At 46.8% G+C, this 121,578-nt stretch overlaps 2 protein-coding genes across 8 annotated transcripts in view; one reads left to right on the top strand and one right to left on the bottom strand.

Moving 5' to 3' along the window:
• Positions 1 to 6,100: 6,100 nt before the first annotated feature.
• PIK3AP1 (phosphoinositide-3-kinase adaptor protein 1) lies at positions 6,101 to 79,400 on the bottom strand. 2 transcript variants are annotated; one of them, XM_077822219.1, is made up of 16 exons: positions 78,977 to 79,400; positions 47,501 to 47,649; positions 44,454 to 44,598; positions 39,476 to 39,618; positions 38,598 to 38,730; positions 35,586 to 35,782; positions 32,884 to 33,073; positions 24,877 to 24,972; positions 21,022 to 21,204; positions 19,872 to 19,937; positions 18,205 to 18,410; positions 16,228 to 16,300; positions 14,153 to 14,308; positions 11,601 to 11,671; positions 10,915 to 11,030; positions 6,101 to 7,894 (listed from the first exon to the last, which is right to left on the bottom strand). In XM_077822219.1, the coding sequence occupies exons 2-16, from the start codon at positions 47,573 to 47,575 to the stop codon at positions 7,840 to 7,842; spliced, it is 1,905 nt and encodes a 634-aa protein (XP_077678345.1). In that variant the 5' UTR covers positions 47,576 to 47,649; positions 78,977 to 79,400; the 3' UTR covers positions 6,101 to 7,839. The 2 variants fall into 2 exon arrangements, with proteins under 2 accessions (XP_077678345.1, XP_077678344.1); XM_077822218.1 differs by lacking the exons at positions 47,501 to 47,649; positions 78,977 to 79,400 and adding an exon at positions 45,653 to 45,759.
• A 34,897-nt stretch (positions 79,401 to 114,297) lies between these two features.
• NOLC1 (nucleolar and coiled-body phosphoprotein 1) overlaps positions 114,298 to 121,578 on the top strand; it is a 23,709-nt gene continuing 16,428 nt past the window's right edge. For 4 of the 6 annotated variants that reach the window (XM_077821087.1, XM_077821088.1, XM_077821090.1 and 1 more), the window contains exons 1-3: positions 114,298 to 114,490; positions 115,950 to 116,005; positions 118,627 to 118,757. In XM_077821087.1, coding sequence (XP_077677213.1) covers positions 114,380 to 114,490; positions 115,950 to 116,005; positions 118,627 to 118,757 — 298 coding nt within the window. In that variant the 5' untranslated portion in view covers positions 114,298 to 114,379. The remainder of the gene's footprint in view (positions 114,491 to 115,949; positions 116,006 to 118,626; positions 118,758 to 121,578) is intronic. The other 2 variants (XM_077821091.1, XM_077821085.1) reach the window with 1 other exon arrangement.

Genomic DNA, 121,578 nt, shown 5'->3' with positions numbered 1-121,578 from the left:
AGCTTTTGGAGCTTATTAAAAATTATGGGAAAAGTCACAAAGACATTTAGTGACTAGAGGGAATTAAGGTAGAAAGTGTGTGGGCTAAGACAGTCCAGCTAAACAAAGAAGTGCACTTTATAAACATAATTCTACACTTTTATAAGCCCCAAACCATTAGGTCAACTGTTCATTTCCTGCAACTCTGCATAAGCCAAGTCCCAAGACAAATCTAAATGTGGACAGGTGTGACACTCTGTACCTCTGGGGAACACCCTGCACCCCGATGTTCATCCTTATAATATGATTGTGTGGTATCCGATGCAAAGTTTGTCATGCCGGGTGTCTTCAGAAGGCTCATGATGCACTGAGCATTGTTGTTAAAGTAATGTTACAGGTTGTAATTTCATGTACATAGTTATGAGGCTGAAAATGTGTCCTCATGGCTTAAAACAAGCCCAGGCAAAACTCTCCAGGAGCAGAGGGGCAGTGTCATTCGGTTGCACAATCCAAGCAGCAGCTGGCCAAAAGTGTTCACTCACATAGCTGTGAGCAGCTTATATGCTAGAGGCTGTGCGTGAGCAGCCCCGGGAGTGGGGGTTCTCAGAGCAGAACAGGGTAAGGCTGGCTCCTAGAGTTGAGGATTGGAGTGACCTAGCAGATCACCTGTCCAGATAACACCAGGGAAACGTCACAACAGGACAGTAAAAAAATAAGATTATAAATATTCCATTTCCTAGTCAAGGTCCTTCTGTTAGATTTCTATGATGCACAGAGTAAAAAATAAAATACAATAAAATAAAAAAAACACCCAAAGGCTATAGAATAGAGAACCCAGCTCATTACTCCCAATTCTTGTGTTGCAGTTACTGGATCAGCATTCTCTGCACCTATCAGTGACTGAAGATCCTTTCCACTGCCAATTCAGTTCAACTTGGAGATTGGAATCCATTGTGGGGTGTTTAATTCTGCACTAGCTGAAAGAAAACCCCAGTTGAGGTTGCTAGGAGTACTTTCAAGCTGCTAACCAGGCATGTCCTTGTTCACATCCAAACCACTCTCAGTGGAAAATTTATTTTGAAGCAGTTTAGGACCGTGGCACAAGGGAGGACAATATTAATTTAAAAGCTAAACACAAAAGCCAATATAGGACAGAGTTGGCACCCTACCAAAGCATGGGTGCTTGGACACATAAGACGCCCAGGAAGTCACTTTCTCAAACAAGGCAGGCATGTTTACACAAACAGGTGTGTGAAAAGTTCACACACAGAGCTATTAAAGGAAGTGTTCTGCTCCTACTGCTTGTCCTAATCATGAGAACAAAGCCCTGCTCACACTGTGTATTGCTGAGGGTGGGGTATGGCAATACCCAATCCTCTCCCCATAATAACCTACAGAGACCCATTAAAGCTTTTTAAGCATAACATTCACTTTGGGGAGGGAAGATGGAGACCTGTGGGGGCATTCTTCCAGCACCTTAATTTGTTACCAACTAAGCATATGCTGTTAACTGGCCGGTAGACTATTCCAAAGTAGTATTGTGACAGTCAAGCAATTTTGTTTTGTTAGCACAGGTTTGAAAACGAAAATCTAGTAGTTAAAAATTACCATTTAAAAGTGCTGCAAAGTGGTGGCCATAAGCACTGGCAACTAAACATGAATATTTTCTCTTTCAAGAAGAAAAACGTTAATTTCCAGGGATTACCTGCTACCATCACAGACTCAGTGCAGCTCAGGAGCAAGGGAACAGTGGGGTTCCAAAGAATATCAAAGCCAGGTATGCAAGATGCAGAAATCTGGTGGAAGCGTAACTACGACTCCATCCTGTCTGCACAGCATGTGCTCCCTCAGTGCAAACAGCACTTTTACCTAATCACATTGAGACCCAGTTAAAGTATTTTGCCCACAACTCCACCTCCTCGCTTCGTGGTGGGAGAACACACGTTGAACTTTGTTTTACCTTTTCCATCCAATACTCGCCAAACATTAAGAGCCAGCACACAAGCTATAATGTAGCTCTCTTCCAAATTATCACTGAAACTCAGATGCAGATTAAAACCTTCTGTACGTGGCCCACATGCTTTGGTCTGGCTCTTCAGGGCTGGGGTGGAGTAGTGAGAGCCCTGACAACTCATTAACATGTGCTCCAGAATCTAAGCTTCAATTTTGCAACAAGGGATGGATTCTGAGGAAAATTCCGCAGCCAAAATAGGGGCGTCCCAGTGAGGGAAAGGTTTGACCCTGGGCTGCATTACCAGCACCTGCTCAAGCTGTTCAAGGCAACCTGAGTTAAGCCATTGTGTACATTTGAGGTGCTAAGTAATTCAGCAATCTTAGAGGGCAGAGTTCTGAAACAGTGGAGAGTGTTCCAGGGTATGACTGAAGGGCAGTAGCAGCTGTGAGCCTGACTCAGCAAAATTACTTTCCAAGATAACGGAAATCCAGAAAAAGTATGTTCGTTGCACATAAAATATGGCACTAAAATGTGACTTGACTGGGAAGCACAATTTTAAAAAATAATCTTCATTTTAATCAATCAGTAAAATGATTTTTGTACATTTAAGTCATTTGAGTAAAATTTGCCACGGAGCTAATTTTCTGCTGCAGAAGAATGTAAAGAGTTGTGACTGAATCGTCAAGAGTATGTTGTGCAAACATGTAGTAGGTGCACAGACATCCCAATCTACATGTGAAGTATGCAAACATCTGGTGTACGTGCACAATCTGAGTGCCAAAATTATGCCTGTGTGGTAGGCATGCAGTTATGAAGACTGAGTTAAGGTTATACCCAAACTGAAGAGACTGGTAAGTTTATATGGTCAGTAACTGGACGTTTATTCTGCAAAATTTAGACATATATTTAAAAATATCCCAAACAAGTTACAGTTAGGAGTAAAAAACACAGCATTAAGCATCAGTTGATCAAACAATAAACAGACGGCATATAAAAGCAGTTTTCATAAGCTACAGATAACATACCTTTCCCAAAAGGCAAACAGCGTACATCATCCACTTGTCACCAAATATTGCACAATGCCTAAAAATAAATAAATACACATATTCTGATCTTAGAAGAAGTCAACTGAACATGAGAGGTCCTTCATACCTTGTATTATATGGATTGATTAGGTCTGATTACAGTCACTTCCCCCATTTTGTGAGACTGGCAAATGCCACTGCCTGATCTTTTCTCACTGCAGCCTTAGGCATTGAATTTATGTTCTCTTCAGAATTGTAGCTAACGATAGAATCATAGCAGATTAGGATTGGAAGAGACCTCAGGAGGTCATCTAGTCCAACCCCCTGCTCAAAGCAGGACCAACACCAGCTATGTTTTACTTCAAACTTTCATAAGATGGACAGATCTCATAGCGGGATGACCCTGCGTCCGGTGAATTCCCTGGCAAAACCTTTCACTGATGTCAGTAGAATCAGGATTGGGTCTGTTGAGTGTTTTTTGACAAACATTTCTGTCCAAACAGCTTTATGTTTACTTTTCAAAACAGGCTGTTGGAGAAAGATACAGCTTGGGCCGAAGCAACTCAAAGTCCCCCACACCGCTCAGTCAGTGCATCCCAGTCCAGACTTGGACTGCCTGCCTCTTGGGAAGGAGCAGAGAGTTCAGTCTCCATGGTTTGTTGGCAGACAGACTTAGAACTGAGTAACAGGGCAAGGTAGTCCCATCTGCTCTGGTGGGTTTTGTATGCACACTGGACAGAGAGCAAACACGTTTCACTGATCAGCCATCACGTGGTCACTGCTGACCCAGCCTCATTTGAATCAGTGATTTGGAGGTGAAAGACCATAACCAGTGGTCTCCCTAGGCTTTCACCTTAAAACAGGAAAATTTTTTTAATGCTTCAGTTATAAACTTAATTACAAAGCATTTCTTCTTCCTCTCTTTTCCTACTGTTTCAGCACACTTTGTTGCTTAGGCAGAGACAATATGCATTATATGTTCATCCAACACAAGAGCCTAAAGATGAAAGGTTTCAGAGTAACAGCCATGTTAGTCTGTATTCGCAAAAAGAAAAGGAGTACTTGTGGCACCTTAGAGACTAACCAATTTATTTGAGCATGAGCTTTCGTGAGCTACAGCTCACTTCATCGGATACATACCGTGGAAACTGCAGTCTGCTGCAGTTTCCACGGTATGCATCCGATGAAGTGAGCTGTAGCTCACGAAAGCTCATGCTCAAATAAATTGGTTAGTCTCTAAGGTGCCACAAGTACTCCTTTTCTTTTTAAAGATGAAAGGAGACTGTCAAAGCACTGAGCCCTAAACAGTTTTAAATGACCAGCTGCAGATTAGTCAGGGCGAACTGAGGGCCAAATCTCTGGCATCCAGTAAGGTGTGCTCAGGCTTTAAGACACCCCAGCTTGCTCAGGGTTTGAAAGCCATGCCCAATTCCCATGTTTACATTAATCAAGCATACGAGGCCAGGATTTCTTCTGCTCTGCTTTCTGTGGTAGACTAAAAACAGTTCCTTGTTCTAGATTGCCAGGCATACAGACCTGTAGCTGATCCACTTTGTCCTCCCAAGGGCAGAGTTACAGGGAGAATATCACCAGGGCCTGCATTTGACTCTAGCTACATAGCGGCACGCCTGCATTAGACTGTAGGGTGACAGGTGTTTCCTCCGAGTGTAAGTGGGGCCTGAACAGACTACGTTTATAATGAACCGTGATGCACTGTCGCAGCTGTGGTCTCTCTCAAAGCGGCATAGTTGCACAGTAGACTTTGGAAAGTACAGAAGAACACAAAGGACACTTGTTGAAATAGGACAGTTTGGCATGAGGAAAGTTCTGAGTGGCAAAAGAGGGAGGCTGGTTGGGCAGAGATGTGAGGGCTATTTTCAGATGCCAGTTAAGCAGCTGAAACAAGCGAGGTGCAGCTCACTGCTGAGCCCAACCGTAAAGTCTTGATCATTCAGTGAAATTCCAACATGGAGATGCCACCAGAACATGTCCCTCTGACCAAACTCACATTAGAGGAAACCTGTGTGACAGTCTCCTCTAGTGGTGCAGAGTCAGAGTTACCCAGGGTTGAGTGGACAGAGAGTGCAGGCAGTCACCCCCTGCCTGCATGCCTGCTTTAACACAGCGGTTCTGAAACTTCATTGCACCCCAACCCGCTTCTGACAACAAAAATTACTACATGACCCCGGGGGGCAGGAGGACCGAAGCCTGCCCCTGCCCAAGCCCCACCCAAGGGCTTCAGCTGCAGGCAGTGGGCCTGTAACCTGAGCCCCTCCACCCAGGGTCGAAGCCCTCAGGCTTTGGCCCTGAGGCTCGGGCTTCAGGCCCAGGTGGTGGAGCTAGGGTTTCGGCTTCAGCTTCAGCCCCCAGCAAGTTAAGCCAACCCTGGCGACCCCATTAAAATGGGGTTGCAACCCACTTTGGGGTCCCAACCCACATTTTGAGAACCAATGCAAGTTTAACCCACACTGGCTACAGGTTTATCTGGAAAGGAGATGTTCTGAAATTGGGAGAGTGGTGTCTTCATGCTTTGCTCTTTTTCTTCTGCCTCACATTCCTCAGTTCTTATACCCTGGGAGATAGGAAAGCAGTTAACTTCTGCAATGCTGCAGCACAGAACTGACCTTAGGGGCAGAGCATGAGAGAGTTATGGAGGCAAGGGAGCCCATGGGCTGCTGGTTGCACAGGGCTAAACCAAAGGGCAGAATCCACTAAGGTGTGTGCAAAGTAAAACAGAAGTGAACACTGAACAGGATTAGGCCCCTGAATTAACTCTCCTCTTCAGTTTAATTTCCTTTACCTCATTTCCTCCATTTGCAGTTTCATTTTCTCCTCAATTAGGTGAAGAAACTTTTTTCAGTTCAATTGAAAAGTGCTGGGGACTACTCCCGCTAGGGAAAGCGGCACAAACTCAACTCCTGCTCTCTGCATCACAACCCTTATCCCGCCCCCCAACCTCCTCCCGACTAAAGCAAGTCACCAGCAAGCTACCGCAAGCCAGCATTCAGAGCCTGTAGTGTTCCGAGTAACACCTGGTTAGCAAAGCAGAACACTCATGTACTTTTAAAGGAGTACCCATAGTGCTTGCTTGCAGTGTCATTGTAGCCCTGTGGGTCGCAGGATATGAGAGAGATGAGGCGGGTGAGGTAATATTGTTTATTGGAGCAGCTTCTGTTGGTGGAAGGGACGAGCTTCTGAGCTACGCAGAGCTGCACTGAAAAGAGACTTTGCACTTGATTGTGAACTGAAGATGTGTTTCACAAGTGCCACCCTGAACTGTTTGAATGACCCACATCTCTACAGGGCAACTGTAGGGGACACCCCCTGGATTACTTGCCCGCTATGCTCTTCAGCCACTCCCTCCACTGGCCACTTGCTGTATTGCAGGGGAAGGGGAGCTGCAACTCTGGTTGCTCCGTCGCCTGCTTACCTGAGCTCTGTCTGAGCCTTGAGGGCTGGGTTCAGCTAGCAAGGGATGGCTCCTCTCCCCCACACAGCTCCCACAGGGAGGAAAGGGAAAAGAGAAGCTGAGAACCAATGAGATAATGCTACCCAATTCTCCACCCTGGGCTAAAGCAGAATAGCCTCTAACTTGTGCCAACCATCAAAGGTCCCCTGTGAGCCATGTCAGCCAGCGATTGCTGGAGCCCCTTGTGTTCTTCTCACCCCAGGCCTGAAAACCAGCTACCCCAGCTCTCTGTGATGAGGACTTAGCAGTTGTTTTTGCTCCTTGTGCCATCTGAGTGGCACAAGGGGGAGCAGAACAGAGAAGCCCTTTGACCTTTTTGAAAACACCCAGCCCTCAGGCGGATTTGGTTGGACACAGCTGCTGTAGGTGCAGCTTTGCTAAACAGGATGCTTAGGGCAAGCAAAACCCAACCACTGAACTGGATGTTTGTGCCCAGTGAAGTAAGCAACAATTAAATCCATATTTGAGCCACAAAATACATACACCTTATCAACACACACTATTACACAGCATCAACAGCCTTAACGCAGATATGATCCTCAAATGTGTACAGGGAAGGGGGAAGGTCAGAGGACTGCTAAAAATGTCTTCTCCTAATGCAAGAGGTCAGCTATTTGGATTTAAAGTAACAAGGCCCCTAGAAGGCATGTATATAGAGCTGTTTCTTGTGACAGAGCAATTCCCTCACCAGCTGTTAGGGAGTCTTGCATCCAATGCAGTGTATATAGCACCTTGCTAGTGTCTTTCCCCATCCAAAGACAATGGGGTGGGGGAAGAAAAGGGCTGTATAAAAACGACTTTTGCTTGAGTAAGGAAGTCTTCACATAGCCCTTTTTGCAAAACCATCATGTCCAATAACTATTAAAGGAAGATCCATTACAGGTGATTTGGTGGGAATGACCCAGTGTCCAAATGTTACACCAAACTACTGGGAGCCACTCTTCCGATGCAGCTCATGATGAGCATTCTTTGAAGACAGTCTCTGAAAGGAGCTTTTTTTAAAAAACAGGTTTTTTACATTTTCCAGTGACTCTCTTTAGTTGTTTTTACAGCTCTCGGAGTGGAGGCTTCCAATGAGGACAGCATGTTCTTGGTGGGAGGCATAACCCCATATGAGGTGTAAGACTGTCAAAAGACTCGTCCAAATTCTCTTTGCCACCTTGGATAGTTTTTCCTTAAAATCCAGAAGTTCCAAGACACTCCAAGAAAAAAAAGTCACAAAAGGCTGGGAGATTTCTCAGTGAAATGTTACTACAAAATGCACCACAAGGGGCAAGAAGGGGGAAATCATCTGGCTTCCATCTATAAATAGTAAAAAAGATCCTTTAAAATATCTGTGTGTGTGTATATATATATATATATATCTGTACACATACACACTAGAATATCCCATATTCCAATGATCTCACGATTCAGCGACCTCGTGGGGGCACAGGTGGAGGAAATAAGTTTTTGCTGCTTACAGGCCTGCAACAAGACATAGAAGCATATTAGAAACCAGAGAACAGGGGTTTGGAACAACATTTTATTTAACAGTCTCTAGTGTAAAAATGAAATGTACTTGATATTTAAGTTTGCATAAGAAGGGCAGTGTCTTATGCATTTAAGTTTACATAAGAAGGTGAGCAGGGACTGGCAATCAGTAATTCATCAACGGAGATGGGAATAGAACCCAAGAATCCTGTGTAATGCTGGACAAATCACTTTAACCTCTCTGTCTTGGTTCCTTCATCTATAAATGGCTACAACAGTACAGTAGCTGCCTGCCTCATAGGACTGTTGGAAGATGTAATGTCTGTAGAATTCTGTGTTATATTTACACTTGGAACTTGCAGAATCTTTCTTCTGAGGATCTCAGAATGAGAGAAAGGGGAGGGATATGGCTGGTAGTTGCAAGCTTCAAAAGCTGATTCACACCTACTTTAGGTGGTTTAGTTATATGGTTGCAAGAGCTAAGGGAACGTGGAATTCACTGCTTCTGGACATGGCTGACAACATCTGGACTTATTGTAACAGCTGGAGAAGTTTATTAACATCTGTAGTTATACAAGCACCTGGAGCTGCAGCTAGCGAGAGATGTCAAGAGTAACAAGAAGGGTTTCTTCAGGTACGTTGGCAACAAGAAGAAAGCCAAGGAAAGTGTGGGCCCCTTACTGAATGAGGGAGGCAACCTAGTGACAGAGGATGTGGAAAAAGCTAATGTACTCAATGCTTTTTTTGCCTCTGTTTTCACTAACAAGGTCAGCTCCCAGACTGCTACGCTGGGCATCACAAAATGGGGAAGAGATGGCCAGCCCTCTGTGGAGATAGAGGTGGTTAGGGACTATTTAGAAAAGCTGGACGTGCACAAGTCCATGGGGCCGGACGAGTTGCATCCGAGAGTGCTGAAGGAATTGGCGGCTGTGATTGCAGAGCCATTGGCCATTATCTTTGAAAACTCGTGGCGAACCGGGGAAGTCCCGGATGACTGGAAAAAGGCTAATGTAGTGCCAATCTTTTAAAAAGGGAAGAAGGAGGATCCTGGGAACTACAGGCCAGTCAGCCTCACCTCAGTCCCTGGAAAAATCATGGAGCAGGTCCTCAAAGAATCAGTCTTGAAGTACTTGCATGAGAGGAAAGTGATCAGGAACAGCCAGCATGGATTCACCAAGGGAAGGTCATGCCTGACTAATCTAATCGCCTTTTATCATGAGATTACTGGTTCTGTGGATGAAGGGAAAGCAGTGGATGTATTGTTTCTTGACTTTAGCAAAGCTTTTGACACGGTCTCCCACAGTATTCTTGTCAGCAAGTTAAGGAAGTATGGGCTGGATGAATGCACTATAGGGTGGGTAGAAAGCTGGCTAGATTGTCGGGCTCAACGGGTAGTGATCAATGGCTCCATGTCTAGTTGGCAGCCGGTGTCAAGTGGAGTGCCCCAGGGGTCAGTCCTGGGGCCGGTTTTGTTCAATATCTTCATAAATGATCTGGAGGATGGTGTGGATTGCACTCTCAGCAAATTTGCGGACGATACTAAACTGGGAGGAGTGGTAGATACGCTGGAGGGGAGGGATAGGATACAGAAGGACCTAGACAAATTGGAGGATTGGGCCAAAAGAAATCTGATGAGGTTCAATAAGGATAAGTGCAGGGTCCTGCACTTAGGACGGAAGAATCCAATGCACCGCTACAGACTAGGGACCGAATGGCTAGGCAGCAGTTCTGCGGAAAAGGACCTAGGGGTGACAGTGGACGAGAAGCTGGATATGAGTCAGCAGTGTGCCCTTGTTGCCAAGAAGGCCAATGGCATTTTGGGATGTATAAGTAGGGGCATAGCGAGCAGATCGAGGGACGTGATCGTCCCCCTCTATTCGACATTGGTGAGGCCTCATCTGGAATACTGTGTCCAGTTTTGGGCCCCACACTACAAGAAGGATGTGGATAAATTGGAGAGAGTCCAGCGAAGGGCAACAAAAATGATTAGGGGTCTAGAACACATGACTTATGAGGAGAGGCTGAGGGAGCTGGGATTGTTTAGCCTGCAGAAGAGAAGAATGAGGGGGGATTTGATAGCTGCTTTCAACTACCTGAAAGGGGGTTCCAAAGAGGATGGCTCTAGACTGTTCTCAATGGTAGCAGATGACAGAACGAGGAGTAATGGCCTCAAGTTGCAGTGGGGGAGGTTTAGATTGGATATTAGGAAAAACTTTTTCACTAAGAGGGTGGTGAAACACTGGAATGCGTTGCCTAGGGAGGTGGTGGAATCTCCTTCCTTGGAAGTTTTTAAGGTCAGGCTTGACAAAGCCCTGGCTGGGATGATTTAACTGGGAATTGGTCCTGCTTCGAGCAGGGGGTTGGACTAGATGACCTTCAGAGGTCCCTTCCAACCCTGATATTCTATGATTCTATGATTCTAAGCTAGGATTCTAAAGCCTGGATTACAAAGAGTGGCACTGGTTTAACTAAAGGGATTTTGTTTTAACTGAGTTTGCAGCAATGTTATGACACACCTTTAGTTAAGCCAGAGCAACTTTAGGGCTGAGAAAAGTCCTAAAGGTAAACAAATCTACTTCCGAGTGTAAAAATAGATTGCCTAGTGGGAGGGAGTTCCCTCCCCATATACAGCATTGCCTGTGGGTGTATTGTGAGGGGTCCTTCTCCAAAGGACCATGTCTTGAACCTCTGCCAAAGGCATGATACTGGATTAAATGGATCAATCTAATTCAGCATGGCAAACACCATGTTCCAGTGACACAGTACCTTTTAGTGTGTAAGCCATACTAATAGGATTGCCAGTCAGGTTACTAACCAGGAAATTAATTCCACTAAGTACTATGTGAGTGTAAAATGGATTCCAGAATTTATGCAAGGTTTGTTTATTTTTGTTAACAGCCTTGTCATTCTGGTGAAAGGGATGCATTACATCTGCAGCCTTCCAGCTGTTTGCATTGTGCTACAAACACCAACCCCTCAGACACTTGTGTTCAAGCTCAAGTCACATGCTTTACCTGCTTGCGCCTCGGGGAGGTATTCTCGGAGGCCTTTCAGGTGGCATGAGGGGAAACCTCTCCACTTGATGGGGTATTGGGCTGCGGCTTCTGGTAGCTTCCGGGATTTCATTATCCTACAAAAAGGAAAGGCAGAAGGGGGAGTGAAGTTTTGTGAAACATCCATAATACACTAGTATCTCAGATCCTCATAAGGCTCTCCCTCAGATAAGCATATTTCCTTCAGTGTCATTATGGGAGCATAACCTCTTGGCTGGACAAGTCAGTGTATGAAGATCCACTTACAATATGACCAAGAATACAGTTAGATGAACTATGAATAATATCCTGCCCAGGAGGTGTGCTAGGGGCCTTGTGGAACAGATCGTTAGGGAAGGCTCCTGCCTCAGAGAGATTGCAAATAGATTATAGACATGAGAGTGAGACAGAAGGGGAGGAATTGAGCTACAGTGTTACATACATAAAGCTGTGAGAAGGCTCTTTAGCAACCACATTTTAAAGTCATTCGTTTCTCGTAAGTTTCACAGCAGAAGTGGGTTTTGTTTGATTTAATACGTTCAGCTTTTTTGCCATTTATGCATTTTCAAGGGAAATATTTAAGAAGCCATTTAAAAACTAATGCAAAAACCAGGCCCAGGTTTGTCATGAAGGCAAACAGCCAGCATAGGATAAAGATGAAGGCTTACCTCACTGTCACCTTCCATCCCACTACTGATACTCAACATGCTTCGAGTACTCGATCGGTTACTGGCACTACCTGGTTAGCAGAGAAGAGATGAGCTCGTCATTAAATCTTGTCGATTTCTAGAGATATTAGCAACACAGAAGTCATTCTGAGCTCCTATTTACCTCTTAATACCAATTACTTAACAGCCATTTTAATAAATTCACTTACTTTTTAATGCTTCCTTCAGCCCTCCACTCGCAATCATTTGCATTTCATTCAGTTTGGGCAGCAAAACCAGGCTCATTTACTTCACTTCCTGTTTAGCAAGTTTCTCATGCAAAGCCCTGCCCTTGGCACTAGGGTTTCCAACACTCTATTTCATTGAAAGTGTGTGACTCTGACATTGGCTTATTTTCACGTTGGATACACACCTTATTTTCATGCATATTTAAATTGACACTCCCGTGGCAGTTCCATTAGTTACACTGACATAGCAGGATCTAGATATCTACGCAGTATTGGCATAACACTCTACAAGGTTAGAAAGCTCAAGAATCTTTTTTAAACCAAATGGGGTGTTTAGAGGTCCCCAGAGTCCCCACATTTAAACATAATGGCACTGGAGCCAGGGCTAGTCTGTTTGCCACAGGAGGAACCCCCAGCTTTTGTGCACGGATGCCACCTTCAGAGATCCTCACGCTCCCTCCCAACACAGTTCTGGGACACTCTCTGAGGAACCAGGACCACAGCCAGACTGTGCTGGGGTAGCTAGGTTGGAGGAACCGCTATAAAACTGGCACCCTGCCTAACACCCACTTCGTATAATGATCTATACACGAGTCGTCGGCCTCCACCCCAGAGACGTGCCAAACATACCCAGCCAAGGTGACAGTGGCAACCTGCTGGGGCCCAGTTCTGCCTCCACAGGCAGCAAATAACCCGTGCTGAATTCTATCAGACTTACTCAGCCTGCGGTGAAAATCACGAGCTACATGCATCATTTGCATGAAATGAAGCAAATTACAACCACACTTCAATAATATGAAGTCTTGCCAGCAAGTTAAAGAGGTATGGGCTGGATGAATGGTCTGTAAGGTGGATAGAAAGCTAGCTAGATCGTCGGGCTCAATGGGTAGTGATCAATGGCTCCATGTCTAGTTAGCAGCCGGTATCTAGCGGAGTGCCCCAAGTCCTGGGGCCGGTTTTGTTCAACATCTTTATTAATGATCTGGAGGATGGTGTGGACTGCACCCTCAGCAAGTTTGCAGATGACACTAAACTGGGAGGAGAGGTAGATACGCTGGAGGGTAGGGATAGGATACAGAGGGACCTCTAGACAAATTAGAAGATTGGACCAAAAGAAATCTGATGAGGTTCAACAAGAACAAGTGCAGAATCCTGCACTTAGGACAGAAGAATCCCATGTACTGCTACAGACTAGGGACCGAGTGGCTAGGCAGCAATTCTGCAGAAAAGGACCTAGGGGTTACAGTGGACGAGAAGCTGGATATGAGTCAATAGTGTGCCCTTGTTGCTAAGAAGGCTAACGGCATTTTGGGCTGTATAAGTAGGAGCATTACCAGCAGATCGAGGCACGTGATCGTTCCCCTTTATTCAACATTGGTGAGGCCTCATCTGGAATACTGTGTCCAGTTTTGGGCCCCACACTACAAGAAGGATGTGGAAAAACTGGAAAGAGTCCAGCGGAGGGCAACAAAAATTATTAGGGGGCTGAAACACATGATTTATGAGTAGAGGCTGAGGGAACTGGGATTATTTAATCTGCAGAAGAGAAGAATGAGGGGGGATTTGACAGCTGCTTTCAAATACCTTAATGGGGGTTCTAAAGAGGATAGATCTAGACTGTTCTCCGTGGTAGCTGATGACAGAACGAGGAGTAATGGTCTTAAGTTGCAGTGGGGGAGGTTTAGGTTGGATATTAGGTAAAACTTTTTCACTAGGAGGGTGGTGAGGCACTGGAATGGGTTACCTAGGGAGGTGGTGGAATCTCCTTCCTTAGAGATTTTTAAGGTCTGGCTTGACAAAGCCCTGGCTGGGATGATTTAGTTGGGGATTTGGTCCTGCTTTGAGCAGAGGGTTGGACTAGATGACCTCCTGAGGTCCCTTCCAACCCTATGAGTCTATGAACATATTCAAGTGTGTCTGAGTCACTGAGGAGCCCAAGTCCCGTTGGCTACCACTTCTGAAAGCGTGAGCCCTTATCTATCATAGCAGAGGGAATGGCCCATAGAGACTACTGGGTGTTCAGTTCCCTGCATGCAATGTTCCTAGGCTCTTCAAATCAAGTTGGTTCACTGCATGCTGGGAATTGTAGCCAGGGGCCAATTTCCTTCCTATTTAAAGCAGCTGCTACTGAAGTCACTGGGAGGTGTGTTTTTGACTTCAATGGGAGTAGGATCAGACTGACACATTCCGGGGCTATCGCTACAGTGTTTGCCTGGGAGAGTTCTGAGGGCTAACTTTGCTCCTGCTGATTCCAAAGGCAGGCAGAGGAGATGATTTCAGGCCAGCTTTCCTATATGGGATGCCTGAGATGCATGGTTTGCTTACTTGCAGTGCTAGAGGTGCTTTCTGTTTTCCACTCTCCTCGCTTTATCTCTTTTCTTGGTGGGAAAACATTTTTCCTGGGTCCAAATTCATAAATGCCACATTCCACTTTCCCGGGAGCATTGTGAGACGGTCGTATAGGCACCGTGATTTCCAAGTCTAGAAGGGAAAATAGCCATGAACAAGTCAGTGGCAGCCTATCTCAGGTACTGCAGGCTACTTATACATCCAAACAGAGGATTAAACATGAATTACTTGAGCACTGATTCCCACAGGGGCTTTGCTTCCATTGCTCAATTTCCATCAACATTCAGATGGGCTGGGCAGATCAACCACATTGCTACTGCTTGCAAGAAGAAGGTCACAGATCTGAGTCATATTAATCTGGCTAAGTGCAAACAGAGGACACTTATCCACAGGAGCATCCCCATGGACAATTAGCAGACACAGCCACCTCTGGGCTGGTGCAACATTTAGCGTCACTGCTCTCTATGCACAAAAGAAATGCACCCATTGGAATGACTCAGTTAACACTTGGCTCCTCCAGTTCTCTTGCCCAGCTGTGGCAGTAGGTAGAGCATCCGAAGGGTTTATGTTAAAGTTCTCATGCCCTATTCCTGACTGCCACTGACGTGCTGGGTGCCCCTGGGCGAGTCAACGAATCGCTCTGCTCAGGGATGTGATGTCGTTGCTGCAGGCAAGAAGAGCTGAGGAGATGAAGGAGTCAGCACTTGTAAAGCTCTTAGGCCATGAGAAGCACAACAGGAACGGTGAGGGGTGGGTAGGCTAGAGGCTATGGGCCGTGTACATGCGTCTGCTACTTCAGCTCCTCTCCTGCCTGTCAGAATCAGCTTTTTACCAGAGCTGGCCTTCTGGGTCTCCAAAATGGAACAGACAGAAGATCCAGCAGTCCAGATCCAGTAAGATCACACAGGGCAGCCCAGGTGCTGACCCAAACCTTTTCCTCACTCAAGCCAAGAGGGAGCCATGCTGCTCAGGAGCTGCGTGGCCTGACCTGTCCTCAGAATGAGGAAGCCGGCAGGTGTGGGGTTGCTGAGCACTAGGACAGCCTGAGTCTAAGGAGGAGGTGGTCAATGTACTGCACTAGCCTGGAGGCCAGGGGGTTTAGGCACCACCTAACTGAGGCTGTGGGAGAGGAGATCCCCCTCTTACACCTCCGGGTTGCCACCAAGCAGCAGCCTCACTTCTTGTAAGACATGACCGAGGCTTCAAGAGCGCAAAGTCTTCCCAGCCCTACTGAGCTGGGACAGGTCTCTGCAGCCATCTGAGTCAGCTGCAGACATCTTGGAAGGGGCAACAGAGAGCTACCAGCTCTGGAACAGAGTCTTCAGCCCAGGTGCACTTTGCTGCCCCATCCCTGCTTTTCCCCACACTCCCCTGGCAGTTCCAGGCGTATGACTGTAGCAGTCTCTTGTAGGACCAGCATTTCTCCAGAAGTTCTATGGGGGCAGGCAATGTCAGCAGCCAGGCAGAGCTCTTTCAGAGACCCTGCAGATCCTTCCACACCAGCCTGACTGTCCAGACCCTCGGGTAGACCAGCACAGAGCTCCCCATCCACAGGAGTAAGGGGCCTACATGAAGGGGAAGGAATTGGCTCCGAACACTCAATCTTTAGAAGGCTGGTAGCTTCCAGGGCAGCTGGTTCTACCAGTGCTTAGTATGATCTCTCCTTCCCCCAAGATCTCTTGTATCAGGGAACTGTTTCATGACCAGGCGCTTGGCCCTTCAGCACAGCCTTTGATTCCTGGCTCTCCAGGGTCTTCCATTCATGGCCTAAGACTCACCCCTGGAGATGGGTAGCATCCTCATTTACAGACAGGGAAACCGAGGCACAGGCAGCTAAGTAGCTTGCCCATATATCATACAGGTGTGTATTTTATGTGTATATATTACACACAGATGGGTATACTAATATATTACACAGAGTTAATAAAATACATGCAGACAAGTTCCAGCCTACAAAGCCCACACAGATGAGTGTGGGACTGGCAGATACTCTGCAAGTGACCCCATTAGTAGCTTTGTTACTGGAGAGAGAGTTTGAGTACGTTTGTTACCTGAACGTTTTCCTGTTTTTTGCTTCTCAATTTGCCTCCGGGTGATGCTGTCTCGTAGCCGTTTCAGATTTTCCTAGAACGTCACAATACACTCTTTTCAGTGCTTAGGATAAATGAACACGGGCAGTTTTATGATAACACCAAGAATGTACTCAGGCTAAATCTGTCTCCAAGCTGCATCACCGGCAGCAAAATCTGGCTGAAGTTCAAATTGTGCGACTGGGTTTTAATACCGGGAGAAGTCCACATGCTGTGCACACCGCTTTTCAGGAACCAAGCGATTTGAAGGGGCTCATGGCATATGTTCTGAATCAGGCTTAGAGACGCAGCAATATCTTGTGGAAGAGATCTGGAGAACATTCTGTCTGGAGAGGATTCTGCTGATCTCAGATACCCCAGTTTCCTCTGTTTCTATTCCCCCTATTATGGACACTAGCACAGAAAGAGGAGTTGTGCTGCTGCTCACTGCCCACCTGACGTCACCATCAGCAAGCAGGAAACGGTGAGAGCAGGTGGGGAGTGGGCTGCCACACATCCCAATTTCTGAGGCTCGGTCCTTGTGGAATTCAACCCCTCCCTGCTGAAACAAAGGGGGAACTGCAGTCCAGAAACACAGCTAGGGCTGATGAGACATCCCCACAACATGGCAGTGCCTGGTGACGTTGCTGTCTTATGGGGATGCGGGTGTTGCAGTGTGGAGAGAGGACAGTCTCAGATGACACAGCCTTAAAAAGAAGGCAACCCTATACAAGTGGAGACGCAGCAGTTGCACCCGCTAGGCAACTGAGTTGTGTTTAAAACCAGAGCAGCAACTGTGCTCCACCAGGAGAGAGAGGATAACAGGGTGGACTTGCCTCTTAAGAGCTGTCCTCGTCTCCAAAGAACATCCCAGCAAATATCTGCTGGAACAATGGCAGCTGGCAGAAAACCTGCCCCCAGCAGGCCTTTAATCTAGGGAGAAGTGAAGGGTTCTCATGAGGCCCTAAGGATAAAGAAGACCTCCCCTGAGTGAGAATGAGGTGGAGGAAGCGGCATGCTTTTGTCCTGCTAGCACCTACAGGAGTCTCAATCTCCATCAGCCCCCTGCAGCGCTCTCACGGACGCCAGGGCCGGCTCTGTTGCAGCGACCGAGAGGCTGTGCTAGGAGCTGCCGCCACATTTAAAGTGGGAATGCTGCTGTGGCTGGAATATGGAAACATTAAGACTTGGATGCTCATTTCCAGACCCCCACAACAAATTGCTGAGTGACAGTAACGCAATAAAAAGAACAGGAGTACTTGTGACACCTTAGAGACTAACAAATTTATTTGAGCATAAGCTTTCGTGAGCTACAGCTCACTTCATCAGACCCAATGACTCCCTAATGGACTAGTCACAAGTTAGGTGCCTTTTCCAAAAGCAGGTTCTCCCGAACACTCTGAGAGTCATCAGTAAGAAGTCTCTGGAGGCCGTAGGTGGGGAAGCCTTCTCTCATTCTGCTTTGCAAAGTGCCAGGGGAGGATCAGCCCCACCCTGTTTCAGCACAGTACAGATGCTTGCCGCCAGTACACTGTTCCTGATCTGAGGTGGACAGGAACTGACAGCCTACAGAGATTAAAAAAGTCACAAAAAGGCACAAAAAGTCATGGCCTCCTGACGAGCGTGGGGTGGGCCTGTCTGATCTTAGTTGGGTGGGGCTCAGTCCAGTTCCTGGTGAGCAGGGATCCACCTTACAAAAGTCACCCCCACAGATGGTAGTAGGGGTCCCTCATTAGGCCATTTCAGCAGGGAGGCCAGTGACTGAGCAGGACAGGCAGACAGCTCCCTTCTGGCCGACAGGGACAGCCAATCCAGCTCAGAGGTGAGGCCTGCTGGTGGGGCAATTTCAGAGACACTACCAATGCTGGCTGCACTATACCTATTCTGTAAGCAGAGAATGGAATTCACCAGCACCGAACGAGCTAAGAAGGTGTTTTTAACTGTGGCAGATGCCTGTACCTGCTGGAACCGGAATGATTCCGATCTCTTCTTCTGGTTCAGTTGCCACTCCTTAAAATGGAGCACGGCTTCATCAACATTGAGTATCCCCATCTTGACTTGTTCCTGTAGCGTAATTAACTGCCGCTGACCTGGGGTTTTCATCCCAGCGAATGGGTCATATATGCTTGATTGTGACTGGTCCCTGACCAGCCTGACTGCGGGCTCTGAAAAGAGAAAGTTAACCACGTACTGAGCTTGGCGTTGTTTTTTATACTCAGGGACACAGAGATTAGCTGCCCCACACCATTATGTTACTGCAGGGGTAGAGCAGAGATTCTTAACAGACAAATCAGGAAATGCCAGTGTCTGGTTCCAACAACCTAGGTCTCTTGTGCTTTCTGTGACATGCAGCTATTTAGTGGTATTCCCATAAAATCTAGAGGCCCTGGCCAAAATCAGGAGCCCTTGTTTGCAAACACATAGTAGAGACAGTCCCTGTCCTTAACGGCTTGGAGTTTAAATAGATGGCACACAGGAAATGAGGGGAAACTGAGACACAAAGCAGGGCAGTGACTTGCCCAAGGTCTCCCAGCTGGTCAGTGGCAGAGTCAGATCTCCTGACACCCAGCCCAGTGACCTAATTAACTAGAATAAGCTGCTTCTCAACCACTAAAAGCAAAGACCTGTCGCTGCCAGCCGGAGATCTTGAACACTGTGGTTTACTGGATCCACCACTGGAATGAGACTCAGGCCTGAGTTTTAGTCTCAGCTCTGCCACTGGCCTGCTAAGGTGACCCTGGACAGGTCACTTCCTCTCTGCTTCGTTTTCCCCATATATAAAATGGGAAGAAGTATACCGACCTTCTTTGTAAAGCATTCTAAGAACACTTGATAAAAGCCCCCACGACAGAGCCACATATGACTATTAAGGCCCCGATTTTGAAATCCAAGAAATTGTGGGTGGCCCAGTACCTATCAGGGTCAGAACCCTGAGGTTTGGGTACAACACTAACAGCATCTTGTAATGAACACTGTGAATCTAATGGGACAAACCCTGAATACAGGGTTTGGCTTCTAGGAAACCACCAGTTCTATAAATGGAACATCCTGCCCCAACTTTGGGCAGGCCAACTTTACTTTTCACTGAAAAAGCTGGATTATTTTCTGTTTACACTTCTCCGTTTTCACTGATTATAACAGCGATAGTGACCCCTGAGTCTGACACTTCCTGACAGCAAGTGAGTGGCAACTGATAAAGCTGGTTGTTAACTACCAGGAAACAACGCCCCGTCTTAAGGCACTCCCCTGAATGTCTTAGAGCATTTTAGTATAAACACAGCAAAATGAACTAAGGATGTATGGCCCAACAAACAATCATACCGGTACTGGAATGCCTCATTGGCGACAAATACAGCCCCACTCCTATTACCAGCATAGAGGAATAAACCACCTCCCAGAGACAATCCATAAACAAAGCAAATAGCTAGCCTTGCAGTCACGAAGCTAGGATCCTCCCTGGCATTCTGTCGTAGGGAGCCAGAAGCCCGATGGGTGAGGAGTCATGTGAGCGTTAGAGGAGCTGGTCAGCTCACTGGCACATACACACACTTCATTCACATTAAATTAGCTTGCCACCTTTCCTCTTGCATTATTGGAAAGTTCTCTGAAACAGACACCTGACTTACCTTTCTTAATCTTCTCTGCAGAGACATATAGATTCCCAGGTCTTTCGTGAGCTTTCCCTGCAAATACTACAAAACAGGTATTCCTTAGACACCTCGCCACATCACAGACAGGACAGAAATGGTAAGGTTACACACAGGAAATCGAGCAAACCCACTGAAGTCAAGGGAGAAAATAAGACAAGGGACAGCATGGTAGAAACACCCTTCCCGTGGACAGAATTCAACCATGCAATCCATCCCTAACAGAGGACTGAATACATTTTTCCAGAGATGTTTTAGTGTCAGGCCTGCTGCTGGATGCCCCTTTAGATGATGCTCCAGAATCTGGTTATAATTCCTTTTTTAAAGAATCACAATGTGTGTATTCATACAAAACATTACGATGGAGAGTTCCAAAGCTGCCTAGAAGATAATTGCACAACTCGCTTTAAAGTCAATGGAGATTGTGCATCTAAGCCCCCTAGGTAGCTTTGAAAATTTCAGCCATAATGGGTGGTTTTGTCCACATAAGAATGGCCGTACTGGATCGGACCAAGGGTTCTTATGTAGACAAAACCATTTACATTTCGTCTCATCTTTTCAGAGGATCTGAAATAAAAATTATCTTCATGGTAGGGTTATCTAGTGGTTAGAGAAAGGGACTGGAGACAGGACTCCCAGGCTCTATTTCCAGCTCTACGGATTCAGTGACACCTTTACATAGTCTCTGTGCCTGAAGTTGCCCATCAGCACAACAGCCATGCCATTGTCTACCTTGTAACTTTAGGCACTCCCCAACTAAACTGGGTCTGTCCAGAGCAGACCATTGCTGATACTGGCTTTGAAAGCCTGCAGCCTGACTGCTCACACTAGAGGTATAACTCAAACCAAGACCTCAGGATGCAAACACCACAGTGTTTTGGGAGAGGGAAGAAGGGTGAAATCCAGATCTGGATCCCAACAGGAGGCCCATCTCTTATGGAATGAACCAGGAACCTAGAGGTGAATAATCTAAACTCTGGGGATTTTGGAAGCCAGGCGAGGACTCTCATCAAGGTCTGGGAGGTGGGCCCATTGCTGTCCCACTTCTATAACAGGTACTCCGTGCAGCGTTTGCTCTGCTCTGTACTGCTGAGCACAGAAATACAGATGGTTCTGGTACAGGACTCACCTTTGGAAATGTACAGCTCCTTGTCTTGATGAAGGGAGCTGGAGTCAGGCCTCGGAACAGGAACTGGAGGTCTGTTGACCATTTCCTGAGGGAAGTCATCCTGCTCCACAGTGTAGTAAAGTTCATTCTCGCCACACTGCTGGTAGGGATCATCCTCCGAATCTGGCACATCTTTGCTACTGCCTAGAAAGCAACTACAGTCAGTGAGACACCAAGCTACCCGAAGGTGTGCTGCCATCGGCACCCTAGCTCTCACCAATCATACAGCACACTGTGCCTGATGACATTGGCCATAACTGAATGGAAATAGCCACTCTAATTTTTGCAGTGGTTTTTAAGTGCCTAGGACAGTTCTTTATCTGGTCACCAATGTCTGGTAGTGGGTTAAGTTCCTGAAGCAGGTACCACCTTGTTTGGTGCAGGTATTTTTAACAGTGCCGGTTCCTTCCTGGATCACGAAGGACTGTAGTGGAAAGCTGTAGGGCTGTAATAAATTTGGGATGTTAACAGTGTTTGTTGCTTGCATTAGTCGTCTGCCATCTATCGGATCCCAGCTGCTAGCGAACCTATCAGAGCACTGGGTTTCAAAGGCCAGCATCTTAGCGGGGTTAGTATATTTACCGGCTGCTGAAACTGACCAAAAGTTGTGTTATCTGAGGAGCATTATTCCTTTCTCTGCTGCAGCCACTGGCCGAGAGGACTATGGGTCACTTCTGATAGGAAGTAATTCCTGTGTTCCTGTCTGCGTATTCACTAACTGGAATGCTGACGTCTTGGCATGGGAGTTGCACCAAGTCCACTTGGATCCTCTCAGTGGAAGAAACCCACTCTGGTACTCACACCCTGAGCACCTTGCAATCTTTAACCTATTTATCCTCAGCACCCCGGTGAGGTAGGAGAGTGCCATTGTCCCCACGGGGAACTGAAGCACAGAGAGGTTTAAATGACTCACGCAAGGTCACAGCATGGAACTGAACCTGGGTTTCCTGAGGCCCAGGCCCAGCCCCTGGCCCTAGTCACTGGGCCACCCCTCCCCCTTCAGAGAGGCACGTGACCCAGAGCTGACACTGCATGGCTGGCAAGGGCAGGGGAATGTGCAGAGCAGCTGGGGCATTAGTGTTAGCGGGGGTAGTTCAGTCTTGTTCTGCTTCTGAGTTGGTGACGTGGAGAAGCAGAAGAGGAGCCACCAGGTATCTGAAGAGTCAGAGAAGCAGCAAGGGCTGGGGACTCAGAGCATGTCGGGGAGGGTGGCGGCACAGAGCTGAAAGCTAACTTGAGTTGGAGAATGCAGAGGGGCAGGGATCAGAGCTGGGAGCCAGGTAGGCAGCAGCATTTGGCCAGGGCATCCAAGAGGGCAGCAAATCAGGTTTCCCAGTTGGATTTTGTTCCCTCCAGCCATGCAATAAGAATCACATTTTCACACTGGCATGAAATCCATGAGCCCACTGTGGCCTGGCCAAGCCACGTTCATTTCATCTTCCTGACTTCACCTAATGGCCAGTTCCTCCACGAGGCCCATGCGCCCTCCCGAAGGCTCAGAGCAGCACTGGCGCGTGCCAGCCTGCAGCAGGCTTTCCCAAAGCAACACTCAGGCCTAGTCTAGGCTTCTAAGGTTTTCCGGTATAGCTCTCCTGACAAAACCCACCTAGTACAGATCCAGCTTATTATACCAGCAAAAAGTTGCATTTGCCAGTGTAGCTTAGCACAGCTTATTTCGCTTGCCAAACAAATATAAACTCTACCAGCAAAACTGCTGGTATAAGCCCTGGCCTCAGACACCTATTGCTCTCCAGAGAGCAACAGCACCCGGTTCACCCAAGCAACTCCCCGATACTTCCTAGCTTATCAGCAGCACATTCTCCTGAAAATGATCCCTTGCCATCAACCGGAGACTAGCAGCGGAGAGTGATTAAGATACTTAGTGGCTGGAACTCAAAGACGGCCTCATAGCTGCATGGCGGTTGATTATCTGACTTGCACAAGCAAAGAGTAAGAGGAATCCAACCTCACACAGTTTTATTTCTCCTTTCCAGGCTGCTATTTTCCACAGAGGTCTTTTTGCCTAAGCCTCCCCAGCTTCCTGTGGTATGGAGAAATGCCCCAGCTTTCCATAAATAAGGTTTAAGATAGCCTCCCTTACAGGCCAGAATTTGAACAAACACCCTACTAAGGTCATCAAGCGATCCATCTGAAATGATGTGAAATGTTTTACCCAAGGGCAGATCTTAGATGTTCAGCGTTTGGTACAAGCAGGATAAGCCGTTTTAGAAGCAGTGTTGCCAACACATGGTTTTAGCATGAGTGTCACAGCACGTGGCATTGGGCAATCGAGAACCTCTGCTTTCATTCCAATAAAAAGCCATCGGCTAGCCCTCGTAGTTCTGGAGAAAAGCGTGAAAACCTGACCTGAGCGTACAGTAAAGGCCCACAAACCAGAAAGCAAAGAAAACCCCCCAGTCTCATGATCTTTGAACGCTTACGGCTGCCCACACTGGAGACAATGGGGTTCAAGAGAAAGACTGTTCTCAGTTCTGAAAGTTAGTATTTGCCTCCTCCTCTCCCCAAAGAAACTTGGTCTACGAATGCCAACTTTGTCATTAGGTTGTCTGGCCCAGGAGGTGTGTGCAGTCAAATCTGCTGACTTCAGTGACAACAAAATATTTGGCTGTTACCTCTTAACCCAACAGAAACACACCTAGCAGGGGGAGCTGGATTAGATTCCTTCTTGTGCAGCCACAGGATTGTTCACTAAATTCTATGAGTTGCACCTGCAGAGAGTGGGTTTGCACAGCATCACTAAAGGCCTAGTTTGACTTGCAGAAACTTGGGCTTCTCGACACAAACATCTAGTTCTCAGCAAGCTGGGGTATGAATCTACCCCACGCTAGCCTGCCACGGACTAACTGTCTGTGTGGACACTGCTGACGCATTTGTTAATACACTTTGATCTAGTCCTCTTTGGAACGGGACTAGATTAAAAGTGCATTAACAGTTTGTTAATGTGTCCATGTGGACAGCTGGTCTGTGGCAGGCTAGTGCAGAGCACCCCTCCTGCCCCCCCCCACCCCCGGCTTGCCACAAACTAATTGTCAGCGTAGACAAACCCTTAGTTGCTGGTGATGTGAGAGAGGGATATAATCCAGACTGGCTCTCAGGGGCCAGGCAGAGTTCACAGGGATGCTAGATAGGAAGACCTGGAGCCCCATTATGCCATTTCTACAGAGTAGAACCCCTTCTGGAGCATTGTACATGCAGAAACCAATTGGGCCAAAAGCTTTCAAGACAGGTACCTCAATTAAGCACCTAGCAGAGGTCTGGTCTTAGAGGTTCTTGGCACCATCCTTTCCCACTGAAGTCAATGCAGAGGCCACATCCCTATCTGCACAACCAGGCAGTTGAGGATAATAACTAGCCACTCTTAGTCAAAAGTCAAACTCCTCCTGCAGGCAGATCTGCACTTGGGCCCTGATTCAGGGTGGCTGAAATCCTCTTAACATGGAGAGCAGAAGGCCACAGAAAGGCAAGTGTTTTCAGCAGAACCTCCCTGTCTGAATATTCATGTCACTTAACAAGTGAGGAGGGGATAGAACCAGAACTAGATCTTACTCTGAGTTAAAACACGAATCAAGTTGGTTGTGTTACCATGCAGATACATCAACCACCTTCCCTGCTGTACTGAACACTTTGCAGCAGATGCGGAAAATACCCAGTGCAGCAGAGCCGTTCACCTTGAGCACTGGGAGTTTGCGTCTATCCTTACAGAGCAGGACGAAATCTCAAACAGAATTCATTTTAATTAGCCCTAACCCACCCTCCCCCACCACCTCCACTCTCCACCCGCCCCCCAGCTCTCACCTTCTAAAAATTTGCGGATCATAGAATCTTTTGTAGTCAGAGAAAGCTGGTCTCTAGCGATTGGGGCTTCGGGTTTTGACTGAAGCATCTCAACATCTGGAAGAACAATTAGGAAGAGTAATCCATTAACTATGTCTTCAACCACACCGGGTTTTCCATTAGCTGTTCACAAACCCAGTATGATTAGCGGACCTGAGATTTCTGAAACATCTGGGCCCACTGACCAGTCACTCAACTTTAGGATGGACAATTTGGACAATTCCAAGCACAAGTATTTGCCTCAACAGATGATTGTGGGGCTAAGTCCCAGTAAGACTAGATAGAGTTCCATGCCTACTCTGAACAGCGAATTTACTGCACTGTATCCAATCTAAAACCATGTCTACACTACAGGGACTCTAGCACCATAGCTACATGGTGTAGACGCATCCTATGGCAATGGAAGGGGTTTTTCCATCACTGTAGGAACACTGCCTCCCCGAGCGACGGTACCTAGCACAATGGAAGTTAGGTTAGCGTAGCTATGGCGCTCCGGAGTGTGGATTTTTCACACCCCTAAGCACCGTAGCTATGACAACCTCCATTTTAAGTGCGGACGAAGCCTAATACCAGCGCTGGAAGAGTAGAGCAGTGATACTACAATTAAGTCTAAATTCTAACCGTGTCTTTCTTTGCCCATAACCTCACAACACTTTCACCTTTCAGGCTGAAATTTCCAGGCGGGGTCCCTGCCTGGAGGAGACTAGTGTATAGAAAGGCTCAGCTGTTTAATGTGAAGGCAGATACGCTATTCCCACCAAACAAGTTTTGTGTGATGCTCTGCAGCTGAAATGGCTGGAGGGGAAATTAAGATTGTAAACTATTTAGGATAGACAGAGACTGTCTTTACTACAAATCTATACAGCAGTTAACAATGAAGCCCCAATGTGGTTGGAGCCTCTAGCTGCTAGCAAACCTGCAGGTGACGGGGGGAGTGCCATATGGTAAGGAAAGGGCTCAGGGAAAGGCAGTAAGGTCTAAAAGGGAACAGACCTTGACGGCAAACTAGAGGGTCCCTGAGCCGGAACCTGAGTAAAGGGTGGATCCGGGTTCCCTGCCAGCCACTGAGGAAGTGGCACACTGAGGCAGTGAATGGGAAGGCTGCCCAGGATTGCTGAAGGAAGGGGAAAACATGTCGAGGGAGGTGGCCGGAGAGCCAAGTCACAAAGAGGCAGCAGCAGCTCATGGAGCAAGAGTGGGGCTTCCGACCCAGAGAGAGAGGCGGAAAGATGGTGTGCCACCGTGGGAAGGGGTGTTGATTTGGCATGCTATTCCCCTGAGTGACCAGGAGGAGGCACCATCCTGGCATGGAGTGGAGCACCCTGTCACAGACCCCTATTCAGCACGTCAGCACATTCTTCCGGGCTTTGCTGATCAGGGATGAACTTTAAGAATGTTAAGCAAGTGCTTTAACTATTACAGGCCCCATCTGTGGAAATTCATGTTTTGATCAAGTTTGGTTTTAATGTGGCCAAGTTATAAGCCACTGAAAGTCGCTATGCTCAGTACATTTTGCACAGGATTTCTGCCAAGTTCCTCAAGTGCGAAGCTAAGAAAGGCCGTTGCTGTACAGGCAGAGGCGAACAACAGAGTTGTGTAGTGAAGAGTTTAGTGAAGTTGCCAACAGGGCGTTGAGGATTAGCTACTGTTTGGAAGACACTTTGGGCTGCTCAGCTGGAGTTGGCCATGCACGTCCAATGTTTCAGCATTAGAGTGCATATCTTTGTACAGAAACTTGTCATTTTGATCCAAGTAATAAATAATTTTAACAGACTGATATTTACAACTTATACAATCAGCCATGAAACAAGCCACTGATGTATGGATTTCGGAGTGGAGTAGACAGCATTGGGAGTGCAAAATTCCTTTCCTTCTCCGCATAGAAAACAAAGAGACAGCCTCATGTTCCCCTTTTTTGTCAGTGCTCTGCAAAATCATTAGACCAGCACAGTAAGAGGAAGTTGGGGAGTTTTCTATTGCGTGGCCAAATCTTTTCATCATGTAGTGTCAACTACCGGAGATAACTACTGCATAAGAAGGCTACTGCTTTTCTGGGTAAAATCGATCTATCTAGCCAATAAGTTGTCAATCAATTTCAGGCAGAGAAAATCTTATACTAAGGGATCACTGTTACACTTGGTTAGTGAGTGACCCATGGTAGAGACCAGATCTGTTTTATGGGGCATTAGCCAGGATTAGTTAACTCACTAATCTCACCAACTACCTGTAGGGTATGTGTTCCGTTTATGGGGTGTTCTTTTTTTCCTTTCCCAGTAGAAGGCCAAGCTGATTTTGCCAAGGAAGAGTGAAAACTATAATGGGACCCCAAACTTTGCCCAGCTGAGAGCCACACTGGAAACTTGCCAGGAGTCAAAGGACAATACCTAATTGGTATGAAATACAGCAGCTTACAATATTAGACACTGCTGTACTGCAGACTCCAAATGGACAAAAATAAGAGACCAAGACACCAGAGGTAGGTTATCCTCGTGCACTGTCCCATATACCCGACTCTGTAGGAGGATGAACCATAAGTATAAATAAAATATCAAGTATGTGACATTACTCAGTGAAGTAGGCGAAGAGGTTAGTGACAGATCACAGGGAACTGCAGACACTGACTCGGTGGGAGAGAGATTAGCTTCCCGGATGTAGGCAGGATCTTGGGCTTGACTGACAGGCAATTACCACATCATTGTCTCCTGACACACAGATCTGCCTTGTATATAGATGACACCTATTAATGTCCTACCCATGTCCCCAGATAGAGCTGAAGCTTTGGACATCTCCCAGATGGATTATCTATTCCTCTTACCTCATCAGAAATGAGACTCTGGAGCAGGGATTGAGGGGAGAAGAGTCACCTACAAAGTCTGGGACCCACAGCCACGTGCCCAGCAATAGTTTGCAAGTGACCCCAGGTTTGCTTGAGCTAGTCAGGGGACCTAGGGTGAAGGATCTTGTGGCGTGAAACCAGCAGGGAGAGGAGAAGCCATGCTGGAATCTCAGGTGTCATGCTAGGTAGGATTTAAGATAAAAGACAGCCCTCCGATTTCCCTTCCCACTCTGTGCAGTGACTGGAGACTTCATGTGGGTTAGCAGCTTCTCATTGAGCCAACAGAGCATTGGACCTTCTGGAAGTTCAGTCACTGCCCCTTGGTCTTAGAGACACCAACAATACACACAGGCTGCCTCAGTGCATGGCTGCACCTGCCTTTTATGTTAACCTGTAAAGAAACCCTTGCCCCCATCTCCATTAAGTCTTCAGAGCCACTTGTAATCAGCTATTACCGAGCGCACACACAAAGCCAGCTGTGTTCAGAGGTCAGTTCTCTATTACTTAACACAAAGACTTCAGTGTTTTGCCATAATCCCATCCCAGAATTTTAAAGCAGTAACATTTTGTGCACGATTCCCTTTGCTCACCTGAGGAAGACAAGAAGGCTGCAGTTCTGTGTACTATCTACAGTCCATAGACACAGGTTAGAAAAACCTTGTCTATGCGGGGGATGGGGATAACACAGCTCACTACCATGGGAAAAGACAATGTGAGCAGCTAACAAAATCCACTCTTAGTAGGGAGTCAAGGGTTCTGAAACCTCGTTCTGCACTTCACGGCACAATCGTTTAAAAGCTGCTGTTCCAGCAGTGTCCCTTCCCGGGGGGGTGGCTTGCGAGATTAACTATTTAACTCTCTAAAGCATGAAACTCTGGCTCCATTAGTTCCTGCAGTGGATGGTCTATGGTTAAGGTAACAGGGCTGGGAATCAGGCAGGTAATCTGGTGTCCCAGATCTTTGTCCAAAGTCACATGTACACAGCGGCAGAGGGGAAGTGACATGGTTGTTTCCCCATCTAAAATGGAGTTAATGTTTCTAAGGTGTCTGGAAGCAGGGGCGCCAGAACAAGGGGGACCAGGGGGCCATGGCCCCTCCATTTTTTACCAGCCGTAAGGTCAAGTGACAGGGGGATGGTGCGGAGAGGAGTGAGTGGTGGGTGGGGCCTCAGGGGAAGGGGTGGTGCAGGGGCAGAGTCTTGGAGGAAGGGGCGGAGCAAGGGCGGGGCCTTGGGGGAAGGGGTAGGATCTCGGGGTGGATGGGTGACATGGGGGTGGGACCATAGTTCGGGCGCCTGTGGCCCCCCCACTTTTAAGGTGCTTTGGCTGCTCGTGGCCGGAAGATTGCAGTTTGTTAAATGCACTGAAGTCAGTGGACGCCAGGCCCTAGAAAAGGGCAGAATGGTATTTGAGTAATTCCTAGAGGGGGAAAAGTCACAGCTGCAGACAGTAACGTTAAAACAATTTGTATAGTGGGGGTGCTGAAAGCCATTGAACCAAACTGTAAACTCTGTATATGATGGAAACCACTTCAAGCCAGGGGGTGCTCCCACACCCTCAGCACCCCTAGTTCCAGCATCCTTGGCTGCAGACAAAAATAGGTGTCATAATTAGCAAGTCAAAATGTGGGTCACAGAACTATCTAGCCGAGGAAGGAAATGCCTTCCCCTGGCTGGGAACAGAGTGAACAGGGTCAAGAAACACATAGCCTTGGAGGAGGGCAGAGGTTCCTCATAGCTTTCTCCTACAAGTAAATCATTGCTCTCCTTATTGGTTCAGAGACTGGATAAAAATCTGCACCTTCACACTCCAGTCGGTCGTTACTGAGCTGCATGTGCTAAGGCCTTAATACATGGAACCTTCTTCAGTGTAAGAAACAGACCCGAACAGTGGCAATCTACAGACATGGGACATTGACCAGTTCCTTGACATTGTCTGGTACTTCACTGCATTACAGGATGTGTTCTGCTTCACACTTTAAGGAGACAGTTCCATTGTTCCCTCCATCAGGCTTCACTACATGCCCTTCCTAATCAGGCACATCAGACCCTACCCTCTGGCATCTTCTTAGGAAAACCACATTCGATTCCAGGCACGGAAGTTTGCCCTGCACTTAGATCAAAAAGAACCCACTGGTTAAAGGTTAGTCAACCCCCAAGAGTTGGGTGGTGGAAGTTGGGAGGAAAGCTCTGGCACACACAGATTCATTCAAAAGGCCACATTTCCTAGCGATCCAGGGTTTGGAACTGAGCAGGAGAGGTTGGTGGAGGAAAAGAGTTCACAGTGGTTAAGACAAAATGGTCCCTTTATCCACAATGCAGAAGTGAGGTGAAACGGATAACTCCCCCTTCATACTTCTTGGCTGCAGTTTGTAACATCCACCTGCAACCCACACAAACCTGCTGCAATTTCCTTATGCCTGGAATTTTCAAATACTTGTAAGGTCAAATGTAAGGTGTAATCAGAGGGGAATTCTACTGAAGGGGGAATTTCTACAATTAATGGGATGAAATTAACTAAAGGACAATTTAGGCTCAATATCAAAAAAATTCTTAACAGCAAGAGCTATTTGGCTGTGTGCTAGTTTGTGAAGGGAAGTGGGTTTTGAGCATTTAGAACGACACTGGGGAAGTGACTGTAGGGAATAACCCTGCACTGGACAGGGCCGGGGACACAGAGTTCTGTACAGGAACAGTTCTTTCCTAGTTCTATGGCTGTGTGGCCCATCTTAAAATTGAGCTTCATGGGACACTATCACACTGGTGTCTCAATCTGTCCTAATCCTGGCACAAGTATCACCTCTTCCTGGAACTGAACGGTTAGAGAAACTGTCAGACCCACAAAGTAAAAATTCCTTGCACAGAATCCATTTCCATAGGCCGAGAGAGAGAGAGAAAAGCATTGAAAAGGTGAAAGGGATCAAGACTAGAGACTGGCTGGGGGACTCAAGCACCAGTGTATAACCTGAAGCTATTTTTAACGCTTTGAAACTGATTACATTTCAAATAGCTTCTCATTCAGCTAGGTGACCCCTTGGTGCTTTCAAGCTTTCTCGGGTCAGTTCTTGAAGTGTGTGGCAAGAACTGTTGTCCAATCCTGCCAGGTGGCCATGTTGCTCATATGGTTGTGGCTTAGTATGTCCCTTGTTCAGAGAAGCCATTGGAGATACTAGAAATCAGTTCCAACCTGGAGGGAATGTGTGAACAAACATCATGTTTCACTTTTCTATGTAATCTTTCATTTCCACAGAGCTTTAACTAAGTGCTAAATCTTGAAATCTATAATCATTAAGTCAGTCCTAACCCAGGTAATACTCCCACCACTTTCAATAAGGGCTTATTTCAGACACCAGTCAAACACCTGCATGCTGAAATAACTGCATCAACACTAAGTTACACCACCAGTTGAGCTGTATCCGTCTCTACACCAATACAGTTACATAGGGGCAAAAACTGTTTAGGCCTAAGAATTTTCCCAGGTAAAGACTCCGTAAGGCCTTCAAAGATTTATTCTTTATACCACCACCAGCCCCATGGTAGAAGGGGATAGCCATGTGGAGCACAGAAAGCACAACACAGCTCTGGACACAAGAGCAAACACACTGTTACAGAAAGTGCTCAAGGCTCTTTGTCCATGCAGACGGACCAAACCTCAGACTTAAAGAACAGCTCTGTTCTGCATAGTTTTTAAGATGTCACCCTCTTGTTCAGATCTGCTCCTTGTGTGAATTCAGAGCCAAGATTGCCCACTAGTGACAGAATTTTTTGTTCTTTACTTCTGCCAGCCCTTGCAGAGCCAATACAGCAGTGTGTAAGCTGGATTCAGTTCCCTTTTGTGCACCAAGAGAATCACTTCGTTCTAGTCCTTCAGACCTCTGCAAAGCCACCAAAGTCACTGGCCTTGTGCATGTGTCGCGAGAGCACAATGCGGCCTGCAGAACCTTTGCTACTGGTGAGGTTCAGAAAGCGCAGCCCGACTCAGACCCCAAGTTTGCAGTACTGGCAATCAGACCACTTTTACTCGTCAGCTGAGCACATTTGATCTGAAGTCGGAGAACACAGTATGAGGCCATTTTGAGAGCACAGCTACATTCTACATTCCAATTCAAAAGTCTCAGAGACTAAGTTATAGGAAACCCTACACCAAAAGAATTATTAGGTTACTGTAGAGTCTAGGCATTTCAACCCACTAAACTCAACTAGTTTTTCCTCTGATTTTTTTGCCCTGCCCACATTAAATACCTTACACAGAGATCCACCCATTCTCCATAGAACTATCCAAACCAACATCTAGAAACCAATTCTATGCAGACCACTTCTGAAACAGCACATGTTAGCCACAGCTCCCCAGCCCTCACTCAAGGACTAGGGACAATGGGATCTTTGTGGCTGAGGCATTCAATTGCTCCTGCTGCTTATTCTCCACCTGAAATCGTAACAACCTGGTTTTGTAGCAACATAACCATCTCCACAGCAACCAAATGAGACGTCACAAAGACGGGATTATGAATTCAGGTGAAGGATAAACAGCAGTGGCAATTGAACCCCTAAGCAACACAGATCTTGTTTTAGAGTGTCCTTCATATTCATACGGGGGAGGGGAAGCAATCCAAGATATATTGTTTATAAGCAGAAGTGTTTCAGTAGGAGAAGTTTTCCCTGAAGCAATGAATTCTTAAAGTGCCAACACGCTCCCTTCCCCTCCACTGACAGCTGACTTTCTCCCAAGCACTTAAACAAGAACAACCCACACTTTTTAGCTTGTCCCGCCTCCCTTCAAGTCACTACACTGGCTTCTCAGCTTCTACATCAGACTGAAGTTCCTTGTCCTTCCTTTTAGAGCTCAGCCCTACTGTACAGGAAGTGCCTTTTTACCATACTGCTTTCATGCAGAGCAAGATCTGCAGTCTAATGATGAAAGCGTTACTTCTTTTTATGCCTGTTATCTCAAAGCCAACAGTAGCCCAACCATCTTTTAGAGCTGCTGGTGTGGACAGAGCAGAAATGTTACAATCAAAACACAGTATAAATGCAGTCAGGGACCTGCCATGTGTAAACACTCAGCTTAACATAATAAGAGATTGAGTATTGACATGGCCTGCAACCCTCCACACAACGTAAAGTCTATACATACACAGATCGTCTGAGGCATCCGGGGCAAAATTGGCCATGGATTCATAGAGCTCATCATCACAGCCAGGATTCAGGGAGCATTTCATCAGCAGGTCGGTGGAGAGGTGAGCCATGGTCTCATAAACAGAGTCATCTTCCTCACCCTGCATCAGCTCCTCCTTAATGTGACTCTTCAGCATATCAGCAGTTTCCTGGAGGAGGGAGCGTAAGCAAAAGACTCAGGAAGGAGAGGATCAGGGAAATAAAGCTGCTCTTGCTGTGTGAGGTGCAGTGCATTAGCATGTTCTGATTTACTGAGTGCACGTGCATCCATCCAGTGTCCAGAGTTAGCAGATTGAATTACTGCCCATGCTCTAAGCAAGCAGAGAACTTAAGTCTCCAGGGACATCAGTCTGGTATATTTCACCAGCACATCCATCCTCTGAGCCCACAACTGCATCTGCAGGTCTCCCCTTCTGGGAAGTCGGTGCCAATATCAGGATAAGTCTGCCACCCACTTGTAATGGAAAGAGCCTTCCGGTGTAAACCCATATCTAAGGCTGCATGGACCTTCGTCCTCATCATAGCGGCACAGACCCGGGGCCTATGCTGCAGTGGATAGCCAGGTCTCTGAGAGGCCACCCAAGCTGTCTCTAATAGCACTAGCACCACCATGAGATCCTCCCTGGCCACCTGCCGTTGGGCTGGCTCTTCTGTGGAGCTGAAGGGGGTAGCTCAGTGGAGGAGCAAGCTCAGGTGCAGGAATCCAGCACCAGGAGGGGGACAGAAGGAGAGAGAACCCAATCCCCCCAGATGCAGAACAGCCATTTACAGAGGAGGCAACATGGGAAAGTAGGAGAGCTGGCTTGACCCCCAAACCAGCAGCTGCCGCCACTACTGCATGGCGTGGAGATTGCAGATTCCCCTGCCTAGCCCTGTGACGTATTAGTGATCAGCGGTGATGCTGTGTTTGCCTTTGGCGGCTATTCCGGGTACAGGAGAACACCCCTAGCCAGCGGGCACAACGTTTGAACAGTTGCTGCCCCTCTGCTAACTCCGCCTCAAGCCTCACATACTTGGAAGTGCCAGGACACATGCCAAGCTCATTCTAAGGTGGTGATGGCTCAACAGAAGCTGCCCTTGGAGACTTTAGCTGGAGATGCAGATCAAAGAAACAGTTCCTTGCCCCAAGCATTAGCAAGAAAGGGCCAGCCCCTGCTTCACTCTGGATTTAGTTTCCTCTTTTTTTGACAGCTGTACTAGAACATGTTCTGGGAGTGCACAGCCCGTCTACTCCGAGAGACCAACAGGAAACCTCACAGCTGATCATCGCTCGTGTAATACCAGCCACTTTCATTTCTCAGGGCAGTGGAATTCTTTATGCAGGTGCCGCGCTGGAGAGCAGCGCTAATTTTACAAGGCCTGCGCCAGTGAGGCAGAACGCTTCCCCAGCTGCTCTCCCCCTAACCCAGCACCGACTGTGCTCCAGGCCCAGCCACTAGCTCTCTGCCATACAGCTGGAAGGAGCCTTCTTTCCTCGCCTCCTCTGGCTATTGCCACAGTGGCTTTTTGGTTGTTAGCATCTGCGGCTCTCGCCCCCACCAGTGGCTGCACTAATGCAGACCAGTGACTTGTGCTTACAGTAAGCAGGACATGGCGGACAGCGCATTGGGGTTGCTATTTCAAGCCTGACTAGCTCTCACACCACAACAGACGTGGGAGAAAAAGCTAGCACAGGCCAGGCCAGGCCTGTGACGCTCATGATGTATTGATCAAAGAAAGGGTTGGAGGTAGCTGGATTTTCTCTGCCTCCTGCACTTCTCCTGCACTTTAACGAAAGAGGCGATTCACAGGCTTGTAACTCCCCTGATTTCAGGGCAAGGCCACACAACCTGGCTAGTAGCTGCCCATCGGGAGCCTGCACAGTCCATTTTAGTCTGTCACTTGCCTTTGCGCAGAAAACCAGCACAAGACCTAAGCAGCACCCAAGTCTTCAAAACAGGGCTTCACCCCTACTGGGGAGGGTGAACATCCCTCCCCCTCCATCGTCTCATTAAGTCCCTCCACTTTCATACGTGTAGCCCCCAAGCTAGCAAGTGCAAGGCCTTCTGCACAGAGATTTAAACCCCCAAGGCGTCACCCTTGTGCTTGCAAAGTGCTTGTCACGTTCAGAGCACTTCCCCTCAGCTCCTTTTCCTGCTGCTTTGAAGTGACAAAGTGCAAAGACTTTGAAGTGCAGGCAATCAGAGAGAGTCCTGGAGCCCCAGAACCACAGCACACTCTGAGTCAGTGCCATGGCACTTCACTGGACAGAACAGGATTGAGGAGCTGCAGCTTTGGCAGCATTAGGGTTTATCTCAGAAGCTTCACACCAGGGATCGGATGCCATGGACGCATCGGTAGCAGCATGCTGGTCCCAAGGGTTGTGAGGGAAGGGGACCAGAAAGGCGTACTCTGTTTTTATCTCTTCTGCTCCTCTCTGAGAGCCCTCTACCCATCTTCCCCAGTCTCCCATGCTGCATCCAGCTGCCAGCCCCACCTTAAGCCAGAGAGAGGCCATGGTATAGCCAATTTCCCCACCCCCCTCCACAGCTTGACATCCCAGTGCACAGCACCGTCCTTGGTGACAGGCTACCAGCCTGACGGAGAGCGATCTGGGGCAGCTTTCACTGTGCAAAGTGCATGCCGTACAGCCCCCTCCGGCAGCACCTTGCTCCCTCTTACCACGTATTCGTCAATGAACTGCCGCAGGTCCTTAAAGCCATGGTTTTCAGCGATGTTGTTCGGGTAGTACCCATACTTGTTGGCTACACTGTAGGCCTGCAGGGCTCCCGGACAAGTGAGCAGCAGGGCCGTGAGGTTCTTCAGCCCGTATTTTGCAGCGAAGTGAAGCAGCGTCGGCAGCTCTTCATCCCTCTGATCTGAGAGAACAAAGGCTTTTAGAAATCAAGCTCCTCTTTGGCATCAACACACCCGGTGGGCAATGAATGCAGCGGCTAGTAAAGGGGGAGGCACACAAAAGCAGGACATTAAATAGCCCTGGAAGAGCTACACCACGTCAGAATGGAGCAGAACTCGGCCTGTAGGGCTGAGCCAGCCAGAGCCATCTAGGACATTCGGATGCCCAGTTCCCATTGGTTTTCCTGGGAGTTTGGCATCCAAATCCCTTCAGGCATTTCAAAGCTGCAACTTAGCCGTGAAAAGCTGAGCTTCAAAGACACTTAAATCTTCTCATGAAAAATGCTGCAGGAGGGCACACCTGCCTGGCACACCTGCCTGGCACACTGGGGCACCGCTGGCGGCACATTTGGCTCCATCTCTGGATCAGCTGGAAGGTCAGGGAGAAGAGAGTGACAAAGGGAAAAGCTGTTCTCTGGCGAATGCATCAGCATCATGAGGTAGGGCAGCACATCAGGTGTTGGGGGGCAGGGTAGTGAACCCTCAAGAAACTAGATGGCAGAGTTAGCCACGAACAAGGCGCATTCTCACTAAACAGCGGTAGACGCGTGACGTTGTGGTGAAGAAGCACGTGGCTAATTTCAGCCTCAGCCAAGTTCGTAAACACGCCTACCAGAGTGCCTTGTGCATTTGCTAGTTCCATGCCAAGGTGCACACTTTGCTCAGGAATACTGGCGCAGCAGACGTACACAGCCCATGTCAGGCACTGCCCAGGACAGAGGTTGAGGAAGGCTTCGTCTGGCATGGGGGAGAAGGGAGCTGCCTGATTTACAGGGGCTCTTTCTGGATATTCAAGGAGCAGCACTGTTCAGTCAACCCCAGCTGGGTGTCAGCAAAGTGAGGATCAGGAGATTAAACACAGAGGCAGGAAATACAGAAGAGGGATGGGGAAAATATTGCCAAAAAAGGGGTCCTGGGGTGCTGGCCAAGATCCCCAAAAGCCATGTGCTAATCCCGGGGAATTCAACAGCACTCTGACCACAACAACAAGCTACCGTATCTGGAAAGGCTGCTCTGATCCAGGCATTTAAAATCAAATCGCCCCCTACCAAACTGGGCCTGTTTTCAGAGACATTGTCGTGTCCCACTGCTGAGGCTGTAAGTGCTGCCAGGCAGGTCCTGAGGCATGTGGTCAAGGTGGTCTTCACTGCACGCATTACTTTTACAAAAACGGACGGCCAAGACTTTCAGGAGTGACAAGTGATTTTGGACCCTGGGCCTCCCAATTTATCCTAATTGTGAGCTCAACAGGAACAAGGAAGTGAAAGTTCATAAGCTGTCAAAATCACCTAGAATAACCAATGGTGATGGGAAAAGGTACAAAAAGGAGACTGAATTAGTCCAAACATAAAGGCCTCCTGATACAATTCAAGGACTGCGTTAAGAACATGCCTGGTAAACAAGAGGGACTGAGGACCGAAAATGAATAAACCAAAATGGGTATGTTGATATTAAGCCTAACTGAAAGAGAAAATAAAGAGGGGATGGGCTATTGCACCCGGCACTCCCTTTTGGGGTCATTAAGAAAGAGACTTTGGGGAGAAAAATTGGCTACTGGAGCAAGTTTCACTATCATGGCTGCCACTTCCAACATCTCCTGGGTCCTTTTTCATCCTAAGCTTGAGGGATGTCTGACCAGACTGGGCCAGAGAGAGGGACCCAAATGACATCATCACCCTGCCAGCTCCAGCTGAATGCCAACCACCACCAGGGATGCAAGACGTGTCTTGCCCCTCCCCACCTTGGTGTGTTCTTTTCCTTCCCTGCCTTACCTCTTCTCTTTCCCACCTCCTTTTTCCTTCTGTTTAAGAACAGTCCAGCTTAGCCAGCAAAGACTGTATATTTTCCAACACTGCTATAAGCCTGTCACTGGAAAGGCAGCTAAAGGCTATGCCCTACACAGCCCAGTACTGGAACAAGTTTGTCAGTCTCGCAGTGGCTGATCAGACCGTGTGCCATGCCTGTGTTTTTCCCACAGCAGGGCTGCAAGTGAGAGTCAGCATCAGAGAGAAGCTGCATTTTCTCTCTTTGCTGCTCTTTCCTCTCCCCTGGTGTCTGTGTTTATCTTGACTTGTCTTCTAAGAAATGGGATCAGACTTTAACAAGTACAGCACCAATGACAGCTCCAGTCAAGCTTAACTCATTTCTTTTCTTTCCCCCGCAAAAGGACAGTTATTACCAAATACCAACTAAATGACTGTCAAATGTGGGGTGGAGGAGGGGTGTCCTTCTAAAAACTCTCTCCAGCTAAAGGAAAGGGAACAAGGAATGTTGTTAAAATGAAAACTGTATTTAATACCCTACATTTCAAATGCTTTAACTGTTTTTCCTTCTTTTCTGTATCTTTCAATAAAGAGTTTAATGGGGTTTTTTTTTGGCTGAGGTCTCTAGATACCAAACCCCAAACCTTGTTTAATGTTCTACAGTGACTGGATTATGTTAACTCCTTTGTCTCTTTGGGCCCCTTCATTCCATCTAAATTAATACAACAGCATTCAGTTTAACACCTTGAAAGGGAGCTCATTTTCAGAGAGCAGGGGCTCAATTTTCTTTTAAAGATGGCTCATGTTGGGTACCTAAGATCACTAGGCACTTTTGAAAATCTTGGCCATGGATTATTGTCCGTCCTGCCCCAGGCCTGCCAAAGTAATGGCTCTTTCCTCCATTCTTTATGTGTTAAAACCCTGTCGCTCCATTTCACACGGTGCTGCCGGCAACTCATTTTACAGCCATTGTTTACAAGCAGAGTTGTAACAAGGACGTTTTTTAAACACTTACTTGTATTCATATCTTCTTCCTCCAGCTGGTTGATTCCAAACAGGTGCAATCCACTTGCAGGAATGTTGTTCTTCAATGACTCGGTCAACAGTTTGTCCAGAGCTTCTATGTTATATGGTACTATTTTAAAGGCCTGAACACAAGTGAAAAGTAATTTATCTTGGGGGCGTTTTCAGGCCAGACATTCAGTTCAGTTTGGATATATAAAGTAGGTTAAAAACAAAAAATTAAGTCAAGAGAAGAGAATGCTAAACACTCAAAGACCAGAAGGGCCAAAGTTAAGGTCGTACATGCAATTTTAACTGCTTCCTGGTGCATATTCATGGTACTGCATTCAGTTACATGATCAGGTGCTACTATTTTCAGTGACTGAGTATGCAGGTTGGAAAGCACAGTGAGTGAGCCTGGAATGCAAAGATTAAGTCGTTTCTTAAAACAGGAGTGAAAAATGAAGGAGTTACTTTACTTTCTGCAATACACTCAACTAGCCTTGTCAGTTTCTCTTGTTGCACAAGGCTTTTATGTTTAGCTTTCCAAATGATTTGTTATTTCTTGAAGACTTATTCCAGGTTCTGTAAAACCCAGTTTCTCAAGTTAGCAAAGTCTAAATTGGGGGGTTAAATTACTGCATTTTCCTTGCGCTGCTAATAAATCTAGGAGTTACCATAGCTCCTCAAAGGGAGAGAGCACACTCTGCTTTCTGCAGATGGGAAACATCTGCTAGACCTAATTAATACTGACTGCAAGAAGACAATTAGCTTACATTTCTATCCTGCTGGTGAGCTCTTTCCTTCCGAGTGCTTTGGAAATCTTCTTTGCTCACCTCCTGCCCCAGAAAGGGCTGATTTCAAAAGCTGCCTTTTGTCCATTGTCATTACCTGGCACATGAACTCCACTGGATTAGCTGCATTGGCCAACAAGTTGCCGATCTCTTCCATGTCAGCGTAATAGCTGATGTTCGCTTCCCCCACCATCAAGTCACCTGAATATATCCGCAGAGATGCTGCTCCAGAAGTTAAGTCTTTCAAAGAAAAGGAAAACAATCCCCAGTAAGACCAGGCAATGAGCGTGAGCACCCAGAAGTAGCACTGACATTAGGAGGGGTTTCCACTTCACTCCATCAGCCAAAGCTTTTCAATTCGTGGGTGAATCTGGCATGCGTCAGTAGGGTTGCCAATTTTGGTTGGACGCATTCCTGGACGTTTCATCACGTGACATCATCTTTAATTAAAGATTAATCTTTAATTTCTGGAGACTCCAGGACAATCCTGGAGGGTTGGCAACCCTATGCATCACAGAGGGCATACAGGTTGCTTTGAGCATCCTGAAGGAAGGTGCTGCAGAGCTTTCTTCTTCACAGCTATGTCAATGCACCTCACTCCTGACTGGCAGCATTCCCTGCTAATTCTAATCCAGCCTACCCAATGCTAACACATAGCTATGTCAATGCACCTCAACCCTGAGGTAGAGCACCTCTTGCCACCCCAGTCTTGGGGCTCTCTGGAACAGATTCCAACCCAAACCACTGTATATCTACAACTCACTGTAGATTTTGCATCCCCATCAACTGAACTGGAGTTGAGTGAAATTCAATGAAGGTTAAGTGCAGTTCAGCCCTGCAACTTTAATCAGATTCAGGTTTAGTCTCCTATATACCTCTGACCTTATACCCTTCCTGATGTGTAACTCAACGTACAACTGGTGGATCAGCTTTTTTCTTCTGACACACTACATCAGACATTTTGAGCCACAACCTGGTCAGGGTTGAACATTATTCCTGTATACCCCTTTGTTTGTAACAAGTCAGAATGCCACCTGGACTAGAAGTGTTACTCTGTCACATACATAGGAAATGTAAAGCTTATTTCACTTAGTATTAGAGACAGCAAGCTCAACATGCTTTTTAATTCAATAAGCTGGAGGAAAGGGAGGTACATTTATAAAGCCAGAATGGTGGATTCTCCATCACTGACCATTTTTAAATCAAGATTGGATGTTTTCTCACAGATCTGCTCTAGGAATTGTTTGGGGAAAGTTCTCTGGCGGGTGCTATACAGAAAGTCAGACTAGATGATCATATTGGTTGGTCCCTCTGGCCTTAGAGTCTATGTATAAATAGGTTTCCAAATGTGTATTTAATAGGCCTGTTGATTAATCGCAGTTAACTCACGCGATTAACTCAAAAAAATTAATCGTGATTAATCGCAGTTTTAATCGCACTGTTAAACAACAGAATATAAATTGTAATTTATTAAATATTTTGTATGTTTTTCTACATATTCATATACATTGTATTCTGTGTTGTAATTGAAATGGAAGTGTATATTATTTTTATTACAAATATTTGCCCGTAAAAATGATAAAAGAAATAGTATTTTTCAGTTCACCTCATACAAGTACTGTAGAGCAATCTCTGTCATGAAAGTGCAACTTACAAGTGTAGATTTTTGCTGTTACATTACTGAACTCAAAAACAAAATAATATAAAACTTCAGCGCCTACAAGTCCACTCAGTCCTCCGTCTTGTTCAGCCAATCGTTAAGACAAACACATTTGTTTACATTTACATCAGATAATGCTGCCCTATTCTTATTTACAATGTCACCAGAAAGTGAGAACAGGCATTTGCATGGCACTTTTGTAGCTGGCATTGCAAGGTATTTATGTGCCAGATATGCTAAACATTCATAGACCACTTCATGCTTCAGCCACCATTCCAGAGGACATGCTTCCACCCTGATGACGCTCATTAAAAAAATAATGCATTAATTAAATTTGTGACTGAACTCCTTAGGGGAGAATTGTATGTCCCCTGCTCTGTTTTACCTGTATTCTGCCATATATTTCTTGTTATAGCAGTCTCGGATGATGACCCAGAACATGTTGTTCATTTTAAGAACACTTTCATTACAGATGTCACAAAACGCAAAGAAGGTACCGATGTGAGATTTCTAAAGCTAGCTACAGCACTCGACCCAAGGTTAAAGAATCTGAATTGCCTTCCAAAATCTGAGCAGGATGAAGTGTGGAGAATGCTTTCAGAAATCTTAAAAGAGCAACCCTCCGATGCAGAAACTACAGAACCTGAACCACCAAAAAAGAAAATCAACCTTCTGCTGGTGGCATCTGACTCAGAAAATGAAAATGAACATGTGTCACTCTGCACTGCTTTGGATTGTTATCGAGCAGAACTCATCATGAGCATGGATGCATGTCCCCTGGAATGCTGGTTGAAGCATGAAAGGACATATGAATCTTTAGCGCATCTGGCGTCTTGTGACGCCGGCTATAACAGTGCCATGAGAATGCCTGTTCTCATGTTCAGGTGACGTTGTAAACAAGAAGTGGGCAGCATTATCTCCTGCAAATGTAAACAAACTTGTTTGTCTGAGCGATTGGCTGAACAAGAAGTAGGACTGAGTGGACTTGCAGGCTCTAAAATTTTACACTGTTTTATTTTTGAAAGCAGTTTTTTTTGTACATAATTCTACATTTGTAATTTCAACTTTCACGATAAAGAGATTGCACTACAGTACTTGTTTTAGGTGAACTGAAAAATACTATTTCTTCTGTTTTTTACAGTGCAAATATTTGTAATCAAAATAAATATAAAGTGAGCACTGTATACTTTGTATTCTGTGTTGTAATTGAAATCAATATATTTGAAAATGTAGAAAACATCCAAAAATATTTAAATAAATGGTATTCTACTGTTGTTTAATAGCACGATTAATCACGTGATTAATCACAATTAATTTTTTTAATCGCTTGACAGCCTTGGTATTTAAGTTAACAGTCTTGTTTTAGACACACTACCTTAACCGTTTGCTGGGCCAAGTTCTCCCCATTTCTACCCACTGACTTCAGGGAAGCTGAACAGGTGTAATGATTTGTCCCTCTGTCCCTCAGACTGTCACATTATGACATAATGTGCAAATAATGATGTTTTGATTTGCTGTCTGTTCCAGGGAAAAAGGATTGTTTCTGGTCAAAACTAACATTTTTCAGCAAACCAAAAAGTTGGAAAAAGAAGTTATTTCATTTGAGATTTTAAATTTTTTTTAAAAAATAAAATCTAAGCAACTTTCTCAATGAAAAATCATTTCAAATTGAACAATCAAAACATTTTGTTTCCACTTTTACGGTTGATTTTTATTTTTCAAGCGAAACCATTTGTGAATTTGACATGAATTCACAAAATGTTTTGGTCAACATGAATGTGTGTTTTGTGGTAAAAAAAACCCTTGAGATGAAAAATTTTGCCCAATTCTAATTATGGACATTTTTCTCAAATGAAGCAACAGAGCCACCACTTGACTCAAGAAATCAAAATGGATGTTAACTCACCCTATTGGGAAGCTACCACAAATTTATAAAGATGCCTCGGAAACCCCATTGCTAAACTTTGGTCCAAAATCTAAGTTCAGGTTTGTAACTTTCAGTTTGGTTGTTTTACAAACCCAGAACAAATAAACGGGTTTGCATGAATTAAAGAGCAAGCTACACTAGTCAGTTTGTTCGAGACTTGTGTAATGAATTATGTACCACAAATATATATTAAATAATGATTATATATATTACTGTTAGGAAATAGAAAGGTATGTTGTTGTTTTTTTTTGTATGTGTTTCGGCAGATGCAGCAGTACAGATTGTGCTGATAAGAAAATTGGTTTGGGTATCTTATCAGTAAAATTCTTGGCCTATGCAGACAATAAGATGAAGCAGAGGGAGCTAGTAGCTTTGGAGTAAATCCAGTGCACACCCTCTCCCTCCCAGCAAGACAAGCTAATGTGTAAAAACCCCAAGGCCACAAAATCATACCAGTAAGAAGAATAAACAACTACTGTAAGATAAAAACAACTGGATGGAGTCAGTGGGGTTGAAAGCAGAGAATAGATGTGTTGGAAACCAGACAGAGAAAAGTAAGTTTTCGCAGGATAAGCACGAATGTATTATTTGAGGTTAGTTATTGTGATTTACATATGATAAATTAGTGGTTTAGACTAGATAAGGACACAGATTAGGTAACTTGGTAAACTGAGTCTGCGCAAAGTTAAGGAACAGGGAATAAAAGATAGAGACTGACAATAAGAAAGTGGAGAAGACACAGGGGAAGAAGAGTTGAACATAGTAGAGACCAGAGCCTTTAAGAATCACTCTGGCCCCAAGCAAGGTAACTTGATCATTTTTCTTCTTGCCTTATCTGTTTTTGCATGTATATGTAATTCCTAGGTGAGACTAGCATTGTCTTAAAACATACATAATCAAGGCTAAAAGAAACTGTGTAAGCCTAAATTGAAGTGGATCTCGTTTTTCACATAGCAAGTTTCACTTTCAGTATCCGGTGGATTCCTATGAATTAGGGAAGCACTGTTGCTTTTGTGTTTTTTACCCTTTTGAGGGATATTGAAATTCTCAACACAAAGAGTGCTAACGAAAACTGCTTAAATGTCAAACTTTCCTAGCAGTTATATTTTGTGCCTACACTACCCTGCTGTGTCCTTTGAAGCCATTCCGTATGAAGAACACCATTACTGGCATCAATCTTTTTCTGATGCCCTGGTGGCGGTGATAATATTTTGCACTTCTGAGGGTTCATTCAGCTTCCAAGTGCTTTACAAGCCATAACTGTTCTTCAAAACTCCCAATGAGGAGGGCCAGCGTTACAGTTGTGACCTTACTGATTGGGGACACAAACGCACAGGGGACAAGGGACTCTACCAATCCCACACTAAGACGCAGAGCTGGGAGGAAGCAGAAGTTTGTGATTTCCCTGCCTCTAGCTTTTTGTGTTCCAAGCTCTAGATTGTTCCCATCTGCAGCAGTTTAATTCCCAGAGGGAGAAGTTCTACCTACCAGGAGCCTGTACAGAGACAGTGTATTCATTTTCCATCTTGGCTGGCACACGCACAGACTGGGCATTCTCTGGAAAGAATTCAGCTTCTGTTTTCACTTGACAATCCAGTTTACATTTCATGATAATATAAAGTGTTGTCTGCACCTAGGAGTAAAGGCATCACAACATGTAGGTTCACAATATCCTGGAGCCGTTCTTCATTGCAACCCCAGCACTGCTCTCCCCAGTGCTGAATTCAGCTCAGAGCAATGGGGACACCTTTTCAGGGCTTCTAAACACCACTTGGAAAAAGTAACCCACTACAAGTGATTGAAACTTCTTCTGTGTCAGATTTCAGCATCACACACAGGGCTCTGTATCTGGGTTCTGTGGGTGGCTGAATAAAGCTGAAGACAGTGGACTGGGGCATGCTGTGAAACTGCCAGACATCCTGGTGCTTGCATCTGTGTTTAGGTGACAGGTTTTAATGCCTCGGGATGCCATTTATATGGTGAAAACATGAAATCGGTGCTTGTGGCATCCACTAGCTAGGAAATGAAATATCATAAGAGCACTAGATCGGTTTCATTAGCATCATAAATGACTCCCTTAGGCTCAAGAGCATGTGAAGGACAACCCCTAAAACAAATATTGGACCCTGTCTACATCGTGATCTATAATCCACAACTTCTCAGGCTTTGTCTACACTATCACTTTTGTCAGTAAAACTTCTGAAAAAACACACACCCCTGACTGACAAAAGTTTCACCGACAAAAACACGGGTGTGGATATAGCTACCGCCGCCACTCGTTGGGGGATGGTTTAATTATACTACAATGACTGTAGTCGATGACCTATTAGTGTAATAAAACTTAAGCATTTTATTACACTAACAGGTCACCGACTACAGTAATTGTAATCTACCAGTATCCTGTAGGTCCTTTCATGCTCACAGTCTCTTACGCAGTAGACCAGGATCTCTCAACCATGCCTGTGGGATACAGCCGGTCCAAAGTAGAGGATTCAGCCATTTCTAGGTACCAAAGATGACAGAAAAAGCCTACCTCAGTTTCTGATTTCCCCCTTAGTCTTAGATCATCAATGATTGTATCATGCCATGAGTTGGAGATTCCTAGCCACTGCTGGTGACACCTCGGACAATGCACTCACCCTCATTTTAAACAGGAGGAAACAAAGGCATAGGGGTGAGTTACCTACGTTGTTGCGAGGCTTAATTCATGAAGGCCTGTTATCACCGTGTGGAAGGCATGAGAAATGGATAAAGCTTTATAGCGCGTATAGCGCTGGTAACGCTTGAGGCGATGATGCAACCCGGAAATGCGCTGAGACGATGGATTGTCCAATAACTGCACAGAGATGGGAGCAGCATCACTCCCACGTAAGTACATTGTCCAGGAAGCTCCAAACATACCCCAGGTTTCTTTTTTCAGCATGCTCAGCCCCACAAGACCTTGAGGCTGCCCAGTGCTCAGCCAACTTCCCAGGTAACTTTGCTGTTTGTGGTGGGGTTGTCCCCACAGCAGTCATACCAAGGAGAGCACACAAAGATCTTCGGCCGCAGTCACGGGCGAGGACGTTTCACAAAACACAGTCAGCTACTGCCTTTGAATCTATTCCCGCCACCCTTCCGTCCCGCTAAGGACACCTCTCCAGTTCAACAGCAGCATTCATTCTCCTTCGTGTTCAGCTGCTACCACGCACAGCCTTGGGCTACAGGTAGGTAAAGCTTGGAACTCCATTCGAAGCTCAAATTCAGTTACACACAGCGACCACTAGGGGTCATGGCTGCTGCAGTTAAATAAACCCTTGTCCCAGCCATGTCACCCTCAGCGCCCACAGATCTGGAAGCAAAGGCCTAAGAGCAAGTTTCAGACCCGCCACCCTCTCCGCCCCTCCCTGAACATTGGAGCGTATTTTGCTACTGTGCATCTGAGCCAGAAATGCCCAGTATGCTGAAGCCATTTTAGACGAGGTGACAACAATACTGCCAAATCCTAGCATCCAAAAATCAAGAGTCAGGTGCAAAAATATGAATGGCTTAAAAATTCTTGTTAAACAGATTCTGGATTCTCAGTTGCCTACTAATCTGTGCTTTTATGGCTCATGTTTTCAAGCTTCTCTGCAATCATGAAGCCTAGAAACTCTAAATAAAAGCTGAGTGTCCCATGGTCACATGACTCCAGGAGCTGGGGCTTTAAAACAGACTCCAAATATGGAGAAACTATAAAAGCATGGGAGTTGGCCACACCGTGACGAGTGTGGAAACATATCGAGTTGCTGACCTTGTTTCATTGCACTAAAAGGCTAAGCTGGCGCCTTTTCCACAATGCATGAAAAGGAAATAACGTAAACTGGTGGTCAAATTGCAACACTGCAGTGCTGCTTAGCTGTTGTGTTTTTCAAGTCTCCTGTAACAGTCCATTCCTCAAGTTGCATGGACATCAGATCTCAAACTAAGCAGTATCAGGCTGGGTCAGACCAGAACATGTACCCCCAGATACGGAGGGAAGTGAAGTCGGTGCTCCATTAGGTGGTGCTCTTGTGTCAGAGTTTGCTGGGGCATATGCACAGTACTCTCCATCTGGGGAGAGAGGCAGGGGAGATGAGCTGTGCTGACAGAGATGCTGTTTTTCAGAAGAGACAGGAAACTGATCCAGATAATTTGCAGGAAATGCCTTGGCACCCTGACAAGTTGGTGTGTTAACCCCAGAACCTGAAAATAGTCCAACACGACTTACTACATCCCACCAACCTGAATAAGCCCGTAAAAGCCTGAGCCTCTTCCACAACCTTCAGATTGGGTGGCAACCCTGTTTAAGTCTTCATCGGAGGCTTTACAGTGCAGCCAGGACAACCGTAGGACACTGAGTGTCGCAGTGTTGCTCCTGGGCTGTGGGAAGGAATCTCAGGAGATGGAGACACTGAGGGTGGGGCTGAAGGAAAAGTACTGAGCTTGCGTCTCCAGCAGGGCAATGCAGAGCACTAGCCGCTAGTGCTCAGTACAATCCCATGTCGAGAACGCTAGAGGAAATGGACATACTGTACCCCACAGCGTATGCGGTCAGGCTGCACCACCAGGTCTCCCAGGGTGCTCTCGGATGTCCCGTGCTGCTGACTCATTGCAAGTTTTCTGGAGTAAACTGGGTTTCTCTCGTCTTCTGCCTCTGTATCAGTCACAGAATCGCAGCCAGAGTCTAAACAAAGCAGACAGAATCCCGTTAGGCCATTCTCATGCACTAAAAATACATGGATGCATGGAGAAACACACAAACCTCAAAGCATTTTAAAAGAGAACCTGCTGAAATTCTTAAACAAGAACTCAGAAAAGGAGATCTAGTTGAAGAAAGGGGAATCGACTGAGTTTCCTCATTTATTCCTGTAATGGGACGTCTGGGGTTTGGTTTGCATTTGTTCACAGCGACATACAGCTCCACAGAACTGCTGTAGCAGCACTGAATATGCTTATTCAACAGCCCCATTCATATGAAAATGAGACGACATAAACATCAGTTACAGGAATTTGGTCGTCAGCTGGGCTGATTCTAACAGTTCACACTCCTCTCCCAAAGCAATTAAAGGATAACTGATCCCCCTTAGTGCCAGTGATGAGCCTGCTTTTGGGGGCCTACTTGTACTGCTCACCACAGAGAGTTACATCAGACTATTGGACGCACCCTTTCTGCTCCAACCCAATCAGTCTCCCTCATTACTTCACTGCTGTTCCAGGCCTGGGCCCCCTCCATTCCCACAGGTCCGCCAAGGCACCTGCAATGCCCCTGGTTGCGCTTGGGATGAATTTGGCCCCCAGAGTTTAAAGGCCTCTTGATGAGCACTTAGTTTTAGCTACTCCATCCTGTGTCCAGCAAGCACATTAGCCAGTGTATCACATTTCCCCACTCAGGTTGGTGGGGTTTTCTGTTTGCTTGTTTTTCATTTTGTTTCATTTCAGGAGGAGGGAGGGAGCATTTTATTTATTGATATTTTGGGTCATTTACAATAAGCCATTACAATTACATTGTCTTGACATGTATAGGGATTTTCTTATTACAGAATTAACAATATTAAACAACTTATTGTATGTTGGCCATATATTGTTCATCATTAACTTCTCCTCCCCCCCCCTTATTATTTAAACACAACCATCACATGGTATATACATTTTGCTATTCATACTGACTTTTTGGGGTGGGGGGAGGAAAAATCTGAAAGCTTTCCTTGGAGGGCCGGGGGGTAGGAGAGTGGAAGAGTCTCGGGACAATAGGAAGAAAGGAAAGCTAAAGAAAGCTAAACAATTCAATTATTATTCTCTGTGTAGATCCTTCTTGATTATCCTGTAGGTATAAAATTACTGTGTCTGTGTCAAAGCCTCTCAATTATTTCAGTGTCTCTATTGTATTATTTCTCTGTGCAAGGTATATGATTACTTTATCCAGTGTGTGTGAGTGTGAAAGAGAGAGAGAGAGAGAATTTGTCTGCCACTGTTCTCACAAAACGTGTTGAGTCTTCCGTTATCCGCTGTTCTATTTATTTCCTTCCCCACCCCACCCCCCTCCCCAGGAATCACTGCCTTGGTCACAAAGTTAAGATTGCTCTTTTTACTAGAAAGAACAAGAAGAGTAGTAGCTCCCTGATTTCCAGCTTGGAACTTTTTAACAGGCCAGCTCCCGACATATGTCTTTAAGTCCTGCTCGAGGGCTATTTCTAACATTTCCTCAGGCTGGTGTTGATTGAAGGTCATCCTACGGTTGCCGTGATGGATTTGTAGCTGCCTGTAATAATTTGTGTGTGTTGTATATGTTTGTAAGGGGATTTACCGTATTTTGTTCAGGTTATTGCAATTGCTACTATGGGAATACCCTGAGTTATGTCAAGATCAAAGGGTTGTCAGGAAAGGCACCCAGGAAGGGAAGGTGGGGGGTGGAACCAGATATTCACTTCCCAGCAAAGACGTGAAACAATGCAAGAGGTAATCACGGTGCTGCTCTGGCTCAGACCCTCTGCTAGTTTTCTCACAGTGAGAATACTAAACTTAAACAGAATTGGTAAGCCAACAGCCCATGCTATATTTCCAGATACCTTCTGATATACTGAACTTTCGTAAGTCAAGAAAGCTTGAAGCGGCTAAATGAGGTTCCATTAGGAGCACAAGTCCCCACTGATTTCAGATCCTAAATCTCTGGAACAGGGGCTGTCTGTCTGTCTTTTTGTTCTCTGCTGGTACAGCACGTAGCACAATGGGGACCTGGGCCATGGCGGGGGCTGCAAGCTGCTACTGCAATACAAATAAATAATAAGAAGTCACCTGGGGAAAAACTGAGACTAGTTTCAGCTCCTAAGTGTGGGCTGTCAAAAGCACCCAGGTGTGGCGGTCATGATAACTTTGTTATGCATTGTATTTAAACGGCTTTTCATTGTCTACACTGGAGCAATTTTGTTTTGAAGTGACAGATTATATCCCATTAAACGTAATGAAAAAAAGAATACGATTGTAACCCCCAATTCTGCAAACACTCATGTACATGGCTTAACTTTAAGCACGGGAGCAGTCACATTGAAGTCAATGGGCCTATTCATATGAGTGAAAGTACCTACCTGCCAAAGTGCTTGCTGTGTTGGAACAAAACTGGAAGTCTCTGAACCAGCAGGATTGCAAAACTCAAAGAAACGATACCCTGCCAATAGCGGTATTTTAAAAACCAGCATTTGTCATTTAGTTACAACACTGTAGTCTAAGGTTACAATAGCACAAGCTTTCAGATTCGTTTTTATTTATTTTTTAAAATTGATGTAAATTGGATGGAGGCTTTAAATTTAAATCAATGCTTGAAACTGCCCTAATTTAAAAATCACTCCACTCCATTTTGGGTGCCAACTTTGGACCTAGTGGCCAGAGGCGCTGAGCATCCCATCCACTTCTGCTGAAGTTGTGGTTTTTCAGTCCCTCTGAAAGATCAGGCCCAAGTGCATCGAATTGGCCATCAGAAAATACAAGCCACTTGAGAGACTGCCTCCCACCATCAGCTGTTTTCTATTTCCCGCTGTACAAGTTTGTTGTAATTGAAACTGACAAAGAAGTATGTTCAGACAAATGAGATCTCTGGGAATAGCTACAGACCTAACGAAACACGCCCCCCCAATCTCTTATTTGTCTCTCTGCAAGTGTGTTTCAATGTACATAGCTGCCCCGGGACCATTCTCTCCAGGCTGTTGTCAAAACAGCACAGCTTCAGAGATTCCTGATGAGCTCGGACAAGTCCCACTGGAACCAACTTTTTATAATCTCTCGGAGATAGTCCCTGATTTGATCAAACCTCTGAGAGGATGGAATTGCTGCACTGAGCAATCAAGTGTGTGACTTGGTTACAGGAACAATTTAAAATCCCTGAAATTTATGCAAAGCCTGGCATCCAGAGGGATCCCAAAGCACTCTGGAGTATAGAGGGATCATTCCCCACCCTTAAAATGCCACCATTTCTGAGGTGGAGCATAGTACCTGTGTAACACTGACAGACCCCGGTCATCAGGAGGCCGGATCAAACCTGGGCCCTCTGGAGTTAAATGCACGAGTCTCTAATGTATGAGCTAAAAGCCATATGGCCCTTAGCTATGGCTGTAGAGCAGACACATTAATTTCTCTCTCTCTAAGTGGTCTTGGTGCCACTAGATGGGACAGAACACCACACCCAGGAAGCACGTGGGTTACATACTTCCCCTAGCTGAGGAAGCGCATCCCGAGCATCAGAGACTTCCCAGTTGAAATCCCAGACAAGCCCCCACTTGTAACATGGACAGACCCCAGTTGTCAGTGGATGGGATTGAACCGGGGATCTCTGGAATTAAATACATGAGCCTCTACTGCATGAGTTAAAAGCCATATGGCCCTTAGCTAAGGCTGCAGAACAGACTCATTAATCTCGCTCTCTAAGTAGTCTTGGTGCCACTAGACAGGACAGAGCCCCACATACCCAGGAAGTATGTGAGTTACACCTGGATTTTCTCCAAAAATATTCAGACATACGAGATGAGGAATGAAGGAAGCAGATGAAAGAGGAGATAGGGCCAAGGCCTGCTGAAAGGGAGAAAAGGCGAGGGTAAAGGATAGATATTACTGAATCAGTGGAGGGGAGGGGGGCTGAACATAGAGAGGACTCAGCCCAACAGGTGTTCCTCAGGAAATGGAACCACAGTCCAAGAGAAGCCAGTAGAAAAGAGCCTGAGCGCAGACTAAGGCAGATACAGTGCAAGATGGAAGTCCAAGTGTGGCAGGCTCATCTTACCGAGACCCTCATTGGTGCACTGTGCTTCAGGTCATTCTCATGGCTCAGTGACTCCAGCGGCTTGGATGCTTTGGGTGGCTTAGCTCTCCAGCCAAACCAAACAGAACCCCTTCCAGGTTAGGAGAAAGAGTCCCCCAAGCCAGACAGTCCCTCACCCCTGTGGGTGGAGCCTTCTGCTTGCTTACAGGGGCTAACACCCCTTCTGCCCATCTCCCTTTAGCTGCGGGAGTGGGGAGGGAGCTGAAGGAACTCTGCATGTTTTTGTTAGCAGCTGTGAGAACTGGAGGGTTCTGGAGGGAACTGGAGGGGCTGCACCTGTCTTTAAGGTACTAAGAGCAATCCCCAAGAACCATAAGCCCGCTCAGATTGCCTCAGCACCAGGAAGATTGGCTGAGACGGGATAAGACAGGATTTCAAAGACCTAGATGAGCACAATAAAATGTGGACAATCAGCACAGCGTCCATAAAAGAAACAATGATTCAGGCCTCTCTAGTTCACTAGAATTGTTTGATCACAGCTACAAAGCTGGGAGGAGCTGCAAGTGCTTTGGAGGATAGAATTAAAATTCAGAGTGATCTGGACAAACTGGAGAAATGGTCTCAAGTAAATAGGATGAATTTCAATAAGGACAAATGCAAAGTACTCCACTTAGGAAGGAACAATCAGTTTCACACAAACAAAATGGGAAATGACTGCCGAGGAAGGAGTACTGCAGAAAGGGATCAGGGGGTCATAGTGGATCACAAGCTAAATATGAGTCAAAAGTGTAACACTGTTGCAAAGAAAGCAAACTTCATTCCAGGATATATTAGCAAGAATGTTGTAAGCAAGACACGAGAAGTCATTCTTCCTCTCTACTCTGATTAGGCCTCAATCTAGAGTATTGTGTCCAGTTCTGGGCGCCACATTTCAGGAAAGAGGTGGACAAACTGAAGAAAGTCCAGAGACGAGCAACAAAAATGAGGAAAAGTCTAGCACAGTGGTTCTCAGGGTCCGGGGCTGCTGGGGGGGCCGCAAGCAGGTTTCAAGGGGTCCGCCAAGCAGGGCCAGCATTAGACTTGCTGGGGCCCAGGGCAGAAAGCTGAAGCCCCATCTCATGGGGCTGAAGCCTGGGGCCCTGAGTCCCGCCACCCCAGGTTGAAGCTGACTTAGCTTCATGGGGCCCCCTGTGGCATGGGGCCCCAGGCAGTTGTCCTGCTTGGTACCCCCTAACGCTGATCCTGGCTTTTCTATGCAGAAGAACAGTTGTTGTGGCACAAGTGGGCCATGGAGTTTTTATAGCATGTTGGGGGGGCTCAGAAAGAAAAAGGTTGAGAACCCCTGGTCTAGAAAACATGAACTTATGAGGGAAGATTGAAAAAAACTGGGTTTGTTTCGTCCGGAAAAGTGAAGACTGGGGGGAGGACTAAACAGTTTTGAAGTACATAAAAGGTTGTTACAAGGAGGAATGAGAAAAATTGTTCTCCTGAACCTCTGCAGATAGGACAAGAAGCAATGGGCTTCTGAGCTATGCAGGAAGGGAGGTTTAGGTCGGACATCAAGAAAAACTTCCTAACTGTCAGGGTGGTTAAGTGCTGATATAAGTTGCCAAGGGAGGTTGTGGAATCTCCGTCATTGAGGATTCTTAAAAGCAGGTTGGACAAACACCTGTCACGGATGGTCTAGATAATACTTAGTTCTGCCACGAGTGCAGGGGACTGGCCTAGATGACCTTGCAAGGTCCCTTCCAGCCCTATGATTCTATGAAAACAGTGGTCAAGGAGAGCCACCTGACAATATATTTGGGATTTGTTAAAGCTTCTGAATGGTTTGATCTTGCAGGGCATTTCCTCAGAGTCCTAGTCCTTTCGCCTGACTGGAGGCTATGGAAACAGAGCTATTAGGTAGAGTGAAAACAGAGCGAGCCATGTTAATCAGTTACTGGATTAACTGCTGATGGAGCAGCCAGCTGGGGGAACTTTGGATACGAACTATTCACCTGTTCTTTCATTCAGAAAACCCTGACCCTTGCCTTACTAACTTCCCCTGAAAGCAACTGGGCAACGCTGAGGGGGCTATACGGAGAGACTGAGCTCCCCATCACTGATACCTGAACATGCATGCGGCAGAGCACAGTCCACTCTACTATTCCTGGCAGTGCAAAGACCCAAAGGGACAGGCAGAGTTGGCCTCATTACACCATCCAGGCACCTGAAGAGTGACCCGACTCCCCCCGCCACACACCCCACCATCTATATTTGCAAAATGGGTATAATTATAAGTGAAAACATCCAGATAAGAGAGACCACAACTGAGAGGGTCTGATCCCTTGATCAGTAAGGGAATACCTGAATTGAGCTTCCTCTGTCAGTAATTATTGTATTCAACAACTCACAGGTGAAACACTAATCTCGGTCTTGGTAGGGAAGGACCCTTTCTGCTCCCCTTCAACTAAACTACCCCAAAACCAGGCCTGACGGCTTCTGAAGTACCCATGAGAACAGCAGCGAGGCAAGGAACCATAGTCCTACCAACCCCACTGCATTTCCCTTTGAACATCCAGGCAGTGCTAGTAGCTGAACGTCTCAGAGAGCAACTCCATGCAGTGTCTCTCCCATCCCAGCCAAGCCCTCCGCAATCAGCTTCACAGCCAGCTGGGCTGTTTAATATCAGTGTGCATCTGTAGCTCCAAGTCAAAAACACGAGAAAAACTTGGTTTGGCCACCTGCTATCCTAACTGTTTACTAGAAATATAAGCCAATGGGAAGCATCGAGTTATTTTAATATACTGAATATTGTTACACACAGAACATACATCCGGTCTGTCATCCATTTCCTCCTGACTACACTGATTTTATCTGCATGGAGCTGACAGCTGTGGTTTCTTAGTACTTAGAAGTTAGGCATGTGAGCTGACTGAAAGAGTCTGCAACTTGTCCCGAGTACTTCAGCCTCTAGATATTAATAGGGTTCACAGGACTTAGCATTAACCAGCCTGACAGACTGAATAATGAATCCGCTAAGCTTGCGCCCTTATGGGTGATTAAAGAGCAGCTGAATTTAGTGTCAATAAACCAAGGATGAGTGTGAAAGCCTACATGTGGACTGGCACCTCCACTTGGACACTGAGTTCAGATCTAACTGGGCAAACTCAGCTGTATTTGCCAGAAACTTGGTAAAATCCTAGAAGTGACAAGGAACTTTGGCAGAATTACAGCTGGAAACGCGAGGCCCTGTCCTTCGTTGTACTCGCCTCCAGGATGCTGCTGCCTTACACAAGGGATATGAGCTTGGTTCAGGCTCACCCCAAGTTCCTGCACTGTCAGGGGAAATGGAAGCAGGTGCAATTGACCTCAAGTGGTGGGATAAGAGAGCACTATGTAACAAGTGGAGCAACTCTGAAGAGAGAAAACAGTAACACAGGGGAGACTAGTTAGCATGACAGGGAGGTCGTGGAAGAGTTAAGAAACCCTCCCACAGATCCCTCCCCCACTCACACATACATACACACACACAAATGTACATCTATATTGGGAGAAGATAATTTTTATCTTATAGGTGAGATAGATGGTTACCCACAGCTGGTTAATAAATACTTTGAGAGTCTCAGATTAAACATGCTGTCCAAGTGCAAAGCCCTCTGCAAACATTTCACTGATCCCTGTGAGGTAGCGTTTCACAGGGGGAAAAACTAGGCACAGAGGCAGTATCTCCAATAGACCTTCCTTAAATTTCCTATCACTGCTCTCACCACTGAAATGCCACAGCTTGTGGCTAGAGTAGGAGCTCTAGCATAGGCCATGCCATTGACACTGTAGCTTCTGTCACGCAGGGTACGAGTGTAACAGGTAAACACACCACTGGCATGCTCTATGCTCATGCTCCCAGAGCGGTTGCAACAGCGAGACATTTTTAAGAAAGACTCTAGTGTAGACACTGCTAGAGACAGAATTTCAAAGCCTCAATACCTCAATGTAAGAGGTCCTTACTTGGCAGCCATGGGATACCTTAGCTCCCTTGTGCTCCTGTAGCTAGGCCCTTTGATGTGGTTCAGACCTCCAGGCAAGCCACAAGTCCCCCTCTTCAGGGCAAACAGAAGTTCAAACTCAGAACACGTCCTGGGCCCTCAGACCACTGCCTTCACCCCTGTCGATGCAGGGCTGGCACCAGTTTGCCCTCCTGAGGCTAGTTCAATAGCTGTTTCTCCCACAACCTGTCCCAATCTCCCCCACCATTGATACAAGGGAGGAAGGAGGCTGGCTTGCCCCCTGGAAGCTCCAGACCTCGAGGCAGAAGCTAATGCTCTATCTGCATTCCCTTCCCCAGCCCTTGTGCGCCCTGTGCCCACAATCACCTACTATACCCTGCCTCTCTGCAGGCCTCATCCAAGGCCCTCCTGGACAGTTTCCCAGCCTTGGAGAGCCCACACCAGGTCCCGCCTCATCCCAGTCTCTTCGAATTCGGAGGGAAGTCTGTTCCTTATGTTCTTTGGCATTCCTTCCCAGAATGCTTTAGCATGGTTCCTGAACTACAACTCCCCTCAGTCAGGAGCAGCAGAAGCGCTCTAAAAGTGGGGGGGGGGCCACTGGTGCCCGAACCATGGTCCCCCCCGCCCCCCCGCGGCTCTTCCCCCCGCACCATTTCCTTTCCCCCAAGGCCCTGCTCCTGCGCCGCTTCTTCCACCCAAGACCCCGCTCCCCTGCTCACTCCTCTCCGCCCCCTCTTCCCCGTCGCTTACCCTTACTGCCTGTAAAAACTGGGAGGGCATAGCCTGTCCACTTTTGAAAGTGATAAGGCCATGGCCCCCTGACCCCCGCCCCCCTGTTTGGGTGCCCCTGCCCTCAGTTCCACCATAGTTTCCCCACCATCCCCCCAGAATGCCTTTGTGTGAGGATGAACTGTCTCCCTACAGGGGTTCTGTACCCCTGTTACACTAAAGTCTCATGGCGCTGAGCTCCCGTTGACCCGTGATCTGACCAAGCTCACACAGTGCAAGGGAAGCAAAGGTGAAGTGCCTATGGTGGAGACAACTGCCTCATGCTGCAGAATTCCATCTTCAGGGTCAGCACCTTTGACCAGCCCAAACTTCACTTTACATGAAAAGGAACAAGACAAGTCTGCATTTGTTCAGTCTGCGTTTGTTCCATGTAAGGGAACAATCCTAATATCACCCCCCGATAACTGTGTCAGTGGCCGCAGGAACGGCCACTCTGATCAGCCCCCTCCACTTCTCATCTTCAACCAGCCTCGCCCTCACTTCCCCCAGCAACCCATTTGTTACGTTCATGTGTGACCTACCCACAATGAGCCCAGCTCTTCTGGGCAGCATGAGGACCTCCTATTTGTTCTATAAAGATGACTTTGAATGGTTTATAACAGGCTAGGCCACCCTCCCTTTCAGGCCAGCAAGCTGGGCCTATTAAGTTTAGGGTGACCAGATGTCCCAATTTTGTAGGGACAGTCCCGATATTTTGGGCTGTGTCATAGATGGGTGCCTATTACTCCCACCCTCTGTCCTGATTTTTCACACTTGCTGTCTGGTCACCCTAATTAAGTTTAGCCTTTCTTTGGTTTTGCTTTCGTTTCGTGTCTCATAGAACTTGTGTTTTCTTTTGGACTGAGATGGCCACCAGGTTGCTAACAGGTCTGTTGACAGAACCAACCTCTGCTCCGTTCTTCTTTGTGAGTAGTTGTAAAGCTCAGTTGTGTTTAATTTTGTAAATAAGCACCTAGTTATTCAGGCAGTAGGTGCTCTAGAAATCAACATACACTGTATTGCAGTTTATATATGGAGCACTTTTGATCCCAAAATAAGGAGAGTCTTTTCCTTTGTTATATTTTTGGCCCTATGGAAATATCACTGAAAGGAAAAGATGGTCTTCTCAGCAGACTGCAAGAGATTTTCATGACCTTCTGCAGTCTGTTAAAAATTAATCCAAGTGAATAACCTACCGGGTTCACTCTTCCAGGGGTGGACATTCCCCAGACTCTGCTTTCAAGTTACATTTTAGTTTTATCGCTGAACAAAAAAGCAGAGGGACAGAGCTTGGTCACTGAACAAGAGAGGCTGTTTGCACTGTAATGACAAGGAGTTCCATGTTACTTTCATAATACTGGTAAGCAGAGATAGGAAGAGAGTGGGAGTTTGCAGACCAGAAATGCAGCATGCATTTCCGAGACCAGTGAGATCAACAAAAAGCCAGCCAGAAAAGCCAGGAGGTGCAGGAACCAGAGAAGAGAAAGCGAGGAGGAAAACATGGACTGGAATAAAGGGAAGCAGAAGACACAGTGGTAATATGAGCAGCCACAGGTGGAAGGGGAAGCAGCAGGGACCAGAAGAGCTTTGAGTAGTGGCTTTTGGGTTCAGACAGATATGAATTAATAGCCTTCAGGTCGTGAGTCGGGACATAGTCCCCTTTTTAAGGGCAATCAATGAAATTTAGCATGGACTAAAAGACAATTAATTTATGTTGTGATAGAGCCCAAAGGCAAGATCCCATTGAGCATAGCACTGAACACACATACACCCCGTCATGGATCCACACCTGGCCTCTGACCTTTATACAGGCTCTCTGGGAATGTATAGGCCCTAGGTCTCCACTTTTAGGAAGGGGGAGCGGTGTGGCTCCGCTACTTTGAGATTAAGGGCCCAGCTTCGGCACCACTGTCCCTCATTGTGGCTCTTCCAGCAAGTCCAAAAGAACCTAGTAGGAGACTCAGCCCTCTCCAGAGCCATACAACCAGCAGATGTTTTGCAGCGACACGGGACAGCCTTTTCCAAACAAGCCAGTATTAAGCACTCAACTGGAATACAGTATTAAAGGGTCCTTAGGTTAGAATGGAGACAGCAAAGCTTACATGTAAGTTCATGCTGGCCGCCTCACCTGCCTCTGCCCTAAAGCCAGCCTTCCATGTCTCCACCCTGCACTGGTCCGCTGACTTCTCATGACCACCCTCCCCCCAGCATCTCCATTCTTCGTATCAAGTTGCACTCAGGCTGATTCTGCCAGGCGTTAAAAGTTAATGACCAGTCATTCGTCTTCCATTGTCTGTCCAAGGCAACTCCTTTTGCGTGTGGACAGTTCTTGAGAGTTCACACCACCCCAGACATGCCTTCATAGAATCATAGGGTTGGAAGGGACCTCAGAAGGTCATGTAGTCCAATCCCCTGCTCAAAGCAGGACCAATCCCCAATTTTTGCCCTAGATGGCCCCCTCAAGGATTGAACTCACAACCCTGGGTTTAGCAGGCCAATGCTCAAGGGTCAACCCTGGGTTTAAGCAGGCCAAAGCTCAATGTTCAAGGGTCGCAGCCTTCCACTCCCCTCCTGAGCCCATCCCTTCAGCATGGCCCTCTCCACTTCCTCCACAAAGTGGGACAGCAAAACAGGCAGGGGGGCAAGTCCGAGTCGCCAAGGTCCCCTGACTGCCGCTGCATGGAGTAAAGTGCTTCCTCAACTGCTATGTGGGGAGTATCATCCATCCCCCTCCCCCATGAGTACTGGGCGCCCTTCCCCTATCACCCACTCTTTTTCCCAATTTTCTCTCATTTTTAATTTTTTTTATAAAACTCAATAAAGTCCTGGGAAATTTAAAAAAACAAAAACAAAACAAAGGGCCTTACCCATCCCTTACTCCCCTTACCCAAGAGGAGGAATTAACATCTTCAGACCTAGTAGGTCACATAGGCACCAACTCCATGAGTGCTCCCAGGCTCCCATCAGCTCAGTGCCCACTAGCTACAGCTGTTTGGCAGGGCTGCCGATCAGCTGTTTGGAAGCTGGGGGAGGTGCTTGCGGGAGGGTGGAGAGCAGTGACTGGCGGGCAAGCAGTGGCCTCGGGAGAGGGGTTGGAGCAGGGATGGGGTGGGGGTGGAGCTACCGAGGGAAAAATAAAAGTCGGCGCCTATGGTAGGTCAGCACACTAAGTGAGTGCGTAAACTGAGTCATGCATTTGCCTCAAAATACAGGCCTCTCCCACACCTTCTCCACACAGCTTATAGTCTAAACATGCACCGGTCTCTGCTTATAAATCAAATAAAGGGGAATTGAGAGGACAAGTTAACCTCATCAGGACTGTTTCACTGCTTATCGAGTAGTTGTTGACAGCACACCCACAGTGGCTGCTGAGGGGTTAGTAGACCTGTCACAGCCCACACACCAAGCCAGTATCTGCACAGAAGGCTTGGTAAAGATGGCAGAGTGCTTGAGGAGAGAGTCCTCTCTGCACAAACAATGGACCAATGTGGGGGAGCTGGATTAAGCCCGTGACTAAATTCTACTCACAGACCTCGCAAGAGCCTTTCCTCGCTGCCAGAGTCTTTCACTGCAGCGGGGAAAGGCTCCGGCAACAGGGAAGCAGCGAGGCATTACACTGCTAAAAATAGCAGTGTAGATGGGGGAAGGCCTAGCTTCGGAGCGTAGTGAGCCATGTAGGTATATACCCTATGGTTCTGGTGTATCTGTACTCTACCCACCTACGCCACGCCTCACCGACTGCACTGCTCTTTATACCCATGCTAGCTGGTCGTGCAGCGTCTGTACTCTAAGCATCACCAGAAGTGAAGATATAGCCAAAGAAGTGCAGCAGGTTTCCTAACAAAGCACAGCCAGCCCCTTGACAGCCCCTTCCTCTGGAAAAGCGCGCTGAATGAAAAGGAAATTGAGAACATAGCTATTTTCCAAAATCCTTATGAAGTTGCAGTTCTCACTGGTAAATTAGCAATTTTGGAACAAATTGACAACTTAGACAGTAATCAGTCACCAGGACCAGATGGTATTTATCCAAGAGTTCTGAAGGAACTCAAATATGAAATTGCAGAATTACTAACAGTGGTATGTAACCTCTCATTTAAATCAGCCTCTGTGCCAGATGACTGGAGGATAGCTAATGTGATGCCAAGTTTTTAACCAGGGTCTAGAGGTGATCCTGGCAACAACAGGTAAGCCTAATGTCACTACCAAGCAAATTGGTAGAAACTATAGTGAAGAACAGAATTAGACACGTAGATGAACACGATATGTTGGGGAAGAGTCAATACAGCTTTTTTAAAGGGAAATCATGCCTCACCAATCTATTAGAATTCTTTCAGTGTGTCAACAAGCATGTGGACAAAAGTGATCCAGTTGATATAGTGGACTTTCAGAAAGCCTTTGACAAAGTCCCACACCAAATGTTCTTAAGTAAAGTAAGGAATCATGGGATAAGAGGGAAGGTCCTCTCATGGACCAGTAACTGGTTAAAAAATAGGCAGCAAAGGATAGGAATAAATGGTCAGTTTTCAGAATAGAGAGAGGTAAATAGTGGTGTCCCCCCAGGGTCTGTACTGGGACCAGTCCTATTCAACATATTCATAAATGATCTGGAAAAAGGGGTAAACAGTGAGGTGGCAAAGATGGCAGAGGATACAAAATTACTCAAGATAGTTAAGTCCAAAGCTGACTGAGATTTACAAAGAGATCTCACAAAACTGGGTGACGGGGCAACAAAATGGCAGATGAAATTCAATATTGATAAGTGCAAAGTAATGCACATTGAAAAACATAATCCCAACTCTACATTTAAAACGATGCAGTCTAAATTAGCTGTTATCACTCAAGAAAAGATCTTGGGGTCATTGTGGACAGTTCTCTGAAAACATCAGCTCAATGTGCAGTGGCGGTCAAAAAAGCAAACAACATGTTAGGGACCATTAAGAAAGGGATAGATAATAAGACAGAAAATATCATAAAGCCACTATATAAACCCATGGTTTGCCTACACCTTGAATACCGCATGTGCAGTTCTGGTCGCCCATCTCAAAAAAGATATATTAGAATTGGAAAAAGTACAGAGAAGGGCAACAAAAATTATTAGGGGGATGGAACAACTTCCATACAAGAAGAGATTAAAAAGGCTGCGGTGTTCATCTTAGAAAAGCGATGGCTGAGGAGGGATAGGAGAGAGGTCTATAAAATCATGACTGGTGTGGAAAAAGTGAATAAGGAATTATTATTTACTCCTTCACATAACACAAACACCAGGGGTCACCCAATGAAATTAATAGGCAGCAGGTTTAAAATAAACAAAAGGAAGTACTTCTTCACACAACGCACAGTCAACCTGTGGAACTTGTTGCCAGGGGATGTTGTGAAGGCCAAAGTATAACTAAGTTCAAAACAGAATTAGAGAAGTTCATGGAGGGTAGGTCCATCAAGGCCTATTAGCCAAGGTGGTCAGGGATGCAACCCCATGCTCTAGGCATCCCTAAACCTTTGACTGCTAGAAACTGGGACTGGTTGACAGGGAATGGATCACTCGATAATTGCTGTTCTGCTCATTCCCTCTGAAGTATCTGGACCTGGTCACTATCAGAAGACAGGATAAGGGATAGACAGACAGTTGGTCTGACCATTATGGCCATGTTCTTAGTCCTGCTCTCGGAGTAGGGCCACTAGCGTCATTTCGAAGACACCAGCAGTGCAACAGCCTGCCTGAATCCAGCAGGGGCTTCCCTCCAAACCCAACCAAGGTGCACAAGCAAGGGGGCTTCCTCCTCCAGACATGACTCCAAGATCGTTTATTAAATACTGCTCTTTACAAACATAGCCACACACTGCCCTTGGCAATCCTGGAGAGCTAGCCTCTCCTGCCGCCAGGTAAACATATGTACAGCCCAGATAGGGCTATCCCTATTCATCCATAATTTGCCTAGAGAGAATCCTGCTTCGCCTGAGACTCAGTTATCCTTACTGCTCCTTTTGGGCAGAGGCCTAGTGTGCCGATCTGGGACAGGGTGCAGTAGCCACATTTGAACACCAGCAGACGGGGAGTTCACTCCAGTGTGTACATCTGTGAGAGCTGAAGAACCAGTAAGGCCCTCAAAGGAAAGCTGAGGCAGAAGTGCAGCTCCCTGAATAAGTGCTTCCAAGGAGAACACAGCTGCAATAGGGCTGAGTTGTAGTCTGCAGTTGGCTTTGTCTCTTTGTTTATGTCAGAATCTTGTTATGAACCGTGTGCCCCAAACTTCAAGAGTGAAGGGACAGATGGTTCACTCTGTCTGCCTCACTTAACCAAGAGCAGGCAACACATCAAAAAGCACATGCCCGCCTGGGGATTTTTCCCAGTGCTGAAAATCAAGTTATAACTGTCACTGATTCAGGGCTTCCTGTTGAGTAACTATGTACAATAAAGGAACGTTCAATGCACAGATTAGTTCTTTCCCATCTGTTTAAGATGTAAGCTCTTCGGAGCAAGATTTATTATTTGTTATAATGTTAGTACTACAGAAGAGTTTCCAGACCACTCCAAAAACTCCATTAACCTGGAGTTGTGGGTGAAAGTATTTATCAGATGCTCTTGAAAATGTTGTCACTAAGCGGTAAGGCCCCGTGAGGCTGCAAGCAGAGTTCAAATGGTTGCAGCAAAATGGACTTTCTTCAACAAATAGGTCTCACCATCTCCTGCATCTTTGCGTGAAGACAGAGTTCAGGATCTATCCCACCCTGGTACTACCTGTCCTGCTATATGGGTATGAGGGTGTATTCCCCACACTGGCCCTGAGAGGATAAATTAGGCCCAATTAACCTGTAAGTGACACCTGGAGGAGGAGCTAGGGAACAGGGATTGATTAATCAGACATGAGGCTCAGCTGGGCGGGAACAGGAGGGGTCGTATAAAGCCAGATAGTTGGCAACAGAAGGAGGCTGCAGGACAGTAGTCTGGGAGAAGGGAGGTATGCTGGGACCATAGAAGGTAGTCCACAGTTACTCCATGGGAGGAAGGAACTGGGAGGCTGACAAACCCAGACAGGGGGGAAGCAAGGAATGTAGGAGAAGGATCAGGGGAAAAGGAACAAGGAATAGGAAGGAGTGCAGATCTTGGCTGCTGATTAGAGGGCCCCTGTGCTGGAACGGGGAGTAGATGGTGGGCCTGGGTTTCCAGGGCTTCCAATCCAGCACTTCTTGCCAGTAATAAATTTGAATAATTGAGGGGTGGGATAATGCTGCTCCTTAGTCTCATTCTCCCTTTGTCTGCCTTGGAATTCCCTTCTGGAGGGCCCCCAAGCTTGCCTGATTGTTGACATTAATGCCTGGGGTCATCAACACCATGAAAAATCATAGTCAAATTCTGACTTCCTAACAGCCTTTGAAGGGTGGGGTGGGTCTGATCCATATGGTGGGTTATTGCGACCCATGAAACAAACTATTGTAGCAAATGCCTTGGGAGATTAGCAACAAGCACTAACAGCACAAACTCAGTATATAGTTGCGTGTCATTGTTGCAAGAGGCCTGGGATGCACAGTGTGGCAGGACTTTTCCAAGTTATGTAACACTGCAATAATTGCTGTTTATTTCTACATAAGCTACAGCATAGGTACCAGTCTCATGCTTTAAGCATAAACTTACCATGAGGGGGGCTGATCAGGAGGGAGTATCCCCACTCCCTACACAGTCAGCTTAGTGCATTTTGGGGTTTTGATAGTCCAGTAGGTAGAGAAGAGCTCTCCAAATGATCGGTCAAGTCCCAGAGGTCTATTCCTGCCTCTGACAGTGATCATGAGCTTCGGCAAATCATGTAGCTCAAACTTCTCAAACTTGGGTGCCTAAAGCCTGGCACATATTAGGCATCAAGTATGGCATGAATGGCTCTGTTCATTTCCCATACTCCAAACGAAGCTAAGAATAGTCTGTCTTGTGAGGATGTCAGCACTGAGATCTTTAGTTGCAGGGCACTGTGAAGATTCAGTGTCTCTCTGAAATCTCCCACTGGCTAATGGACTCCTTCTGAAACACTGTCGGTATTTACTCTTCTGATCATTCCTTCAGGCTGACTCTGTACATTGCACTTTGACTCACTCAAGATCACCAGCCTTACCTTGCAACATCTTAATGAGAAGTGCCCAGAAGAGCTAAAGGTATATAAAGCACTCTCTTTCAGGTTCAGATGTATTTCTAATTGTCCTAAAAAAGAGAAGCAGGGTCCAAGATAGCCTCGAATACTGGACTGTGGCTTTTGTGGATGAGATTTTAAAAAAGCAATAGTTTACCCAAATTAAATATTTTAAAATACAAATCTTCGCTGCTCCGAACCACAGCAGCCACACCATCGTAACAGAGCCAAAGATGTACAGAGTAGATCTTATTGCCTGCTGCAAAGCTTTGTACAGGTTCGCCTCTCCATATTTGGTGTTGAGCTCTCCACCGGACAGTGAATTTGGTAGCGTGGCTCTTTGCAGCAGTAGCTGCTTCGTGTCTGTCATGCAGGAAGGACTCTTACTATGTCCAGTGTTATGGCTGGATTGTGCCAGTTTCTGACAGCCCAAGCACTGGCCATGGCTGGAGATGGAATGTCAGAAATGACAGATCCATGATGTGTTCTGGCATGACCGTTCCTTTGCTCAAGGAGAAGATGAAGAATCGTGGAGCCATGAAGCAAGAAATTGCTTTCTTACTCTTAATATATGAAAATGGTGCTTTGGGACCTGTGATGCTACTGTAGCAGGGGTGGGCAAACTTTTTGGCCCAAGGGCCACATCTGGGTATGGAAATTGTATGGTGGGCCATGAATGCTCACAAAATTGGGAGTTGGGATGCGGGAGCGGGGGAGGGCTCTGGCTGGGGGTGCAGGCTCTGGGGTGGGGCCAGAAATGAAGAGTTCAGGGTGCGGGAGGGTGCTCTGGGCTGGGTCCGAGGGGTTCGGAGGGCGGGAGGGGGATCAGGACTGAGGCAGGGGGTTGGGTCATGGGAGGGGGTCAGGGTGCAGGCTCTGGGTGGTGCTTACCTCAAGCAGTGGAGGTGCGTCCAGGCGGCTCTGCCCACTGCCCTGTCTGCAGGCGCCACCTTGCAGCTCCCATTGGCCACGGTTCCCGGTCAATGGGAGCTGCGAGGGCCATGCTTGGGGTGGAGACAGCATGCTGAGCCCCCTGGCTGCCCCTATGCATAGGAGCCGGAGAGGGGAGATGCTGCTGCTTCTGGAGTCTGCGCGGAGTGGGGCAAGTCCCAGACCCCGCTCCCTGGATGGAGCACCGGAGCGGGGCAAGCCCCGGTCCCCACTCCCCAGCGGGAGCTCAAGGGCCGGATTAAAATGCCTGGAGGGCCGGATGTGGCCCCCAGGCCATAGTTTGCCCACCCCTGTACTATAGAGTGAATATCTGGGAGGGGGCAGCCACCAGCAGCAGTGCCTCACCAGAGCCCAACAGAAGCATCTCTAACTTAACATGGCCCCAGAGATCCCTCCAGCCCTATGGAAGTTTCGAAGTTCCCCTTGCCTTGCTGGGTCTTAGCATCACCCTTGCTCCCTTGCTGACTCCCTGGAGTCTTCATACAGTGGCTTCCCCTAATTCCTACATGTTCCTGTTGAGGCTGACCGCAAGTTACCTTGGCCTGTTGTTACAGAATAGTTCGGGGGGGAGCTAGCAGTGAATTGGCTTTGACCGGCCAGGCTGGCTTGCAGCCACTCGACTCGATAAACAAGAAAAGAGACAATGAGGGTTAAGTGTGGGAATAGAAAACAGTAGTGTTTCCTGCCAGAGCCTGCTTGTGGATGTACACACCCCCCCTTAGAAAGAGATGATGATAAAAAACAGCTATGTGAATTACTTTAGATGAACAGTCTCACCTGTGGACCCTGGCCTTGTGGATGCCCAGGAATTCCCCACGCTGGAGCAGCGCCTGCTACGAGCCCTCAAGAACAAGGCTTGAGTGTCCGGGACTATCCATAGAAGAAGGGGTGTAAGCATTGATTCTTGCTTACTTGCTTGGTTACTGGAAAGCACATATTTAGTAACACGTGAAGGCTGGGAAGCTTATTATAGTTTGGCAATAAACCCGGTTATACTTATGCACCTGGTCTGGCTTCATTGAGTGTATCCGAGCCTCCCCCCGCCTGCCCCGCTTTGGCTCGACAGTTCCCAGTGTGGATTTCACTCCAAATAGGCCTCCTTATACTCTTTAAAATCCTCAAGAACTACTGTGGCTCTTAGAAGATCCCCAGAAACTGAGGGCCAGATACTGACTTCTGCACTCAGCCTACGATTCTTGCTAAGCTCTGCAGACAGTCGTTTGGACTTTAGGGACGCATGAAAGTAGGCAAATCAGGGACAGGAAGGCAGGAATCAAGGTATTGAGCTAATGGGAGCAAAGGAACATGGGAACTTAAGCTGGCTGGGGAGCCAAGGACCCTAAGGAGTTCCTAGAGACCATGTAGTGTCTGCTCCTTGACATTTTCTGGCTCTCACTGCCCTGAGGAGCAACCTGTCTTGCACAGTTCCATTGTTGTATGGAAATACGCTGTCTGGGTTCTTAGACTGGCCTTATTACCAGGGTATCAGAGTGGCGATTCTCATGTTAATTTTCTTTGCTGCATTGTGTTGACCTGCAAAATACACTTCTTTGCCCTGGCTCTGGGAACAGAACGTGGTGATGTTTGAGGCAATTTTGGGGTCCTATGGGAATTTGCTCCATGGGGTAGGAGCTGTGCAGGGTAGCCTGCTCCCAAAGCTTGCAGGTAGGTAAACCCTGAAACTCCTACAGAGCTTCATTAAGCAGGAGTTGAGATTGGGTGAACATATTAGAAAGGAGAACAGGAGTACTTGTGGCACCTTAGAGACTAACAAATTTATTTGAGCATAAGCTTTCGTGAGCTACAGCTCACTTCATCGGATGCAAAGCTTATGCTCAAATAAATTTGTTAGTCTCTAAGGTGCCACAAGTACTCCTTTACTTTTTGCGGATACAGATTAACACGGCTGCTACTCTGAAACCTGTCATATTAGAAAGAGAAGGATAAATATTCTTTACAAGTAGTGTGGTTATAAATAACAGATATAAGAAACCCAGGAACTTCAGAGTTCTGTACTGCAAGTGATGGGGGTTATATAAAGATAAAATGTACAGTTAATGCACACAAAGAACATTAATTATGCCCCACAGGGGCACCCGGAGAAACAGACTAACACCTTATCCGTCTGTAACAAATGGGTTTCTTCCAGCCATAACCACAAACTAAGATCTCCTCTTAGACATACAAGTCCACTGAGGCACTTCATAGATTCCTGACTTACACAAACTAAAAGCAATCCTTGACCATTCTCACTGATTCAGCATGCCACCAGCTATATGAGTGTCAGACAGCACTAGTGTCTCCTTGTACAAACTTTTTGAACTCAGATAATGAAATTACAGCACATATTTGAAAAGGGCAAAAGCTAGTGTGGTGAGAAAGCATAAACCTATAATTGGCTTCATCCCTATTCCTAACAAGAAGTGTGCACTGCAGAGAACTATTCTCGATAGTGCACAAACTGATGTCTTTAAATATAGACTGTGCACAGCCATAAACTGCAGACTCTTGTGCAAAAAGACGAAGCAAAGTGGCCAGTGACAGTCACTGCACCAGTACAGTGGCTTTATCCAAATGTAGGATAGCCACCGGCAGTGGATTTCTGGAAGCTCTTAGGAAAAAAAGTTTATTCCAAAATTAGCATGCTTTACACAGTAGATATGAAGGGAAGATTGCAGCTGGCATCACAACAGGGGCGGCGCTAAGGTTGTTTGAGAGACGTTAATTGTGCATCTCCACTTTCAAATAACGGGATTTCCTAAGTTTCATTTTTAGCTTTGAGTTTCTTAGGTTTGTAAAGACTATTTTATATCTACATTCCTGTAGAGTTTTTCTGGGTCAAATTTTCAAAAGTCACATAGGACCTTAAGTCCCACTGACTTTCTGTGGTGCACCAACACCACCATAATCATCAAATATACACAGTCTACTGAGGAGCATTGCACCAGCAGAGTGACCATAGTTGATGGTAGAGAGACAAGACGGGTGGGTAATAATATCTTTTAGTGGCATTGTATAGTGAAGTTCCCAGATCTGGCTCAATCCTGCAAATCCACAAATCTCTGGGGTGCCCCCCAGGCTCTGCCAGGTAGAAGCCGGGTGCGCACCCCTTTGTGCGTCAATGCAGAGTTTGAAGGCACGGCGTTCTGGGGTATTTGGTCCATCCTGGGGATGTGGCTGAAGAGCATGCAATGCCACTTTTGAATATGATAAGCGATTGATTGAAGTCGACACCTCTGCAAGACTGTGACATTTTGCAAAAAGTCAAACCGCTTTATGCTCAGGATTTGGTGCTGACAGTGCCTATGGAATGTCTCTGGCCACTCCAAGTCTGCCAGGTTTCTGACCCATTGTAACGGAATCCACTCACTGCAGATGGCGCCTCCTCCTGGTCACTCTGGGGATTAGCTCTGGTCAGGCATTGCACCTTCCTCTGGCGATGTCTCTCCCATCATCCTCTCACCCTGTGGACCCCTCTTGCTCCAGGAACCGCAGCCTCCTCTTCGTGACTCGACCCTCCAGCCAGGCCACTGGGTGGTTCCTCCTTGCAGGCCATCTCAAAGTCCCACTGTACAAAGTGGCAGTCTTCCCTTCACTGCTCTGACCGTGCCACTCCTCCAGTGGCTGGTAGGGTTCCTCCATCCAGACCAAACATGGCATGGGCAGCAGCAGGGAAAGCTTCCTTTGGCACCCATCCAGGCCAGACGACTAGACTATGGAAACTGAATTTTCAGTCGGGCCAATGCAAGGCCAGTTAGTGCTGGGTGAGATGGCAGCTCAGCTAATGGACTGTTTCAGTAAAGTCACCTAGATCTGCGTGGTACCTTTGATTTAACTGACCAGTAGAAAAGCGGGAGTGGAGTTGCTCCTAAATCCCACTCCGATGGGGACACGCTGGAAGGTGGCACGAACAGGAGGGACAGAAAAAGTCTTTAAAGAAGCCTTACTGAGGGTGCAGGAACAAACCATCCCAATGTGCAGAAAGAATAGCAAATATGGCAGGCGACCAGCTTGGCTTATCACAGAAATTTCAGTCAGCTTAAACACAAAAAGGAAGCTTACAAGAAGTGGAAACTTGGACAGATGACTAGGGAGGAGTATAAAAATATTGCTTGAGCATGCAGGGGTGTAATCAGGAAGGCCAAAGCACAATTGGAGTTGCAGCTAGCAAGGGATGTGAAGAGTAACAAGAAGGGTTTCTACAGGTATGTTGCAACAAGAAGGTGGTCAGGGAAAGTGTGGGACCCTTACTGTATGGAGGACGCAACCTAGTGATAGATGATGTGGAAAAAGCTGAAGTACTCAATGCTTTTTTTTGTCTTGGTCTTCACAGACAAGGTCAGCTCCCAGACTACTGCACGGGGCAGCACAGTATGGGGAGGTGAGCAGCCCTCAGTGGTGAAAGAACAGGTTAAGGACGATTTAGAAAAGCTGACATGCAAGAGTCCATGGGGCTGGATCTAATGCATCCGAGGGTGCTGAGGGAGTTGGCTGATGAGATTTCAGAACCATTGGCCATTATCTTTGAAAACTCATGGCGATTGGGGGAGATCCCAGAAGACTGGAGAAAGGCATGTATAGTACCCATCTTTAAAAAAGGGAAGAAGGAGAATCCTGGGAACTACAGTCCGGTCAGCCTCACCTCAGTCTCTGAAAAAATCATGAAGCAGGAAAGTGTGGGCCCCTTACTGAATGAGGGAGGCAACCTAGTGACAGAGTGCTATGAAAAGTGATATTAACAAATATACAAATATTACTTTTCACAGCAGCAAACTTACTACCTAGCAAGTCTTTTTTAAAAAGGCAACCAAAAACAAAAACAAAAGACAAGAATGTGCAAAGCACCTTATTTGTGTTTCTATTCTGTTTAGGTCCAGTAAAGAACAGAGAACTGTACATTATTTTTATTATTGAGTCAACAAAAGAAACCCTCCATAAATAAATTATAATGATTTGGCCGTGGATATGTGCATATTTATTTGTTTTTCCCCAAAGTTAATTAAGTATTTTAAGGAAAATTGTCATAGCAGCCACCAGCCACCAAAAAATTTATTGTGAGAACCCCTGGGCTAGATACTACAGTCTCCGTGGATTTTCTTCAAGGGTTACAGCTCCATTTCTCACTTAAGGAGCATCTTTCCTATTTGTAGGGTCACCCCAGTGCTCTAAATGTAAGGCCCTCTAGGGGAGGCAGGCTCAGGCACGTTTCTTGGCTTGGCATTCTCAGGCCAGCAGGACCTCGAGATGCCGCCACAGGAGAGGAAGAAGAACCATCTTCCCCTACTGTAGGGAGAGGGCAAACAGCACTTTGCATTGCCCTCTAGCAACCTCTGGCTAGTGAACGGTTGTTGCTGGAGAGCAGCATCCAACAGTTTCTCTGGCAGGAGGATCAGTGCAACCTAGAATCAGAAACAGGCTTGTTCGCTAGCCATTGGATGATTTTGAAGGAGTCATGGACACAGTGTGCTCAGTCACTCTGACCCCATTTGTTACTCATGACGGCAGCCAAGCACACACCGATCAATGCATCTGTTTGAGTTTCCTGGTTGCAATGTTTATGGCAATTGGCAAGGGGTTTGTTCGTCACACATACTGACATGGCTAGGCCCATCTGCCCCGGGGTGTTAGAAGGGATCACTCACTTGAGGAAGGGAGGATAGGAGATAATCCAGCACTGTGGATGTGCATCAAACTGTTTTCTGTAACTCTCCTCCCAGTGGCAAAGAGTAGGTAGAGTTTCTGGTTAGCTGCTCCATTAGTCTCAGGTTTAAAGAGTTGGTTTTGGATAGTCCTAGACATCCTAAATTAAAGCTGGTTATTAAGAGCACTCCAAATGAAGGGCTCCATTTTCTATACAATAGAGAGAACACAAGTCCCTTACGTTGTATGCATTTGCCTTGACCCAGATATCCACCGGGTGTACAGAAAGGGATAGCCTCTACGACCCATTCATTCCTCAGCCTTCTCAACTAAGCCTGCCAACAGGGTACCGGTTAGGTGGGTGAGCTGCGGTGGACTTTCTACCAGGAAGTGGAGTGAAGCATGAAACTCAAATTTGGCCATTACCAGCCTCTGCATGATTGCAAGTGGTGACCAGTGCCAATGAAAGAGCAGGAACTGCCGATGCCAGCTGGTGGTCAGTTGAAGCACTGAAGTCTAAGGGTTGAGAGCTTCACTATAACAAATGTTTATGAATAAAACCTGGACTAGATACCTTCTTTGCGTTTTGTCAAATCTGCTGTGAAAATGTTCTTAAAAAGAACATGTGCTGGGTCATCATCTAGGACTGCTAGAACATGAAATATATGGCAGAATGTGGTAAAACAGAGCAGGAGACGTACAATTCTCCCCGAAGTTGTTCAGTCACAAATTTAATTAACACTTTTTTTTTAAACGAATGTCATCAGCATGGAAGCATGTCCTCTGGAATGGTGGCAAAGCATGATGGGGCATATGAATGTTTTGCATATCTGGCATGTAAATACCTTGCAACGCTGGCTACAGAAGTCAGGTGATACTGTAAATAAGAAGCAGGCAGCATTATCTCCTGTAAATGTAAACAGACTTGTTTGTCTTGGCGATTGGCTGAACAAGAAGTAGGACTGAGTGGACTTGTAGACTCTAAAGTTTTACATTGTTTTATTTTTGAATGCGGTTATTTTTTGTACATAATTGCACATTTGCAAATATTGTAATCAAAAATAATAATATAAAGTGAGCACTGTACACTTTGTATTCTGTGTCGTAATAGAAATCAATATATTTGAAAATGTAGAAAAACTTCCAAAAATATTTAATAAATTTCGGTCGGTATTCTATTGCTTAACAGTGCGATTAATAGTGATTAATTTTTTTTTAGTTAATCGCGTGAGTTAACTGGGATTAATCAACAGCCCTAATAAAAATATAAGCACTTTGAAACTTTGGCAATGTGCTGAGTAGAAACCAATCCATTTGAATAAGCAGGAGCAATTGCTCTGAAATTTCATTCATAGTTTCACCCGCCCGGCAAAAAAGAACCAGGAAGGCCACGCACTTCCTCACTGTCCTTCCTGCACGTGACATGGGTTTATGTGGTTTCTGCTACTTTATTTCCCACCCACAGCTAAATTGAGCCATTTATAGCACATCAGCCTGTTTCCTGTAATTTAAGTCTGATGAGGCCTTTAGATCATGGGAAACTTGTAAACTAGTCCTCTCTCCAGGTTTGTGATCATAAGGAGGTAAGCGAACCCAGTACTGAGAGAGACCCTGGAGTAAAACAGATGATCAGTGCTATTTCATAGCCTGCTAGGGTTAAAAGTTTCATAGCTTGTTTTCCCACAGCTTTCAAATGGCACAAATTTATTTCTGGCCCTGGTGGTCCAATGTGTGATTCCTTAAAGGCTTTCACGAGTCCCTTAAATGATCAGTGATTCCTGCTGTGGTCCACGACTGCCCACAGCACGTCCAAGACCTTGGAACAGTTTAATTTTCAGTTCATTCACTAGCTTTCTGAACCACGTTCAAGTTCTTCACCTTCAAGTTTCTGCAAAACTCTTGCCCAATCTGCATCTCTGCTCATTTCCTCCTGCTCACCAGCTCCTCTCCAGCCTTCCTCCTAGCTTCCTCATCCTATTTCTCCCACCTCTTTTGTCCGTGCAAGACTTCCTTGGAAACACCCAGAAGCCACCCTCACCTGCATTCTCTTGGAAGAGTACTTTGTGTGGCGTCTCAGCACTGATCCCCCCAGACACCTGCACTACATCTCAGTTCCACTCTTCCTCTATGTCTGACGTGTATTGTTGGAGAACTTTAATTCATTTTCAACTAACTTTGGGCAGAGTCCCCATTCCAAGCAAGAAGCCACTAACCCCCTAGTTGCAGTTGACTTTCCCAGGTTTTGACCTCTGAGCTTTCACTCGGCTTACAGAAAGTTTTGTGAAATGAGCTAATCAGTAGGTGTTGTGGAGATCAGCGCTCTGAAAGTAACTGGAACGCTCCATATCTCCTTTAGTTAATGTTTGTCAGTACTCAGGAGCCATACCATTCTAACTAAGCACATCACCTTGCTCCCACCGGCCTCTGCAAGCATGCATCATTAGTCACAATGCAGTGTTGTTGTAGCCATGTTGGTCCCAGGATACTAGACAGACAAGGTGGGTGATGTAATATTTGTATTGGACCAATTGCTGTTGGAGAGAGAGACAAGCTTCTGAGTTTACACAGACCAGAAGAAGAGCTCTGTGTAAGCTCAAAAGCTTCTCTCCTCTTCAATACGAGCAGTGCAGAGTTTATCATCAGTAAAGCAAAACAAGAGCGTCTCCTTTTCTGACTTTCTACAAAACTAGCAGAGCAGTTAAAGTAGCTTGTGGCCTGTGAGGATAGGGGCGGTGGTCTGCAGCACTGTCCAAACGGAATCACATTCTGATAGCTGCACTTGAAGCAATACTGCAATCCCCAAAACACAACGTGACCATGCTGACAGCCCTTCTTACCCTAGCGCAATGTTTCTCAACAACCGGTCCATGGACTGGTGCCGGTCCCTGAAATCTCCCTGACACAGGTTAGGAAGGCAGCAAGCCGGTCCCTGGTATCAGAAAGGTTGAGAGAAACTGCCCTACAGCCGACAGATAGTTTGCTGCCAGTTACTTGTCATTGTGAGGCTCATTATTATATGTGCCAGTCAATCCCTCACGAATTCTCAGTTAATAGACAGTTCAAGCGTTCCCTAATTACTCTGCCACGGTTTTAGTTTTTTGTTTTATGCAGGTGCTGCCATTGCAGTGCTGCGAGCATGTGCAGGAGGTGTGCAGATATGTGTCAGAGACATGAGTACATTTCTAGTGCGTCCATAACTATAGCAATAGCACCTACAGGCCTCAACCAACATCAGAGCCTGTTCTTCTAGGGCAAACCGTGGCTCCCTGCCCTGAAAAGCTTTCAATCGGAACAGAAGACAGGGTAGGGAAGGAGGCAGAACAGCAGTAATAAATTGTAGGCCATGGCACAGAATGGTTAAGTGACCTACTCAGGATCATACAGGAAGCATGTTGCAGAGCCTGGAGTCGAACCCAGCTCTCCTAAGGCCCAGCCAATGCCTTAACCACAAGGCCACCCTTTCTGATAGGTAGGGTGGCATCTAGCACTAGGGGGCATGGACTGTGTATCTACACCATGTTTCGCTAGAGAAGATGTCAGTTCTCAAAACGAACAGAACTGACTTCACCTAAACCTCATGACGGGTTCTATTGTGTCACGGTAGAATCAACTGAAAGGCAGTTCTTCACCATTTCACCCAAAGAGGAACTATGTACTATTGTACACCTGGGGATCTCTTCCCTTTTTAAATAAACATAAGAGCAGCTGGTCCCCTGGTAATTCACAGACTTCACATGAGATAAACATTTCTTGCCCTGAAACAAGCACACCGTGGACAGATTTACAACTCGTACTATCAGGCTGACAGGAACCCTGTCTTGAGTCCTTTAGAACTGTGTCCCGGCCCACCATGCGCTCCAAACAGCCTCAAATTCCATCACGCAAGTTAGACCTCAGTGGAGTAGGGTTTCTGTAAATTTAATGTTAAAATGAGCCCAGCTTAACAGATACGATACTGCTTGGAGAAAACTAGGAAAGACTCCCTGGTGAGAGCTGTATAAATAAAATAAAATATAGTTAACACTATATTTTCTTCTGCCAAAATATTTAGCAAAGGTAGAATGAAGCCCATTGGTGGTATATGCATTTGAGTTCAAGTAAGGCAACCGAAGAAAGGATGGACCATTTTGATTATGTAAAAAAGTCAGTTAAAACATGATCTGCCCTAAAAATCATCATTAAATTGTACTAAAGGCTGCAGGCAAATAGCAGTGATTTCAGTATGTTTGCCTGGCGTATTGAAAGGCAATCTGTGGAGCAAGAATTAAGGTTGCACTTGAAAAAGCCAGACTCCTAGTATTTTACCAACAAGAAATGTACTTGTATAGCAGTTGCTACTTTATGGCCATATACCTCACAAAGCGTTGTACAAGTTCCCCATTAGATAGTGCAGAATACAGAAAGGAATCATTTACCTCATCATAGAGGCTGGTTCTGAAAGGTGTCAAGGGCATTTGGCATTTTCCAGCAGGTTCTTGGCACCTCGCAGGATCATCCCCAATTCCCGTGCCAGCCAGGTATCCAACTAATTAGATAGAGCTAGCATGTCTCCACATGTGTCCCATGTGTGCCCAGATGATTACACTAGAGCGCTTGCACGGAGAGTGAGAGTTAGGGTAGTGAGATCCCCGCATTATATAAGACAAGGCCATTGGCACACAGTTTCAGTACTCTGCATGCCCCAAAGTGGCAAGTTGGTGTCTCCGGGACACAGTTCCAGTGGGTGGGTCCCTTCTTTGGAGAACCGTAACCTGGATGGTTTCCAGCAAACGGGGGTGTTTAAAACCTTCTCCACAAAGTTAAAATCCGTAGTTTGCACTTGATTGACTCAAGCGTCTTTAACCTTAATTCCACCTTGATTGCTAGTGAGCATTCCCTTGGGTTTTTATCGCTGCCATAATGTGAGACCAAAGAGTGCGGAAGAGGCTGTGGGCTTCCCTCTTCCTCAGGGCTGCAGGAGAGCAGCCTCACTAGGGCACACTTCCTAAGTTCCTGGTGATGGGAGCCTGTCTCCCAATGACCTTGGGAGGCACATGGGAGTAGGGCTCCACTGGGATAAGCAGATCTGCCCCAATTGACTCAGCACATCTGCGTCTCCCCATCCCCACATCCCTCTTTGCACCCACCTCTTTGCACTACCCTAACTCTCCCCTTAGCATCCTCACCCCAAGCCTAGGGTCCTTATGCCCCACTCCCAAGACTTAATGCCTGGGTACTGTCCAAAGTGAGACAGCTCCAGGGTGTGAGGAGGAAAAGGCAGATGCCTCAGAGGAGGATTTTGGCCTCCTGTTCTCCCTTTGGGTGTCTCCATATACATGCAAAAAGAAAAGGAGTACTTGTGGCCCCTTAGAGACTAACCAATTTATTTGAGCATAAGCTTTCGTGAGCTACAGCTCACTTCATCGGATGCATTCAGTGGAACCACTGAATGCATCCGACGAAGTGAGCTGTAGCTCATGAAAGCTTATGCTCATATAAATTGGTTAGTCTCTAAGGGGCCACAAGTACTCCTTTTCTTTTTGCGAATACAGACTAACACGGCTGCTACTCTGAAATCCATATATATGCTGTATGTGCCAAAAGGATTAAGAAAGAGCGCTTGCCTGGTCCTGCTTTGAACGGGGGTTGGACTAGATGACCTCCTGAGGTCTCTTCCAACCCTAATCTTCTATGATTCTACGATTTGACAGGAGGGAGTCCCACTGCTAAGAATCACAGGTTTGTCTACTACAGAAGCCACCTCTTCCCCCATCGCTTTGCCACTCCCTCAAAATGACGGGAGCCAGAGGGTCTGGGGGAAGAATGAGGAGAACCGGGCACTTGGAAGGAAGAAGAGATAAGTAGGAGTAGCTCCTTCCCCTTTCCTGTTTGCTTCTGCACATCTGCAGGACAGGACAAACCACAGCACGTCTTTGGAGAGCTATTGGTCCCCTTCACAGGCCTTGTAATTAATATTGTCCCTTTCACTCCCCCATTCCCCGTAAACATTCTTCCCCATCAGTCAGGCTGCACCTTGAGATGGATCAATGCATAACAGAATCTAGAGGCTCCTGTCTGCCCCCATTCAAAGGTCATCGGTCTCCAGCTCTGACATGCTAATGTAAGATTGCTGGAGCTAACGATCTGTACCGACAGTCCAAAACCCACGGAGATAGTGACTTTGGAAATCAATTTAATCAGCTAAATATTGGTGCTCTATTCAGCCAGGGGAAGGCGCTACACTAAATTCTGTTTGCTGCTTTTCCTTGCTGCAGAATGGCAAAACAATTGGTAATGTCTCTAATTTCAGGGTGCAATAATTTTGCTGCCTTTGACCCCATTCACATCAAGTTTAGAAGAACAATTTATACCTTGGCCCTATATCTAGCCTATCAATTTTGAATCCAAAATGATTTCTGTGAATTTCAACAGAGGGTCCGCACTCAGAGGTGTACTGCTTGAATTATAACTTTAACCACTATAAATCAAAGAGACAGAACTTTTTAGTGTAGATAAGCCCTACAATCCTATGATGTGCCAATGACCCTCAACAGCCATGGAGATTACTGGTGCTTAGCGCCTTGTAACACTGGCCCTGAGTTGGCCCCCATGTGGCACTGTGCTTGACTTTAGGTCAGAGGCTGACCACAGAAGCCCACAACAGTTACTATGATTTGGGTCCATAAAAACTTGTTCATGGCTCTCTCCTAGCAAGATCCCCAGAGTTCGGGGTAGTTTAGACCTCGTCAGAACTTTGTGGCTCAGGCCTCTCTAGTTTAGAGTCCATTACCACTACTGCACTTCAAGAATCTCTCGCTCTTGTGAACTGAAAGGGGAGTTGGTCATTTCAGACTGCTTGCCTCAGTATAGTGCCAGAGGCATCAAGGTGCAATTTTGAACTGCTATGACTATGCTAAATACACCTGCAGTGGATTTGTAGCCAGTGCTGGCGTCTTCTCTATTGCCCAGCTTTTCCAATGCTGCTGCACCTATGATTTCAAGGAGAGTACTGAACAATATACTGTAGAGCAGGGGTGCCTAACCTACAGCCCGCAGGCCACACACGGAGTATTTCACAAGGCCCCTGGCCTGCTTCAACACAATATACTAACGGCCAATTCATTAACTTTTTGTTGGCATGTGTACATCATTTTAGTTTACACAAGGGTGTAAACAGACAATACTGTACACAGAAACAACCTATCTAAACACATACGAAACAAGCTGAACTTAAAATATAAATCGATACAGGTAACTTTAAATCTTATTAAAATATATAGACTCTGTTTGGCCCACACAAGATGGTACTTAGGGTGATGTGGCCCTCCCCTGCTGTAGGGGACAATCATACACTGGCTCCTGTAGGAGGGACAAGGTAACCTAACGGAACAGCCTTCAATTTGTTATGCGCCTGGGTCAGTCTCACTGCAGTGCAGAATGGGCAGAGCTCTGAAGACATGCTAGCTTCCCAAACATTCGGCAGCACATCCCATGATACAGGCAACCCTCAAATATCAAGAGCTAAGATGCCAGCCAAATTCCAAAATGCTTTGCAGATTGTTGGGTGTCCCTCGTGACATTGAGCTGGTGGGTGGGGCGGAGGAAAAGGGGACCAGAGAGTTCCCAAACCTATAGAGGATTATAGGCCAGGCTTTATTTTTATATTTCAGAATGTGTGACCAGCTCCAAAGGGGGATCAGTAATAACATGCACCCTTCCCCCAACCAGGGGATTGGACTAGATGACCTCCTGAGGTCCCTTCCAACCCTGATATTCTATGATTCTATGAACCAAAGAAACATGAATCCCAGCCTGCCACCTTACCTTCTGAAATAGCCTTCTTGACCGTTGCAATGTAGGCATCTGGCTCATCATCATAGGTGAGCTCTTTCCACTGGGCCCAGTCCCTGAAAAACCCGGAATAGTCGTCACAATCCGCCGCTCCGCAGAACAGCTTGACCACTTTGTGCGGCGGCCTCAATGCTTCCTGCAGGCTTGAAAGGACGTCAGGGAGGTAAAAGTTCTGCACCAGCTCGGCAGACAGCAACACAATGATGCATCGGCTGCTGCTGAATCGGTCGAACTCCTCAGAGGGAACAGCAGCCCCGTACTCCACTTCGTAGCTCAGAACCCGCTGCTTTCGGACATGCCGGCATGACAGGAAGAGGTTTTGAAGGTACTGACACCATTCACTGGCATCCCTGGCATATACAATCAGCACGTTGCATCCCCCAGCGCCCCCTGTGCAGATGAAAGGTGAAAGCAGAGAGAAAAAGTTTTAAGCTCTGCAGCCAAAATCTTACCTCAGTTTTGAGCAGAGAAGCAAATTCTCGTGTCTTCTAATTTGCGAAACGAGCAGAACCTGATGGGACATTAGGAGAGCAGATGCAGAGAGAATGAACAAGTGGCATTTGCATTCACAGAGCAGCTGTAAGGATAGCTAAACTTGTACTTGCATTTCCTGTTCTAAAATCTAAGTAGTAGCTCTTCCATTCTCTCAAGTCACCCTTGCAGGGGAGAGGGGGATTTCCGGTCCTGTTTTGAGTGAGACAAGTCACGGGTGGAAATTTTCAGATTGGGGAAGGAGGGGTTAAAGAGTCTAATGGGGGAAAAAAAGTCCCCCTTTGGGTGAAAACTGAATTCAAATTGATGACAGGGATTTTGCAAATTTGTAAGCGTGCCCTAGAAGTTAAATGCTCAGGAGAAGGAGTCAGCACTAAATAGAGCACACCTAGAAAAAGAAAGACCTTTATTCAGACAAGGTGTCTCAAGACTTACGGGAAGCTACCAGGGTCTTCATGGGGGCCAGGCATTTGCTCACTTCTTAGCACCATGCAGACGCCTGGGCGGCATGTGCATGTGTGTGTAGCTGAAATGAGTCAGCTCCGTCCCCCAGAGCCTGCAGTACGGAGCCACAACAGCAACCCCATAGTTCAGGCTTCAGATCCTCTCCTCTGCAAGCCCAGGTTTGACCTCCTCTCCTTTAACTTCCACAAAGGAAGCTTTTTGCCTGAAGTTTGGCGGATTAAGTCCCTGTGCGTGGAGAGAAGGAATCGACATAGCAAACACTAAAACTCAGCCTTCTGGCAGCTCCAAAGCATCTGTCAGTATTACAGCCAAAGCCTCCTATCTCAGGAGAGCCCAGGCCTCTCCACTATTTGTTTCATATGCGTGCTCTAGAATATAAGCACTCCTGATTGTGAGGAAAACCTTGAAGGGTGAGCCAAAGTGAACCGATGCAGTGTTATGTCCCCACGTCCAAAGAGATCCTTAAAGTATGAACTTCCCCATTCACCAAAATGGGGCACTGACTCTAAAACGTGAAGATTACAGTTCAGTTTTCATTGTTAGTTTCAGTGCTGTTCATTTTAGCTGGATGTTTCTCCTAATCGGCCTTTCCTATGCTCCCAACCTGCCTCTCAATGTGTCCAAACCCCCAAAGCACTCACCCCCATCAGGAAAAAGTAAAAAAGCTTTTATCAAAAACTAGGTGTCAATCTCTGGTTTCGTTAAGCAAAACTTCTGGTCATCTGGGGACACTGTAAGTGGGAATTTATCAAGACAGGTGACTGCAAAAGTTAAATGTCCACATTTAATTCATTAATATCAAATCAAAATTAAGCAGCCTCAGAAGGTTCCACTGTGCTGCTGAAGCCAGGAGCCTTGCAGCAGAAATTAGGTTCAGCTGGCCAAAGTATGCAGGGCCTTCATCATGGCTTGTGCGGAGGGCTGAATTAAGGCAGACAAGTGCCTCAGTCTGTGGGTCCCAGTCATGCAATGACAGACAAACCATTATTTTTCTTCTAAATTGAAGTTGATTCTAACCCTTATGGCTGAGAAATGAGGTGTGACAGACAGGCTCTAGCAGTGGCAGAAGCAGCAGCCATTAGATTCAAACAATTAATGAATCATGCCCCAGCTACAATGAAGACAGAGTTATAAATGAACTACTCGGACAGCTGCATTTCTCTGGGAAGATGCAGATCCCAAAGCATATGAGAGCTGGGGACATTCTTAGTTGATAGGATCTAACTTTGGAACAAACTCCCAGATGAGCAAAACCGGAATCTGACTGTCTTTAGGAAACACTGCAAAACTTTCCTGTGGCTTTTAAGTTGTGCGAGCATTTTGAGGCTGCACCAGTGCAAGGACACAAGGGAACAGGGAGCCTCCTTCCTCTAGCACTTGTGCACAAGATGCAGTCATAATTTGATAGCCAGTACATTCAGGCTACTAGCTCTATTAGCACCATTTACCTCTACAGAGGGGGCATAGCTTGTGACCATTGCACTGCGGTGAGCAGCTTCGCAGGGAGGCACATTACACCTGTTGGTGAGTACATGTCAACTGTGCCCTGCACAGCCATAATTCTCCTCGCCAGCCTCCCTTTCCCCCTAACTGACCTGTGCTAGGGTAACGAATGTATGGATTCCACAAGCTCTCCACCTCTGAACCAAGGCTGCAAAACGTTAACTTGTTTAGCGTCAGTGGGATGGAGGTGTTGAACATGTAAGTGTTGGTCCACAGAGAAACAGAACCAAGGAAATCCCCTTGTGTTATAATCAATGCTTTAGCACTCTGTTTATACAGACATTCTTAAGTCAGATGTGACTATTTTAAAGAAAACTAAACCTCAAGCAGTCTAGAAATAGTCAGTTAAGACGTCAGCAGCAACCATCCCTACTCTTCACTCACTTCCCCTTCTTGCCAGTGGGAAAACACAGAACTTACTACACTGGATCCAACCTGTGTCCGTTTGGCCCAGTACCTAGTTCTGAAGCATCAAGCACATAAGAATAGCCACACTGGGCCAGACCAAAGGTCCATCTAGCCCAGTATCCTCTCTTCTGACAGTGACCCAGAGGGAAGGAACGGAACTGGTAATCATTAAGTGATCCCATCCTCTGTCGCTCATTCCCAACTTCTGGTAAACAGAGGCTAGGGACACCATCCCTGCCCATCCTGGCTAATAGCCATTGAAAAGCACCAGCCAGTGCCAGAGAAAAGTGCAAGGAATGGGAATATATGGCATAACCTGATCATAAGGTGAGCTAACACGCCCAACATCTGTTAAAGTAAACACTCAAGGAATATAAACCCTCATGCTTCCAGGCACAAGGCAACAATTATGAGCTGTGCCTTAATAAGAAAATCCACAGTTACAGATCTAGCTCTTTTCTCCTAGTAAGCTCCTATCCTCATGTGTTGGCAGTGAGTTCCACAGGTTAGTTTGCATGATGTAAAAAGAGAGTAGACCGTACGTGTTTTTAATTCTCATTTTGAACAAATTCATTTCCCTACCTTAGATTATGATAAAATAAAAGAACTTTGAAGTCTTGTTTATGCTTCTGGTACTGTTTAATTTCTGCATTGCTCAACTGAGAGAACAAAAAGCTGTTTTCTTTTACTTTATAGAAAGACACTCTGATAGCTCCAACCCATGTTCAGCAGCACTGCAATCACTGCAGGAGCATATTCGTTTTCTAAGCTTATTTTCATTTCATGGAAAGATGTCCACTTGTCATAGGTTTTGCAAGAGCTTACATGTACAAGATATAAGCTTTGTGCCAAATTTGAGCTGACGTTACCCCCATTTAATGTCTACCCTGTAAAACACACTGCATTGCAACATCATTCCATTTTGCATGATAAGATTATAAGTATCAGGGAGTAGCCGTGTTACTCTGTATCCACAAAAACAACAAGGAGTCCGGTGGCACCTAAGTGGTTTTTTACCCACGAAAGCTTATGCCCAAATAAATCTGTTAGTCTTTAAGGTGCCACTGGACTCCTTGTTGTTTTGATTAAGACTATAAATTAGCCTGAAAGCCCCAGCTGAGATTGGAGCCCCATTGCATTAGGCACTGTGCAGAGACAGAATAAATCTACATTGCAAATGAAGGTGTGATTAAAATGTGGTACACATACCCCCATTGGCTTTGATCTAGCTGGCATGGATAAGAATGGTAGTGAGGATGCGGCAGCACGGGCAAACTGCCTATGTTTAAGCCGACCGGGGACTCTAGGTACGTATCCAGGGTCCGCACCAGGGTCTGTGCTGCCACGTCTTAATTGCTATTGTTACCCATGCTGGCTAGATCAAAGCTAGTGGGGGTATGCCGACCCCTGCTCCAATCCCACCTTCGTTTGTGGTGTAGACATAGAGTCCCTGCCTCAAGAAGCTCACAGTCTAAACAAAGGCTAGGAGAGGGAACTCCTCAAATTCACCCATGCTATAAATTGACTAATTTCAGTGGAGCTAGAGCAATGGCTGCATTTGGCCCATCATAGGTATTATGAGTCGATGAAGTGCTCTGGGATCTGTCTGGATGGAAAGCATAAATAAAACCATTATATTTTTCAGGGAATCAAATATTGGTATTTGATAGAGGATCCAATTTTCCTCTTGTTGAAAAGAGTAGCCAGTGACTTCAAGTGAAGCCATAGCATATATTATATAAAGATTACATTAATATGAATAGGTCCGAATCCTTCAGAGTGAGAGCGCGTCCAAGAGCTGCGGACTACTCTCATCTCCCAGTGAGCAAATGGGAATTAAGGTGCTCAGCACTTCCCAGACCTATTGGGTTTAAGTTGTACAGGAGCTAAGCATGCATTCTCTCGTTGGACTGCGTAACAAAGCAACAACCCGTCTCAATACTAATCGCCTCAATAATTATTAACTAACATGTTATCAAAGGTTTACTGCACCCGGAAACCAGCACTTTATTTCAAGTGTCACAAGCAAAATACAGGGAAATAGCTGAAAAAATAACCAGATAAAAACCTTGTAAGCAAGATCTCAGTGATAAGAACGTAAGATTGGCATTAGATAGTGTGTGACCCTACAGCAGTTCTGCTTGCCACCGAAAATCTCCTCTTAGAACCAGATTTTGTTTAATGAACAGAAAGTAATTTTTGGTATCTGCCTGCCTGTCCCTTGAGACCTCAGTCTGAATTATTTTTACATCACAAGGAAACATGCATCAGTGAAACACTAAAGTTGCTTCACATCATTGAGATGGCACGTTTTTTCCCTTTTAGAGAAAGAGAGAAAAAGCACAAACACGTAATTTCCCCTGCAATAAGGGGAACTTGCACATTCAGTGCCAGCAATGAAGGCTTACACAACAAAGACCAGATCCTGCTCCCATTGGAGTCAATGACCCTAAGCCAATGGCATTAAATTTTAGCCATAGACTTCTTAACCAGAGAGATACCAGTTTTCTTCTACCACAGCCTACGATAGGTTATAGGCTACCTTGAGCTGTTTGGTGCAGAGGATCATGACAGACAAGGCAGCCACGTGGATGGGAGTAGAGTGGCATTTAATGGGCACTGAAAGCTTATCAAGACACCATGGAAGGCCCTGCCATGTGGCTGGGCACTGTGGGAGACAAAGCAAGGGGATGGATGTGTTGCCTAGGTGATTTTCCACTTTGAAGTATGCCCAGAGGTTAGGAGCGTTGAGTCAGCACTATGCACCTCTCTTCTCCCCACCTCCTCCCCACCGGCCGCATTCAGAGTGGGAAGTAGCAGGGTGAATATTGCCTCTGCTAGCAAAAATTGCATAGCCCCATGACATCAGCCTGAGGGAAGCAGGCTGACATGGAGGAGCCCAGGGAGCTTTGTGAAGGCCTGGGCCATCTATGAGGGTTGCAAGGTAGATCTTGAGGACCCGCCATGGGTTATGGGCTGGAACCTCCTGCCCAATTCCACAGGGGAGAACGGGGTGTGGTACTGTAAAGTGCCCCAACACACTGCACTCCCCCATGTAATGCTGTGGAGGAAACACTGCACCACGTGTACCATTCCATCTTACCCATATCAATACGAATTCACTCATTCTGTGTGATACACATTAACCCCGCTTAGGCGCAAGGGTATGTCTACACTGCAATCGGAGACAGGGTAGGCATGCTCACGCAGCACTAGCTTTAATCTAGCTAGCACAGCTAAAATAGCAGGTCTGGCAAAACCGACTTCAGAGCAGCCTGTAGAAGTTTGCCTGGAACCCTAGATAAACACTCACATTGCTAGCCCCTGCGGGGGTCCATGCTGCCATGTCTGCATGCAATTTTTAGCAGTGCTAGCAAGATTAAGGCTAGTACAAATCTGCCTGCCTACACTGCAGCCACCAACTTTGACTTAGCTATAGCCTAAGGGTAGGGCTTCACTCAGATTCTCTAAACTCAATTGTAACCACAGACACAAGCTTGTGGACTTGGTGTTTCCCAAGCCTATGCTTGAGCGTCCACACTGAATGTAAACCTGGGCTTACAATTGCTGGGCTTGGGCCTCAGAGCTGTGCTAACGTGTCCATGCTGCACTACACGGGCCTTCTGTTTCAGGGCTGTGGCTTGAGCTGCATCCACACTGCAAAATAACAGGGCTTGGACGTGAGTCTGAGCAGGACTCAGGCTCTGACCCACCCCTCTAGCAGGGTCTTTGGACCCGGGTCCTGAGTGCTGAGGGCGAGTCAGACTGATTTGTATATGGACGAAAAGGGGGCTTGGGCTCAAACCTGAGTAAAAGTCTGCGCTTAGTGTGCAGTGGGGACATGCCCAAAAAGGCCGGGGGAAAGGAGGCAGGATTACAGTGAGCTAGCTAATAACCTGCACTTATCTTGCTGTGCAAACTTTTTGGAAGTGAAGACGTAGCCTGCGAAAGAGTTACAGTTGGGTTTCTTCCCCAAGGCAATATCCAATGGGTGCTGTTCCCAACACTGCCCCCACATGAATTGCACCCTTCTTTCCTTCCCTTTGGACAGCATTAACTGTGGCATGCAATGAAACTGCTTAACATAAGCATGGCTATATTGGGTCAGACCAATGGTCCATCTAGCCTCCTTGCACGTGCCAGATGCTTCAGAGAGTATGAACAGAACAAGGCAATTTCAATCCTTCCCCTGTCACCCAGTCCCAGCTTCTGGCAGGCAGAGTATTAGGGGCACCCAGAGCATGGGGTTGCATCCCTGACCATGCTGGCTAACAGCTACTGATGGACCTATTCTCTGTGAACTTATCTCATTCTTTCTTGAACCCAGTTATAGTTTTGGCCTTCACAGCATCCCAGGTGGTGAGTCCCACAGTCAATCCACAACGATCGGGGGCAACAAGACAATGGGCAAGGGCTGAGTGCTAGCCAGTGGACCTTTTGGGTGCAGAGATGGAGTTCACTCACCCTGCATGACCCAGCCCAGGGCCTCTGACTCCAGCAGCGTCGCCAGCTGAGCCCTGTGGCCAGGGGCCAACTTTGAAGAGCACTGGTGGCCGGGGGGAGAGCCAGGGGATGAAGCAGGCAGTGGCACTAGCTTGCAAGCAGCAGATCCCTGGGGCGCAGGGGCTGGCCGGAAGGCAGCAGTTGCAGCGGCCAGTCCTGGGCGCAGCCAGCTATTCTCCAGAGTCGGGGATGCCCAGCGCTCACACGGGGGTCTCACCGCCGGAGAACCTACGCAGCCATGGCCCCCCGCTTTCCCTCCCGCTAGCGGGCACGAGGCGGGCAGCCCGGGCCAGTCCCGCATGGGGAGTCCTTAGAAAGCCCGGGCAGTGGCAGGCGCTTCCCCCTACGCAGTGAGCACCCCCGAGCGGGGGGTAGGGGAGGCCGCGGACGCCGGGGGTCCAGAGGGGAGCGCGCCCGGGGAGGGACCCCGGCAGGAGCCCGGCATGGTCCGGGCTGGGGGCGCGGTTCCCGGCGGGGATCCGAGCCTCAGGGGTGGCCGTGCGGGGAACCTACCTGGGCTGGCCATGATCCGGGGCTTGGGCGCCTTCACATCCCCGGCAGCGGCTCCAGGCCAGGGCGCTGCCGCCGCGGGACGCTGGCTGCACCCGGCAGCCTGGTGGGAATTTCCTCCTCTGGCCACTTCCTCCGCGAGGCAGCGCCGGGGGCTGCCGCCCTCCCCTCGCCGCGCCCGCCTCGCCTCGCCTCGCCCGGCTGCAGCCGCGGCCCCACCGGGGCAGAACGGCCTGAGCGCCGGCTCCTTCCCTGGGAGAGCGGCCGAGCGCCACGGACGGCTCCTCTGCAGCCCCCGCCAGCCCCCTAATGCTCAACCCGCAGCCAGCCACGCTCCACTCGCTGCTTCGGTGCCCCGCTCCCAGCCCCGTCCGGCCCCCTGCAGGCAGCGCCGCCGCTCCTCCCGGCCTCCCTCCCCAGCACGGAGCCTCAAACTGCCCCTGGCGAACCAACAGACCCTCACCAAGCCCCGGGCCTTTCCCCGCCCTGGCACTACCCTGGCATCGCAGCCGGCCTGGGCCCCCAGGGCTCCCTTCCTGACTTCCCTGAAGAGGGCAGATCCCAGCCTTAGCTGTCAGCGGTGTTCCTGAGAGCTTGTCTGTACAGTGAGGGGAACCAAGGGGACTCAGCTGGTGTAAATTCCCACCCTCCGTGGTGCAGTTCTCGTCTGTGTGGGCACTTATTTCACACGGGGGCCCTCTTCCAAAAGCAGGTGTCCAGGCATACCTGAACTGAAACAGCCTGAGCCTAAAGCGATATGCATCCTTTAATTAAAGGTGGCACTTTAAGCCAGTTTAGTTAAACCAGCACATGCCTTGTTCTGGGTTAAGAGTGGCTTATTCTGCTTTTGTTTGAACTGATCTCTATTTGACTTTGACCAAGGCTATATCTACCCTACATGTATGCCAGCATAGCCCTACCGTGTAGGCACACATACACCAACAGAAGGGGGAATTCAGTGGGTCTAGGAACACCACCTCCCAGAACAATGTGAGCTATGCCAACTAGCAGAACCCTCTTCTGCCAGCCTAGCATCAGGTACACTGGGGGTTTTGGGAGCTCGGTCACAGAGGGGAATGGATTTGGGCTTGATTTTTTTTCAACACCCTGACCAACAAGTTTTAAGTGTAGATTGGGCCTTAATTTAAGTCAATGAGAGGTCAGTTCAAACAAAACCAATATAAGTCACTCTTTGCCCAAAATAAGAGGGTCCATACAGGGGTCTGCACTGGTTTAACTAAGCTGGTTTAAATCACCCCTTTATTTTAACTAGTAAGACTCAGGTTGACAAACCCCAGTACCCATCCCTTTCCTTGTGGTGCTGTGCCGGGAAGAGCAGCAGTGGCATTGCGTGTGTACAGAAAGTTTTGCTTTGGATTTTGTTTCCAATAGAAGCACTGATTCCCCCATCTGACCAGATTCTTAGAGCATGGAACTAGGGGTGCAGGGGGTGCTGCATCACTCCATGGCTTGAAATGGTTTCCATTAGATCCAGGGTTTACAGTTTGGTTTAATGGCTCTCAGCACCCCACCATACAAATTGTTCCAGCACCCCTGTCTCAGAGTGACCCCTGTCATGAGGATGACGAGGCATAGGGTCACAGGTGTGGATGGGAAGGGTTCGGCAGCTGAAAGGAAGATGGGAATATAAATAGGGCACACGTTTCTCCTCAAATAAGGAGAATTCTCTCTCATCGGCCTGCAGGTTTGCCTCAGGAGAGGATGAATGTTTTGAGTATTCAGGCTCACTATATTCAGGCTGTTTTGGGAAAGTAAGGGTAGGAAGTCAGCAAGCAGCAGGCCTGCTTGTGGGGATAGAGGAGAATTTGTCCTTCAGATGCACGTGCACTTGGCCTGTCTACCAATGCCATCATTTCAGCGGGCAGAGAAGCTCCATCAGAAGTTTACAAAGAGCAGTGACCCTAAGACAAGCCCTGAAAGAATGGAACAGCCACATCAGACCTGTGATTAACAGTAAGCAGCTCAAAGCCACTGCAGTCACACCCATTCACACTAGGCCTGAATTTGACTTAGTATCTGACTAAATGGCCCCTGGTCTTTTAAACAGACTCAAGAATCTCCTTCCCTTCCAGTCCTAAACTCTTGTGCAGTATTGCACCATCTGTCCCGTTTCAGCTCCGCAGTGGCTGCGTTTCAGAAGCAGATCTAGAAGCTGACAGAAGTCACTTCCAGTTTGTAAAGCCCTTTAGGAAGAAAGACACCTACCCACCCCGCAGGGTGGAACTCTACTGGTGAGGGATTATGCCAGCAATTAATTAGGCCCAGTGTTATATGTTTTTGTTTCAAATGAATAATCCTGGCCCAAGGAAGAGGAAATAGTGAGCAGTTTGTACATGAACACTACGACATTCACTCCCCTTCCCTCGCACAATTTACAGCTAAATTCTTGAGTATGCATTTGCTAACCCCATATCCTGCATGGGTACGGTTGACCTGTATACCTTTCAGTCCAGTGCAGTGATGCATGTTCCTTTCTAGTGGTAAGAGCTCCCTCATGTGTTGACAGGTTGTAGTTCATTAACAGAACTGGCCGCTCATTTAAACATCACTCTCCTCACCTTTCTTTTCTGAAAAAAGAAAAGGAGGACTTGTGGCACCTTAGAGATTAACCAATTTATTTGAGCGTAAGCTTTCGTGAGCTAGAGCTCACTTCATCAGATGCATAAAGTGGAAAATGCATCCGATGAAGTGAGCTGTAGCTCACGAAAGCTTATGCTCAAATAAATTGGTTAGTCTCTAAGGTGCCATAAGTACTCCTTTTCTTTTTGCGAATACAGACTAACACAGCTGCTACTCTGAAACTTTTCTTTTCTGGACACTAAACATCTAACCCTGTTCTTCATGGGCAATCAGGGGAATCAGGAAAGTGCACGGAATTAGCAATTCCTATGTGTCTGCTTGCCTGGGAGATGTTTGGCTCTAGGAGAAGAAGTTCAGCAAGCAGGGAAAGTTAACTTTGCCCCACAACAGGAGAGTTAAAAAGGACCCATCCCAAGATCTTAGTCACCTGCTCCAGAAGGAATTCTTGGTCTCCTGCAGTCCTATTGACACTGAGCTCCCACTAACTGTCAGTTATTACCCTTTGCATGAAGTACGTCTGCCTCAGTTCCACCATTTCCTCCCTTATAAATTACTTGACCCAAATCTGCCTCCTTACTCACTTGTCTCCATGAAGAATCAGCCAGTCCCACACTAGAAGACCCCTTGGAAACACGACTGCTTTAATGTTGTTCAGTCTTGACTAACTCTGGCCACTCCTGATCTCCCCCTTTTAAGAAGGGGAGGCTTTTCCTCCTCTGTGATTTGCATGCACTGCAACCAAAAGCCAATTGGACAGGAAAGGAATTTGACCTGGGCATGTGTGGAATCCAAGTGAGCTAAAGGCCATGAAAGTGGAACTAAAGAAGGGCCATTGAATCCTACTCACCAGCTGATGGTGTTTAGTAAGCTGGTATTCCCCTCACTTTGTGGGGCACTGCATCACAGTTATTGCCTCCATCTCTATCCCATCTTAACTCAGGACTCCCAGCTGGTGCTAACCAGAATGCTGGATTCCGATCTCTCTTCCTCCCACCTCTGCAAGACTGCTTTCTGTCATTACAGTGGCAGCACTCCATGTCAGTTGTCTCTTGCCTTTTGCCACTGCCTTCTCTATAGCCCAGCTCTCCAATCCCTAGTATCCAGAATGCTGCCAGCCATCCTATTGCAAATAAAGAGAGGTGACCCCATGACACTCAAATTTCAGTATTCCAGAATCTTGAGTCAAGATTCCCTCCTCCTTTTTTAAAAATGCTCAGATTTGTTGCAAGCCAGCCTCAGAAGTTCTATTCAACGTGTCTCACACTGACCTCTCTCCCTTTTCATAATCCTGCTGCTGATAAGAAAGGCCTCTCATGGTATCTCCATTTTGAACAACAGCTCTTTTCTAGTGTGAGAAGGAACCATCCCTTCTCCCTTGCCTATGCCTCTTTTGTTTTGGGTCTTTCTTGAACTCCATCAAGGACACTGAGCAATAGTTTGGCCTGAGATACTAAAATAAAGTTGCATTGAAAATCATTGGCTGTCTCACTTCAGAGATGTTAAAGGCTCCACAGAGTCGATCAGTACCATTTACTGTCACTGATGTCAACCTCATGGGAAGAAGCGATACGAGTAGAGTTGGTCAAAGTTTCCGGCAGAATAATCCTGTTGGAAAATGCAGTTTTGTCTAAACTGAAATGTTTCACAGGAATGAGTCAGTTGACAAGAGTTGACTGGAAAATAGCAACGAGTTGTCTTTGCTATATTAAAATACTGGATATTATATGTAACATTTTATTTTATGCATTGGCATTACTGAAACAAAGCATTTTTACCTTATTAAACCAATCTGATAGTCCTAAACTGAATTTTTTTGGAATTTGATCCATGGAACATTTCATTTTTTTGTTCCAATTTAGAACAAAAAATAAAAAATGTTGGAATCTTCTATGAAACAGAAATTCTCTTTTCCTACCAACTCTAGTTACAAGTTCCCCCAAAGGCCAAGAAACTGGTACTAGAAAAAAGAGGACTTACACATGTGCTGTGTCATATGGACATGCCAGTAATGTCTAAGCAGAGTTGCATGTCTACACTTACCTCTGGAGTGATCGATCCAGCGGGGGGTCAATTTATCACATCCAGTGAAGACGCGATAAATCAACCGCTGAGCGCTCTCCCATCAACTCCAGTACTCAACCAGAGTGAGAAGCATAGGCGAAGTCGGCTGGGGAGTGTCAGCAGTTGACCTACCGCAGTGAAAACACCTACGTTATTCACGTAGCTGAAGTTGCGTAACTTAGATCGATCTCCCCTGCTCCCTAGTGTAGACCAGACCTAAAAGGTTCTAATGAAAGGTAGATTTACCACCCCACTCTCCAGCAACATATTTAACTTTAATGTGGAAGATTAACTCCTCGTGGCAAGTAGTTTTGCTCTGATTTAAGGAAACAGAGCAAGTAGTGTCAGATAAAGAATTAAGTGACTTGAAAGTGGTAAGCATCTAACATTTCCCCATGTGGGACAGATTAAATCTTTACTGTGAGTCACAAGCTTCCACAATGACCTTCCACACAGGATAGTCCAAGATGAATGAGCAGCAGTGAAGTAGTTTGGGTTGACATTTAGGAGCTAGGATTCAGAGTTAACTTACTATTAAGACAAATGTAGCAGTTTACACCTCAGCCATTATTTCAGACTGTCCTTCTACAGACTCAGGAGACAGGAATGCATGATGGTTGTGTTCAGAAGAGTTACTTTGCTGAGCATCATCAAGGTTCTTTCTTTGTTGCCCTTCTGCAGAACAGAAATAAATGTCCAGGGCCTTGGAGGTCAGCTTTCTAGGGGAGGAGAAATTATTGATGTGGAGTATGAGTTTATTCTACACATAATTTGTTTATTTTCACATACCCACTTGTCTTAGAACAGAGGTTGTCAAACAGCATGCAGGCAAAGCCCTCACCCGGAAATCCCAGCCCAACACTAGTTCCTGGTTTCCAAGGAATAACTGTGCCACAGGCAGAGAGCAAACTCTCCGGCTGCTCTGCCCAGCAATTTGCAGAGCCCAAAACCATACCACACAGCATGTCTTCCCAAGACTGACCATTTGCTTTCACACTAAGAAAGGACTCGGGAGAACACCATCACCTGATAATGCCTGCTATAACAGTATAGAAGAAAGAAAATAAGCATAAAGGGAACCATAGTCTCGTTAAACCCAGTCCTGTGATGCCAAGTGTTGGGCCCAGCCTTCCCAAAGACATTCTCTCCTCCAGCTTCCATGGGGACACTCTTACAGCCTCTCTCCTGAGCACTTGTGCAAGGGAAGGTGGGAGGCTGAGCTCGAGTCAACCTCTTGTTCAATGAGAACAGCTGGGACTTGTCTATATGCAGAGTTGCACCAGTTTAACTTCAGGTGTTACTTTAAAACAGAAGTGGTTTAGTTGGTGAATCTCCAAATGCCTGAGAACTGAGAATGCCTGATGGGGCAAAAAACATTGTCGCAGGTAGTTCCGGGTACATGTCGTCAGGCCCTCCCTCCATCCCTCCCTCTGTGAAAGCAACGGCAGACAATCGTTTCGCACCTTTTTTCCTGAGTTACCTGTGCAGACACCATACCACGGCAAGCATGGAGCCCACTCAGCTCACTGTCACCGTATGTCTCCTGGATGCTGGCAGACGTGGCACTGCATTGCTACACAGCAGCAGCAAACCATTGCCTTGTGGCAGCAGATGGTGCAATAGGCATGAAAACCATCCCTATCGTGTCCGAGGTGCTCCTGGCTGCCTCAGTAAGGTCGGTCAGGAGCACCTGGGCAGGCATGGGCGCAGGGACTAAATTAGGAGTGTCTCAACCAGGTCATTCTCTTTAGTCCTGCAGGCAGTCCTATTGCACCATCTTCTGCCGAGCAGCCAGGAGATGTGGATGGCTAGCAGTCCTACTGCACCGTCTGCTGCCAGCCAAAGATGTAAAAGATAGATGGAGTGGATCAAAACAAGAAATAGACCAGATTTGTTTTGTATTCATTTGCTCCCCCCTCCCTCCCTCCATGAAATCAACGGCTGACAATCGTTTTGGTGAGGTCTGTCAGGGGCACCTTGAAAACTTTAATGGAGATTCAGTCCTGCCTGAAATACCAGAGGGAAAGATAGCTTAGTGGGTTGAGCATTGGCCTGCTAAACCCAAGGTTTTGAGTTCAATCCTTGAGGGGGCTATTCTGTGTGACAGTTATTTTTGTTTCTCCTTGATGTAAAGCCACCCCCTTTGTTGATTTTAATTCCCTGTAAGCCAACCCTGTAAGCCATGTCATCAGTCGCCCCTCCCTCCTTCAGAGCAATGGCAGACAATCGTTCCATGCCTTTTTTCTGTGCAGACGCCATACCACGGCAAGCATGGAGCCCGCTCAGATCACTTTGGCAATTAGGAGCACATTAAACACCACACCCATTATCCAGCAGTATATGCAGCAGCAGAACCTGGCAAAGTGAAACCGGGCGAGTAGGCGACGTCAGCGCGCTGACGAGAGTGATGAGGACATGGACACAGACTTCTCTCAAAGCACTGGCCCTGGCAATGCAGGCATCATGGTGCTAATGGGGCAGGTTTATGAGGTGGAACCCTGATTCTGAGCCCGGGAAACAAGCACAGACTGGTGGGACCGCATAGCGTGGCAGGTCTGGGATGATTCCCAGTGGCTGTGAAACTTTTGCATGCGTAAGAGCACTTTCATGGAACTTTGTGACTGGCTTTCCCCTGCCCTGAAGCACATGAATACCAAGATGAGAGCAACCCGCACAGTTGAGAAGTGAGTGGCAATAGCCCTGTGGAAGCTTGCAACACCAGACAACTACCAGTTAGTCGGGAATCAATTTGGAGTGGGCAAATCTACTGTGCGGGCTGCTGTGATGCAAGTAGCCAACGCAACCAAGATCTGCTGATATCAAGGGTAGTGACCCTGGGAAATGTGCGGGTCATAGTGGATGGCTTTGCTGCAATGGGATTCCCTAACTGTGGTGGGGCCATAGACGGAACATATATCCCTATCTTGGCACCAGAGCACCAAGCCGGCAAATACATAAACCGCAAGGGGTACTTTTCAATGGTGCTGCAAGCACTGGTGGATCACAAGGGATGTTTCACCAACATCAACGTGGGATGGCTGGGAAAGGTATATGACGCTTGCATCTTCAGGAACTCTGGTCTGTTTCAACAGCTGCAGGAAGGGACTTTATTCCCAGACCAGAAAATAACCGTTGGGGATGTTGAAATGCCTATAGTTATCCTTGGGGACCCAGCCTACCCCTTAATGCCATGGCTCATGAAGCCATACACAGGCAGCCTGGACAGTAGTCAGGAGCTGTTCATCTACAGGCTGAGCAAGTGCAGAATGGTGGTAGAATGTGCATTTGGACATTTAAAAGCACGCTGGTGCAGTTTACTGACTTGGTTAGACCTCAGAGAAACCAATATTGCCACTGTTATTACTGCTTGCTGTGCGCTCCATAATATCCGTGAGAGTAAGAGGGAGACGTTTATGGCAGGGTGGGAGGTTGAGGCAAATAGCCTGGCGGCTGGTTACACGCAGCCGGACACCAGGGTGGTTAGAAGAGCACAGGAGGGTGCAGTGCGCATCAGAGAAGCTTTGAAAACCAGTTTCATGACTGGCCAGGCTACAGTGTGAAAATTCTGTTTGTTTCTCCTTGATGAACCCCCCCCCCGCCCCTTGGTTCACTCTACTTCCCAGTAAGCTAACCACCTTCCCCTCCTCCCTTCGATCACCGCTTTCAGAGGCAATAAAGTCATTGTTGCTTCACATTCATGCATTCTTTATTAATTCATCACACAAATAGGGGGATAACTGCCAACGTAGCCTGGGACGGGTGGTGGAGGAGAGAAGCACCAGGAGGGGTGGTGGAGGAGGGAAGGACAAGGCCACACAGCACTTTAAAAGTTTAAAACTTTAAAACTTATTGAATGAAAGCCTTCTGTTGCTTGGGCAATCCTCTGGGGTGGAGTGGCTGGGTGGCCAGAGGCCCCCCCACCGCGTTCTTGGGCATCTGGGTGAGGAGGCTATGGAACTTGGGGAGGAGGGCGGTTGGTTACACAGGGGCTGTAGCAGCGGTCTGTGCTCCAGCTGCCTTTCCTGCAGCTCAACCATACGCTGGAGCATATTAGTTTGATCCTCCAGCAGCCTCAGCATTGAATCCTGCTTCCTCTCATCATGCTGCCACCACCTTTCAGCTTCAGCCCTCTCTTCAGCCCGCCACTTACTCTCTCGTTTTTTCCGCCTTCTAATCTTTGCTAGCCTCTGGGAAGGAGAAGATCCTGTGATCCTTGAAACACAAGCAGCTGATGGAGAAAAAAAAAGGGAGTGGGGTATTTAAAAAGACACATTTTATAGAACAATGGGTACACTCTTTCACGGTAAACCTTGCTGTTAACATTACATACATAGTACATGTGCTTTCATTCCAAGGTTGCATTTTGCCTCCCCCCACCACGTGGCTAGTCCCTTCCCGCTCCCCACTCCCCATGGCTAACAGCGGGGAACATTTCTGTTCAGCCACAGGCAAACAGCCCAGCAGGAATGGGCACCTCTGAATGTCCCCTTAAGAAAAGCACCCTATTTCAATCAGGTGACCATGAATGATATCACTCTCCTGAGGATAACACAGAAAGATAATGAACAGGTGTTGTTTGAATGCCAGCAAACATACACTGCAATGCTTTGTTCTACGATGATTCCCGAGTACGAGCTACTGGCTTGGAATGGTAAAGTGTCCTACGATGGTGGATGGAATAAGGCTGCCCTCCCCAGAAACCTTTTGCAAAGGCTTTGGGAGTACATCCAGGAGAGCCGCAAATGCCAAGGCAAATTAATCACTAAACATGCTTGCTTTTAAACCATGTATCCTATTTTAAAAGGTACACTCATCAGAGGTCCCTTCTCCTCCTGGCGGGTCTGAGAGGCAACCTTGGGTGGGTTCGGGGGGTACTGGCTCCAGGTCTAGGGTGAGAAACAGTTCATGGCTGTCAGGAAAACTGGTTTCTCCACTTGCTTGCTGTGAGCTATCTACAACTTAATCATCATCATCTTCCTCATCCCCAAAACCTGCTTCCGTGTTGCCTCCATCTCCATTGAAGGAGTCAAACAACACAGCTGGGGTAGTGGTGGCTGAACCCCCTAAAATGGCATGCAGCTCATCATAGAAATGGCATGTTTGGGACTCTGACCCGGAGTGGCCGTTTGCCTCTCTGGTTTTCTGGTAGGCTTGCGTCAGCTCCTTAAGTTTCACGCTGCTCTGCTTCGGGTCCCTGTTATGGCCTCTGTCCTTCATGGCCTGGGAGATTCTGACAAACGTTTTGGCATTTCGAAAACTGGAACGGAGTTCTGATAGCACAGATTCCTCTCCCCATACAGCGATCAGATCCCGTACCTCCCGTTTGGTCCATGCTGGAGCTCTTTTGCGATTCTGGGACTCCATTATGGTCACCTCTGCACTCACCTGCAGCTTGCCATGCTGGCCAAACAGGAAATTGAAATTCAAAAGTTCACGGGCCTTTTCCTGTCTACCTGGCCAGTGCATCTGAGTTGAGAGTGCTGTCCAGAGCGGTCACAATGGAGCACTCTGGCGTAGCTCCCGGACACCAGTACCATCTAATTGCGTCCACAGTACCCCAAATTCGACCCAGCAAGGCCGATTTCAGTGCTAATTCCCTTGTCGGGGGTAGAGTAAGGAAATCAATTTTAAGAGCCCTTTAAGTCGAAAAAAAGGGTTTCGTCGAGTGGACGGGTGCAGGGTTAAATCAATTTAACGCTGCTAAATTCAACCTCAACTCCTAGTGTAAACCAGGGCTTAGTGACCCTGCCAGAGAATTTAACTTCTGCTCCTATTCCACCCGTACACTGGAAGCCAAATTAGTTGATTTACATTAAAAGCCAGGAAATGCTGAAGCCAAGGAATTCGGAAAGACTTTCCAAGTTACTTTAATCTGGTGTTTGTGCAATGGTGGGGAGAAGGACAGAAACTTCCTTTTTTCACTGTTGAAGCACTGGATCATCTCCCTACAGCATCTCTGAGATTCCCTGCACTACCCATGTCCTCCTACACATAATCTGACTGTGCTGATGGCAACTTCCTATTGGATTCAGTGTTAGTGATGTATAAAGCCATTTTAAAACTTTATATCCTGCCCTCTGCTGCACCAGTAGATTGTAGGAGACCTTTATGACACTTCCCACCACCACCATCACCACCACCCTGCCTCTAGAGCAGAAGGTCAAGAGCCTTGCTCTCAATTTAGATGCATTGAGTTGGAGAGATGACCAGCTGCCCTTACAGCTGGGGCGGCGATGGGACCTGCTACTCTGGCAAAGGTGGAGGTGCACACTGCTTTCAGAGGGAAGAGTTGAAGGCACCTTACACCAATTGTTCCTGATCTCCCCTCCATGAGCAGGATGTCTCTGGTGCCACTACGCATCATTGCTCCTCTACCACAATGGAGAGTCAGTAATACAGTGCAGTGATTCAAGACTTTTGTATTAATCTGCAGTTTCCCTTTCGGGTTTTGCACTTCCTTCGCCTCCATTTCCTTGTCTTCTGTCTTGCATACGGCTGCATTTCCATTGTGGGAGTGACTTTTAATCTATATTTGGCACAGAGACATGTTACTGATCTGACACATTCCTGCTTCTGTCAGCATGGCCAGATTAGTCAGGCTCCATCTGCAGGTTCGTTCAGAGAGGATCCTTTCCACAAAGGGGTGTTTAGAGTTTTGGTTTTATGGAAATGGACAAGATCTGGAGTCAGACTTTGGCTCTGTCCTGGGTCCTGAGTCAAGCACTGACCATTCTCCATCCCCCTCAGTCCCAGGCAAGCACAGCAACTGCCCCACTCTCCCTACACCAGGCAGCTATTTTCTTTGCAGATCATCAGGATAACCTTGTTTTGAGTGTGGTGTGCCTGGCTAGTCAGCCAATCAGAGCCTTCATACCCATACCCAACAGCATTCCTTTCATAAGGGGAAACTGCCAAGGCGCTGGTGTGACATCACAGAGAATGAGCTTCTGATCTACCAAAGAAGAAACAATTGGTGTTAGCTATGGATCAAGGTATTTGCATATCACCTGTTAATGCACTTCCTTCTGGGCAGCACTTTGTACCAATTTCCAGTCAGTCTCACAACACTCCTAAAATAAGAAACTGACATCTAGATTTGGGCCTTAACCAAAACCACAGGTCTGGATTCTTATACTTTGGTTCACAACTCAAATCTCTAACAAGCTGGTCCGAAACTGTGGGAAAGCCAAGGGTTAGATCTTGAATTCAAATGCCCCCCTCCCAGACCATGAGGTTTTTGGTTTGGACTGCACTAGAGTTAAGTTCAGACCTAGGATGTCAGCTCAGGCCCATCTCTATTTGCACAGATCAGTTTTGTGATGGACAAATAGACTCTCCCAACCCAAAGGTAACTTTCAATCAACATGCCAGAATTTAAACTTCGGAAAGCTGCCCAGTTAAAGACACGCTTTATAATATCATATCCGAAAGCGGTTTGACTTAGGTGTTTGGCTGCTCATAATTGCACTTCTGGCTTTTGGAGACAGATTTGCCTGCTGACTAGATCCGGTTACAGGGACTCAGGACACCTGGGCTCTGTTCCGAGCTCTGCCAATAACTGTCTAGGCAGTGCTGGCATGTCAGTCCTATGTGCTGGTGTCACGCTGGGAAGAAGGTTTCCCTCCCTCTCACATGTGTTGTAAAATTTGATTAGTTTTGTCAAACGCTCTGAGATCTTTTAAAGGTCCGATAAAACATGAACCGTTAACTCTTTGGGATTAGTGACAAAATGCTACAGCGTGGAAGGAGCTGCTGTCTATAGAACTCATGCCCTTTATGTGTCTCAGCTGAGTATCCAAATCCACATCTTCACCCCCAAAATAATGACTTGCATTTTATATGGTGCTCTAACACAGGAAAACCCGAAAGGGCTTCACAAACTAGAGGCCACAGCCTCATTACATCCTCTTTTATGGTGCCCCTCTAGGGTTATTCAGCTTTCGCCAGGGGCCAAACTGGGAGAGGCATGGTCAGGGCCGTCCCTAGGGAGGTGCAGGGTCTGGGGCAGAAGTGATGGATTCATCTTTTCCAGGACCGACCGTGGCAGCCAATTGCACCGGCCCACAGGGCCCCCCAAAGCACAGGGCCCGGAGCAGTTGCCTCAATTTGCCCTAGTCAAGGGAGGGCTCTGGGCATGGTGCTCTTTCAAGCTCCATCCACATGGACACTGCTCACAATTTATTGTGCACATCTTCGTGATCCTCCCTCTTGTTTCTTATGAACTCTGAGAGGCAGTGACTCATAACAGTGTTTACATTTAAAATATTAGTCTTGGGCCTCTGAGTCACCCCCTGCAATGAACTGGGAAATCTCTGTATTTTTTATGAATACAGTGCGTGCCTTTGTGGTTGTTTGATGATGAGTTATTTCCTGGTGAGCTAGAGCCAATGGGGTTGTTAAAGGAATCAAGCGGGGAAGGTAAAACCACAGCGTAGAGACAGAGCATTCCCACAAACACAATAGCCATGTTTGTAGCCTGGTGGGAACTCAGCCCCAACTCTGGGGACAGAGCCTTTTTTGCCCAGACTGAGAAGAGATATCAAAGGGAACACTGAGCTATTACACTCTAGCCGTCCGGGCCAAGGGCAGTCAGGCCTGGTGGTAGAAGCAAGAGTTCGGCCTACTGGTTAGGGATGGGCGCAAGGTGGGCGGAGTCCAGGAAACTAGCTGAAAGTCAGTACCAGAGGGACAGAAGCCAAATGCAGAGCTGAGGGGTGAAGCGGAGTCATAAGCCAGAGGCAGAGCCAGGGAGTGAAGGCAGAAGTCTGAAGGTGCTGGTGTTGGGGACACTGGGGCATGGCCACTAGGTAACTCAAGGGGATGGAAGACCACAAGTGTCGATGAAGCCCCCTCGCACTAGGCCCAAGTGTCCTTGGCCCCCCAGCCTGGAGGCACACACATCAGTTATGGTGAGGATCTGCAACAATATGCTGCGAAGTCAGACTGCCTGAAACTAACCAAGGCCAAACAGGGCAGATATGGAAGAACAATGCTAAATAAAGCAGCTTTATGTATAGTTTAACAAATGATACAAAAAAATCAGGGAACTAGCTGGGAACTGGATTGGCTGGCTATATGGATACTTGGGGCAGCTTGCTATTGGATAACTATGCTGGGAAAAAGGATGTATAAAAGCCTGTGTAACTTCCTGCTCTGTGTGCAGGATTTGAGATTTTATTCTCCCTGTACCTTTTTGCAGCTGCAGATAAACTTTTCTGCTTCTCCACCCCGTTGTGATTATTGGGTGTAGCACACCGGGTAATGAACCAACTCAAGCTGTTGTTCAGCCTCTCGGCACTGGGTGCCGGCAACACTGGGGAGCAGAGTAGGAGCAGGGACTGGAACAAGGGACAGCACAGCTGCACCATGTTGAGCAGCCACTGCTCTGCTGTGGGGGCCAGGCTGATAAGCAGGGCTTCCACACCAGCAGGCAATCAGGGGCTGTGACCGCTTTGTCAGTTCCAAGGCAGTGCAGAGGGGCTCGTTGGTTGCCTAACAATGGAGTTAGTCAAGGAGTAGGCCAGCAGCTGGTCTGGTTGGTGACACACAGACCTCCAGGGGCTGGAAGAGGGTGGGGGTAGAGTGGCTGGTCAGAGGCTGGCCAGGAAGCATCACTGAGAGCTGTCATTCTGGCCAGGGAGCACACGGCGAGCAGGGCAGTCTGCTGCTCTCAGCCAGAGGTGGGACTTACCTGGGCTGAGGGGGAGCTTACAAAAGCTGACGAGCAATGATTAATGTGGGAGACCCATGTCTCTAAGGCTTTGCTGTATGCACTTTGTATCTTTGGGGAAACGAATACACAATGCTTTGTTCTTACGCCGCTGTTTCTGAGTCGCTTTAGTCAGCCGCTGTTCATAGATCCCTGGCGTGACATGGGCTCACAGACACCAAACACAGTTGGGCCTGTCAGGTTAACATGATTGGGAACCTGGGGGGTGCAGCCTAGAGATCCAGTCCCAGAGTGGTTGGACCGTGTGGTTCCACCCAGAGCAAGGGGCAGGAAACCAGGCCTGGCACCTGAGGGGTGCACTTGAGAGGGAGTAAAAGGGGTCTAGGTGTAATTTGCCCTGTAACCATGACACCCCCATTGGAATCAATGGGGCAGCTGCACCTTTCAGAGCCATTGTGTCAAGTTCTGCAAACTTAGGCCAATGTCACTGCAATCATTAGCCTCTAGAACAAGGGTGGGCAAACTACGGCCCATGGCCCAGATCTGGCCTGCAAGTCGTTTTAAGCTGGCCCTCAAGCTCCCGCTGGGGAGCGGGGTCTGGGGTTTGCCCCACTCTGGCACTCTGGTGCTCCAGCCAGGGAGCAGGGTTGGGGGCCACTCCATACAGCTCCCAGAAGTAGTGGCATGGCCTCCCTCCAGCTCCTACGTGCTCCAATGGCTCCCTCCAGCGCTCCAATGGGAGCTGCAGGGGCAGTGCCTGTGGACGGGGCAGTGTGCAGAGCCACCTGGCTGCACCTCCTCTTAGGAGCCAGAGAATGGACATGCCACTGCTTCTGGGAGCCGCTTGAGGTAAGCGCTGCTCGGAGCCTGCACCTCTGAGCCTCTCCCCATGCCCCAACCCCCTGTCCAGCCCAGAGCACCCTCCTGCACCCCAAACTCCTCATCCTCAGCCCCACTGCAGACCCCGCTCCCCCAGCCAGAAACTGCTCCTCTTCTCGCACCCCTGCCCCACTCCTGATCCCCCTCCCAGACTCCGAACCCCTCAGTCCCAGCCCAGAGCCCCCTCCCACATCCTGAATTCCTCATTTCTGGCCCCACCCTGAAGCCTGCGCCCCCAACCAGAGCCCTCACCCCTTCTCTCACTCCAATCCCAATTTTCTGAGCCCGCCATACAATTTCTATTCCCAGATGTGGCCCTCGGGCCAAAAAGTTTGCCCATCCCTGCTCTAGAGCCTGAGCTGGGATCTCACAACCATGACAACCAGAGACTTTCAATGAACACTTAGATTCTGGCCAACAGAACAGCCTGATGAAAGAAGTGGCAAAACGCCATTCTGCTGCATACAGGCCCAATCTGAGCCCTGATTTTAACAAGTGCATTTGTTATACACCAGAGCATGACTTACCCCACCTCAGCAGAGCAACCTGGAGCTTTTATCAAGCTGCTGTCTTGGGAGGTCTGAAGGGTGAAAAATACTGGTCTTTAATTCTGATCTGGGATGAGGAAATAACCCCTAAAATACTTACAAACTTCATCCCTTAGTCCTCATACAGCCTCGAGTTTTTTCCAGCACCTGCTCAGCCTGGCTAGTTTTAAGACCAGGGAAAGTGGATTTTGCCCCTGCCCCCAATTTTCAGAACTGACCCAAACCACAACTGGGCTGCTGACGCAAAAGTTTCTGCAGCATGGTTTGGACTTCTCTGGATCATACCCCACTGGCATTGCCCAGACTCAGAGCATTGCTACACATTGCCAGAGTGGGGATCCAGTGGGCATTAGCGCAGCTACACCATCTTCCTCTGCCTCTCAGCCTGCCCAGCTAGGGAATGGGGATCCTTGCTCCTTCTCTTCCGCATCTCATAGAGACAAGAGAAAAGCAAGAAATCCGCAGTACCTCCCAGCAGCGAGCGGGGTGGAACCAGGAGTTCCTTCTCTCAGCAACTTTAGCAGGGGAGAAGCACGCTCCAGCCCAGAGAAGGGAAGAGAAGAGGGACTGAGAAGAAAGGACTCTAGGGAAATGGGAGAAGTTCAGAGGACTGGCATAAAATGTTCCATATTTTTGTCTTGTTTCAGAAATCTGTGCCTCCATTGCAGTGTTGGGAGCAGTACTGGTGCAATATAGAAGTGGCACAAGCTTTGATGGCCTGGCACTCCCTGTGCTGGCTGACAACACCTGAGAAGGAAGCTAAGTTGGGCAGAGGCTGCAAATGGAGCAGAACCAACGAAGCATGAGAGAAGGAAACACTCACTAAGCCGGGGGAAAGAATGATAGAAGGACAGTGACTAGAGACGTTTGCACTGTGACTGTTGTGTGTATCACATACTCCTGGCGCTTCACCCACAGTTAGTCACTGCTGAGTAGCTACTTGTAAGGGGAAGTACAGATCAGCAGCAAGGCATCTCCCCTCCATGGTCTTTGAGATGAAACAACCACAGCATGATCTGAGCTGAACTCAAAGGCAAGTGTGATAGGCAGCCCAAGTTTGGACAACTGAGAGAACAGGAACCATTCAGCAGCATAGTGGCCTCTCCTATGGCCAGGCCTGGGAGTTCATCCTTCTCCTCCTCACAGTTCTGGCTAGGGGTCTTTGCTCTGCGGGGCTCACTCACTCCTGTGAAAGCAGTAGCCATCTTGCTGAGACCAGCCTGTGCCTCCACCCCTACTGATGTAAATGGGAGTGGCAGCCATTTTGGCAAAGGGCAAAACTTCACAAGTAGGCAGAAATCAGAAGGTCCCGACTTGAGCCCTTACAAGCCCTAATAGTACAGCCCGGCCTCGTTAACATTTTCCAGAGTGATTAGCAACTTGGAAGGCCCAACCGGCCTCCTTTGGTGGAGCTAATTCAGGGAGCAGTCGCCCAGCACTTCCTTAAGACCAGGCCTCTTTGAAGTATCAAGTCGGGCACCCATAATCTGGTGTCACTGCTGAAAATCTTGGCCTTGACCTCTCTGACTCAGTTCTCCCCTTCATAAGAGGGGGTGAAATGCCATCTTCCCAGGGAGGTTGCCAGGCTCAGCAGAGTTTTAGAGCCCCACTTTGCCAGCACATAACACTGACTCAGCACAGTGCTTCGTCCTCTCCAGCGGTGGCTTGGCCACAGAGGTTGGTGGCTCTGCTACTGCCTTGGCTGACAGCTGGGTTTTTTTAGCTCTGGCTGTGGTGTTGCCAACTCTTGGGATTTGTTTCACGAGTGAGGGGAAGGGGACAAGGCTGGGCCTGGAGCTCATCCCACTGGGGAGAAGCTCCAGCCTGTTTGCAAAATTCAGCCCTGCAAGAAGCAGGCAGAGTCTCTCCCCTCTGCTTCTCATCCTCACAGGAGAGAGCTAAATTGCCCAGCAGCTCAGGGCAGCTCCCTCCCTTCTCCACCCACAGAGCAATGGGATGGCATCTCTGCTTCTCCCCTCATTGCAACACCTAGCTTGGAAAGGGGGCCCTGCTGCAGCTCTGTGAAGAACTGCAGAAGCTAGAGGAGGAGGAGCAAAGGTGAGAATGGAGGGACAGAAGCAGAACTAATGGGAGGCTGGGAGCTAGGCAGATGTGGGACTAGGGCAGATGTGGGGCTGGAGGGGGCCTGGACAGATGTAGCCCCTGGATGCAGCACTGGTATGGGTGCAGAACTGATGGGGGGACTGGGGGACAAACAGAATGGATGTGACAGGCCAATGCATGGGCAGAATGGGTGTGGGAACTGGGAGGACTGAACTGATTTGGAGGAGAGGGAGGGTAGAATTAATTGCTGGGTAGGGGACAGGCAGAGGAGGGCAGAAAATAATTCCCAGTGCTTACTGCCACTTTGGGAAAGGGAGCAGAGTTAAGGGTTGTGGGCAGTACCTTAACTCTGCATTGCCTGGTTCTTGTAAGTTGGAGTTTTGCTGAACTCAAGGTTCTGGAAGGGCACAAGATCCCATGACAGCTCAAGCAGCAGGGGCCAGAACCACCTCACCCCATACATGTTTGGGGGGGTGGAGGGATGGCGCTCATTACGTGGATGCTCCGGGGCTGGAGCACCCATGGAAAAAAGTAGTGGTTGCTCAGAACCCACCAGCCACAGCTGTTTGGTGGGGCCCCACTGATCAGCTGTTTGGCATTGTGGGAGGGGCTTGAGGGAGAGCAGAGAGTAGCAAGTGGCAGGCAGGTGGGAGTCTTGGGGGGTGGAGCAGGGGTGAGAAGAGACAGAGTGAGGTAGTGGCCTCGGGGAAGCAGGCAAGGGAAGAGGTGGATCAAGGGGGGCCTCAGGGGAAGGGGCTGAGTAGGGGCAGGGCCTCGGGGCAGAGCGGGGGTGGAGCACCCCCTGGAGAAAATAAAAGTGAGTGCCTGTGGGGATAGCAACACTGATTGCTGCAGCTGTGCTGGGGTCAGGCTGGGGGAATTCAACAATCTGGAGACAGGCCAAGAACAGAAAAGAATCTTTCTCTAAAAGAATGAATGATTTGGGGGCCAAATCTCATGACTGGGGGAGGTCTGACTCATGATTTCTGAGTTCTTGAGATTGGCAGTGCTGGATTTATGCCTTAAGATCTTGTGGCACTAAGTTTGATCCCCACCACCAAGAACCCACACAGGGGTGTAGTGTTAAATCCTCTCACCAGAACCCAGAGTATCAGGGGTCAGAGCTGTGCTCCACCTCCCATTTAATTTCAGTTTAGTCAGTGTGAGCCCCCCCACACACCTCCCCCCGCACACCCAGATGTTTGTGATTCAGTTAAATTGAATGGCAAAAAAATTCATCAGTGCAGAGTTAAGGTTTCTAGGTGTGGCCTCATGGCCTTTCAGAACCTTGAGCTGTATTAATTGTGTTAATTGAATGGTAGAGAAATAAACTGAAGCAGTTTGGAAGAGCTGTGATTGCAAGAAGTGGTAATCTGGGGATTTCTGGCCCTCTGGGGAAGGTATAAGCCCCTCTCTCTGCCTTATGAGTGTGATCAAAGAAAAGAGGGGTATGTGTACCCTGGGAAATCCAGTATGCCTCATTTCATGGCTGCATTGTGTAGGTTGTGTCACAAGCAGGGTACAGGGGTCTTCTTGCCATGGGGATTCTCAGCAGTGAGCTGGGAGATGAGTTCAATGAAAGGTAAGTGAAAGTGTAGCGTTAGGTGGCATCATGTACGTGAATACATCAGGGTTGTCAAAGGGGGTGAAGGAGCTGCAACATATAGCTCAGGGATTCTCACACTGGGGGGTCAGGACCCCTCAGGGGGTCACGAGGTTATTACATGAGGGGTCACGAGCTGTCAACCTCCACCCCAAACCACGCTTTGACTCCAGCATTTATAATGGTGTTAAATATATTAAAAAGTGTTTTTAATTGATAAGGGGGGTCGCACTCAGAGGCTTGCTCCATGAAAGGAGTCACCAGTACAAAAGTTTGAGAGTCACTGCTGGTGTGGTGGCCTTTCTGTGGCATAGGCTAAGTGTATGAGTGCAGGGTAGTGGTAGGCAGCTCCTGCTCTATATGAGGCAAAGCGAGTGAGCGTATGAGTTGGGGCATCGCTCACAAAGAGGAGAGTTAAGGTTGTGTGGGCATTTGCCTTAACCTTCCTTTTTCACAAGGTCAAGTGTTGCTGAACTCGACGTTCTGGAGGGGCACAAGCTAACTCTGCGTTAATGACGGGCTTTGAGAAATGTTGCTGGTAGAGTTAGCAATCTTTTAGACCAGGGGTGCCCTGCCTAGTGCCTGTTGGCCATACACAGCCCATGCATTTCATAAGGCCCACGGCCTGCTACAACACAATATATTAGTGGCTGATTCACTAGCATTTTGTTGACAATGTTTACATCGTTTCAGTTTACACAAATGTGTATATAGACACTTTCGTACATAGAAACAACTAGGGCTGTCGATTAATCGAAATTAACTCACACGATTAACTCAAAAAAATTTAATCGCACTATTAAACAATAGAATGCCAATTGAAATTTATGAAATATGTTGGATGTTTTTCTACATTTTCAAATATATTGATTTCAATTACAACACAGAATACAAAGTATACAGTACTCAGTTTATATTATTTTTATTACAAATATTTGCACTGTAAAAATGAAAAACAAAAGAAATAGTATTTTTCTATTCACCTCCTACAAGTACCGTAGTGCAACCTCTTTATCACGAAAGCGCAACTTACAAATGTAGAATTTTTTTTGGTTATATAACTGCAGTCAAAAACAAAACAATGTAAAACTTTGAGCCTACTCAGTCCTACTTCTTGTTCAGCCAATTGTTAAGAGAAACACGTTTTTTTACATTTACGGCAGGTAATGCTGCCCGCTTTTTATTTATAATGTCACCTGAAAGTGAGAACAGATGTTCACGTGGCACTGTTGTAGCCGGCATTGTTATACCAAAAAAATAAAAACCAGCAGGATCTTATTAAAGAAGTTCTAAAATCACAGATGAGTTTGATTCCCCATAGTTTAAATTCCAGGGTATTACTAATTAAGAGGTCTCTTGGTTTTTGGTACTGTTTCTCTCCCTCTCTGTGTGAAACTTGCAAGCTGGGTAATTGTGTTAAAATACATTTTAAGACAGAGTCTGTTCTCAAAGCAATTCTTTGTAACAACAACTACTCACACACAGAGAGACTCAAAGCAATACTCTGTAACAACAGAAACAGCACCTAGAGACTCCCCGCCCTTTTGTTGTACTCATCTCAGTTTGTTAACAAGTGTGATTAAAATAGAGATAGAGGATGTATATGGATGGATGCTTGGTGTGGATAATAACTGAATGATCAGGGAGGTGCCAGCCTAAGAATCCAGTGTCCATCGGCTGAAGAAGGCGTCAAGTGGCAATAACCAGAGGACCCCCGGAGGGCAGACTGCAATCCACCCAACAGCCTCAAGAATGGGAGAACCAAAGAACAAGATAACATCTGGCAGCACAGAGCCTTCAGGAATGTGCCATCTGCTGATTGATTCAGCAACAGCATGATGAAGCAATTCCCATAGACTGGCATAGGAAGAAATTCCTATAAAAATGGACTCTAGAAAGTGAGAACTTTGGGGTCTGATTCTGCAAACCAACTTCCAGGAGCATCAGATGAGCATCTGACAAGGCCCTGCTCCCTCCTCTTGTCCAGGCCACCCGGCCAGTGGCTTGGCATGAGCAACTCTAAGGCTGGTAACTGTGATAACAACCTTGCAGAACCTGTGTGTGTGTGTGTATGAATGAATGTGTGAATAAACATGAGATTGAATGGAATGTTATAGCTATAACTAACTGCTTACTATGATTCTTTCTGTATTCACAATAAATGTGGTCTTTTGCCCTTTAAGAAGATCCTGCTGGTTTTTCTTTTATTGGTATAACAGCATTGCAAAGTATTTATGTGCCAGATATGCTAAACATTCATATGCCCTTTCATGCTTCCATGCTGATGATGCTCGTTAAAAAAATAATGCATTAATCAAATTTGTGACTGAACTCCTTGGGGGAGAATTGTATGTCTCCTGCTCCGTGTCTTACCCGCATTCTGCCATATATTTCATGTTATAGCAGTCTCGGATGGTGGCCCAGCAGGTTGTTTGTTTTAAGAATACTTTCACTGCAGATTTGACAAAATGCAAAGAAGGTACCAATGTGAGATTTCTAAAAATAGCTATAGCACTCAACCCAAAATTTAAGAATCTGAAGTGCCTTCCAAAATCTGAGAGGAACGGGGTGTGGAGCATGCTTTCAGAAGTCTTAAAAGAGCAACACTCCAATGCAGAAACTACAGAACCTGAACCTGACTCAGATGATGAAAATGAACATGCATTGATCTGCCCTGCTTTGGATCATTATCACACAGAATCCATCATCAGCATGGACACGTCTTCTGGAATGGTGATTGAAGCATGAAGGGACATATGAATCGTTAGCGCATCTGGCACGTAAATATCTTGCAACACCGGCTACAACAGTGCCATGCAAATACCTGTTGTCACTTTCAGGTGACATTGTAAACAAGAAGTGGGCAGCATTATCTCCTGCAAACGTAAACAAACTTGTTTGTCTGAGCGATTGGCTGAACAAGAAGTAGGACTGACTGGACTTGTAGGCTCTAAAGTTTTACATTGTTTTATATTTGAATGCCGTTATTTTTTGTACATGATTCTACATTCGTAAGTTCAACTTTCATGATAAAGAGATTGCACTACAGTACTTGTATTAAGTGAATTGAAAAATACTATCTCTATATTTTTATTATAAATATTTGCACTGTAAAAATAAAAGTAAGCACTGTATTCTGTGTTTTAATTGAAATCAATATATTTGAAAATGTAGAAAACATCTAAAATATTTATATAAATAGTATTCTATTATTGTTTAACAGCATGATTAATCGCATGATTAATTGTGATTCATTTTTTAAATAGCTTGACAGCCCTAGAAACAACATATCTAAATGCATACAAAACAAGCTGAACTTAAAATATAAATCAGTACAGGTGATTTTAAATCTTATTAAAATATGTAGGGTCTGTTTGGCCTACACGAGGTTTTGCTTAGGTTCATGTGGCCCTCCTGTGTAACAAGGGTGGGCACCAAGGATTTAGGCAGTTGCTGTTATGATGTAGATGTTCAGTTCAGACACTGCTGTGAAGAGGTTATGACAATAATACCTAGCTTCTTCATAGTGCTTTTCATCAGTAGAGCTCAAAGGAGGGAAACATCATTATTCCCCTTGTATAGATGGGGAAACTGAGGCACAAAGAGGTGATGTGAACTGGCCAAAGTCACACAACATGCCAGTGGCAGAGCCAGGGATATAGCCCAGGTTTACTGAATCTCCGCTTTCTCCACTAGACCTCACAGTTGCTTTGGGATTCCTAAGTCCCTCCCTCCCCCGTACAGTCTGTTATAGCAGAATGAAGATAATGCTTATGCTTGGAAATATTTGGCATGATTAGTTGCTAACAGGGCCAGTGAGAGAAATATCAAGTATGACCTATGTCACAGAACTTGACCATTTTATTACATGGCTCTTACAGGAACTTTAAGCGTGTGAGAAAAGTGGTGTGTGTCTCTCTTGCCCTACCTTCTCCACGATCTTCCACAACATGTCGCCTCCCCCCACCACCATTTCCAGCTCACCCTCCCCTACTGAGCATGCTCCCCAAGCCTCTCCCAGCTCTTAGAGTTGACCAGACTGCATGCGTCATTCCCAAAGGGCAACTGGGCATGCTGCACCCCATGGCTACAGGGCAAAGCTGGGCCTTCCTTCCAACGGTTACTCCAAACTAGGATTGGGGTGGGGCAGCAGCACTGAGAGCAGGGAACCCGTCGCTCCTGTGTTCTCACCACTTTCTGCAGCAGGGCACCCAGGCAGTATGAAGGAGGAAGCATAAGAACGGCCATACTGGATCAGACCAAAGGTCCATTTAGCCCAGTATCCTGTCTTCCGACAGTGGCCAATGCCAGGTGCCCCAGAGGGAATGAACAGAACAGGTAATCATCAAGTGATCCATCCCCTGTCGCCCATTGCCAGCTTCTGGCAAACAGAGGCTAGGGACACCATCCCTGCCCATCTTGGCTAATGGCCATTGATGGACCTATCCTCCATGAACTTACCTAGTTCTTTTTTGAATCCTGTTATAGTCTTGGCCTTCACAACATCCTCTGGCTAGGAGTTTCACAGGTTGACTATGTGTTGTGTGAAAAAATACTTCCTTTTGTTTGTTTTAAACTTGCTCCCTATTAATTTCATTTGGTTCTTCTCCCAAGTTCTTGTGTGAAAAGGAGCATTGGCCCTGACTCCGTGGGTGCTCCAGGGCTGGAGCACCTATGGGGAAAAATTAGCGGGTATTCCACACCCACCAGCAGCCAAGCTCCCCCCGCCCTCACCTCCACCTTCACCCCCTCTTCCCCTGAGTGTGCTGCATCCCCGCTCCTCCCCCTCCCTCCCAGCACTTCCCCCCCCCCCACCGCCGCCTAACAGCTGTTTGGTGGTGTTTAGGACTTTCTGGGAGGAAGGGGAAGAAGTGGGGACGCGACACGCTCTGGGGAGAAGGCAGAGAAGAGGCAAGGCAGGGGTGGGGACTTGGGGGAGGAATGGGTGTGGGGCGAGGGCGGTGAAGGGGGCAGGGTTCGAGTACCCACCAGGCAGAGGGGAAGTTGGCGCCTATGAGAAGGAGTAAATAACACTTCCTTGTTTACTTTCTCCACACCAGTTATGATTTTATAGACCTCTATTATATCCCCCCTTAGTCATCTCTTTTCCAAGCTGAAAAGTCCCAATCTTATTAATCTCTCCTCGTATGGAAGCCATTCCATACCCCTAGTCATTTTTGTTGCCCTTTTCTGTACCTTTTCCAATTCCAGTATATCTTCTTTGAGATGGGGCAACCATATCTGCACACAGTATTCAAGATGTGGGCGTACATGGATTTATATAGAGGGAATGTGATATTTTCTGTCTTATTATCTATCCCTTTCTTAATGATTCCCAACATTCTGTTTGCTTTTTTGACTGCTGCTGCACATTGAACAGATGTTTTCAGAGAACCATCCACAATGACTCCAAGATCTCTTTCTGGAGTGATAACAGCTAATTTGGACCCCATCATTCTATATGCAGAGTTGGGATTATGTTTTCCAGTGTGCATTACTTTGCATTTATCAACATTAAATGTCATCTCCCATGTTGTTGCCCCGTCACCCAGTTTTGTGAGATCCTTTTGTATCTCTTCGCAGCCTGCTTGGGACTTAACTATCTTCAGGTAAGCAGTGATCTGTGTGCAGAACAAAAGCAGGGGGACAGTGTTATACCAATAAAATAAAAACCAGCAGGATCTTATTAAAGGGAAAAAGGCAAAATGCCACATTTATTGTGAATACAGAAAGAATCATAGTAAGCAGTTAGTTATAGCTATAACATTCCATTCAATCTCATATTTATTCACACATTCATTCATACACACACGCACACACAGGTTCTGCAAGGTTGTTATCACAGTTACCAGCCTTAGAGTTGCTCATGCCAAGCCACTGGCCGGGTGGCCTGGACAAGAGAAGGGAGCAGGGCCTTGTCAAATGCTCATCTGACGCTCCTGGAAGTTGGTTTGCAGAATCAGACCCCAAAGTTCTCACTTTCTAGAGTCCATTTTTATAGGAATTTCTTCCTATGCCAGTCTATGGGAATTGCTTCATCATGCTGTTGCTGAATCAATCAGCAGATGGCACATTCCTGAAGGCTCCGTGCTGCCAGATGTTATCTTGTTCTTTGGTTCTCCCATTCTTGAGGCTGTTGGGTGGATTGCAGTCTGCCCTCCGGGGGTCCTCCTGATTATTGCCACTTGACGCCTTCTTCAGCCGATGGATACTGGATTCTTAGGCTGGCACCTCCCTGATCATTCAGTTATTATCCACACCAAGCATCCATCCACATACATCCTCTATCTCTATTTTAATCACAATTGTTAACAAAGCGAGATGAATACAACAAAAGGGCGGGGAGCCTCTGGGTGCTGTTTCTGTTGTTACAGAGTATTGCTTTGAGTCTCTCTGTGTGTGAGTAGTTGTTACAAAGAATTGCTTTGAGAATAGACTCTGTCTTACAATGTACTAACACAATTAGCAGCTTTCAAGTTTCACACAGAGAGGGAGAGAAACAGTACCAAAAACCAAGAGACCTCTTAATTAGTAATACCCTGGAATTTAAAATATGGGGAATCAAACTCATTTGTGATTTTAATACAGAACTTCTTTAATATGATCCAACAACAGAAACTGATGAGGGAAAGTGGTGGAGACTGAGAGCCAGCTGGCTGGAGGGAAGCACTGAGGTTGGCGGAGGAGCTGGGGAAGTTTGGAAGGCTGGATAAGAAGACAAGCCTGGGTGTGGGGGAAATTTGGACCCCATTTGTTTTTTATTTTTTAAATCTAGGCAATCACAAACATGAACTGAGTTAAAAGAACATTAAGGTTACAACATCAAGCACCCGGAAGTTAGGAAAATCCAAAAAAGAAGTGTGCCTGTGCAACCTTATTTCAGCCCCGTGGTGTTTATGTGTTGTGATCATTTTTAGTTACAGCCTATCACATACTATTTTTCCATAGGACCCTTGCCTCATTCAGTGTACAAGATGGACCTAATCTGGAAATGAATCACGGCTGTGTAATGAAGGAGACTTGCTTTGCAGAACTGGAACTTGTGTAATGAATAAGGGATGGGACTGTAGAAAACGAAAGGATAATCTCTTGCTTAAGACCGTTAACTGCTGCCCTATAGAAAAGTACTCTGAACAATCAACTCCTAGTTGTCTCAGATTGGGCACCCCAAATTAGTGTATGGACAAAAGGGCCAAATTAAAGTTACAGACAACCTTAATTCTGGCAATGCCTAAATTTGGGTGCTTAACTTTGCAACCTTAATGTTCTTTTGACATGGTTTTTGGTGGGGTAAGCTTACAGTTAGTTCATTCAGCTGTTAAGTCTGGAATGCTTCAAAGTCGTTTAATTAACCTCTGCACCAAAAGAATCCTCTGCAGAGCAGTCCACTGGACTTTTTCTACTGCTTTCGATCCAAGAATCTCTTGGACACACATAGCTGGTGGGATGTTGCTAAATATCCCCGAGCTGCGCTAGCTCGCAGGACGCCTGTGGCAGAACCGGACCAGAACTCAGATCCCCTGATCTTAGTCTTGTCGAGACCCAGATGAACCCCAACAATTCAGACACGTGGGCCAAAACTTCAGGCACGTTGTCGGTGACAATGGAGGCTTCCAAAAGGCCCCAGTGCAGCCACCCCGCTGCTCCAAAACCTTGGCTCCCCCTTCCCAGCTGGCATGTACCTGGGGTGGGACGGGTGAGCTGCAGCGTGCTCAGATGTGGGGTAGCCCAAAGCTAGGCGCTAGCAAACGCGGAGGAGGAAGGGACATTACTCTTCACCTCCCTGCTCTTCCATCACTGTTAGCCCTACCCATGGTACCTTCCTCCCTCTCACTCGAGACCTCCTCTGCGTGCGTTGCGCGGCCGGCTGCACTGCAGCCGCTGGCCCGCCAGGTGGCGCTCAGGAGCTCTCCGCGAGGGAGGGGGCCGTGCTCCTGCCTATAACAAGATGGCGGATCACACCCCCCTTCCCCTCTTTGAGGCCCCGTTTGACCTATGACCTCACGACGCAGTACGTCCCCCCCCGGCCGGCACACGTGATACAGGCGGCCGGCTGACGGCGTGGAAGCATGGCTGAGCCGCGCGTGGTGCCGAGCGACCTCTTCCCGCTCGTGTTCGCCTTCCTGCGCGACAACCACTTCGAGGGGGCGGCGCGGGCCTTCGGCAGGGCGGCCGGAGTGGTGAGGGGGACCCTGAGGGAGCGGACGGGGGGGCTGTACTGGGGGGGCTGAAGTGAGGGGACCATGGTGGGGAGCTGTGTTGGGGGGACCTTGGTGGGGTTGTGAGGGAGGGGGGCTGTACTGGGGAGGGGACCCTGGGGGGGAGCTGTCCTGGGGGGACCTTGGGGAGCTGTATGGGAGAGAGGTCGGGGGGGGGGCTGTACTGGGAGGGGATCCTAAAGGTCTGGGATGGGGTCCTGGGGGGGAGGGGGAACTGTGCCAGGGGGGCCCTGAGGAGAGGGGAGGTTGCATGGGGGGGGGGGTACCTGTACAGGGAAGGACCCGGAAAGAGGGGTTCTGTTTGTGGGGTGGGGGGGCCGTTCCCTGGGGGGAGGAGGGAGATGTGCATTCAACTGGAGCGTTTGAGGAGTCAAACAACTTATGTCATGTCGTCATGAATTGGGAGTCCTGGGGCAAGTTGCCTCTGACCATATGCTGTACTTTCACATTTACTTTCCTCTTCTGGCAGCTGCATGTTGTATTGGAGAGAGACAGAGTCTCTGTATAATGCATAGAACCTCACTGAAATTCCAACAAAAGCGGTGGAAAGTCCTTGCAAAATTGGGAGGACTCCCCCCTAGCTTTCTGCAGATCTCCCTGCTCTCTCTGCACTTTTTCCTGTCTCCATAATTTGATACCAATAGTGATAACTCTTCTGGAATATTTTTTATTATCTAATCCATATGTTAAGTAGATATTTCCCCCTCCCATTAGACTACATCATTGCAAGGGTTTAGTATATGCTTAACTGTGCATACGGAGTTGTCACATTAACATTAATGAAACTACTCAGTGTGCAAAGTTAAGAATAAGGCTACGTCTATACTACAAACTTCTGCCAGTACAGCTTTGTCGGTTTGGTCAGGGGTATGAAGAGGAGTAGTCCCTGATTGACAACTGTGTCTGCAGAAGTTGCTGCTGTAGACACAGCTATTCTAGCAAAGCTGCAGTCTTACAGGTGTAACTTGTTTTGCTTCTGGGGGGTGGATTTACTATGTTTGTACAAAGCACAGCTTTGTCAGTGTAAGCTGTGTCCACACTAGGAGCACTTTGCTGGGATGGTATACCAGTTAAAGAGCTCCTAGTGCAGATGTAGCCAAAATATCTGCAGAATCTTGACCTTAGATTTTAATAAATCTATAGGCGGTGGAATCTTTTGTCCTAAATTACTCAAGTTGTCTCATTTTTAAGATAGCGCAGAGGCTTCTTAACTTTAGCTTCTAATGTTTATGAAGGTGTTTTATGAGCAACATGCTCCACTTGCTAAGTCTACCAGGCCTCTCTACCTGTTATACATCAATGCAGAAGCAGTTGCCTATGGCGCAGAGTTTTCCATTCCACTGACAGTATAGGAGGCACTCCTTAGAGAAGTCTATGTGGGTTGTCAGTGCTAATATTCATGTATGTTTCTGGTTTACAGACAGACCAGGATCCTAATGCTGCTTCTCTCTTGGATGTCTTCAACTACTGGCTGAAGTAAGTGTCTCCCTTCCTGGAAAATCTGTTGAGATGGGCTTAGCCTGTCCATATCTGGTACATTTCTTTTGGTTACTTTCTATTGCAAACTGACAAAGCTCCCAATAGAATCCCTGAGACTTCCCAAAGGTGCTCCAGCAAAACCCAGGGAAACCAAGCTTCTGGTATTTCTGCAGTAAAGATATAAAGAATAAGTTCCCAGCCATCTTTATCCATCATAATATTTTTAAAATATTTGCAGCGCACTTCTAATCTGCCTTCTGCCCACAAAGTTCCAGGCTGCCATTTCAGTAGCAGCTTATGGCCCTTTCAGCCCCTTTTAACTCTATTTCAAGTGAAAAGCTAAAATGTGAGTTGTTTGGTATTCCATACTTAGGGTATGACTTTACTGGGCAGTTACCCCCAGCTGGATAAGCAACCTTGGGCTTAAAGAACTCCAAATCTAGGTCACAGGTTTTTCTGTGTAGGTAGAGGTGGTAAGGCTCACACCCAGGTAAGAATCCATGTTAACTGTGCAGTGAAGACATATCCTTAGTATTCATAAAATAATGTGCATTAAAGTTGGCTGCTGGGCAACCAAACAGCTGTTGAAAGGGCAGATGATCTCAGGATAAGAGGCTAGGGAGTACGGAAAATAAGCCAAATAGTCCAGGAAGCCTTAAAAGGATTAGAGAAACAGTAAAAATAAGGTATTATAATGTTTTCCCTCTTTCTTTATTAGGTTTTACTATCTAGTAGATATGCATGAACCCCACAAAACTACTTGTTTTGGGAATTGTAAAATGAGCCATGCTGCAAACTAATCCAGCTGTGGCCATTAAGAAGCTATTGATGAATTCTTAGGTAGTTAGACCCTATGTCTTCAGCCTCACGGCATAGCTGAAGCATGTGCCTGCAACCTGCTGATCCACACCCAGCTATGATACATTGGTGTAAAAGTACTACATAAGCCAGGTTGGTTGGTCTAGAGTCCAAGTCTGGTAATTATGCTATGACCCCAAATCCTAACACCACAGTGCTGTACTGCTCTCTGCCCCTGAGTCTGTTTATTCCACACCACAGCTCACTGCTGTCTTAGACAAGAATTTATTCAGTGAGCGTAAGGTGAGGTTATTAGGGGCTGAACAACTGATGAAAGAGCTGGAAAGAAGCATGGAGGACCAAGGGCAATTTGAAGCAGAAACGTGTTGCTGGAAAGGTCTGCAGGGCCATGATCCCAAGGGTGTGTTCAGGATTCAGAGGGTGATGGTTATGCTCAAGGCAACTGCCAGTGCTTCAGAGGGCTATGTGTTGTGAGCTTAGGAACCCCCGTCTGGTCTCTCACATGAACCCCAAAATGAGTCTCTTGTTTAAAACAAACTATTCATACCTCAAAGATGCTTGGAGAAACGAATTCAGGCGGCACTTGAATCTCCTACCCCTCAGTGCATGGAGAGGAAATACCCTGATAAACTCCTGAGGAGATATGCGTTCTGCTTTTCTCATTTTCTCAGATGTTCTGTTGTTTTTCTCTACCGAGCTTCCTCATGTGTTTTTAAAACCCAAGACACTTATTTCCAGATTCAGGGTCTCTCGAACAAAGAGATCCCTTATTTTGTGTCGAATAAATCTGTTTAGTTGGCAGGTTCACCCTGATATAGAGGAGACTGGTATGCAAATGGCTTGAACCTGGCAGTTCTGGCATTATGTACTTCTCCATTGTAAGAATCCCCTATTTCTATTATCTAGTCTAGATAATGCCTTCAAAAGAGGAACTGAAAAGCAAAGTTGAAAATTAATTGCACGTATAAAACTTAAATTAAAACTTAAAATTAAGGTAACTATCAGAAAATAGGGAAATGAAGACTCAATAAAAGTATGCATAATTCAGTGATTGCATTTATACTCTCAAAAATGCAAAGTATAACCTATGGCTTCAATTTATTAGCCTTTGGTATAATCATCATCAGCATCTTCAGTTGCATCTTTAATGAGCATTAAAGGTACTACTGTAAAATAATAGAATTGACGACAACAATCTGTAATAAGCCATATAGTTAATAAAATCCTTTAACATACTATATGTAAAATCTTTGTCTGGTTACTTTAACTGGAGGACCTCTTAATTAGCATCTTATCATAACTTAGTTATTTAAAGCTATCTGTTGTTTAAAGAGAACTCTTATTACTGCAGACAGATCAGGTCTTGAATCCTCACTGAGTGGCTCTAGCCACTTTGTAGATTGTTGCATGCAGTGGGAATGAAAACAGTCCTTTCCTATACCTGCAAACACCTGAGTACCACTGAACACACTGCCCACCAAGATATAAAAAAAGAATGGCAAATTGTCAAGTTGTTTGTTTTGTTTGTAGTATCCTTCCAGCCACTTGTCTGTCTTTTCTATTCAGACAGTAAGCCCATCAGGATTGTCTCTTCTGCTGTATAATGCCCAGCACAGGGAGGCCCCAGTTCTGGTTGGGGCCTTCAGGTGCTATTGTAATACAAGTAATGGACAGGAATGTGGGAGGCTCCAGTATTCTCTAGGGATAAGCTGCTTTGCTTGTAGTAGAACGGGTGAAATGCTAGGAAGCTCTCTGGAGCTGGGAGAAACTGTTTAGAACTAAGTCTTTCTCCTCCCCAGATCCCCTGATGCTAAGAAACGGAAGGCTGTTCCCAATGGACCCCCTGCAAAGAAGTCCAAGAAAGAATCTTCCTCGAGCAGTGATGAGAGCTCCAGTGAAGAAGATGAGAAAACCACAGCCAAGAAGCCAGGTGGGGTTTGCAAAAGGCCTTTGGGCTGAGCAAGTGGGCATGATTAACTTGGGAAAAGTTCTGAGGCTGGATTCACAGCTTTGCAGCTTGTGTTTAGGGCTTTGAACAGCAGTCACGAACTGCATGATCTCAGTTCTGGTCATGATCATGATCTCAGTTCATGATCTCAGATCTGTACCTATCCACAATCACTTGCACTTTTCACTTTAGTTACTCATCCTTCATAATGTTTTTTTTTTCCAGTTTAATTATAAGTAAAGTACTAAGCTTGCTATGAGTATAAATCAGGCTTTGTAGCAGCTGGAGGCATATTGTATCTGCACATTGGCTGAGGCTGGATGGGTTTGACTGTTGTTGTCCTGTGAGCTGCCAGATACCAGAACTGATTACTTATCTTGGAGCTTTCTCTAGCACTCATCACTGTAGTATTTAGGTAGAATTAGACTCGTGACTAATCCAATGAGTTCTTCCTGGTGCTTGGTCATGGTAGAGCGATCTAAATCATGATTTAAATCATTGGATTTTTGAAAATTTGTATAAATCAGGTCAAGACTTTGTAAAACTAATGGGGAAATTTGTGCTATTGCAATTTTAGTCAAAAATGTATAATGAACTAAATCAGGGGTTCTCGGCCTTTTTCTTTGAGGCCCCTCCAACATGCTATAAATACTCCACGGCCCACCTGTGCCACAATAACTAGTTTTTTGCATAGAAAAGCCAGGGCCGGCATTAGGGGGTAGCAAACAAGGCAGTTGCCTGGGATCCCATGCCACAGGGGCCCCCATGAAGCTACGTTGCTCAGGCTTCAGCCCCGGGTGGCAGGGCTCAGGGCCCCAGGCTTCCTCCCCATGCAGTGGGGCTTTGGCTTTCTACCCTGGGCCTCAGCAAGTCTAATGTTGGCCCTGCTTGGCAGCCCGCCTGAAACCTGCTCGCAGCCCCCTAGGGGGACCCGGACCCCTGGTTGAGAACCACTGAACTAAATTGTAAATGTTTTTAAATGCCTTTTTAAAAGGGTATTTTATATGAACTGCTGTAGGCAAAACACAAAATAGTGAAAATAAAAACCTTGATCTTGCAAACACTTAGGCAGGTACTAACTTTCCCCACATGAAGGGTCCCATTCACTTAACCAGGACTACTTATGCTCTAAGTCAGAGGTTCTCAAACTTCATTGCACCATGACCCCCTTCTGACAAAAAAAAAAATTACTAAATGACCCCGGGGGGAGGGACCGAAGCCTGACGGCCCACCTGATCCCTGCCACCTCGAGTGGGGGGCCGGAGCCCAAGGGCTTCAGCCCCAGGGAGGGTGCCTGTAATATCAGCCCACTGCCCAGGACAGAAGACCTCAGGTTTCAGCCCCAGACAGTGGGGCTTTGGCTTTGGCCCCTAACCCTGGCAAGTATGAGCCAGCCCTGGCGACCCCATTAAAACGGGGTCATGACCCACTTTGGGGTTACAACCAACAGTTTGAGAACCACTGCTCAAAGTTAAACGTGCATGAGTATTTGCAGCATTAGAGATTAAAACCATAACCCTTAGTGGTCTGAAGTCTGTCATTTTAAAACAGAATTGCTTTATTAATGAAAAGTTTAGATTTCCAGTATACTAACAAAGTTACTTTGAACTTATCCACAGTCCAGAATTTTCAAAAATAGCTTATTTAGGCTCCTGTACTCATATTTAGGCACCTAAATGACATGGGAACACAAGTCCTGTTGATTTCAAACCCTGATAGAGGTGAATAGCAAAGGATTTCACTTGGGGAAGTTTAATGTGTGGGAAGGTGGTGTGGTTTGCACCACCTTACTTATTAAAATTGCTTATCAATTTTGAGTTGGTGTTCTCACAGATATTAATGAGGCCCTGGGCTTGTCTTTTTCAGCATAGATGAGCATCCACTGTGAAACTTCTTAGGAGAAAACCTTTGAGTTGGGCAAGTGACACACAAATTAACTTGGGAAAAGTTCTTAGGCTGGATTTGGAGCTGGTGCTTTGCAGTTGGTGTTTGGGTCTCGGTTCTGGTAGGATCTGTGCCATCCACCAATGTTTGCACTTTTCACTTTATATGCTCATGCTCCTAGTGTAAAATCTGAAATGTTATTAACAATTAGGAAACTAACTAAAGGAATAAATACAAAATGTCAGTTTCAGAAATAGGATCATAAAATGGGAAGAAAGTGAAATCTATAAATAAACTCTGATTTAAATTAAAATCATAATTAAGAATTTTAATTTATTTTAAGTTTTGTTATCCAGCTTGCTGGTGCTGGAGTACCAGTTCTTCGCTGTCCTGAACCTCATTGTGTTTTAACATACTATTTCCCATCAGTCTTCTCCATCCCTAGCCAGTGCCCCCGTGCTCCTAGGTGTGCTTCCCTCAACTCCTTTTCATGTCTAACTTACCAGGTTTATGACACGAGAGGGAGAACTCCCCTTGTGCTTAAAGTATGCTGTCTTGTTCTGCTGCTATATAGGGGTCCAATTCAGCCCTGGCTCAAGTTGTAGCAGTTTGATTGAAGTGAAGAGAAATGTGCCTGCTTATGCTAGGGCTGAGCTGGATTTAGGCCATGTCTACACTAGCACTTTTGTCGGCAAACCTTATGTTGCTCATGGGTGTGAAAAAAAATACCCCTGAGCAACGTAAAGTTTGCAAACATGAGCGCTTAGTTAAAGTTCCTGCTTTAGCCTCCATTGATCAGGCTTCTCTTTGTATTGATCTGACTCGTGGATGGAGGACAGCTGGGGGTCAGATAGGGAAACTGAAAACACTGGTGTCTGATGTGTATTCTGCCAAGGATGTGAGACTTCCCCCTCTCTCA

Source organism: Eretmochelys imbricata, chromosome 7 (genome assembly GCF_965152235.1).
Source record: "Eretmochelys imbricata isolate rEreImb1 chromosome 7, rEreImb1.hap1, whole genome shotgun sequence".
Lineage (NCBI taxonomy): Eukaryota > Metazoa > Chordata > Testudines > Cheloniidae > Eretmochelys > Eretmochelys imbricata.
The sequence above is the reverse complement of the archived record's forward strand: the minus strand, read 5'-3'. Positions and strand labels throughout refer to the sequence as shown.

Bases quoted from the DNA above. Each gene is read 5' to 3' on its own strand.
- PIK3AP1 (XM_077822219.1), bottom strand. From the start codon at position 47,575: ATGAGTCAGCAGCACGGGACATCCGAGAGCACCCTGGGAGACCTGGTG. The intron at 21,205-24,876 runs GTGAGAGCTGGG...GTTGCTTTCTAG, and splicing joins GATCCGCAAATTTTTAGAAG to GCAGTAGCAAAGATGTGCCA. The intron at 18,411-19,871 runs GTAAGTCAGGTG...TTCTCTTTTCAG, and splicing joins TGCAGAGAAGATTAAGAAAG to AGCCCGCAGTCAGGCTGGTC.